Genomic DNA, 140,226 nt, shown 5'->3' with positions numbered 1-140,226 from the left:
TGGTGTTCCACATCAGAGTGTTTAAGCAGCTGAAGAACCACCTTAATCAGTTATACCCAGTGGGCTATGCGATGTATATGCAGTGGATCTGAACTCTTTTCATGTAGCTACATGGGACCCTGAATAAAACAATGGACCCTGAACACTACAACTGGCATTACAGGGGCCAGACAGCATGGCTTCTGTCCTTTAAACAGATTAAACTGGGGCCTACCTTATTTGAAAAGAAGCTTACTCCGACGGTCTTTCTGGGAGGCAAAGATGTTAATGTCCATGTCATTAAAGTCTGGTGTTCTGAAGAACTTCCGCTCGACAGAGAGCATAAAAAGGGCGTTCAGTCTGTCCTGTCCTTTTTTACTCCAGGGGCGTGAAATGACACCTGTCAATCATTTACCTAGCACCAGAACGCTGCTGATTGGTCAGAACCGTTCGACCTGTGGGCTAAATGAAGTTAGCATAAACTTGTAGTAGATGGCGAGGGCAGGACATGATACCTGTCAATCATTTACACTCAGAAAATAAGAAAGAGCACATTTGATGCCCTCGGGCTGCATAAAATTAGCCCATTTAGAGATATCCTGTGTTCTTTTAACCACTTTAACTTTTAGTGAAACCTTAACTTATTTAGTTTTTTATTTTATTGTAAGTTATTTAGACAATAATTTATAAAATCTTATCTTTATTGCATAAAGTAGGGAGGGCTGAGTCCCCACAGATATTCACTTTAAAAGAACTGGGCTTTATTTACCCAAAATTCAAACTGAACTACAAAGAATGAAGAAAGAATAAAACAGACTACCAAACAAATGGGCCCCTAAAAGAGGTAAACAAAACACAACTCTACTCAAAATAGGAAAGGAATAGGACAGCAACTCAACAAACCTAACAATGAGACAACAAAAGGGGAACATAATATAAACACCACCACCACCACCATCTCCCCCCATGCTGTCAAAATGGATGGTCTGGTTCAGGTCTTGCCCATTTATCCAGCTGACTCCACCCTTCTCAGATGGACATAAATCACTTTGACATACAGAAAAAGATCTGTTACAAAATGTAAAATGCATAGTGTTCATAGCAGAATGACAGCTGTGATTTGACACCATGTTTTCTATTTGCAGTGTGTGTGTGTGTGTGTGTTAAACGGTGTATAAACTCTGAGTTGTGTGTGTTCTTTAGCTCCCAGCAGGGTGCGGCTGAGGGCACGAAATGAATCCAACCAAACAGGATTCAGCTGGAAGAGATCTGTGCTCCATTACATCACCAAACACCCAGACTTGAACATGGATAACAAAAAGGAACATGTGTATGACTGTGAGTGTGTTTGTTTATGTGTGTGTATGTGTGTCTGTATATTTTTTTTCTTTTTTTAAAAAAAAGGACAACACTTAAGATCATCAGACTTTTCTGCTCACTTCCTCAAGAGTTGATCAACCAAAGGTGGGAATCTTCTCCAGAGAAGCTTTGTTTCTATTTTGATAACTGAAAAAGGAACATCACAAAACAAAAGAAGTAAAAAAAAAAAGGAGAGGAGAGGTGGACAAGACACAGAGCATTATTTTTGTGCACGTAATATAACAAATTCTTATTTTTAACAAGGCATTCTGGACATTTCAGAGTGATTCACAGAAGAGTTGAAACACAATGTGTGTCTTTTATTTGTTTTTTGTTTGTTTTTTTGTAAAATATGCAAACTTCTATTTTTATTTCTTGATGTCTGTTGTTTGACATTCTACTTGCAGCAGCAGCGTGAGGGGCAACACTTTGTACAGATTTAAAAACCTTAGAAACACTTGCTGGTCTGATGTGGGGAGTCATTCTGATTGTGGGAGGCAAACCGTTTAAAGCTACTTCTTCCTGTAACTGCTGCAGCGACTTCTATTCACGCACACAGATAATTACATTGACTGTTTATAGTTTAGTCAAATTGATTAATTTGTTTTTTTTTTACTTTAAATCATTTGTTCATAAATGAACAAAAGACAATCAATTATTTATATTTATATTTTAGTTCTATTTTTTAGAGTTTGTAGATCATCGAAGCATACATTTATAGAAGTTGTTTAATACTATAAAAACAAAATGAAATAGTCATCAGGATCTTTTCCTCACCTGTGAAAGAGACGTAATGTTTTATCTCATGCAGGGTGAATTTTAATTTTACATCCAAAATCGACACCAGTTCATAAATGCTTTGTTTTTTTTTTTTTTTCAAAGATTACGTCCCCGTCTATGAGAAGTGGTTTTAAGCGGTTTTGTTGTGGCAAACCATCAGGTATCATTGAAATTATCCTCTGTTCCAAGGGATGAAATGAACATTGACTACAGAGAGATTATGTGTAAAAAAAAAAAAAAAAAAAAAAAAAGATCAATGGAGTTACTAAATTAAGTAGTTTAGCAAAAGCAATGAGGGAAATCACATGGAAGACTGATAAAATCCCTGAGAATAATTTGTTTGATAGGAAAGGGAGCTGTAAGTCTTTTTTTTCGATGCTGCTGCCGTCTGAGTTTGATCCTTTTGTCAGTGATTTTGTTGTTTTTTTTTAGTTTGTAGAAAGTTAAATGTGTTTTTTCTTTTGTCTGTCACTTGAAAATCTTTGAGCTAATTTGCCTTATTTTTGATGAATTAATCGTAGAAATTGATTTTAGCTGTAGATTTTAGCCTTTTTTTATATAGACAGTAGGTGTTTCTCGGTGTAAGGATTGATGCTGTTTCCCGTGCACATCCAGTTGTCTTGTTTTCTGTTCCAAACCTTGTTTCATCTGTCCTGAGATCGTGTCTGTTTGTACAAATCTTTACTGAACTGAGAGCTGAACCAAAACAGTGGCTTTATTTTAGTGCTTATCCAAAAGATTCATACTGACGCTGCATCGGTGGTCAAGCTATAGCTTAGTACATCCAAACCTGGGTATGTTTCAGAGTGAAGCTCATGTCACCACATACAACAAATATGTTGAACTTTAATTTATACAGACATCAATACCTGTAGATATGTAGATAATAGAGTTACAAAGGACTGCTCACTAGACCATGGAAGTGCCATTACAGACAATTCTTACAGCCTTTAGTGAGACAGCAGGTCTGAATGAATTTGTGAGTGATCCAAAATTCTGCAAAAACTATTTTAGCTAAGCCTTAATGTTTTTTCTCTGGATGAACTGCCTGATTTCTCATACGATTGACATAAAGTTGTATATACTACAGAAGTGGCAGCAGGCTTTCTTTCGATGCCGTGGGGGGTTAGTCGTCGTGTCAGTCCAGTTTGCTGTAGGGTTATGAGGAGCTTTATCTTCCTGCTCTTCATCCATTCATGTTTGAGTCCAGAGTGATAGTGTCTTGTTCACAGCTTGATGATTCTGTTTTTGTGGGGTTTTTTTTCACTTTCTTCTTTCTTTGCTGTATGTTTCTGTTGTACATTTCTGCAACCAAAGATGTTGTAGTCACCCACCTTTTAGCTCTCTGTCTCGGACAAACGCTCGACAGACGCTCATCTGTTGTGTGTAGCTGGATAAAATACCTTTTTATATATAGATTCAGCATCACAGTTTACTCAAACACAGGCTGATGAATAAGTTTGTCTCCATAGTGCTTTTCTACATTTACACACAGCCAATGTCTCCTCTTTTCCCATCTTCATTTACTTCTGCTTTCAGAAGTACATGCTGTTCCACACGTATGCTTGCAGGTCACATACAGTGGTACACATTACAATGTGACAACATGGTGGCTTGAACTTTGACCCTCTTGCTCACATGATTTAAATATTGTGAGGAAAATGGTAGGTGCTACTTTTCATTTTTCTGCGATAGTACTGAAAGGCCGAGCTCATGGAGATGAGCTATTGTTACCTTGTAATGTTGTCCCACCTGGGCTCTGCTCAGCTGTGCGACCTTTTATTCCACTGTGCAGAGGATTGTGGGTCAGAACAGCAGAAAGAGTGTGCTGCCTTGCATACTGAAAAATGCTGATAGTAAAAAACAGTAAAAAAAACACTGCAGCTGACATACAATCTGTGTCACCCAGCTGTGGTTTGTAATTCATCAGGCTGTTGAGATCATGTCATGGATCCATGACGGCGGTCTCCTGGTAGTGACAGGTCGTGCAGGATTGGGGGAACAGCCCAACCTGTTCACCATGCTGAGAGAGGAACTGCACGTGCATGTAATAAGAACTTGTCTGCTTCTAGTTTAGGCCATCAAAACTTATCAATCACTACGATTGTGTTGATATTAAACTGTGATGCTGAGTATGAGTTTAATATTTTCTAAACTAAAATGATCCTTTCTTTAAAAAAACTGCTGATAAGATTCACAAAGACTCGAACAAAGGTGCATCAATATTCAACCTTGTGGTTTTGGGACAACAGCTTAAGAAATTCTTAATATTATTGTTCTTGGTGTTAGTTAACCTGAATTGGCTTTGGTAAATGTAATGTGTTCTCATGACCTTTATTGACCTCAGCAAACATCCAGTAGGAGCACAGAGTGCAGCTTTAGAAATGGAGTCAAACATGAGTGTTTTCAGACCCGAGAGCTAATGTTGTAAATAGCCTTTCTGTCTTTCCACATGCTCTTTTCACCAATTTTTTCTTCTTCTTGTTTTTTTGATAACCTGTCCAGAAAACACACTAGCAAGTTTTCAGATTCATGGCTCCATGAAGGAAAATGTTCAGAGAAATGATATTCCATGTATTAGCCATCACTTTTAATACAAATACAAGATTTTGGAACTATGAAATGACCGCTCGTTACAATACAGTGTTTATTTATTTATTTTAAAAACAGCGATAATGTTACAGGAAGTTGTAATACTAGATTAATTGACTATTTAAATTATTTTACAGTTATATAGACACTATGGTGTATTGATGGAGAATACACTATATAAAAAAAAAACTTGCAGCACTTATTTTTTTAAGTCCACATCAATTTATAAAAAACTCTTTTTGTCCATCCTAATGTTGATTTGACAGCTTATTTCATAGTTTCAAAATGTTTTGCTGCTAAAATAGGATTTCCAAGCAGGCAGTTAGATGTTGTCCAAAAGTGGATTTTCAAAATGTCTTTTATTTTCATTTGGTTGATACAAGTGCACCAGTGTGTTTGACTTACCGGTATATAAAACAATAATTAAACTAATATGTAGTAAAGTGTTTACACTTGCTTTGCTTGAGAGCAGTTTAAAAGTAATAATTCAGATATAGGTCTGTTTAACACAAAATAAAAAGAAGTTGCTCGACACTGTATAAACCAAGTTTGTGTGAATCACGTATTTTGAAAATCCACTGAGCTCATCTCACTTCCTGTTTGTGAAAGGTTTTCTTATTTATACAATAACTCATTTTGTACAGTTTTGTTAGAGGAAAGAGGTTTTGATATTTGCTTATTTTGCAAATGCCACTTGGCTACTTTTGTCTTCCTGTGCCAGAGATGCTAAATTGTCTGTAACTTGTGTTTTTTAATTGATTGAGATAAGATTTTACTTCTTCTATGGTTTTCTCTTTGAATTTGAATATGTCGGTTTTTCTTTTTCTTTTTTTTTTTTAATAAAATCCTTGTTTCAGTGTTTGGGTGAACTGATTTATACAAACACCGATACTGACAGTCTTCAGTTTCATTTCTGCCTACAGGCAGAAGTGCCACTGATCGGTAGCATCCGGAGCTCTGTGAAAGCTAACATGCAGCATTATATAATGTCCTGCTAGAGTCACGGAAGTTCACTTTACTGTCCAGAGACAATGGACCTGACAGACTAGAGACTGTTTTGAACCTAGTTTCACTCCATTTATTTAAAAAATAAATGAGGAAAAAGGTGATAAAAATGCATGTGAATTGAAAAAACAAGCAGTGAAATGGAAACGGAAGTATCAAAATAAATGAATAAAGCAATTATAACTGATGTTAATTTAATTATAAAGTGATACATTGTGAGTTGATTTGATAAACTTCTTATCTTCTGCAGAATCCACAGCTCACATTTATCATTTACAGCATGCACACTCGGTGCAGATTAAGAACAAGTCAGTGGCTTAAACTGCTATACCACTGTTGGCCAGCAGGTGCTGACTCCTAGAAGGCTCTGGCTACATGATCTTGAACTAACCCTGTGTGTTGGTCAGCTGATTACACTGGATTCAAACCATGGTCTGTGAGTACACAGAGCAGATACTGCCATCATAAAATGGACCCAGAATGGAACTATGATGTTACTGAATGCATTATTGCATAATTACAATTGTTATCAATTGCATTACCTCACATACAAGACACAGTGTGTTCATGTGTCAGTTTAATTATATATGTGCATAGCTCATCTTTAGAAAAATCAGCCATTTACCTTGTGTAGCATCTCTAATCCCATCTCCTAGAATAATTATTATCATTACTATTGCACTAGAAAGGCCTCATTTAATTTACAATACACATTAATACAAGTTTCTATAAGTACTGTATTGCTACACGTACATATTCCCTTTGAGGTTGGTTCTTGTTAGTTTGTCAGTATGTCAGCTGGAATCCTTATGTTACACACATACAGCACACACCGAGCTTCTCATCTATCTATAGCATAAAAAACAAGTATAAAAGTGTATCTACACTGTTGTGAAACAGGTTAACGAAACAAACTCAACCCTGCTGAGCTTGAGAGTGCAGATATTTTGGATGTCCATTACTCAGTGATGGATAAACAGAAACAGTCAGCAAACCTGATGATTCTCAGCTCTGTTAGTGGCACCTTTGATCCACTTAGGAGCTGAACAACAATTTTTTAAACACAGAATGGTGAACAGACATCAGATCCGGGATACAGTGAATAACTTGAGTACGGTGTCAGGCAGGTTTAGGCTATGTCAGGGCACAGTGAAAACAGCAAGAGATGATAGGATTACATAACTGTAGGCATCACCTACAGATTGCTCTAATAAAAACCTGATTCTTTTGTTCTGGATGGAGATAAACACATGGTGATTGTCGATTTTCTGCATTTGGATTAGTTTTGAGTTGGAGTTAAAACAGTGCAGATGAGAGTTGTGCTTCAGTCACGACCTCCTCCCAGGATCTGTAGCAGGAAGCTGAAGAGGTAGATGATGTCCAGGTAGAGACTGAGAGTGGCAAAAATATATTCTTCTGGACTTATGGTGTAGCGCTTGTTGCCTAAGAGCAACTGTGTGTCAAATGCCAAGAACTGTGGCAGACAAAGACACAGAGGGTGAATGAGGATCAATAAACTTTAAAGTTGGACAATGCTGAAGTGTTTGAGGAAGCATTTTACCCTTACCAGAGTAAAGAGGATGGCTCCTACTACAGCATAGATGGCATGTAACCAGGGGACCTGTGGTGCAGGATAAAAAAAAGCATTACAAAACACTGCTAAGATGGCTAGCAGGATGCTAATTTCAGACCGTGTAAGATTATCTGTGAGGTTAATCCCTTCTCATTATTGCACAATCAGAGACAGCCAGCAGCACCTAAGGAATTAACGTCCAACTGTGTTTAATACTAGTTTAGTCCTTTCCAGAAGGGTGTGTGCTGGAACAGATGCGGAGAAGGTAAACTTACATATCCAAAGGGGACAACGATGGAGATGGTAATGGCGCAGAGAAGCATGACCATACACAATGAAAACAGGACACCCTGACAGGAGGTGACATCAACCTGCAACAGAGGACAGAAGAAGGAGAATGATGTGAATGCTGGATTTATTTACTCAAGGTCCTGCTTTTGTGAAGTCAGTTTGAGGCAGTTCTTCTCACCTTGCTCTGGAAGCTGAAGACAGTGACAGAAAGACACACCAGAGCTGTGATTCCCAGACACAGCAGCACCGACTTGGTGTTGTAAAAGCTTGAGGAAACACCGACACAGTTACAACATGCACTGGCTGCTTTCTGTCTCTTCCAACATTAAAACAACATCCTGCATATTTACCTCGACACAAATCCCATCATGGAGGCCATGCTTAAAGTCTGTTAGGAAGAGAACCAGAGCTACAGTTAGACCTTATTATACTGAGGAAAGAGCTCACCACATGTTAGTGTAATGTGCTATATTTCATACTTACAAAGAGAACTAACAGAATAACATTCCATGGAAACTGCCTCCTGTTTAGGTGGAAAAGAAGCTTTATATTAATAAAGCATTATATATGTGCTTTTATATTGTATTTATGTTGCAAAGAGAGCTCACCTCAGGTCTCCACAGCAGGACAGAGCAATATAGGTGATGAAAAATGTGACGCTATACAGGAGAAAAAAGGACAACTCAGTACAACATGTGAATAAGAAAAGACATGCTGTAATGTGATATAATGACGTGTTTGCACTCACTATGAAATCATGTACAAGCCAGGGTGAGTCTGAATGAAGAACCTCACAGGCATGCTGGGGGAAAAAACTTTATTAGTAATTTACACTTTGATAAAAAGTGATCAAATCAAAGCAGAAGACACAGAAACATATTTACCAGAATGTGAAGAGGCTTACAATGGCCACCGTCACAAACAGCTGAAGCATGAGAATGGCATAGACCTGCAAGTGGACAGAGAGTACGCTGTGTCAGAAAGTCTGTGGTGTGTTAATATATATGTGTGGGTGCAGTACATGTTTTTTTTTACCTTCCTGATGAAAGTCCGCCTGATGGTCTTGTCGTCCCAGGCGAACCGGGCCTCCATCTCTTCATAGCCTGAAGACAGAGGAAGGGAGGAGGCATGTGAAGGATGGTGCTGAACTAGTAGCAGTCCCTATTTAATACACAGAGGCTTGTAGCGTAGGCTTGTAGCCATTTGTAAATGTTATGTTATTCTGCTCACCTGCTGTTGCCTCTCGATAGCTCGGGGGCTCATTATCACTCACCTGCTGGGACACAATTACACTAAGTCATGTCACTATATTTTCAGTAGTCTGTTTTTTTAAAAAAAAACATATAGCTGCTTTCATAGAAACTAAATATTGAACCTTAGCTGCACACTCATGGACCGGTGTGGCTGTAAATGTTTTACAGAGACATATGTGACTACAAAAATCCTCCATGTTTGAAGTTTAAAGGATTAGTATCACATCAATATTTGCATAAACAGAATTTAATGAAGGAATGTCTCAGTCACTCACATCAAACATCATAAATCTTTTATATTACAGAGGTGTTTTGGTTGATGATGTTTCATTTTGTGCCATATAGGTAGAAAAGCTGAAAACATACCTTTCCCTTTTTCATGATTTCTCCCCTTTTCGCTCCTGTCCTGAAGTCCCTTGTAAAGAGTTTCAAACTTTCAATCCACAGTCAGAGAAGGCCTCTTCCTTGGTTATATGGTGGGTTGTGTATCTCCAAAAGCTGAAACTGTGAGCACAGGACGTCGTTTGCAGAGTAGATGTTGCTCTGCAGTGTGCGGATTACACTGAGGCTTTATAGGTCTGCATGTGGTTAATCTCTCTCTAACCCCGTTCCCACCCCTCCCCTGTCCATGGCCTGATGATGCAGTTCTAGCACCGTCCAGGTATAGTCCCAAAACACTGACATCTTGCCAGACTGTACCACTGCTACTGTCCAACAGGGGTGTTGTTTATGACTCTCTTTACTGGCACAGAGCTTCTTAGGTCAGTTAATCATCCTAGTGCTCACCAGAATGACTCAAAGAACTTACATATGTATTACATATGCATTACATAACTATTTCTGATCCATTTTAGGGAGTACAAAGGCTATGAGGATATCTGATAACAAAAACTGTCATTTGATTATTTATTATTTCATCTTTTGCTTATTATTATTAATAATAATTATAAATAAGCACAGCAAAGATTTTGTGAAGGTCTTTATACATAAACAAGCACGTCACTGACTGAATTAACTCAAGTGATTACCAGTTATCACAATGAATTGATTAATTTTTGACTTTTGGAATTTGACCTTTGAATAATCAAACAAGGTTACAGGTAACAATATGGTGTAACCTTTGTTTGTGCTAATCCTATTTATTCTAGGCGTAAACATATGACCTCATGCTTTTAAGTAAGACCACTTTAGTAACAGGCACACCTGACATAACAGAGTTAAGAACATTATGGAGTATTACCAGCAAGTACTCACCTTTCATCCACTTTATAATGTAATGCTCTTGTGTTGTAAACACTTTTTAAATGTATGTTATTTTCATGAGGGGAGTGGTGGATCAGGAACATCTTTTCAAATTATTTTTAAGGGATTCAAACATTAATCTGAACAGAAGATACAGTGTTTCATAGTAATTGTTCATGGTTCACTAGAGCATATAGTAACAATGCCATGAAAAAAAAGATAAAATTTGGTCAGAAAAGTTCACACTCTCCACATGTAGCTATTGTTCTGCCTACATTCTTTGACTCAGATGCTGCAGAACTGAGTGAAATTCATTTTTTGTTACAGCCACTAGATGGCACACGAACACAAGAAAATGTGGCGGCCAAGAGTTGCATTTCATTCAAGGCATGCTGTGATATCTTTTCCTACCTTTGTCATTTAAATTAAAAATTTCCCTCAGGGAAGAACAATTTATGCTGAGACATCAGCTGGAGGCATTTGGAACATTACCTCAAAACACGCAGTATAATGTATTTAATCTTAATATTTAACTTGTGGAAGTGGATGTTCATATAGGGTTAAAAGGTAAATATTATACTGCATTGTAAAAAAAATGAGTCATATTAACATTAGCCTGGAGCTAGCAGCTTGAGTGGTACATTTAGAATTCTTTCCCGGACACTTTAGCTATTGTCCTCCAAAAAGCATATAATATAAAAGTCCTGGATACCAAACAGACCTTGTGCTGTTTCAAAGGTCAAGAATTTGTTTTGGCTACAGATGTTGACATAGTGGTGGCTTTGACTGTTGGCAGTCTCTCACAGGACTTGAGTCATACTCTATGTGGCTGATGTGCTGCCAGAACACCTCAGGAAGAAACTGTATAAAATGTGTTTTTCTGCTATTAGTATCCTGTCCAACAGGTGGCAGGTGAAGTCTTATCATCAGCCATAGAAATGACTAGAACACCGGGAAGCACAGTGACACCTGGGACTTCACTGAGAAAGACTTCCAGCATGTGTTTTGTTTTCTGGTGCAGTGACCATAACAAGATTCTGGCTGTGTTCATATAAACAGAGGGCAGCTTTTGGCTGGTGCTTAGTTTTCATTTCTTAGCAATAAAGAAGTAACATAATATTTACTACCAAAGAAACACTTGATACACAGGTGATCTATTATAGAACACATTATGTACCCTGGATGTTTAAGGTAAACTAGTCTCTTCCAGGCCTAAAATATAAACATTCATCTGTGTTATTTCTGCTCTACATAGCAAATAGCTGCTATTAGCAGTATTTAATGTCCTGTCTGTGTCAGCCCATTTTAAAATGCCATTGACTAAGCTCATTATGCGAACCTCTGAAGGGCAAAGCTGCTGTTTATGTAAATTGTTCCCAAACATTTAATCTAATATGACTCTACCAGACGTTGGTGGCGAGAGCTTCCACTTGTGTTGTCTGGCACATCTGACTTTATACATTCAGAGGATTTTACTGTATTGCTTCCCATTAACCTAGTTACAGTTATAATTCTTCCTTCTGGCTTGTCGTCTCTGTTCTTTCAGTTAACTGTGTGTTCTTGGCAAAGAGCATCACCTGAAGAGTTTTGCAATCACCTCTTTTTGTTATCACGCACACTCAAAAATCAAGTGATGTTTCTTGTTAGCGATAAAGCTCCTAATGGCTCTCAGACCTGAACCATGATTGGCTGATTGCTTCTGTTGCTAGGCTACGTGATCGGTCGTATGTCTCGGAATCACATTAAGGAAAAATGAAAACAGATAAGCACAAGAAAAGAATGTTAAACAACATTATTTAATAATGGTTCTCTATCATGTGACCATAAAACATTCACAAAATATTCACAAGCTGATGCCGTCAGTTAACAATACATTTATTTCAGTCATATATCTTCAAATAAAAAGTTTATACTCAGAGCACATGGTTCAAATGCTGCTTCCTCTGTGCAGTCTGTAGAGCAATCTATAATAGTGACATTGTACAATAATTCAACTCTAATTTCATTAACATATCTGAGAATCTGCAAACAAGGATATGAACCAAGAATAATTTGTATTTACAAAATTTACAACAGAACACCTTAACATACAGTATAACCCACCCGACATGGTCTAAAATGACCAATAATTTCTCCCTGATTACCGTATACAAATACAATGAACTTCTCATTTCTTAAAAATGTTATACATTTCTCAATCACAAATGGGTGATTTTCATAGAGATTTCCCACATGGTAACGTTGTGAAAATAGCTTATGATATTTCAACAGGGCAAACACAAACTGCTTGGTGTGTTAGACGATGCTATTGCTATGTAATATATGATTTAAGAGGTTTTTTTTTTCGATGCATGGAAAGTGCCTCTACACTTGTAGCAAGAATGTACAGTAAGAAATTATTATTGGTGAATGGTCCTTTTTTCTCTGGGCAAGGTATGTGCCTCCTTCTTGTCACCTTAGCAAGCTGAGATGGGAGAACAAAACCTGTGGAGGAACGACTGGCTCTCTCTTCATTTTGGTCTCTGAAACTCCAGAAGAGACAGGACGTGGATGTGGTGGCTGACAGACTCAAGGAAGAACACAGTCCAGGTTTTTAATGTTTTTTTGTGTTTTTTTTTCAGAGCCCAACTGGAAGCAACTGGAAGAGAGATAAGTTGACGTTCAGGAGCCTTCACCTCCCGCTGCTGTGCCTACTGTCCTTGCTGATATCTTTCTAAATCCCACTCTCTCTCTCTCTTTTAATCTCTCTCTCTCTCTCACTCAGTATCAGACTTGGCACAGCTCCCACCACAACTGTCCATTATGCAGAGGCCCGTGTACTGAATATATCCAGCTAGGCTTGCATATAGGGAGCATGGAGGATGCCTCATTAAGCTGTGAGGTGACTGCGCTCAGGGGTCTATGCGGAAAGCTAGGAGCTTGTCAGAGTGTTGGTTATTTAGGGTGCGCAGGTCTGGTAGACGTAGCAGCAACTTTGGGAAGAGTGTGCTGTCATCTGGCCGGCGACTAGTGATGAGAGAACGCAGGGCTTTTATTAGATTCTCCTGCAGTAGCTCCACTGCTCCCACCTCCACTATTCCAGAGCGATCTGCAGAAAACAGGGAAAGTGGTTAGAAAATATCTGCATTACGGGTTATTATGTGTGGATGCAGGGTCTTAGTCTTACCTGCAGACACTAGTACGACAGCCATGAAAAGTGCCATCTCATCTGGCTCCAGCCCCAAAGACCCGAGCTTCTCACTGAAATCAAACATGGCGTCCAGTAAAGACCCCATGCCAAGAGCTCGGAGTGACGCCAGTGAGTATGTCTGTCCATTGAGGAAGGTCACCGTCCTCTCCTTGGGGTCAAACAATGAGCAGAACCTTACCATAAGAACCTGCGGATACAATAAAGCCAAGTTAGGATAAAAGAACACTTGAAGGGCAAGAAGGTGACTAAAAAAGTCACACCAAAATCTCTGCTCAGACAAATGTACCTGGAAGGTGCCAGATTTGAGCAGCATGACCTGATCATGCTGACTGAGAGTCTGGAAGCCAGGGATGCTCTTTGCAAACTCCACCACTTCTTTAACAGCAGGGGTGAAGCACTGAGAGAAGGACTCCCAAACCTCCTGACTGGAGCGACTGGCCGGCGCCACAGGACATGAATTGAGAGGGCACGCCTGCAGGAAGCAGGAAAAGAGGGGGAGAGAAGCATTATTATCTTTCTATTGACATTCATTTCATTTCAAAGGTTTTATGGACTCAAAAAGGGGGAAAAATTACCAGCACTTTGGCTCCTCCGTTCAGCTTCCAGGGGCAGGAACTATGGTTCTGGAAATCACCGGCTGTGAAACTGTTCTGATTGGCTGCATAGGACTGAGACGAGAGATGGCCAGTGACGGGGCACTGATTCTGATTGGAGGAGAACGTGTACTTGGCATTGTCAACATTAGTAGAGGTTTCATTGCTGCGTGCTGGGAGGTTTGTGGGGATGTGATAGCTTGTCGTCAGGTTTGATGGCTCCACTTGAACTGTATGCTGCGTCTGGGCCGTTGTGGTGTGTGACAGGGCAGGTTCTGGTGCTGAACTGCTCTGGAAGGAGGAAGTGCTGAGGTTGTTGTTGCCGGCAGCCATCTTGGGCGGTTTCTCATCTCCACGGTAAGATGCCATTATGGAGCCCTCGTTGGTCTGTTTGTGAGGGCTGCAGGGGGCATCAGGAGGAGGTGACACCTCCATCTCCATGGAAGCTGATTCATTGAGACTGTTCATGTAGCTCTGCATCTCATCTAACAGTCTCTGCTTCTCCCGCTTGGGAATACGCCCAAAGCGCACAGCTGAGAAAAACAGCAAGAGAGCATCCTCTGTTAGCATTTATTGACATCAACACATCCTTGCTGGCATCAAATAGCAGGCAAAGTATTCCATTTCAAACAATGTGAAGATGCAGTCAGTCCTTGTTCTGATGTGTATCCTACATCTGACACTAAGGCTGTAATTCCTATGTGTAATACCCTTTCCTCTTTGTCCGACTATTCTGTCTCCATCACAAATGTTTTACCACAGCACAGACACTAAAGCCATCATCTCATCCTCCTCTTCAGCCTTTACAATCCTCCCTTCCCCCCTTTTTTCAATTCCCTCACCTCCACTGACAGTCCTATTTATAGTTCACTGCATGCTACACCACCAGCCCCCTCCCCCCAAGTCGTTCTCCCTCTCTTCCTGCCTTTCAGTTGAGCAGCTCTCCCTTTTTCTGTGGAAGTAGGTCACTGGGTCAACAGCACTGAACATGATGTCATTAGTGAGGTGAGTGAATGACTAGTGGTAAGGTCAAAGACAAGAGAGGCAGGTGGGACAGGTGAAAAGGCACAAGGGTGGAAGGTAGAAAAAAAATAGGGATGATCGCAATTTCATTTGCTGCCAGTACTCTGGAAATTGAACTATATGACATAATATATGCGCAACATTAGGAAATAAAAACATGATATCCGGACTGCAATGATCATATTTCACTGCTGCATTCTGTCTTTTTTTGGGTCGACTAAAAATGTTTGCTCCAGAAAAAAAACATGATTTATTATCACCTACTTTAGCCATACCCCAAGAGAGTGAACTCCTGTGGGTGAAATAATGCAGGAGAGCTGATTAGCTATAACATTATTATTTTAATTTAAAGTTTAGGTATGTAGGTTTACATGATTAACAGGACAGAATAACATTACGCCTCAAATGATCTGTGTTGGGAGCGACTGTACATCACCACAAACACAAGGGGTAATCAACAACTTTGTGCCCCAATTTCCTAAAATAACCTATATTTTTCACAGCTTCTACATGACTGATGACTTCTGGGATTCTCAAGCTCCTCTTGCCATAAATCAGACAGAATTGCAAGGAGAAAGGGGGGGCAGAGAAGAACAGAACACAAAGGGAGGAGGATGAAAAGAAGATGAAGAGGAAAGTCAGTTTTGTCATGAGGAGTCAAGTCTGGACCTGCGTAGGAAGCACTTTCAACAGTGACGACCTGCCTTTGCAAAAGCCTATGACATGGTGTCATATTGTTAAATATCTGATTCTCCTCACAACCCGATACATCATTAAAATAATATGAGTCCATTAAGGACATTAAGCCTCACCGTCTCTGGACATGCCCACAGAGAGACACTTCTTAAAGCGGCAGTGCTGGCACCGGTTTCGGTTCATGCGCATGATGAGACAGTTTTCATTCTTCACGCACATTTTGTAGTGGATATTCTGCTGGATGCTGCGTCTGAAGAAGCCCTGTGTGAAGAGGAAAGACTATGAAGTGTGTGTTTTGTGGCAGCGTGTCTGTATATGAGTGGAAGACAAAGAACATGACATAACACTATTGTCTGTTCTCACCTTGCAGCCCTCACAGGCATGCACGCCATAATGGAAGCCAGATGCAATGTCTCCGCACACCTTACACAAAAGCACCATACCTCCGGTCTCTGTGAAAGAAGGATCAGACACAGAAATATTATAACGAAGCTCTGGCAGGTAAACAAAGAGGAGAACAGGAAGGAGAGAAGTAAGCAGGTACTTACTGGTGAATGTGCCAGTGAAGCCGCAGGGCTTTTTGGCCACCGTGGGATTGTTGTATGTTGATGATGATACTGTTGTAATTTGGGCGACTGGAGCATTGTTTACTTCAGGAAACTGAAAGACCATTTTGGGGGAAGCAGTTCTTCCCCCTTGTTCTCCTCTCTGCTTCAGGGCTCCAATCTCCTGAAAGGAGACACCCTCCGGGGATGAAGGCTGTGAGTGGGAGGAGGGCGACTGGGTCTGGTATCCACTTGAAGGGCTGCCAGGACTTGGACTGGCACTGCCAGACGAACCAGCGTACAAGATAACACCACCTGGAGAAACAGAGAGGGGTGAGAACTCAGTTTACTGATCTTCATCTGGGTCCGTGTTCACATGCACAGTGTAGGTGAGAGTGTAAGTGTTGAGCAACACTCCTCGTTTTGATGCCATGAGCCTACTTGGCAGACGGTCACAAACACACAAACCCCTGACCATGTTGGGACAACAGAAATTTGATCTGATGAATAATTTAGAAAATATGTCACAGCCAGCACAGCCACGATGCTGACCTGGATATCTGTGTGCAGAGTTTCAGTTTCTAACCAGGTTATGAAGTACTGAATAAAAATAAATAGAACAACGCCGTGCCCTGCCAGCTTACACAAGCGCTTTCCAAACATTGGTGTTGATTTTACTGATAAGTGATAGCTTGGCATCTTGGAAGATTTGGAAAGGGAATAAATGAAGCTTATCAAGTAAAATAAGGCTGACTTCCACCAGTGGCAAATACATTTTGTTTTATTCAGATACATTTCTGTAAGCAGAAGATCAAAGCAAATCTCATGGAAAAAGAGGAAATATCAAAAAAGCAGTAACAGCATATGTTCACAAAGACTGCCATAGACAACAGACCACAAACAGTCCTTTGTTTATGGATGTCGCATCGAGTCGGAAATGCCCTATTACCCCTAAACACAACACCCACCCACCGCACCCCACCCCCTTGTTTTGCACACTGTGTTCTTCCCTGCAAGATGAAAGACTGCCCCTCACGTGCAGGCTGAGCCAGCCAGCGCTCTGCCTGCCTGCTTTCTTTTCTACTCTCCATTCTCCTGCCCCCTCCCTTTTCCTCTCTCCTCCTCCCCTTCCATCCTCCTCCCTCCCTCCCTCCCTCACCACTTTGGCTCTGGGCCTGCAGACCCATCTATCCGCCAGCCACCTGACCGGGAGCTCACATGGACTCTTGACACAGTTCCCGCCTGGCTCACAAGGCTCTTTGCGCAGTCCCGTGTAGACAACAGCAGCAGTACCATAACAAGCACTAGGGCAGATCACGTTAGGAATAGAGAAGGCTTTAATGCCGTGGTTACAGGATAGCAAGCTGCTGGATGCATTCCACAGAGTCACTAAAAGTGTGGAGGTCACGTTGTTGGTACCCACTGTTTTGACACTTTAAAACGATTTCCCAGGAGAGCACTGGGTTTTGTGGAATTAGATGTGAAAGGGTGGGAGAGAAATTCTGCCAAACAACATTTAGCTCCTTTAAAGGCTGCCATCATGATTTTAACATACATAATGGTGAGAACCTGATATCTATAAATGCAGAGTTTTCACATATATGTGGTTTATATTTCTGTGTCAAAATTCTGAAATCCTTACTGCCAACTGTTACAATTCCCTCAGTCAGAAATGTTTCACACTCTCCATGCAGACTGTGCATCACAGGTTGCAGATCATGATGATTGTGATTACATCTATCAGGGAACCAGTGCCACCATGTGAACCTGTTATACAGGTTTGTGCTACACCTTCAGTCAGTGTGTTGTCCTGTTCTGCCCAGCTGCAATCATGTTATAAGAACATAATCTAACCACAATGACAGGACTATCTGAAGTAGCAGCCACAACCTTGAACGTGTGTGCACATTTCCTATCAGGGACCTTGAGTCATCTGAGAAAAGTGTCCCCAGTGCTTTCTCTCCTTAAGAAAACACGTGCTGCCTTTCTGTTTGGCTTTAAGTGCCTCCTTAATTCCACTGCTCACACGTGTCAACACTGAATGCAACGTAGTCAAGGACTTACGTGCATCTGTGTGAGTGTGTAAGTGACAGCTCCAGTGTCAGGCAGCCTGTGACTTCACTGCACAAATGTTATCGTGAGAAAGGTAAAGCTTCACGGTCATGTGTGTCACCTGCGCAGGGTCACACCCTGCTGTCACACAAGCTCCACACCTTCTCTCTGCGTTCACATCCCCGCCCCTACGGTTTAAAGAAAAAAACGCCTCGTAACTATTTCCTAGGAATATATTACTCCTGCTGCACCCAGGCACAGGTTACAACATGTGACCTGCGGATTCACATACAGCCATAAAAGCTAAGAGAATAAACAATACACTCCACCACCCCTCCTCTTGTGGGCCCTCTCTGACTTCCCCTCTCGTGTGTTGCCACCCCCTGGGCATGTACACATGACAAACAAACTCTATAGACAGCACACTCATGTCACCCCCTCTCAACTTCAACTTGTATATAGTCCTTCATGTGAACATGGCTAGTAAGCCTCAATCCACGTGAAACAGCTGGCCTCATGTCATGTGTCTATTTATGAAGTGCATTCAAGCAGGTCAGGTTGGAGTGCTGAAAATCGAAAATGCTGGTTCAGTTTGTACAGTAAAACAAAGCAGGTTATACTACCCATCATACTCATGCAGCTGAGGTTTTAATGGGAATTAGGTACCTGCGTGATCATCTGTCAACCGCAAGGTGATCTGATTTCAGGTCTGGCATCAGAATCAGACATTAAGTCTTTCTGTTAGAGCCTTTGATGACACCTGAATATGTGACATTTTCTTCAAGTGTGCCAGGCTGTCACATTTAAATCCCACTCACCATTCCTTTTGTAAACACTGAACTATACATAGAATTTAGTCATTCAAGGACTACACCCGCATTCTTCATAGTAACTATTCGGTGGTGATGTGTGGATGTCCTGCCTGCTACTGAATAATTCACTTATACGTCCAATGTGTCCTGATATTGTGTCTAAAACTGAGCATAAACACAGAAAGGAGTCAGACTTCCATGAATTATGTCACACGATTAAAAATCCATGACCTGGGTTGATGCCAGTTACTATAGCTAGTACTGCTCATCAGACAGCCAAAATTTAAAATGCAGCAACAATGACACGAAGATGCTCTGTACTAAAAAACTAGCATGAGTGCTCTGCTCATTTTTATTTTTGTAACTATTTAGACTTAATTCTCTTTGTCCCTTCTTTAAAATATTTTATCTGCAGTCTGGCAACAAGGACAAAACTAACGTCTACTTATTTCCTTATTTAAATGGTGACTTGTCACTGAATAATAAGTGTTTAATTCTGGCTGCTGTTATCCATGTCACCCAAAAAGCAGGTTGAATAGAACCAAATGTAGGTTAATATGTCCTCTCAGACACCACCCACTGAGATGAGGCTATCTTATGTCAAAATGCGCTCATTGTTATTTCTAATGAACATTTTCGAAAACTGTTACTGCAACCAGGACGGAGGAGAGGCAGCTAACCCCCTCTGACCCACTGACCAATCTATCAGCGAATAAAAAAACACACAGAGGAATCCCCGTGCGGGCTGAGCGCGAGCGCGGATGGATGCGCGCGACACCACACAGAGAAGGAGAGGCTGCTTGGAATCATGCGCGGCACGTGGACACTGAGGCTGAGTACACGTGCTGTCGGCTCGAGGCGGGGTAGCTGCGTATTAAAAATCAGGCGCATGATTCGCAGCATCACCACAGTTTCTACCCAGGGTGCACCGGGGATGAAAAAAAACAAGTCATAATGGGCATCCGCCGTTCAAGGACTTTAAAAACAGCACAGATGGGTCATGGCCTATTTGTTGTTGTGGTGATCATTAGTGGGACATTATGATATTTTTGTCTCGTGGTTTTTAATGGTTGGGTTCAATTCTATCATACATTAGATTATTATTATTATCATATCCATTTCAGCCTAATGAAGGAGCAAACAGGAAGTGGTTATCGATCCGCGCTTTACTGTTTCATGATAGGACCGGTCCATTCATCATCGGCTCCCACCAGCCCACATTTACATCATGATTCATGTCCTGGCAGAACTACATGTTTACTCCGAGCCCTGCTCCAAGTATGGAAGAAAAAATTGGCACCAGTAGCCAAACTTGTTTTGACCCAGTGGGCGTGTGCTGCTCCTTGACATAGTCTTCAAACACGTGTTTGGCAAAACACACACACACACACACACACAGAGCCACAGCGGGGACACAGACAAGACTGAAACAATTCATTTACAACTTATTAGCTCTCCAACACGTGCCTACATGTGTCTGTGTGTTACCCTCCCTTATCCAACACAGAAGAATAAAATGATTACATTGATAGCAGCCCGGGCACACACACACACACACACACACACACACACACACACACACACACACACACAGCCGTGCCCGCCCGCTCAGGGGGCGTTTTGGGTCGCGCTTCACGTGAGTTTGTTTACATGTAGAGAATCGGAAATCCGGCGCAAAAGATTGACGAGAGGACTTCCCTCTGTGTGCGCCCCGCTCGTTCACTCTCTCAACACACCCTCCAACTGTCTGCAGCCCAGAAGCAGCTGGCAGCACGCCATGCATTGCACAGCACGAATTACAGTCAGAACGCAGAATCATATGTGACCGCCTGTGCCAAGAGTTAAGTGCACATAAGGTTTGAAATTCTGCAGCTTCACCTGCATTCAGAGTTACTGTTGGAGACAAACCGGTAACAATGAGTAGCTGTATGTGCTGATTTATAGGATATTTAATGATGAAAATCTGCTGTATATTAATACTAGTGTGGCTTAAATACAATAGCAAGTGCTGTTCAAATTATGCGCCACAGCCTGTCCCTTTCTAATGCTAATAACACTGGGATACTCTTTGAATTGGCTCCAAACAAAGGGCACAGGCTACACACACACAGCCTACACAATATACACGCACAATATAAAGCCTACTCACCACCGGGACTGTTCTCCATGTTCCCCTGCAGATCGATACCGCTCTGCTGCTCTGTGCTGTTTAATTTCGGTCGTTTAATGCTGGACTGACTGCAGCTGTTCGCCACCGAGGAGTTTGGTTGACACAGGTGAAAGAGTCATGAACTGCCAAGGCATATAGAGTGTTTCCCAAAGCTCACACCAGAAGCAGTGTGCAAAGGGCATTGGGGGTCTTGTGAAAACCCAGTCAGCGAAGAAGAAGACAAAAATATTTTAAGAATGAAATCAGATCTGTGGTCGATCCGGATAATGTCCAGAGTGTGGGCGCAGAGCTCCTGCTCTCCGTCTGTGGGTTACACCTTATGATACCAGGCTGACACCTATCACTGTAAAAATGGGCTTCTCTGAATTACAAGAGGTCCCAGCGCTTTCAGTCGCTTGCTATCAGTCAGCATCAAAACACGATCACTGTGGAAGTAGTTTAAACACTCCCCACTCATCAATAAGCAACACGCGTCCTAAAATAACCAGCACGTTTTCAGGTGCCTGAGAAATGTGACCAGCTTTTTTTCTCCTCTCTTTTTGTGTGTCTCTCCAAACGCTTGTTTGTTGATGTGTATAAGATCTCTCTCTCTCTCTCTCTCTCTCTCTCTCTCTGTCACGCTCTCTGAAAACATTTCACCCCCTCCTCCCCACACGCCCCCACTCTTTTTTACTCTTTCTCACTTCTTCATTGGCCGAAAGCCCCGCGTGGACACGGCACATTGGGCTCGTTCGACATTGGAATGCTGGTTAAAGCTCTACAGCATGTGCGCATGGCATGTGAGCTGCGCTGCCCTACTGACACACATTTTATGCTAATGAGCTGCATGGGCTCGCGATAAGCGGGAGAAACGAGGAAGCGATAGGGAGAAGGGGCGAGACGTCTCACTGCGGCACTGTTTCCCAAAACTATCTCGGACAAGATAGACAGACAGGTGGAAGTACTGTATTCACCACACACGCTAGGAATGTTCACTGTGGCAGCAGCAGTATTCAGACACCCAACATACTATACATCGATAGTATGTCTGTGTATTTGTGTCACAGAGTGTTATGTGTGACACAAAGATGCGGTGTTATACAGCCTCATGGATTGAGGCAGGAAAGGTTTCCTGTAACGGTCCTTTAAGGCAACTGATCCTATCTGAAAAGGCGCTCCATTGTCTGTCCAGCTCAGGCTGGAGAGGGTGATCAGGGTTCATTATCCATGATTGATAATAGTCTCCTGTCTGCAGGCAATGACAGTGAGGAGCAATAACATGAACATCTGTGCCTTAGTCAAGCCTATATCATATACCTAATATCATATATTTCCTCTTAGGAATATCAACACAAATTAATGTAAATTGAGTAGGTTTACATTTCACACACTTTCAGAAGAGCAGTGTTGATTGATGAAACAAACGCTCCCATATGCTGTAATGTTTTCATAGCACAGCTTGTTACAAATGTGTGTCATGACCCCAGTGGCACTGCGTTTATTCACTGCACTGCACTACTAGAAATTTACAGTATGTATGTAAATGTTAATATATGCCTTTCAAATTAGTGTCATAAAACGAAGACACACAATAGGCTACATGTGAAATAAATGTGTTATATATATGTGTTATATATAACACAAGTAGTAGAAGTGTGCCTATTGTGAGGATGGTAGTCTGTTTTAATTGTTAATGTAGCCAATATTTGAATTATAATTTAGGATAAAGAGTTTTAAAATAAATTCTTGAACTGACTGATTAAAAGGTTTATGTGGTTGCGTCACCATGCTGGATGCCACGTCACAACAGATCAATAAGAAACAGAAGCATTTCACTCAGTTTGAGGTCCACGTGCCTCTCCATCAGTACAAAACGACATTAAGCCGGGCACATGCGCAGGGCGGAGCCCAACCGGAAACGGATGCAGTCATTCCTTCCTCTGACAGAGTGGTCCTCTTCACAGGCGTTAAACGATCTTTGCTTGGCAGAGCCAGCACGTGCGTAGGGGGCGGTGCTCATCGTGACTCCTCCGTCCCTCCTCCCCTCCGTCACGTTTCCTTTCTCCCTGCAGATTGTGTTTGCTAAAAGCCAAAGTATCGCCGGAGATTGGCTGGGACGCAGCGAATGTAGGTCAGGAGCTGCTTGTGCAAACATGAGCATCGTAAAATAGCCCAAATGTGCCTAAAACCGCCGTCCCAACAGAAAGCACTCTGAAGACCGCCTGTTGCTGGCGGGCATGATTAAATTTAGGTCACGTAGCTCACGGCGGGGGGTTGGGTGCGATGCTTTTATTCACAACCTTTTCTCATATTCTAGGTAGCTGAGCTGAATCACAAACTCCCACTCGCAGCCTTCAACTTGTGGGGAACTGGGCTATGGGGTCACGTTGTGGGACATAAAACCCACCGGTGGGTTTAAGTGTCATCTGCTCAGCAGTGTCACTTGATAAATCATATTGTAGTGTTGTCGTCGGCCGGGCGGGAAAAGTCCTGTGTTTTAAACTCTGTATTAAATTTGCTCGTTTTTACTGATTAAATCAGTTCTTTAAATAAGGTGTGATTTGATTCTCTCCCTCTCTGTTGCTAATTTATACAACTACATTTAAAAAATTAAAAAATGACATTTATGAACAGACTGATTTGAATTTGTACTGAAATGTCAGACATGTTTCATGTTTCTCAGGTAGCCTGGTTGCCTTTAAAGTTAAATTGTGATCATGTTGGCTATAAATACATTTGATTGACACTGTAGATGAATCACACAGTAAGGCTGAGGGGTGTTTGGGAAATCTATGTGGTCCCCTTCAAAGCTTCACCTAAACTACAATTCAGAATTGTGAATTGTAAAAGTGAATGTTTATTTCATTTATTGTTTTAAGAATGTAGTTGTAGGTGTTCATGTTTTTGTAATTAAATATATAATGTAGCAGCCTTTTCTGTTTATCCCAGTAAGCCAGATAAATACACTCTCACTCCTTGATTTGATTATATTTTTCATTTAAATTCCTGAAATGCCTAAAACATCCACTGAATTTACATTGAAGAGCATCAAATCAATAACAGTTTTTTTAAGCATACATCCTGCGAGGAACTAAACGCAGTTTTTCTAAACTGTTGCATTACATGTGGATCCAGCATCACTGAGGGAGATGACTCAAACACCTGCATGATCTTAAGGCTGAAAGCTTGCATCAGTTGTAATAATTAACCCAACAGCACCACCATGTGGTGTAAATGAACAGTGCAGCTAACCTCTGTGGCTTCTGTGTATCACACACACAAACATTGTACCCCAAAAACAAACAAACAAAAAACAAACAAAAAAACAAACAGAACTTCTGACTATGATGAGCTCCTCAGAGCATGTATTTGGTGCTATTTTAAGTATTGCATCCTAGCCTATGATGAAAAGAAGAAAAACGGTGTCTGTCTGCATGTGTAGCAAAAAACCTATGGCATTATCTTACTGCCTTTAACTATATGTGGTACAATATTGCCAAAAGGCGACTCTTTACCCTCACAGTCCCCTCAGACCTGTGGTTCCACAACATACTACTTTGTAGTACTGTTTGTTTCCTCAGGGAGGCGGTGCAGGCACAGGTAACAAGAGGTTTCTGGTTTCTGTTGGTCATTTCATTTTCTTTCATCAGGCCCTCACAAGTTTTAAAGTAAAACACAACAGATGAGACCAGAACCACTGCTGTCCTTGCAGTGTGGACTGTGAGTGTGTGTGTGTGTGTGCAGCAGCAGAAATGCACTAAAGTTGGCACACACTTCATTAGCATTGGTGCTCTAATTAGAGTTATAGTGAGGGCCATAAAAATGAGCAGTCAAGTCCCGTAACTCTATTTGTAGCATATGCACACATGGTGAGGAGGCCGTGTTAGAGGGGCTGTCAAAACACACGCAGTGACTGACTGCATTTACAAGATTTTTCAGTGCTGTGGCTGTGTATTTACTGCTCCAGGTGACACCTGGGAGAATGAGTGCAGCTGTGCCCGGGGCACGCCATCCATCACTCCTCTTTGACACTCTCACATTACAGTTATATTGACACATATTTTTGTCATGTTTTAATATTTGTAACATGGAGAACTGGTTTACCACAGAGATGCAGCATTGCTGCAGTGTTGGTAGATGCCAGCTTTTAGGTCCTAAGCCAATATACAAGCCACTAACAATAATTTACACAATTCACAATCAATTCTGGTGTTTTTCCTTCTCTTACTCACCAGTAGCAGAGGCACTTGCATTGGGGAGGCATTGCAGATCTTTCCATTTTGAAGGGAAGACGAGCATCAGCAGTGGAGGCTGGGTTTTAATGACGACAAAACCTTTAAAAGTCTGGTAAACAGGAAACATAATGGCAAACAAAAAGAGCAACAGTACAGAGACACAGTAAGACAAGCTGATCCAAAAACTGGCTTTTAGTGAGTTCAAATATGACATAGGAAAAAGATGACAGTGACGCTGTGCACCCCAGTGATTTTTACTGAAGGGAGATTTAACAGGAATACAGGGAATGGTAAAATAAACACATCAACATGCAGCCATTATACTTGGGAAACATTACCGTTAGTCACTATGGCACACTGAGGAACATCCACAAACTTCAGGTAAACAGAAGAAGGAAAACAAAGTTCAGCACTATGACAGCAGTAACAACATATGTATGATACTTGTCCCTGTTTACCCTCCAGAGGGCATTTACATTTTCTGTCAGGCAGATAGACATTGCAGCAGGCAGCCAAGATCTGCAGAGATCTGTTGACAAGTGCCTTCTTGTGAAGAGGTGCCAGATTATCCTGAGGGGGACAGCTCCATCCCATGTGTATCCATGCACTTTAATAATGCATTTGTATTACTGTAAGTTGCTGAGCTGTGGGTGAAACACACGGTAAGAAATCTTTTATGTCAGTTTAGTGAATCAGTCTGCAAACTTTCAGAGTGTAGAGTATTTTTACAGTATCCATAAATACATATATTTCACCTCATTATCAGTCACTGATTGGGAAAGCGTGACAGTTTAGCATTAACTGAACACAGCAGAGCAGATGTTCTAAGAGCATTTACGGATTTAGCAGTTGGCTGCCACAGCCTCTGCAAGAAAGTGGGTATCAGTGACCTGACTTTAGTTTAATGGTTTTGGTGTCAGCTATAACCTTTAGCCTGCAGCTGGCTGGCTTCAGCATAAAGCCTGGAAAATGGGAATACAGCTGGCATAGGTCCAGCTCATGGTGGGCAGCCATGTTTCTACAGTAGCCCAGAGTGGACAAACAGGACACTGGCTGTAGAAAGAGCCTTTTATGTTTTACTTTGAAGTAGCAACCTCTGTGGGTTCTCTTAGGTTTACGCTATCTGCAGCATCACCCCTAGATACCAGGAATGAGCCCTTAAACCTGGAAAAGCATTAGCATTTTAGTACATCTGGTTACACAGTCCAAAGTCAACAGACTTTTAGAGGGTTTTTGGTCAGACCCACACTCTACTAGCACACATTGCTCCTTTTATAAGATTTCTGTGTATGTGCAGTTTTCTTCAAACCCATTAAACTTGACTTTGACACATCCCCGCCCATGGTGCAAGAAGATGCCTTCCAGTGTTTTTTCTGGATTTACTAACATGTTGGAAAAGTCTTTTTATTCCTAATAGTCCTGCACATTCATGTCTATATTTGGCCTTTGTGGACTGCTGAATCTGAGGACAAGGTGCAGGCTGAACCAAAACAAAGCAAAGCGAGATGATGCAGGAGTCAGTGCTGTCTTCCTCCTCCTCTTCCTCCTCCTTCTCCTCCTCCCCCAATTGCCCATCTTAATGTCTCCCTCATCCAATCATCTCATTTTCACAGTGCTGCGCCCTCCAATCACCATCTGTCCGGCAGGCAGTAACACTTATACGTATCTGCCGTAATTAGACAATCACTTCCACATGTGGATCAAACTCCTTCAAACCACTCAACCCCTACCTCACCCTCCCATCCGCCCACTGTCTCCTTTTTCCTCCCTCTGTTTTTCTTATTTCCCCGTCTCACACTCTGCTACCCTCCGTGTGCCCCTTTTCTTTTTCTCTCCCCCTCTTTCAGCTTTCTTTCTGATTGAATTACCATAAGTGCAGGTCTTGGCCAAAATATGCCAGCTTGTTCTGATTAAAACTGTCCTTGTTATACCAGAGACTTTCCAAATGGCTGTAAGCAGTTTATGTGTGTATGTGTGTGTGTTTACGGGGGGTTGGGTTCAGGGAGGAGGAGGAGGAGGAGGAGGAGGGGAAGGGCAGCACATGCAGTTTGTGTTGAAAAGAAAAATGCAGCCAGACAACATCGTATGGTGAAAGATGCAGCGTAGAAGCCCAAAGAACTAGATGCAGGGACAGAATGGAGAGGTAGCGCGGTGGTGTGGGACCGAGCAGGGCGGAACGGGGGGGCCAAATGAGACAGTAATGGTAGTTGACAGAGCTGGGTTCACAACAGGTTCATGGTGACATCATGGTTGAATTTTAGGGAACATTTATATAGGAAAAACTATTTGCTGCTCATTGGATGCACATGTACACCCCTCCAACCTTCCCTTTTTTATTCGTGTCCTCCTTCCTCACAAACACTACACACCACCAAATATGCAGATTTGCTTTGCCAATTTAAAGTGATTTTTCTTGGTTAGTAAATCTGTGCATCTTTGTGTACACATATGGTTTTTGAAAGAAAGAGCGCCTTTATGTCTCATGGTGTTTGTTAAACTTTATAACCCCAAACTGACAACTGCTACCCAGAGTGTCACTCCTCTCCCCTCTTTTCTTCCCCCCTACTCCTTGTTTTTTTTCTCCTCCTCTTCTGCTCCCTCTTTTTTTTGCCTGCAAGTCTAGCCAGCCCTCACCACTGGTACAGTGTGTTCTTTGTGTGTAGGCATGTTTAGCAGTTTGAGAGACAGAAAAGACATAAAGGAGCCTTGGGACCTGAAATGTGTTTACGGTGTATGTGTGGGTGTGATTATATTTGTGTCAGCTCTTTTTACTTGCTTGAAGAAAATTAACAGCAGGGTGTTGGGGTGTATTAAAGGCTCTTTGTGTATTGTGCATGCAGATTTTATCTGTGTGTGTCCCGGTGCCAGTGTTTATTGGTTTGTGGGCATTCGCCAGCTGCAGTGTGAGTGTGTAACTCTGCCTTTGCCGTTTTGCATACATGCTCGTATGTTTCTGTGCCCCGAGCGAGTGAGCTTGTCATGCATGCCTGTCATCCTCTGCATGCTTCTCCATGCTTCACATGACATCAATCTGAGAGCAGTGGGATAGTGATCTCATTACCAACAGCCTGTTGCTGATTAAAACCTGCCGTCTGCACCCTCCGCCTTACCCCCCCCCTTCTTGCCGCTCTCCTCTGTTTCCTTGTCCTTTGCCTCGCCCCCCTCCTGATTCCTCCACCCCTCGACTCCAGAGTCGCACCATTCTGCGGTTTCTCCACTGCTTGCTGCCAAAAAGGGCCCCATTTCAAGCTCTGCAGAAAGTTATAAGCTCCCCTCTTTTTCCCTCTTCACTTTTCCTGCATTTCTTTGTTCTTGCTTCTTTGCTGTGCATCTTTAGATTGTCTTTAGTTAGTCTGATACTGAACAAAAAACCTGCCTGCGGACTTAATCGAAACCCTTCTCCTATTCCTAATCCTCTTCCTGACTCAGTCTGCTTTGACTGTCATTAACAGGACCAAACGTGGCAGAGAATGAAATTGTCTGTTAATGTGTCTGACTGTGTATGCGTGTATCAACATGTGGACACATGTGCAGGAGAGGATGGTTATTACTAACCCTGTAGATCTACATTCAATACACAAACGCTTCTTTCACACTCAGTCAGACGTTACACACCCCTCCTCTTTGAGCATTTCACTGACACAGAAACACAAACAGCTCTAACCTTTCACCTTCGCTGACACTGGTGCTGAGAAGTGTGGCAGTAACACAGACAGTTACAGCAGTGGACCCGGCACTGAAGAACCCCCATTCCATATTATGACCCAAGCAAATCAAAGAATGCAGAATGTAACAGGATCTGACATGCACAATAAGAGGCAGGACTCAATCGTTGTGTTACAATCACCCTATAGTCATATTGTAATTAATATAATCAAATTACTTACCTCACATTCAAAATAAATTCAGTACTGATTTGAATAAAAGAAACACACAGCAGTGCTATCTAAAGTAGACTGAACCATCCTGTCATGGTGATGTTGACCTTTTATTTTACACACCATCGTGTTAGAGAGAAAAGCGGTGAAATATAATAATAATAGTAGCATAGTAAGCATCGTTAACTTGCACAGTAAAAAGGTTTTAGTTCCCAAACAAAGCTTCCTGACATTTAGGTACTCATACATACTACTAGGTAGAAATAGAAGAAAACACACACATTCAATTATGTAGGCTATAAATTGGCAGGTCTCCACCTAGACCTAAGCAAGTAAGAATTGCTATTAAACAGTTAAACTTGTAATGGCTTTGTCTCAGTTAATCCTTGGTTCAACCTGTGCTGCCTCTGATGGCTGCTGTTGTGTACGGACCTGCATGAGGCCGCTGAGGCCAGTCAGTCAGACAGACAGTAGCAGACAGTTTTATCTCTGACATGAAGAGGCAGTTAGCTCTGCCCCTCAAGGGCCGACTGGCCAGGTTTGATCTCATCACGGATCAAATGTATCTCCATTAAATGCTTCCTTACCAGAAAACCACTGGGTTGATTTGCTTAGGAAAATACTGTAGGAGGAAAAGAGTCCACTTAAACTGATTTAAAGGTGCGGAAACTGCTAGGAGAATGGCTCTTTGTACTTCTCAAGCTAGGCAAGATGGAAAAAAACTTGTGGTCATTTGCATTTTGGAGATTTAATGAAGTCACCTAATATATATACCAGACTTTGTGTGACTGCATGTAACCTTTTGTGCATCATATTTGGAGCACAACAGATGTACCGTGTATTTAAAAAGCAAGCAAGAAAAGTTCATTTATACACCAGTGTGTACAGATCACTGACTCAATCATTTAATTACATTCTATTATTATGGTGGAAATGCTGACTATAGAGCAGATGAATACAGTAACATAGCTATTAAATTGTTGTTTCCACCTTCTTGAGCTATATAGGCAATCATGCTGTGAGGGTGTGTTTCTTTCCCATCAGGAATATTTAGTCACAATAATGCACTGAGTGGCCCTTGATTGGCCTGAGGCCCCTGGACTCCCACACTGGCTGGCCGTAGGCCCAAAGTCAAGGCATTGTAAACACGGACTGAAAGCCAAGGACCGACACTGATATCCCCAAAGGTGTGCCGCCCTCTGCAGCATGTGTGTTTGTGTGTGTGTCTGTGAGTTAATCACTGTTTCATTAGTGTGGCTGTATGTTCATGCACTGCTGTGTGTGTGTGTAGACCTATCTTTGGCTGGTGAGCCGAGGAGGAACAAATTTAGAACTTCAAAACAAACAGTCACACAGTTGAAATCTAACAAAGGAGTGTTGACTGACAGTACACTGTAGATGGAGTCAAGGTAAAGAGAGACTGCAAGACAAAGAGAAAGAGAGAGGACAGAGAGAGAGAGAAAGAGAGAGAGAGAGAGAGAGAGAGAGAGAGACGAGGTGGGGGGGTGGGCAGCAAGTTGAAACCTAAGCTTTCTGGACCCTGTTTTCCCTGCCTTCGGGCATTCTGTGGCTGGTAAAAAATGTGCTGTATATTTGAAGTGTTAGATCACGTGACAAAGGCAGGGTTTGTGAATCAAAGTACACAATGATTTCAGGAGGAGAGAGAGAGAAAGAGAGAGAGAGAAAGAGAGAGGGTGTATGTAGTGAGAGGGAGACGGGGAAAAGGAGAGAGAGGCGGAATGCAACAGGCTGAGCTCTATCATCGCTGTGAGAGGGACTTCTGACTGACAAACGCAACTTACTGCACTCCTTCTCAGCTCACTTCTTTGCTGACTGAACTTTACTAACAACCCGCCTGTGTGTTTGTTCACATCCCAGGTCTGGTAAGTTCTTCTTTTAATCTTGTTTTTTATATATTGGCAGTGTACGAGAAAAAGAAGACAGACAGGGGACATGTCAGAGCATGAGTGAGATGTGTTCATGATTCTCTGGTCTCTCCCTCTCTTTCTGTGTGTGTGCCTATGTCTGTCTGAGTGTGTGTGGGACAGTATAAGCGGAGATATTGAATTTCCTGAGGACAGCCTTAATTGAGAACAGAGATTCTGAGAGAGGAAGAAAGAACAACAGAAACAGCTAAAGAAGGGAATGAAAGCTGATCGGCGCCTGCATGTGCTTCAGAGCTGTGTGTCCATGTGAGATGACGAATACTTGTGGACATATGTGTGTTTGTGTGTGTTTGTGTGAGATGAAGGCTCCTCTCTGACTTCTCAAACTATTATTCACAGTTGTTGAAAAGTTTCATAGCATGCTCTCGTACAAAGGAAAACACAGGGAAATAAAAAAAGATGCTGAAAAATCCCCACATTTTTCAAGCATGACACAAATACGAGAAGGCGAACTTACACAACACATTACATACTGTTTTCTTCTTTTGCTTACATCTGTCTTGCTTAGCCTGACTGTTACACACAAGCTTTGCAACTATGTCGGAGCGATTTCCAGCAGCAGACGAAGTGGCTGCATGTAGCCTGCAGGCTCACAGCCAACAGACTGGCTGTCAAAGTTGATGGATCGCTCCATCAACTTCACAAATGGCTGAGTTAGGTCTAGTCTACCTGAGTATGTACACACTCATCCCCCCTGAAGGTTATATAAACATGTTTCTAACCACACAATTACATAAGCTGGATGGAAACATTGAAATTGGTCACTCCGGATATCACGAGACAATCTGCTGTGTGTCTGATTGCTGCTGCTGCTTTGCATTGTATGTGTGTGTGTGTGTGTGTGTGTGAGAGAGAGAGAGAGACAGAGAGTGTATGTGTGTGTGAACAAACTTGGTGACCCCCCCCCCCCCATACTGAAACACAACCAGCTTCAGCTTGACTGATTTCAAATAGCATCCCATGTGCGACATGCACTATATAAATACATGCATTGCTTGATTGATGATTGTGATTAAGATGTTATTTGTATGCAAGCTGATCTGAGCTTTCTGAATCCGTCATATAACACTACACTGACGAGTGCTCACACCACGCCGCTCTGTGCTGTGCAATGCAATGCAAGGCCTTGAGCTATTCTAGCAAACTCTTGACAAATCTATTCCAGATTAACTTTCCTTAATGTTCACAGGAATGTTCATCAGCATGTCCTGAGGAAAATAAGCAGGGCACAAGTAGGGCATAAACAACTGGGTGCAAACAATGCACAACATACACAAAAACAGTCTCAGACCTCTTCTCTTCTCTTCTCTTCTCTCTTTGGCTTGAGAAGAAAATGCTTGAAAGGTTTGCTTGCATGTGCATGTGTTTGGGTGTGTTGGGTTCTTTAATTGCGTTGCAATCTCATCTTTGTTCCCTACACTTTTAAAGAATGACAGGCCCTCAGGCTGAGAAGGATGTCTGGCTCCACTCACTGCATGTCTCACTGACTTCTTTCTCCTTTTATTTCCTCACTATCAAAAAAAAAAATCTCCATCTTCTCTGCTGCTTCTTGTCAGCTGAGTTTCATTTTGTATGGGGTTGTTCTCTTGGTTACTTCATATAAATGGAAACTTCCAGAACAAAGAAGCGAGCGTTTGCTACTTGTTTTTTAGAGCAGGAGGACACAAATGTTTTCTTGTTCTGCAGAGTTACATATTGTCCTCTGAGTTATTTAGAGAGATTTTGGTGAGAGCCATGCACTGGCTGCGGTTCGGTTTGACGTGCCCAATTGGCTTCAGAGATTTAGAAGTCACTTGTAATATTCATTGTTGCTTTCGCTGCAATTTTTCAAAACTCAAGGCTGAATGTGTCTCAGTGTGTGTAAAGAGTGTCTCAGTGTTTTTAATAATGGCCCGAGGCTGCTCGTCAGCACAGTCTACTAGTCTGCTAAACACACTCCTAATCCTCTCTGTGGATGAAGCAGCAAGAAGCAGACTGAGTGTGTGTTTGTGTGTGTGTATCACTTCTGAATTTAATACTAAATGAAAAGCTGCCTACCACATGCCTGCATAAGGCCCTTGACCCTTGAGCCTGGAGCTACAGGAGCTGACCCCAGCTCCGACCTGGAGACCCTCAGCAGCCCACGGGGTAGACTCCACATAATGGCAGCATTGTTTGTTGTATGAAACACTCCTATCATCAACATCATCCCCATTAGCACTACTAACACAGAAGTGATTCATTGTTATTTCATGTATGTCAGACAGTTAAAATTTGGGCTCAGAACTGGAGCTAGACCAAAGTCAGACGGTACTTTCTAGAAAAGAATGAAGAGGGTTTTGTGTTAGGTGCTGTAGTGAAGAAGTTTTTGTGTACCAGAATCTTATTGAAGTACAATAATTAACGTAATAATAATGTACCTTAAACCACTGGTCATTAGTAAAGTAAACCCACACGCAACAAAGAAACAATTTTCAAAGCACTAGCAGTGATGCAGGAAAACTGTGTCTGGGCACAATTGTTTCACTTGTCTTGCATGAATGTCTTGGTCCTGCAGTAGAAGAGATGATCCTCCATACCAGCAGGTGGCAGTAGTCTGTGTTTTTTAGTCAAAAACCATAGAGGGGCTAGGACTGCAGATACACAGACACAAAACAAAGCAGCACTTTATTTTAGCACCAGTCTTACCACAGACAGTTTGGTTCATTCCAGTCAGCCATGTTGTTACAACAATATTCACCTGAACAAACCATATCTCCTCCATCACCTAATACTCCATAAACCAAAGAACTCCCACCAGGCATCTGACCAATGACTCCATGATGACATGACAGCTCTTCACAAGTGAGGCCAACACATCTTGATCGCCCCCCTGGTGGCTAGCATCAGTGTGGACCATCTCCTCCATGTTAGAGGACAGGACACAGACCTGACTGAAAACTAAAAGTATGGTTTATGGCATGTACGCTCATTTTTAGCACGCTTTGGTTTTGTCTACACCCTTTATTTTAATGAGATATTGTTGGCTAATAAAAGAGATGGTAACATTGCAGGAAGTAACCATCAAAGTAGCCAAGCTGCTGGCTTGATGTGGAATAGATAAGTATTTGAGCTTATCAGTAACAATGCAGCTTCATCTCTGGATCTCCAATGTGCAGACTCTGGTTCCAAGATGACAAGATAACAAGGCAGTGCCCATCACTGAAAAGCACATGAAAACACCACAGATGCCTGCAGTGGCAGATTATTGTTTGGTGTGTCACGGCCCTAATGTTCATGCCCCACTGAGACAACACCAAGGGGATCATCCTGATGATGGAGATCAGATTGTGTTTACTGGAAACCATTTAAATAAGATGAGCGCCTGGCAATCATCCTGAGTATTAACGTTTGGAAAATAGATATCAAATGTTGTTTTGTGGCCTAATATATGTATACGTCTGTGTGTACGTTCTTGACTGAGCTAACAACATAATTGTGTGCATAAATTGAAAATATGTGTTGCCACAGCCAGAAACATTTTGCGGTAATATGAAGGCTGTCAGACACAGATGGTTTATAGCCAAGCAGTATTTGTATTCCTCAGACGACATTTTTACATGTCAGTTTGACATGAAATATAGTGCAGTCATTTGTTGGAAAATCTAATTATGTTGTTTGTGGGTGATGGTGCCTGTGTTTTTTCTCCCCTGTAATGATGTTTGTGTGTTAGTATGTGCATTTTCTGCTCTGCACAGCTCATCGTTGGCTACATTCTCTCAGAATGAGCCAGATTTGATTGTGGTTTATGGTTTACAGCTAATTGTCCCCGCTGAAGTCATGTCTTTCCTTGTATTTGGCAGTTTTGCGGGGATTTCTTAGTGTCTGTATGCAGTTTGTCTTCACGTTGTTATTTTTTTTTTGCATCAGAAAACACACAACTGAGTTTACACCAGTTTGCAAAGTTGAGTACATATGATACTCCCTGTTTGCTGATCAGATTAGATTTAGGAAAAAAATAAGACTGACAGAAAAGCAAAGCTCATTTCCCCACATGAACCACACAAAAAAGAGTAGGGCTGTAGCACTTTGTCATTGGATACCCATCTAGTTTCCATCTGCCACACATCACCCTGGATTGAACCAAGCTGGATGTTTGGAAACACAAAGATGACTAAATGGGTGGGAGGATGAAGAAAAACGTTTTTTTTTTTTTTTACTTTCTATTCAGGGACGGTGCAGAGTGACGAAGCAGGCGTTTCGGGTCATGCAGCTTGTTCTTTGTCCAAAACATCAAAGTGTGTTTACCATCGGACAAACAGTGTTTTTTTTCCTTTTCCTGTTCACACTTTACATAATCAACAAAAAACATCGTCATGCAATTCATCAGAGAGGCCAGCAGAGCGGATTTATGGACTTTATTAAGTGTCTGGTTCCAGCTGGAGTTCTTTCAAGCATGAGCTCTGTGTGTGTGTGTGTGTGTGTCACCTCTGTGTCTCACCCCTGAAGTCACACCAGTGATGGACAATGTTTACCTGCTAACACTGTTCATTTTTCCACATAATTCCACAACTGTTTCCAACTAAATGCTCACTGCTCACATGTTTCTCCACTGAGCAGCAGGTCTGTGAAGTTTTGCCATAAAAATACAACTCACATTTAAAAGGGTGTTTTATTGATGCAGGCAGAAGGTGCTACGAGAAGAGACACCAGCCTCTTTCATATCCCATGGAGCTGTGGATATACTAATATATTGTTTTAACTTTTAATTTAATTTTAATTTTATTTTAAGTTTTAGTTTAGTACTGAGGAACAAGTGTATATACAGTACATTTTTGTATGTTTAAATATACTAAATATACTAAATAGTTCAGTTTGAGCTTATTTTAGTTAGTTTAAAGCTATCATTTTAGACTCATTATTATTTTTTTGTGTTTCAAAAACTCACTCATCCACAATGATTCAGAAAAAATAATCATTTTCCTTTTTTACTGACCATAATGCTTCCTCAAGCTTCCTCTAAACATTTAAACTGAGATCATTAAATGACCGTCTGACACAAAGACTTTCTGTCAACAACTCATTATACTGTAAAACTGAAGATTTACTGTAATTCTCCTGTCATCCACTTCTCCTAAAATACACCACCCGATAATCAGGACATTTTTATAATGTGCAGAAAATGCGACCAAAATCTATGACCCAAGAATTTATTGAGCAATAATTTACACAGATGGATAACACTCTGAATACATTAATTTAAACTATTGGTAGGAGCCACTTCAGTTTAAATCTTTTTCTCTGTGCTTGAGAATTACATCCTGTAAATTATGAGTCGTCGTTTTCGGGCCTGTGTTAGCAGTGATAATAAATTTTCTGTTGATTTCCATCCTCACTTGTTTTGGTCAGCGCTCACAAAGTTCCTTGAGTTTAAATACAGTTGATGCTTCCCTGACATATGCATGTTCATGCATGGGCTGTGCAAGTAGTTTGGTTTGATTCACCCAAGCTAAAGAAGAAATTGTGCAGCTCTCATGCAGCAAACTCTGCCCACAAAGTTTGCACGGTCTCTCTCTCTCCCTCTTTCAGTGTGTGTGTGTGTGTGTGTGTGTGTGTGTGTGTAGATTCATAAATTCAAGCTGATCTGAGTTGGAAAAACCATAAAATTCAGTCACATTTACACCCAGGATAACTAGATCCAGATAGTACTCCTAATAAGAACATGTTTTTCAAAAAGTTGGTTTAAAATTTCAGTTGTTTACAGCTGTAATATGTTTAAAACACGGAACACAGTGAAGTACTTCCAAAAGTTGTATTCAATGGAAAATAATTTTGTATGTAGTAAGTTGTTGGAAAAGACAGGGAGACGGAAACCCCCATCGTTTTTACACCAAATCTGTTTTTAATCCCCATAGTCTGGGAAAAAGGGAGCATCACTTTTGTGTGTGTGTGTCAGCAGGACCAGCACCAGGTGACCCAGTTTGACCTGACCCAGCCAGGTCTCATAAAAGCAGCATTGAGGCCCGGAGGCCCGGAGACACAGCACTGCTTTTGTTGCCCTACCCAAGGTGTATTCCCCCTAGAGGGAGAATGAGGGGGCGGGGGTGTTACTCATTAGAGAGAAAGAAACCATTCCTTTGGCTCCGGCACACATTATTTCATAGTTTATTAGTGGAAATAAAATTGCGTCTTTATTTTTATGTACGTTTTCTAGCACCGCTCTGCCCACTTTGGCTCCCTCCTCCCATCCTGCTTCACCACAGTCTGTTCTTTTTCTCTTATTAATCCCATTTGCAGTATGGCTCTAATTAATAGGGCTCTGCTCACTTCACTTCTCTGCCAGATGCTCCAGACTCCCTCCCATGTTCCTCCTCTCTCTCTCTCTCTCTCTCTCTCTTTCTTTTCCTTTGTTTCCCTTCTTCTTTTTTTTTTTTAGCTTTCGACACTTTATTCCTTCTTCATCTGAATGCTTTTATACATCTGGCTTTCATACTTGTGATTGGTTATAGAGTCAGCCCGGAGTCACTGCATCTGTGGTAGGATCCTCTGTCCTGTATGTACTGCTTCATTCTTCAAGGTCAATTGCCGCTTTCAATGGTGCTTCAGCACGTGTGAAGGTTGTGTGTTTTCCACTGATTAGTTTCCCATGAACATGATTAAAGTCACAGAACATCTGTGTACATTCACTGCTGCAGCCTACATGTCCGTTCTTGTATATGTCTCTGCTTTTAGAGAGGTATGCGTAAGCATATGTTTTTGTTTTTACAAAATGTGACCATTCCGCACCATGTATGTAATCACTTTTCTTTAAAAAAATAACTACATACTTTGCGCAACCTGTGTTTGACATTCTTTAATCGTCAAACACAAACGTTCTTTGTGAAATAGTTGCAGGGACTCTCCCTGACTGGCCCTCGCAGTGAAGAAAAACCGCAGCAGAGCCAAGCAGTTACAGAAAATATGTCAATATGGGAAATATGACTTTAAAAACAACACACACTGCGCTGACTTTGTGGCTTTGTGTGTGAATGTGTGATACGTACTCTGTGTGCATGTGTATGGGAAGAAAGGATGTAGAAGAATTTTGCTCTAATAATAGTTGTGCAGATGCCTTTAGATTAGGTGAATATTTTGTCCACTCCATTTATGTCAATGAGGGCTGGAAACACATTTTAATACAACTTAACTGCACTGAGGACCACCGGCTTTGTTGCCTTACTGAGTTGGACTGACGATTTGGTTGTAAAGCAGGGCAACAATTCAAAATATTCAACTTTTTTTACACTGACAGTTTTCCCATCAATCACCTCTCAATAACTTTAATGATGAAAACGATTCAGTACTTTCAACTCACTTCTTGGTAAGAAGGTGCTTTCAGTCTTCCTGGTCTTTGTACACCTGGTTTGGGCTGTCCGTTGTTCCATTGTTCTGACTGCTCCTCTAAGAGATCTGAATGGGAAGCATCAATGAACCATCCAGGCTTTTAGTCCTGGCTTTAGAGAGGCAACTCAGAGAGTCTCTGAGGATAATCCTCAGAGAGTCTTCGCTCGCTTGCAGACACAGATAGCTGTGGACACCACAGTGGTGTAGAATGTCCATATATCCACATCAGTTTCTAAACGATCAAGACACTGCCAGTTTTTATTCAGAGCCTGGATCATTACCATGCACATTTGGTTGTTTTGTTAAGTCAAAGTGTTCATCTTGACATGGCCCATGCATGAGCTGATTCTGCCATGCACTGCTAGTCGTTGTACAGACACAACAAATTAGTGGGTACACGAACATCTGTGGAGAGGCTCATACGAGAGGCTTACACGCACACTGGCCTCCACATACAGATGCCAAATATATATATATATATATATATATATGGATTATGGATTATGACATATATATGGCAGGATTATGTCAATTCAACCACATTTACATGCAGAACTCCAACAAGTCCACAGCAAGGATTTAGGTAGAATACTGATTGATTGATTATCAATCAATCGATTGGCTTTAACAAGAACAGAGGTGACCACAGCAGAGTTCTACAAAAAGAGTAGCACAGACAATGGTGAGATATTACAATTCAGTTTCTCTCCACTACAAAGACGTGCTTTGTCTAGGAGAGGCAAAAAGACCAAGAACAGCACAAAAACAAACAAGCCTTTTTTTATGCTGTTCCACAAATTTCACTTTTTTTTAACCTATAAAGCTCTAAAGTTACAGTCATGTGGTAACATCCCAACATAGTCTCATCACATAATGTTAAATAGTCATATAATTTTATTATTGGCATTATTTGATGTGTTGTTTTTAACATGCTGCTATAAGAATCCTGTTGTTTTTAAAGTCTAAAATTAACCAGTTATGTTTGAATTCCTAATCCCAACTGTGAATGGAAAAGATTAAAGGAGACAGTCAAAAAAGTCATAAACCTCTTCACAATATTACAGTGTCATAGGGTGGACATGAACCCAGGACTCCTGGTAAAAGGTCTACTGCAGGTTGGAGCCATCCACAACATCTTCAACATTTGCAACTTTGGATTACAACAATAGTTATGTGGCTATTTCTCATAAAGGAATGAGACTGTGTTGAACATCTAGAGTGAAACGTGAAAAAAAGCCAATGCAAGAGTGCCAAAATAACTGCAGTTCCATGAAGGGCAGCACGAGGCAGTAGACCTAATGTTGGGTTCTCTGACCAATGCTAAGAAAAAAGGCTAAACACTATAAAAATGAAACGATAACAAAAGGTTCTTGATGTCTCAGGTCTGGGCCATGTTCTCTTCCAAAACAAATTAGTGATAGGTTGTGTTTTTTGCTCAGCAGAATCCAGCATGTGTTTGTGCTGATTTGGAGTATTAGTCATTGGACAATTGTAAATTCAGAGTTCTTCCACTCTGGCTCTCACCCACCCGGGGTGTTTGATTCCCATGCTGAAGCAGGCCCAAAACAACAAGACATTCTTTGGCTGAGCTGTATTTTACCACAGCTCCACCACAGAGAGCGAAGCTCCACCCACTCATGAAATCATTGAAGAGGATGGGAGAAAGATGAAGGGAGGGCTGCCCACATTTAGCTGTTTGACGGGGTCACAGGGCCACACTATGACTCCTAAGGGACAGAAAAGGTGAGAAAAGAGAACAACCTTCAGCCGAGTGACGAAAAAAAGGCGGTGTGCTGCAGGGTAAATTGAGACTGGGTAATTATGTGTGTCTGTAAAGGGTTAATTGTACCCATGTTGTGGCTGGCTGTTCTCTGGCAGGCTGGCTACAGTCAGGCTGGCAGAGGGAACAGAGAGACCCTTTATAATACAGTTCTGCTGATTGAAATCATATGGCATTGCCTAAAATTATTGCACGACTTGGAACACAGACAAAGAGCAGGAGAGAAGTGTTGCACCCCCCTCTGCTTCTGCTCCGTCAACACTTTCTTATTGCTCTCCATCTTTTATTTTAGTGTTTGCTTTTTATATATGTTCAGTTTTGTTTGCAGACGTTTCTGAATACTCGGTTGCAACTGATGTGAGTTTGGTTCCAGTGTCTTACAGTATCTCTTCTTTCTTTCTTTTTCCTTTTTTATTTTTACAGAGTCTGGACCTGGCCACATCTTGGTCACAGGGTTTCTGGTCTCTCTCTGGGTCTTCCGCTCCAATCAGCATCCCTCTGACAGCAGACAGACCAGCAGCTCCTGGATGGCACAACCAACACCAACCATACGGCCCTGACAAAGCACGAAGAACTGAGAGAAAATTCACACAGACCGCAATGGCAGCCAACAGAGAACACCAAGTGCGTCACATGACGGGCTTTCCTCGCGCGATGTACCCGTTCACGTTCAACTCCATGCGGAGCCACTCCCCCTTTGACCTGCTGGCCAGTAGTCACCTTTTTGGCCGGTATGGAGCAGACCTTCCTAAAGAGATGGCTGCATTGTGTGAGTACTGCTTTACATGACACGTGAAGATGTGTGTTTTTTTTCAGGTTCAAGCATTGTGTACATTCTTTCTTTGCATACTTTGCAATTTATTTGAATGACCTCAGGTTGAATGGGTTAACTAAGGATCAATGAAGGTTCAGTCAGAGGGCAAGAAATCCTAATCCTACATCCACTGCACATGACAAGATGTGTCCAATGCCTGTCCTCTGACCAGCCTTTTGGACTTTCCCTGGTTTTGGAAATGTCTTTGGGGCCAATTTGAGGTTATAATTAGGCTTTAAATCATGCATGAAGAGAAGAGACGAGACGAGAAGAAAAGACAAGGCAGATGGTGAGCAAAGACTGGAAAAAACACAACATTCTCCTTCTTTGTAATTTGTTACTTTCTGTGGAGGCAGATCAAATCTTTACATTAGAAGAAAGAGAAATTGTCCTCAACAGTCTGTGAGTTTCTTATTTTATCCTGCAGGAACAGTGTGAGCTGAAGGCAAAGTTCTCTTTTTGAGACACAGGGGGCGCTATTGCACTTCATAGTGACAGACTGTAATTGGAATTAAGGGTGAAAAACACTTTATCTGTTACTTTTAATGTATGCTTCAGTCCTCTTGTTGTTTTATTTTTTTCCTTTTTCCGTATCTCTTCTCAGAACTTAGAGAGAAAAATCATTGGCTTATATATTCATAATTCTATGATCTCACCACTATGACTTCACATATATTATCTCAGGCTAATTGAGCTCTTTACATGCTACTGTGTCAATGTTCAAGTCATGTGTACATGGTGTCGACACGGTGACGCTAGTGTGTTTATCAGACTGACATCGGGCATAGAAATGCCTGCTGAATACTCCTGTCAATCATCCTGGTTGTGTATGTGCACGCAGATGTGTTCACTGAGCTGCACTTATCTGTTGATCTTCAGTCATTTTCTGCAGTCTCTTTCTCAAGAAGAAGAAGGAGTTCAGATGGCTAGTAGCATTCAGTGTGTGATTACATCTCCTAGATGTCGCCTCTGGGACTTTTATAGATGGATGAGATACAAAGATATGAGGGACAGCATTAAGTCACTTAAATATGGACTTAATTTAATCTACATCAGTCACATTTAAATTATTTACATTGTATTGGATTTTAATTTTATCTGATGGTTGACAAAAGAAAGAGGAGGCAAACTGAAATAAAAACAAATAAATTGATTACATATAATAATACACAGTTTCAAGTAACAATCAAAACAATAATTAATAGGCCAAGTTAAATGTCTATGTCACATTTTAACTTGTTATTTTTGTTTTGTTCTAAAACAAAACAGGAAAGAAAAAATCACAACACCTTGAAGTAGGCTGTGGGTCAACAATCTCTTTTCCAGATGCTGAGCTTATGGCTTTAGCACATTCATCCCTCAGCTGTAAACATATAATTACAAGCACAGTGTAATTTTTGCACTTCCAAAGGGAGCAGTTCAAAATGACAATAAAAGAGAATGAAGGTAATTCTGCTAAAAGCTCTAGCTTGCTAATTAACTGCCTGAACTTTAAGACAGGTGTTTACGTCATCGGCATGCAAGAGTGCATCATCAGAGTGTCAACACAGGCCTCTGCATGGGTGTAACCACAAAAGGGATATGTGCATATAGATTTGCAGAAGTCCACTGCTCATATCATGTCTCCTAAAAAGATGTAAATAAAGTCGACTTTCTCGTGTGCGTGGAGGATGCACATACACACACCTTAACCTCCTGTGTCCTAATAACTTCCATCCAAACCCTCCAACCACTGTGGAGCAATACTGAATACAGACATGAAACACAGCTTAGTCCCTCTTTTCTGTCCATCAAAGGTTAGTAAGGGCTTTTACTCTGGCGTTGTCTCCTGACCTTATGCTATGTTACAAACGAACCAAGTGGCAAAAAAAAATAAAATAATAATAATTAGTGTAACTTGAGAAGTTACACAAAAAGTAAATTCAAAGGATGAAAGGATGAGTGGCAATAAGAACAGCAAAGAAAAGCACAAACTTGTCTGTCCACTTATATTAAAATCAAAAGCAGAATTGTGTTGCAGATGCTGCAGATTTAAACTCAAATGTGTGTGAGTGTGTGTGTGTCTGTGTCTATGTGTGCGTGTCCATTATTAGATTTACTGTTTGAAGCCTTTCTTAGCATGTCCATCACGATGACTACATCATGATGTGGAAAGCAGCTGACACATTTATCTATTAATAAGCATAATCATAATAATCATATTAACTCAGTAGACATTGCATATAAATAGACAATTTATTGTGGCTGCTAGCCAAGAGGAGCTTTAATAGGAAACCTTACAGTGCAGCTAATACAGTGCAGTGTGAGTGAAATTAAGTAAATCAAAGTACAGAAAGTCTCAGTTTGATTTGCAAATGAATTCAAACCAGACCTTAATCAGTGTGAGTGGAAGACGAGACTTTGTTCCCCAATGAGATGAAACACAAAACATCCATGGACTTGAAATAAGCAGATACCCACATCAAAAGCTCCCCACTGTGTATTCAATCATACAGTGTGGGGTAGGATCTCTTCTTATCCAAATAGAAGTAAGAATTACACAAAACACACATTTCTCTGCTCCGGGCTTCCTGGAACTGCTGCAATAGCATAATACAGTTTTCACAGGCATAAGTTGATCACTGTCTGACACCTGGATCAAGAAGAAGTCAGAGATATTATGGAGAAAAGAAGTCGATTTTTCCACTGTGAACACTATGTTCCTTCATAACTTCTCTGCTAGTAACATCTTGTTCTTTGTAATGTTTTCAGTGTGTGTGTGTGTGTGTGTGTATGCAATATTAGTAACTTGAACCTAAAGGCACAGAGTGAAGCTTGTGTGTTTTTCTTTGTGTCTGTCATCACAGGCACTCTGTTTAAGCGCATACACACATAATTGCCCGTGTGTCTTAGTGCATGCACACACACACACACACACACACACACACACACACAAAAAGATTTCCACTGCCACTCTGTAGGCTGCACATTCCAACACCCATGAATATCACAAACAGCAGTCTTGCGCTCTTTGCCTCACATTTGTGACTATTGGTGTGCTTGCTGATGACCGCAGCGAGACTTTGTGCAAATATCTGCGGCTGAGCAGGAGGAGCTGCCTGTGGAGAAACAGACAGAGAGAGGCCATTGTTCAGTCCTCTGTGTTTGTGTCAGACATGACGACAAGATGAATAGCTGAAGAACCTGATTGTGAAGAGTTGTAACGTGACTCGCTCCTCTTACAAGTTGTGAAAGAAGGAGAATGGAACGAAGCTGGCTGGGGAGTCCCGTGTTTTAAGTTTCAAACGCAGAGAGCTCTAATTTGCCCAAAGTACTAAAAGAGTGGGAGTGAGGCTATGTTTTGTTAAAAGTGAAGGAGAATGAGACTTTTTCTTCTTCTTCTTCACCCCCTCCTTGCATCAGTGTGCTTCTTTCCTCAAAGCAGCAACAGGGGGCAGGGTGCTGCGAGGCAGGGAGGGTAATTGTCTCAAGGTGTGGAGAGAGCTCAGCAGGCTGATATTGTGTAGCTGTGCTCCCTGCAGTGCGTCATTGTAGTGTGTGAGTGTGCGTGAAAAGCAGGTAAAAGCTCCACTGAGAACAAGAGGAGGGGATAACTGGCAAAATGAATAAAAACAATAATATAAAACAGAACCTGCAGGAGTGGTGTCTCCTATTATCCTCCAAATAATAATTTAAAATGGATTCAGGGTGTTGGAAGAAATATAAACAAAAAAAGCAGGAGAAACACAAAGAAAACAGATAATTGTAACATACTGCAGGAAAATGAAGCGTGCACAGCCACAGGCAGGACAAGTTCGGAAGTCTGTGTGTGTGTGTGTGGAGGGGGGGTGTTAAAGCCCCAGTGGGGGTTTCTTCCAGAGTTCATCCCTCTTGAACGAGGGAAGGAAAGGGAGGAGGGCGAGTTTGTCTCGTATACAAACTATCCAGACTTCAGGCCAGTGCGGTTCGCCTGCAGCGCAGTCGCACTTCACTGTGACTGAAGCTGCAGGAGGGAGGATAACTGAATCTATTTGAACAGATTCGAAAGAATTCAATTAGATAGCCACACATACCAGGACCAAATGGAAAGAGAGACAAATAGAACTTTGTGCCACAGGAATGGATGACCAATGATGTGTAGACTGTAACTGCAAAAATGTGAATTAATTTATTAATTGACCCAATTAGGCTGGGTCAGAGCCCAGGGGAACCGATTTTTTATCGTTTCATTTTCATATGCATCTCTGAAAACAGCCCCAGTCATGCAGTGGTCTAAGTTACAATAAATATATTTTATTATTTATTACTTAAAATATTTACTACATTACATTAGGGTGACATCTATTTACACCATTAGGATTCATGGTAACATATAATATTAAATATAGGGTATCTGAATTTTATAACATGACAATATCTACCTCAGTCTGCAACAATATTTAAATACTGCTTGCATGGTAATACATCAGTAAAAACACTATATAGAAATACATGTAAAAGTAGAGAACTGGCAGAGCTCATCTTGTTGCCTGATAAACTCTTTTTCTTACATTCTTTATAAAACAAATTTGACATAGTATATTATAGTAAGTATGTTTTGCAAAAGAGTACATTCTCCATCCATGCTGACTACACATTACGCATATGTGTGAATGCAAGGTTTATAGACATAATGATACAGTTTAATAAAAGGCTGTATTAAAAACAATGTTACTGGGTGTATGGATAATGAATATATGCACCAATCTAAAAGCTTTTTAAGTGACTTTATAAATAAATTAACTTTTTTGAGTAATTCTAAAAAAAAAGTCAGGATATGATGGATGAGGATACATCTATTACACAAACCTCTGGGAAGTTTGTATGTGTGTGTGAGAGAGAGAGAGAGCAGGTGTGTTCCTGTGGTCACCTCCACTCATTAACACAGAAAGCTGGGAAAATGAGCAAATGATCCCCTCAGTAAATTGCAGTAATGTGGTGGTGGCTGTTTGTAATGGAGGCTGCTGTAATGGAACAAAAAAAGAGCACACACAGGAAAAATAAGAAAGATAAAGGAGAGAATAAAGGAGCTGAGATGTGTTTGAGATGCGTTTGTTTTCACTTTCAGAATGTAAAATATGAGGAGGTGAGTTTGAAGACTTGAAGGAGTGGGTCACGTTTGGTGTGTGGCCAATCAGAGCTCAGGCACATACCTCCTTAGGCTGTACGTCCCTCCCTTTTCTTCTTTCTCAACCCCACCCCCTTTTTTCAGTGCTGGGAGAGCGTGCAGATAGTTGGCTGTTGACTGTAGCGAAGTGTGAGAGGCCCAGAGAGCCAGCAAGAGGGGAGCTGAGATCAGTTACAGCAGGCAAGGCAGAGCAGGCGGGCAAGCGAGTGAACTGGAAACAGAGAGGGTAAAAGAACTAAAGTGAGGTGAGGAAGAGAAGGGAGGAGGGATTTTGTCCAAGTGAAGGACCTAATTTGGGAGAGACAGGACAGGCAGCTGGGGGCCAGTGGCAGAGACAGACAGACAGACAGACAGACAGGGAACACCTGGACCAAGCTGGGAATTAAGTTACTGTGAGTCACAGACAGCTTTGTCAGATTTACTCTCAGCTTTGCTGCAGGACAGGAGTACAGGACAGTAGTGGTGTTGTTGTGATGTTTGACTGTATGGAGGCTCTGGGGCTGGCCCCTCGGCCCCTCTTCGATGTGTCCAGACAAGGCTCCTGCATGCTCAGCAAGGCCGCCCCATACTTCTCCGGTCTGGACCCTTTTGCCTGGGCCGGGACCAGCAGCGTCCAGTGTGAGTACTACTACCATCCTGTCCATCAGACTGTGAAACAGCAGCTATGTGTGTGTGTGTTCTTATCAGAGCACTGGTTCTGTTATCATGGAGCTCTCTCCACAGGAAGAGTCAGATTCCTTTCGATTATGTGTACCCATTCTCACCCTGCAGTTTGTTTGTTTATGTGCTTAGTGTGCTTTGTGAGTGTGAGTGAGTGAGCTGGGGAGTGTATTTATATGCCACAGCGTTTGTTTTCTTTATGAATGACTTCACATGATTGACAGCTCTTTTAAACAATACAGGGACTTAACCCCAGTGATGTGTCCAGAAAACAACAACGGCCAGCGTCCAAACAGAAACAGCACTGACAGATTGAAGGCAAATGGGCCTTGAAATCACATGGCTGCAATTCGGCCAACAAAACTGCAGGACACAGACGCACACTTTAGACATGAATTCAAAAGATAAATACAAATCAACAAAGTGGAGTGCAATAATTTAATTCACATGATTCAATTTGTGCACACACTGATGCAATTTGAAGAAGTTACATGAAACTCAAATTAATTTTAGAAGTTAAAAAAAAGAGAGAGACAGAGATGTTTTGGAATGAGAAGCCGGTTAAAGTATGAATCAGAGTTTCCTAACCCACACATTCTTCTGACAGCTCCTCAAAAGACCTGAAAGGCACAGATTGCAACAGGTACACAGATACAGTGTTGAAATAAGTCTGACCAGCACATAGGAACAGCCACACAGACAAACACTGCCGAGATAAATGAGGAAAAATTCACTCTATCTGCTAGAATAATAAGCAGACCCTTTTGTTATTGCCATGGAGTCCATTTTCAGACTCTTTTGATTGCACTCGGCTTTGTGAGGTGGAAAATCAAACATTGACTGTCTACAAAAGCAGGAGTGTATTCACATATAATACAGCCTCCACAGCCCTCTTTTTCCCCTCAAATGATTTGGAATGTCTCTCCTGAGCACCTTTAAGTCTATTTATCAGCTGTAATTATTTAGATACCAGAGCATCAAACACTGTCAAGTCCACAGTGCTCACTAATGATGATGGATGAGCAGTCAGGATGACAAACACCACAGCAGGGCCTGTTTCAACTCGCTGTGGAGCTTTGCCAGATGCCAGCCTGAAAGACAAATGTCCACAAATGTTCATTGATCATGTTTTTTTATTTATATATATATATATATTTAGTTCCTTTTTGTTCAGTCCTCAAGGTTACTCACCCACAATACACACACAAACACATATATAGATATATAAGCCACCCTCACGCCGCTTTAAAGACTGATGCCTTTATTTTTAATGTTTTAAAGCTAAAAAAGAAATTAAAATACAAACTTTTCTCGTTCTTTAAAAGCCACTTCCTCCTTTGACTGTGACAGCTCTTCCCTGACTGTTGTTTTTTTAATTTGACAGTGAACACAGTGCTTGTGTAGTGTTGCTCTGAGTTCCAGCTTTAGTGTGTGTGTTTGCAGGGGCAGTGTCAGCCTGTTCAGCACCTTCTTTGTTTCAACGTCAGGAGGTATTAAAGGCGGTGTGGACATGCAGACCCTTCTCTCTCCCTCTCTGTCACTGCCTGTTGTGCAGAGTGACATTTGTTTTCTTCTTTTTTGAAGAATCCCCCTGGTCTTTCCTCCAACACTCTGAGCAGTAATGTGTGTTTATTCTTTGCTCACACATGGATCAGCTTACAGGCCTTGTGTTGTGTAACCAAGAGCTTTTAATGATTCAATTATAATTGTAAAGGGTCAATTAGGAGATTAGGCAGTGTGTGTGTGTGTGTGTGTGTGGGGGGGGGGCATGGGCAGTTAAAAGGCAGGAAGGAGTTGGAATTTGGGATTAAACCTGCTGTTGCTCTTTGTGTCCTGGAGTTTTAGGCCTGCAGGGAAACACTCTTTATTCAGTGCTAATCTCCTTCTTGTTTGGCATACTCTTCACTTGAAATCGCTCCATCAAAGCGACTTTAACAATGGACCATCATATCATATCATCACACACGAGGAGCACAGCTAACTATGATACAATGAGCAGTCAATGATAAAGATCTGGAGATCTGTGCTGTTAAAAGAGACAGTGTTTCTTCAATGAGAAGAACTGGCATCAGTGTCACTACAGTTTTGTAAGTGTGTGTCGCTGGGTTATAAAAGCTTGTGAGTCTCTTTATTGTCTCTGTCTTTGCCGTGGAGAGGAGGAAACTGGCAGTGTGGATCTGGAAATTCAAGTTCACTGTGACAATGTGTGATCTGCTCCAGGAAGGCAGAGATTTCTGTAATGAAACGCCTCAGCACATCGTTTCATGAACAGTTTAAATAACCAGACTGCAGGTGCTGCTAACCACACAATAGGAAAACAATATGAGGATGTCTAATACTAAATAGTTATCTGTGTTACATAATTTAGAGCTGGTGGGTTCATGTCAGAACTCACCTCGCTGCTGAGGAAATTTGCAATAAACTTGCATCAAGTCTTTAACTCTTTAATAATAAGATTTTAAGCTTCCTGCAGACAGGGAGATGAAATTATCAGACAGATTATCTGTCTACTGTGAATCATAAGTAGGTGTCATGTCTGATGTTTTATCAACCAAATGTACCATTTTTATGTGAGGTTGTTAGGCTGCAGTTTGTCTTTCCCTTTGATTCATCTGTCCAGAGTGCCCACATGGCAAGTGATGTTATTTAGGCAGTACTTTATATTTTAAAAAGATAAGCATGACATTTTTCAACTGTATAAAAGCTGCAGGATCAGGGGCATTCCCCTGCTGCTGATTAGCAATTGTTCTTGAGTGACAGTTTGGAACCAACATCTTGTGAGGTTCAGTGGGTCGTGTTCCAGCTTGTTTCAGTAAGGTGCATTCATTAGATTACATGCTCATGGTTTTAAGGCCACATCTACACACTCAATGACCATTTATTGTGGTGGAAGCTGTCAATAAGGCTCTGTAACATCAAAAAAACAGGAGGAGAGGAGAGGAGAGGAGAGGAGAGGAGAGGAGAGGAGAGGGACAAAAGGGACAGGAGGGAAAAACCTACATTTAACAACCTGCCCCATAAAAGCACCCTCCCCCACATTCTATAGACAAAGACAAACTTTTGACCATGAAGAAAAAAACAACAAAATATTACATGATTGTCATGTGCTAGGTTTAGTCTTCAGCCTTTGCCTCATCATCACATTATTGATCTTTAGTGAAAGGGAATGATAAATTCTGCTCTTAGCCTGTATTTGCGTTCACAGGGTTCACAGGGTTTTTTTCAGGGTTTCTGTTTTTGTAAGTTGAGCTTGTGCAAATGTGTCTGTGTGTGCCTCCCTGCACTGTTGTGTGTTTGTGTGTGTCCCAGCCTCCTTTTTTTAAGTGTTTGGTGCTGTTTTTATGGAGCCATCTCCTGGACAGTAGCCTGGTTTTCACAGCCTTTCCTTTAAAAGGCGCTGCCAATGACAGGAAGGACTCCTCCTCCTGTCAGGGCAGGAAGGCAGGAGAGGACAGAGGGGGGAAGAGGGTTATTAGTGAGGGTTGAAGTCGGGGGGAGGGAGGGAAGTGGGGGGGGGGGGGGGTACTGGTATTGAACTTAGAACAGCTGATGAAAGGGATTGTCACTCAGATCTCCCCCATCTCCTCCCTGCTGTCCTGGTAATTACTTGCTCAGCATATTTGCGGTTGAAAGTCTCTGCAGTTTATCAGATCATCATACAGTAACATTAGGGATAAAGATTCCATTTAATATGAATTTTTATTTATTGTAGCTGCATTACACCAGCTTTAACTGAGCTGTTTTGTGCTGTGTGGTTATTTAACAATGAAGGACATTAATCCCAGTGTTTTCCCCCCTCTCTCTTTCTTGAAATGTTTGCGATGTTGTTGCACACTGACAACTATCACACACTGTCCAACTGATCCATGGACTCATTCAGCAGCAGCAGCAGCAGCCCACACACACAAATTCACATGTGCACGCACATTCCACAGTATGCTGCTGAACATTTTGTTAGGCGCGAAGCTGAATTTGTCATCCAAACAATCGTCTGAGGACTGAAGGAAGAAAAATGTTTGCTCTCTGGTACATTATTGTATATTTTAATGCAAACATCTCACTATTATGGTCTTTATTTCTCAGAATATCCTCCACTCCTCTCTATGGTCAAAAGTTTGTCTAACACTCAGTGGAGCCCCTAGGGCAAAGTCTAGTTCAATAAGATGTGTGATGTTGGCAGGCCGAGCCATGGCTGCAGGTCCTATACCGGCCATGTGTCACACTGTTTTGTCCACACAGACAGCAGGAAATGAAGAACACCTTCAATGTCACTGTATAACAGACCACAGGCCCTGTGGATGCTTCTGTACTGTATGTGCATTCAGGCTATAGAGCTGCAGGCGCACAGTCACACTCAGTGTTTTCATTCTCACGTGCGTGTTAATGCAGGATGACAGATCAGTTCTGTCCAGCTTTGTCACACAGAAATATCACTTGTGTAGCTCATCTACACCACAAGCCAAATGGACAGCTGTGCAGCTGCTTGGCTGGAAAGTGAAGCTAATTTTACACTTTATTCTTAGCATGTAGGAGTATGAACAGCAAGCACACAGATCAGTTTGTGCTCAGACTAAAAGACTCGATGGAGGAATGACTAACAGCTACACTAATTCCAGGTGATGTTAAAGGTGTATCAATTCCTCTTATTAAAACTACAAGTTGTGATGGTGCCATGTTTTTAAAGTTGTTCACATCAGGTTTAGAAATCTCTTCTCTCAGGACTGGTATCTTGGTTCCTCAGCTCTGACTCTCAGGCATCTGAGCTGATAAGGAAGGTGTCTTCTTTCGGAGGGGCTTCTATTGTCTAAACAGGGATGTGCTGATCTGACAACAAACACTGAGGAAACAGGAGAGGAGGAAGAAGGCAAAGACACATGGAAACAGTAGGGCTAGATCCAGGAAGGAATGAAGGCATGTGGATGTATGGGTAGACGGTAGCAGTGGTACTTAAAATAAAAAAAAACCTGCTGTCAAAGGACAAGTATTATTTATAGTTTGATTGCACATGAAGCTCTACGTTGGAGGTACGTCAGGCTGGCTGATTGAGCAGACTCACATGAGCCGTGCTGTTTCTTCTGTGTCCAATAGTGGTGTGCTGATTGCTGTTGTGACACACTGAGGGGTGAGTTGTAGGTTAAGAAGAGAGAGGTATTTTTTTCTGAGCCCAGGCTGTGAGGCTGAGCTCAGTTCAGGGTGATGACAGCTGCTGACAGTTTCTGGCTCCTCTCCCTCTTTCGCCACACAGGTAAAGTCATCCCCCACCCAAACCCCCTCCTCCACCCTCTCTGTCTCTCTCTCTCTCTCTCTCTCTCCCCCCCCCCCCCCACCACCTTCACCACCAGCGTCTCTCGCCCTGTCTCTTGCCGTCATGTTTCTCTGAGTCACGTCCCTCCTCACCCGCTCTCACCACCTTCAGACAGTGTCAGTCACTACCTCTCTCCTGGCGCCAGATGCAGCTTCTCTGTTTCAATGGCAGCTATTTTTCCACTTGTTCTCTCAGGGCCACTTTTACATTGTCAGTGTTACTATATAAACAGAAAACAGTGATCAGGTTACAGTGCCACCTCTATGTCCCATACCTCAACCGTAATGCTCCAAAACTGAAGACATAACACCAAGCAGCTCTTTGTTTATTCATAAACCTGTGTGTGAAACACAATACGTTCTCCAACAGAGTCTGAACACTCTCATGTCTCATATTCTCACATTTTAGAAGATTACACATTATTTGCAGGGTTTTGAATATTTGTATTTATATACTTTTACTTTACTTAAACTTACATTTACTTCATTTCTACTGTTAGGTTTAGGCCCAATAGACCTAATGATAGAGCCTCTGGTTCAAATGACACTTCAGTCCTGCAGCCAGAATAAAACTGTAGACCAAGCCTGTGCTGGTCTGGACTTCACATTTATCTGCAGGTACTTTCCTGCTGGCAGGCTGCAAAATATTGGAACATCCAAAACCAGACATATTCCTAATTTCTTTTCACATATCAGACAAAGAGAAGCAACAAATCTACACGAGAGAGAAGCTGCCAGTAGTTCGATGCATTCTTGAGGCATTGGGTCATACAGTGTAAAATGAATGCTAACCGCTTTCATTGTTAGGAGCTCCAGATCATGTGTCTATTTCTCCTCCTGCTTTAGGAAACTAAAACTTATAAATTAATCCATGACGTCCCTTTAGATAGTGACAAATATCATAATAAGCATCAGTGAATAAAACCAATCAAATCAGTAGATCCGTTTTCTAACCACCCAACCATCTATTACAGAACAAAGACGTCTGCATACTGGATCCACCGGTTGTTTTGTCAATGCCTGAATGTGGGGAACAGGAGGAGCTGTTTTGTCAGCACAGCAGATCTACATTAAAGGGAAACACTTACACTTATTAAGCAGGCTGTAACATTTATATCTGCAGTGAACTGGTAGATGACAGTAACATAGTTAATGCTAATGTGTTCATGCACACATGTAATCAACTGACCTAATCACTGGACCAGGATGCTGGTCATGTAGTTAGCAATGGCCTTCTTCTGTCAAGGTCAAAGTTAAATAGTCAGGATTTTATTTAACCTCTTGGTCACTGGGAAGTTTCTGTCCTCAGACTGACCTCCTCCTTTCACTTTCTTTCTCTTTTCATTTTTCCCTCTCTGTTTTTATTAGGTTATTCCTTTGTGCTGTTGCCTCTCTGTTTTTTGAAACCTTACCACTCTTGTTAATGACAAGCTGTGGGTTCAGGTTGGGGTTGCTGCAGTGGGGTGGGGGGGCACATTTGGTTCAGTCCTGTGCTATCCATTGAAGGTGACAGGAGGGGCTGTGACTTTGGGTTTTTGACCCCAGATTCTTTATTTTTACTAGGAAGGGATCCAAGGATGGAGCTGTTGATGTGAATAGCTGCCCAAGGTGACTGGATCCCAATAAAGAGGCCATCACCCTGGCCGGGGGCCTCCTTCCCATCCGAGACACAACCTTTATAGGGCTGCTTATGAGCCTGGGCAACTATTAAACCCTGTCCAGCCTGCACTGAGGAATTTAGGGCCAGGAAACAAGGGAGTGGGGGTGGGAATGGGCAGAGGGAGGTGAAGTTGGGGTGACTGAAGGTGAAAGTTGAAAGGCAGGTTCGAAGGAATCTGGCTGTTCTTTAGTCATCACCTTAAAATGCAGACCAGGTGTGTTGATGTTTCACTCCTTGCTTAAATTTAAGTGTAAGGAGCCCACAGCTGGATGAACTTGTCACTGCGCCTGTTATTACGCTGTTTGTTTTGACTGCTTTCATTAGCTGCCTGTGCCTGTGGCCAGCATATGGTTGGTTATACAGTGTGCCATTTTCTTTAGCGAGACAGTGAGAAGGAACAGAGGGAGACAGCCGAGTCTCATAAACATCCCACCTCTGTTTGTTCACATGGAGCTTGAGGTATACGGGCAGGTCTGGTTGGACAGGCCTTTCAAATAAAAATGTGAGCTTGCTGCTTGCATGCACACACACACACACACACACAAAATTCAGATGTCAGTCAAAAAGTCAACAAAGGTATCTTGCTGCCCCCCACTCACCAGTAAATGGAGAATCCAATTAAATCTCAGCTGCCAATCAGCATTTTATCAGCAGGGCCATCTGGCCATCAGCTAATTGTGTCTCTTTTAAGTCCCTGTCAATCAGCAGAGCCCCCTCCTTTTTCTCTTAAAAATGTCTGCCTTTGAGCTTGCCTTCTGGCTCCAAGGGGAGGCCTGCATGAGGTTGGGGGTTGTTTGTTGACCACTCTCTCCTAATCAGTTGTTGTTGTATAAGCTCTCATCGTAGTTTCAAAGAAGAATAAATGTAAACAAGATGCTCTGATATAATAAGAGACCCTAAATGTTTCTCCCTCTTTCTGCAGCGGTGGAGACTCAGAGTACCAGCTCAGAGGAGATGGTGCCCAGCTCTCCTTCACCTCCACCTCCTCCCCGGGTCTACAAGCCGTGCTTTGTGTGCCAGGACAAGTCATCTGGTTATCACTACGGAGTGAGCTCTTGTGAGGGCTGCAAGGTAAATGAAGACAGAGGTACACACGGAGTTTACAGGACAGTGTATAAAGTAAAACAGCTGAGGTCCGGTGCAAAGACTGAGAACCTTATGTTCAACCAGAGCCTGACAGATGTGCGCCACACAGTGGTGCCGTATGCTGTAGATGTGCTGCCGTCTAGTGTAACCTTGTAGGTACTGCACATGTAGCAGTTGGATTTAGAATGAATCATCTGAGAGGATTTATTAGCAAAACACCTTTTTTATTATTGATAACAGGATAACTTTTTCCCATCTAAAGTCTTAAGCTCATGTACCAGAGATGTATGAACTTAAATATGTTTTTCGGTCGATTTGGTGGATTATTCCTCTGCTTTGTACAAAACATTTTCTTTGACCTGTTTTTAGGGTTTTTTCCGGCGCAGTATCCAGAAGAACATGGTGTACACCTGCCACCGTGACAAGAACTGTCAGATCAACAAAGTGACTCGCAACCGCTGCCAGTACTGTCGGCTGCAGAAGTGCTTTGAGGTTGGCATGTCCAAAGAAGGTCAGTGTCTCAGAAAACATGTGGCTCACTGTGCAGTGTAATGTGTGATACTGAGCCTGTGTTTTCTCTGTAGCGGTGCGTAACGACAGAAACAAAAAGAAGAAGGACGTGAAGGAAGAGGTGGTGTTGCCAGAGAACTATGAGCTCAGTGGAGAGCTGGAGGAGCTGGTTAAAAAAGTCAGCAAAGCACACCAAGAGACCTTCCCATCTCTGTGCCAGCTAGGAAAATACACCACAGTGAGTTTTTGTAAACATGAGTGCATCCAGCCCTAAACACGCACACTCCATTCAAAGCTCACTGCTCTGCAGGAAGGACACACACACAGTATGGACTCTGCACAGTCACACAGACAGTGTCCCTCTTTCTCTCTCCCAGAATTCAAGCGCTGACCACAGAGTGCAGCTGGACTTGGGCCTGTGGGATAAGTTCAGTGAGCTCTCCACTAAGTGCATTATAAAGATTGTGGAATTTGCCAAGCGGCTACCAGGCTTCACTACGCTCACCATCGCTGACCAGATCACCCTCCTCAAATCTGCATGTCTGGACATCCTGGTACTAGCCCCACGCTCCTGTTTAACCAGCCACCCATCCACCTGCCTAATGCTTTATCATGTGCCAAACTGCTGTACATGTTGAAGGAGCTGTCATATAAACATGTCTAAAAACTGTCTTTGTCTTCCCCTGCATAGATGCTGAGGATATGCACACGCTACACCCCTGAACAGGACACCATGACCTTCTCAGATGGCCTGACTCTCAACAGAACTCAGATGCACAATGCTGGCTTTGGTCCTCTCACAGACCTGGTGTTTGCCTTCGCTGGGCAGCTGCTACCTTTGGAGATGGACGACACAGAGACAGGGCTCCTCAGTGCCATCTGTCTTATCTGTGGAGGTAAGCCCGAGTCACATTCTGTGTGTCTTCATCATGTGCTAATGATGGAAAAGAACATTTTACTTATTTTATACTCCTAATGTTTCCTCTCGCTCAGATCGTATGGACTTAGAGGAGCCAGAGAAGGTTGACAAGCTGCAGGAGCCACTGTTGGAGGCTCTCAAGATCTACACCCGCCGCAGACGCCCGAACAAGCCTCACATGTTTCCCCGCATGCTGATGAAAGTCACAGACCTCAGAGGAATCAGCACCAAAGGTCAGTTTTTTATTTAGCTTAACATAAATAAAAACAACAGGCTTTAAGGTTGACTAGTGCAGAATATTGGAAGCTGCACTGAACATCAGTTCAGATTTGTAGCTTCATGATTTTTGCTTTAAATTAGAAAAAGATCAAGGTTTACATGAAATGACTTCCATGCAGTTCAGAAATCATATGTAAAGAAGAAGCTGTCCTTTTAAAACAAGTCCTCTTTCCAGTCCCTTTTCTCCTCACTGAAAAGTAAAATCCTTGCTCTTGTGTCTACAGGTGCAGAACGAGCCATCACACTGAAGACGGAGATCCCAGGTCCCATGCCTCCTCTGATCAGGGAGATGCTGGAGAACCCAGACAGCTTCGAGGACAGCAGCGACTCAAGCGACAGCGCCGCAGCCACACCTCCCGCTATTCAAGCCATCAAGCAAGAAGAGAAGGACGAGTCGGCCTTCGAGGAGGAAGAGGAGGAGGAAGAAGACGACTACTGGGATGAGGAGAAAGAGCGAGGGGCGGACAGTGATGGAGAGCCGTGGGGGGAGGCATCAGCTGGCAGCCAAAAGAAAGGCACGACAGGGAAAACACAGTGAGAGAGACGAGATGACGCTGCTTCCTCCCACTGAGCCTCACAGACACCTCCCAGATTTAGGCTCTTAATACACAGGGACTGTATATACTGACTGCAAGTGTTACATTCAGTATAGCAAATGAGGAATTGGAGAAGCAAAAGCACTACATTTTAGTGGATTGATGAGGGCACCATAACAAAAATCACTGTGTCTGTATTTCAATAAGTGTACTGTCCACACAGAGACAAGCAGGAGCTGTGGGACAGGAGAAAATGCACTCCTCTGCTTTCTATTAAGGGCTATGCTTTGTATAAAATTGATGGTAAAAAAAAAACAATTCAGCAAAAGAACTCTCTGTGGTGCCTGAACACCACAATTCTCAGAATTACTTTTATTACTATTCAGAGATATGCTACTTATTTTTTCATTGTATGGTTTTTCTAAGCATGTACACAGTTCTGTTCTGTCTTTATGTCTGTTTGTGTTACTTTTTTTGTATATTTTTCACTCAGTCTTGCTCTTTTGGGTCTTAGACTTGTGTGTGTGTTTTTAAGCTTTAATTGTATGCATTTCTGCTTTATGGGACACAGTGACAAGCAATAGCAAAAAAAAGAAGAAAAAAGAGCAATAACAAAGAGAAAAGGGGGTCATGAGCAGGACTCAAACTCACAGTGCGACGCGCACATGTTTTGAAAATCATCCTTCACTTCATGGCAACTATCTGAAACAGAAAGGAGAGCTTCCACTAATAATTTTAAGTACGGTGCTTGTGGCCAAAAATAAATGATGCAAAACAACAACAACACAAGCAGGGTAGGTCTAATGTCAGCACACAGTCTCAGGTCGATTCTATCAGGATCATGACTCGCCTGTCAATACAGTGCTTTCTGTCAGCACACAATACAACAACTCCCTCACACGAAAGTCCTCTTATACCAGTGGTGACTTCCTGATCTGCTGCACATGCTCATGGTACAACAACCATGTACAGCTCAGAGCATAGAACCAGCTTAAACATGGGACAGAAGCCTTAAAGGACCAGTGTGTATGATTTTAGTGTCAGCCCATTGAATGGCAATTATCATCGGCTGTTATGTCTACTCTGATGAGTGCTAACCACAAAACAACACAGCAACAGTTCTGGGGTTTTATGTAACACAACAAACCTCCAGACAGGTGTGGATGGCTGCATATCTACCATTTGCACTAATGATAATAACCATTTAATGGGAAGACAATGTTTGCCGCAGAACACTTACCCTGAGGGCCTTTCATGCACAAACAGATGCCACAAGATGCTACTAAATTCTTCACACTGGTCCTGTTTACTGACGCCTCAGGTGTGTGTGGGTGCATGAGTGTGCAAGTGAGAGCAGGTACCAAAAGCTGTGTGAAGTTAGTGCCAATCTTTCAGCATCTGAAAAAAATGTGCAAAGACAAAGTCAGTGATGCAAGCTGACCCAGAAGCTGCACCTCACTTCTCTGAGGCTGCAACCGAACAACATAATGTACAGCAAAGCACATGCTTTTCATTGGGCGACCTGTCTGCAGGAACAACAGGACAAGAGTTTCCAGTGGTGTGTATGAATTTGTGTGTGCTGTATTTAATGCAAAACATCGATTTTGTAAATAAATATTTGTTTTTCATTGAGACTGTACACCAGTTTTTAATGGACGATGAGTAAAACTGACATGATGTGTGTATTGAAAGACAGTGTGACTCCTGTTATAGACAGTCCATCAGCTCATTTCTCTTTACCAGCCATGAAATACTGCTGATTGCTGAATTGAGATTCAAAATGAACTTTAAAAATGCAGCTAAAGTGTGAAAATGTGACACCTGTGGCAGCACAGTGAAGCAGTGACACAGAAGCTGTATTAATCCACACTGACACCATAACTATGTGCTTCAGACTGTTCATGTGTGAGTTTCCTATCAGACACATCACAATTGATTGATGAGGCACTACAACATGTGTTTTGGTGTTTCTGTTCCTGCGTCCACTGTCCTCTACGTTTTGCATGTCATTGGCCAACATACAGCGTTAGTGTTTAAAGATGTTTCTACTTATATAATCATGATATTATCTTTTATCTATTTCTTAAACCTCTTAAATATTGTATTGAATTTGAGCTGGTGCAATAAAGAAGCCATGGACAAGGTCACCACGGCCTCACCTGTACTCATAAGCTTGTGATTAACAAAGGAAGACCAAAGACAGATGATGACATTACACCTGAATAACACCTGAAATGAGACTAAAAATAAATCTGTTAATGAGGTTGTTTCACGATGGCAGGATATTATCACAGATGTCCTTTGAAGCTGGATCCATCTAATCTCTATTACATTTTGTTGTTGATGTCTTATGTTTGTGTAAACATGATCTCTGTAGTGTGTTGTCTTCATGTTCAGGGATTCAAGCTCCTCATGAGTTCTTTTTCAATCTCACTTGTACCAAAATAGCTCTGACACACACACACAGACACACACAGAGATAGAGAGAAACATACAAAAACTGATGCTTTTTGCTTTTGTTTTTACATTTTTACGAGGAATCAATATTATCTTTGCCTTTTTGTTTTGTTTTGTTTCTTGTATTTGTTGTTTCTTGTATTTTGATAAAGACAATTTTTGTTCTCAGACTTTTTCAGTGTCTTCTTTTCCACTTTATACTTTACTGATCTATATATATATAGCATCATGCAGTCTGATGGAAACAGAACTACTAGTCTTTCAAGACAACATGTTTTAATATTAGTTTGTACAATACACTGTATGATGCTAAGATCACACATATTTTCATAATCAACTTGTATTATTATTGTCGTCTTTCATTAAGGTGCACACCTGACCGTGACACACATGCACACACACACACTTGCTATGAACTCAGGAGCCACGCTCACATGCAAAACTTTGTGATCATTAATATGCCACAAAATCATGTTAAATTCAGTGATTTAGCGTTTTTTTTTTCTTATATCTGTTGCAGCTGAAAAGAAATCAGCCAAAATATGAATGAATCAAGGAATCACAAATACACTGTAAGACATCCTGATACAGCTGGTGTCTGCATCTATGTGAGTATTTCGAGTTATTGATTCTGAATGTGTAATGAAGCAATGCTTAATCAGAAAAAACAACAATTCATAAAAAATCTAGACACCCGCCACAGTTGCTGTTTCTTTGAACACAAACACTCTTCATGTAAAAGCTCTAACAACAAATATCAACTCTGTGAAAGACATTTCCTGCACCAAAACAAGAAAATGATCAACTAATTCAGACTGTCATCCATCCATTCTTCTCTGTGTTACCACATGGGGGAGTCAGTCAGCTCACTGCAGAGGGAAACACAGGCAAACGTTTTAACATGGTGGATCCTGGTAAACACCTGCTGACTCCTAGGAGCTTCACTCCTGATACTCCATTGTGTTTATACTCTTAAGTGCTGTGTAAGCATAAATCTGAATGTGAATTAACATCATGAAGTGAGTGTATGTGAAGTGACATCGAGGCATTGAGGAGGGCGGGGGTAGACTGGTGAAAAACCAGACTCACTTCAGCATGGGGCTGACGAGTTCTGGTAGGATCAGCTGCTTCACCTCACCAACGCGAGTTTCACAGTGAAGCTTCAGCTCATCCTGATTTAACAGACAGACGCAGAGATGGATGTTAATGTCCTATATATGTGTGAGAACCAGTGACACTGAGCAGTGTTTCTAAATCTACCTAGATGCTAAAATACTTACAACACACAATGCAGGTTTAATTACCTTTTTAGTATTTTTAACATATACAGTGCTTAAAACACTCTTTCTGCAGTTGGTTTTATGATAATTGATTTTACTTGAGGTAAAGAATTTAAACTTTTTCTCACTTGAATCAAGACAGTTGGTGACAAGGAGAGGAATTATTGATGGTATTTTGACTGAAGATCTCTCATACATGGATTAGGTGAGAGATCCAGGAAATGATGTTTCTGTCTAATGTGATTGTCCGTGTTTTGTCTTACACTTGATCCACTTAGATGAATGACATTGTCACAACATGTTTCTATCATACAGGTCCAACACTGGAGCTGCAGTAAACACTCTGTTGGGACACTAGTCACATATTTATCGCTCAGCACTATTAGAACCAAATGCAGGTGGTGTTAGTCCTTGTTTGTGTTTATGTATGAATAGGATTTTTTTACCTGTGAGTCAGAGTCGTCCTCACTCTGAAAGTCTGTGTCAGCAGAGGTCACGGCTGAACTGATTGATCTGGAGGAAGCTGAAGAGGCGTGCTCGTCATCTGAAGAGCAGGAAGCTGTTCGAATCAACATTCACTCTTTAGCGTTCATCACAGTACAGTGAAGTAGCAGTGTGTGTACAAAGACACTTATTTACTCACAGGTACAGGGGGAATTGGTGCCGTTTGATTTTGTTTCTGGCACAATCCTCAACTTCTGCTCCCACTGCTGGATGATTACAAACACAGAGATTTAGAAAGAAAAGGAGATAAGAAATAAGAATTTATAGTAGGGTTTTAATTGGTGTACACTGTAAATTGTTGTGTTTGATGAGGCCACCAGATGGCTCTCAATCCCAAACATTGGCCCTTAAAATAAAACAGCAACACAACACAAAACTGTGTGATCTATGGAGGAATGCATTCCCAGTTTTTACTTTTTACACAATCTGCTCCAAGTAGGTAAGTAAATGTAGTGCTGAGTGATAAGTAGAAGAACTAAGAAGAAATGCTCATTCAATTTTCAGCAGACGTGACAGCTGAACTGCTGCACTGCTTGTAGAATACTTGCCTGTCTGTCATGCTTCTCTTCCTCTCTTTCTTTCTGCATCCTCCTCAGACAGGCCCTCAGCTCCTGCAGCTCTCTCTGCAGCACCTGTAGGGGGCAGCAGAGGTGAACTTTGCTCTTATAAGCAGCTGCCATCTTTGCTGCCTCAGCTCACATGATGTTGTGAGGAAATGTTTACTCACTGTTCATGGAAGCTTTTCTATTTGTGCCAGTATGTGAGTAATAAAGAACCATGCTGAACTCTGGCACTGCTCTCTAGTTTCCAAAGACGTAACCTGAGCAACTGATGATGCACAACTGCAGCAGCCAGGCTGCTATACTTAGAGCTGAATGTGTTTGTGTATTAAATAATAGTCAATAAGTTACCTTGTTGTAATCCCTCTCGCTCCCAAGCTCCACTTCTACTTTCTCTCTCTCCACTCTCTCCTCCTGGAGCCACTCCTCCTTCCTCTGCACCTCACAGCTCAGATCTTGTAACTTCTTTTTATCAATCTGCACAAAACACAATGAAGCTGAATGGACATATGGGCTGTGACTGGCTGTGTAGCATTAGATTGTGCTGGAATCCTCACTTCTGCTGCATGTTTGTGTGCCTCTCTTTCCAGAGCCCAGTTGGCCCGCTCCTCCCTGAGGAGCAGGTTCTCCTCGGACAGCTGCAGGGTCAGCTGGGCCACCTGCAGCTGGGCTTGGTGGAGCTCGGTGTGTGTGTGACCCTGCCGGGTTCCCAGCTCCCTCAGCTCCCTGCGCAGGTTCTCAGCTACATGCTCGCTGTTCTCCAGACGCTCCTGCAGCCCTCGTATCTCCATCAAAGCATCCTCATTCTCCAACTGTAGATGCAGTGAAAGAGGTAGAGAATATCTGAATCTAGTCGCAGTGAGTTGACATGCTAGAGGCTTACATTCAGACCTGCAGAGACTTCCTCTTCTCCTCATCATGTTTCATCTGACAAGACATTTTCTTCACTCTCTCCCTTAACCTGTGGTGTCAGGAAATAAATCAGTACTCAGATGAATAGGATAAATGCTTACAACATGTGTCTCAAACACTTACCTTTCCAGCTCGTTGTTTGACTCTTTCTCTTTGTCAGTCAGAACCCTGATGTCGTCCTGCAGATCTTTGATTTGCTGCTGACTGTCTTGTTTTTCAGCTGTAAGTTCTCTCAGCTCAGAGATCAGATTTTCCTGATTGTATTTCACATCCTTTAAGTGTCATGAAGAGAAGAAAAAATATTATATATTATTTTTTTTTTACTTAAAGACATGACATGGCTTCTCCATACATTGTGCTTTCCCTCCACATTCTTCAGCATGTCACAGCTGTGTCTCAGGTTGTCTCTGAGCTCAACGATCTCCTCCTTCATCGCTTCTCTTTCGCTCTCCCAGTCACGCCTCACTTTTCTGCTGTCTTCTCTCTCATTCTCCATCTCTTTTTTTGCCACGTCCACAGTTTTTTGTAAATCTGCTTGTTTTTTCAAGCACTCCTCCAGCCGACTCTGTTGACAACACAGGAACAGATCACAGAGCATTAAAACATATTTTAACGCTTTCATTGTAACTAGAGTTCCTCCCACCTGCAGCAGCTGAGCTCTGGGGATGACCAGGAGCAGCTCTTCCTCTCCATCCTCCTCATCTTGTTCCTCCTTCAGAGTCTCCAGCTCCTCCAGTGGCTTTGGGGCACAGAAGGAGAAGGGACGACTTTGGGCGCACACCTCCCCCATCTTATCCACATACACAAACTGGTACTCCACAGGACTGGGGCGTGGCAAGTAGGAGGCTGCACAGAGTGGAAAATTCTTATTATAAGATGGGTGATTGATCACCAGTTCTTTACCATCTCAGTGTGTCTGAAAGATGCTTGGGTGACTTCTTACCACAGAAATGTGCACAACAGTTAACGTCGGTTTCCTCGGTATAGCCTTCAGGAACAAGAGCCCATGTGTACGTGTAATACTGTTTGACTGAAGACCAGCCCATCTGTGGCAGGATAACAAACACATTTTAAACCAGGAATGTGTGTGTTTTCTGTTTAACTAAAGTGTAAGTGAGTCTACCTCAAAAATGCCTATCCAGTCACTGCTGTTCCACTGATGGTTGGAGGTCAGACTGTAGTGGCACTCCACCCTGGTTTGGGGGAAGTACATTTGTCCCACATTTCGAAACACCACAGTGGGCTGTTTGTCCATGGTAACAGGAGGCCGAGCTGTTGAAGAAGAAAACATACATGGATTCAGAGAAGCTTGCTCCAGTTTCGGTCTGGATGAGGACAGCTGATGAAAGGCGATAGCAGAGTCAGTTCAGGAATGCAGCATGGTCGCAGCACGGGTCACCTATGGCCCGGCAATGTGTTTATAAACAAGAAGCTCATATACTACAAAAAACAGGTGATGCAGATAGAGCACAGGGGCACTGTTGCAACTGATCAAATTATTGTTAGGATCTTTGTTAATAAATAAGATTCTATAATTAGTCATTGATGGTAAATGCTTTCTGTTTAACTTCTATAAACATGACATCAAGTGTGCACCAATAAATAGACTAAAACATTAAAAGACCAGGGTTTAAAGACACATTTTTCAATCCCTTCTGTAGTTACAACAAATCAGGTCCTTCCATGTTCTTATAATCCAAAATTCTATAGCTGAATCATGTTGATGTCATACTGAGAACAGTTGAATAATAATAATTAAAATTACAAATGCTGGTATTGTTAATCTTACCTTACGCTGCTGAGAAATGAGTGAATGTTTTCTGCTATCTCATGAAGGGCAGAGCTGCTTCAGTCTGTAGATAGTGATGAGCAATCCCGCCAGGTGCAAGAGTTTCACAATATCTCCTGAAACATGTGGAAACATGAGTGAGACACAGAGACTCATGGGAGATGCAGTTCATTGGTACACAACTTTTCACTTTATAAAACAGCACTGCGGACTTCAACTCCCATTGCAGGATACGGTTACAGGACATGGGACCCTGCTGTTTAGTGGTTACTGCACTTCCCAGTAGTGCCACAGGTGGGGGCCACAGCGAGGGTAACACTGGTCATGTAAACATAAAGCAGAAAGTAACACTCTATTTTGAAGTTCCGATATTTTGGATAATCACACAGAAATAATTAAAAATCTGCACCTGTAATTTTATCCTGCATCAGTAGAAAAGTCCATCTTTCAGTTGTATGCAGCTGGTAGCTGCTGTTTCCACTTTGCCATAATCTTGGCAAGTAGAGGCCTCTTCTAGCTACTAGTAGGGAGGTGCTGTATCAACTGTAGTGAAGTGTGATACACAGAAATGAACACAGATCCCAACAACAACATCATGTGCTTGTGTGAACCAGTGCAAGATGGTGTCACTAATGAGTCTTGTCTCCCTGGTAACCCAGAAAAAATGTGTGTTTTAAGGCAATGATGTTCTCCAAAGGTGGAATAACACAGATCTTAGTTATGATGCGATGTTTATTATTTACACTTCTGTCTGTGTTCTATGCTGTAAAGTTATATGTTACATACAATTTTTTGCATGTCACCCTGCTAACATGATAAATATTAGCCACTATTGGCATTTCATAATGATAAATACATATTTAAACACGAAAAAACAAATTAATTCAAAGAGCCATGATTAGAGTATTGACAGTATCAATTTAATGACAACAGACAAAACATAACATAGAAATTAAAAAAGAATAATGTAAAAGCATAAAACAGTCGTTTTGTACAGTAGTAGAATTTTACATTTTATCATTTCAACTTTCTACCCATCAATCAATTTAGAAACTAGGATAGAAATAGTAATTAATAATTGTAGATTTATTTCCCCAATGTAAGAGACTTGAAAAGTTTACACAGTGGACTTACCAAACAAAAAAAACACATTAAACATGTACTGAGGTCACTCTTCAGTTAAAGACTTGCATATCTTTCCAAAGCATCTTATCGCTACTTTAGTGTATGACTATTTTGGGGTCCACAGTCTGATCAGTGTGGAAGGCATTAATGTAGTGCACCATCTCCTTGGAGCTGCTATTTTCACTGAGACTGGCAACAGACACACAGACACATAGCTGTCAGGAGACATATGAGCCTGCACTTTTTAGCAGTGCAGCAAACCATCTGTTAAATGTCTGAATGCAGGTCCTTACATCCTGATCCACTGTCCACGATCCACTGTCCATGAGTGCACTCCATGCTGCTATTGATACGCTGAGTGTCAGAGGAGGCTCGAGTTGTTCAGCAGTGATAGAACACCGAGTTCTGCCAGCTTGGCTTTGGCTACATCCTCCCAGCCCTTATTGGCCTGTGGGTTTCTGGGAGACGGGTGCATGATGCCCTCAACTTGCACATTGACACCTGCAGCAGACAAAGCTCGCCGCGCCCGCTGCTCTGCCACCCTCCCAACGCCAATCACCATGGAGACATTCAGTGCCTCCACCACCTGGCACAGCGCAATATCACACAGGGCAAGCAGTTTCTCCCGTTCAGCTGCAAGCAGCTCAGGGGGAGTTAAATTCTTCCCACTGGCACTCATGAAGATTAGTGGGCACAGATTGTGTACGAAACAGTGCTGAAAGAACAGGGTGGGCTCACCACACAGTTTCCTGAAGAAGCCCCAAAAGCGTGCACCACTCACTTCACTCTGAGTGCAGGCGAGGCCCAAGATCCGTCTCTTTGGATGCTCGTCCTGAGGACGACCAACCTCCCCTGAAATCTTCAACCAGTCAACAACTGACTTAACCTCACCAAATGGCACCTGAAATGAAAAACAAAGCATTGATCTAAACTTCTCAGAAGTGATTTCTGAAGCTTACTTAAAAGGGACAGTTCATCCCAAATGTACATGTCATAACAGCAAGGTCAAAAAAAACAGCTATGATATCATCCTTTCCCCACAATTCCTTAAACTTTACTTAATAGGAATTGTACCTGTAGGGCAATAAATAATATATAGCCCCAAATCTTATGTTTATTTTGTAATAAACACCGAATGAAAGTTTAAAGATCGTTGCCTTATTGAAACACTCTGTCATTCTTTGTTGTTTGGGAATAACATGTATGCTTTTATTTTGGGCGTCACGTTGATAACTTCCGCATTCACAGCCACTGAAACGTGCACAAATAAAGAGACAAACAAGCTTTGTTCATGTATTATGTATGTGTATAAGGCATGTATAATATACATGCAATATAAAGCAAACATGTATGTAAAGTGGGGCTCACTCCTGTCTGCGCCATGCCGAAAGGTCCGGGATTCATCCCCAGAAAAAGGATCCTTTGTCCGGCCCGGCAGTACTTCTCCACGTAGCAGCGGTGTGTGTCCCAGGCGTACTCCAGCGGGTTGTAAATGTACCGGACGGGCTCGCTGAAGGTGAGTCCGCGGAGGTGGGTGTTGAGCTCCAGTTCAGCCTGCAGGAACCTGGAGGACGGGGTCCCGTTTGCAGGTTTAAACCCCAGCTCCTGTGCTCCACAAAGGGGCTGTTCTCCACCCCGACAGGCGAGCTGTCCGGCCTCACCTGCAGACGCGTTATGATCTGACATTTGCGGTCGAGAGTCTATTCATCAAAAAAAAAACATTAACGGTACGTTTTTATCACCGGAATTCACCAAATTTGGACGTTCTGATGGTGCCGGTTTAGGATGCTTCTTTTTCTACTTCTGCGCCTCCCTGTCAGGTCTTCTGAGCGCGTCCACGGCCGCTGCTGCCTCCTACAGCGGGATTAGTGTAATTACACCAATGAAGACAGGCTGGACTATGAGGGGTCAGGCGCTGTTTTCCAACGTTAGGGGGACACATGCACATTGTGGGGACTCACCTCCCTACTCAGGACAATTAAGATCGAATTGGTGTAGGATCTGGGTACATTTAGGTTTTTGGCTAAATTGAAGGCAGGGCCAGAGTGGGAGTTTCATGCCCAAACCTTGATTTAAACTGTATAAAGGAAAGTAGTGAGTCCCTACTGTTAAAGAGCCAGATCACTGTGGTCACAGGTCACATGGCACCAAAAAGGAAAAATAATAATTCCACACAAGCATGAAACCACAAACTACATCAAAACAAAATGATCTGTTTGTAATGAACACACAAAAGTCCTTTACAAATTCTTTTATTATTTTAGCATAATAGTAAGAAGCCTCTCCTCTGATTTTCATACAGTTGAAACTAATTGGATCACAAGGGTACATATTAGTTAGCCCATTTTACAATAATCATTGTAACATTTTTTTAGGAAGTTATTCTTATGCACTCATTTTCCTACACAAAAATAATCAATATCAAGATCCTATCTTAACTGAGGACCATAAATCTGCATGCAAGACTAATAAAGAAAACAACTAATCTGTGAAAGCTACTGTTATGCTGCTGTTCATCTAATACCATTATCAATATAATTTACTACAAATACCAGGGACTTTGTATAAGAAAGAAAACATTTTCTTGTGGTACTACTGCCTCTAATGTCAAACATACTGGGCCTCTCAACTGTACTGATCCAAATTGTCCTGTCCACCTTCTGTGTCGAGTTGAGGAGAAATAAGCTTTGTCTAAAACCTAAAATCTAGTACAGTTTGAAGGAAAAAATATCCATATCTCTTTTTTTGTCTTTTTCCTTTCACTCCAGTGTTTACAATTTCAATAAAAAAGGTCCTTGAAACAATCATCAAAATGCGATGAGAAACTCAGACACATAATTTCATCCGTCTGAAAAAGAAATGAAACCTCAAACTTTAAAGAAATGATCTGAAGACTATTGCATTTTAACAATAAGGATACTAAAAACAAGAAATGACAAAAAGGTATTAACAAGTGATGTCAACGATATACTGTATTGCCCTTTAGCCACTTTCAGTATGTAGCAGTTTCCCTTCCTCAGAGTTGGAATAGTGTTTCCACAACAAGTCTTTGCATTTCTCAAACTTGGCCCCTTAGCTTCAGGAGATTTTCTTTCTCTCAGCAAGTCATGTTAAAAAACCGAACCCCATTATTTGTGCACACGGTAACCATCACACATTTAACCACTTAAAAAAAGCTTTCCATTAATACTTGTGGTAAAACAACTCGGTAAACTGTTTGTACTGAACACCTGACACAGCACTGCGGGACTCTATCTCCCCCATCATGCCTATCTGGACATATCTGGACCTCAGTGTGATCAATTCAGATCAAAGTCACCAACAAATTATTCCTCCCACTCAGACATCTGTGTTACAACGCAGGATAATATGATCGCTACCTTTCCAGTCACAGCAAGGATCAAGTTTGAGAAATTCTTAAACACACAGCAAAAGAAGCCCCCGAGAGCCCGGACTGTTCTGTTCATTTCTGCTGTCAGACTTCCACAGAGTATGATCATTGGTAAAAGAAATCGTTCGCTGAAACATCATTTAGCACTACAATGATTACTCGTGACTCTGCAACTTACTTAAGGCTAAATCCAATGACATGACAAACATCCAATATTACACACCAACCACATAATATTTGGATGAGAAGGCATTTGTTAGTGTGTAGCAGAATCTGCGACCAGCCAAAGCACGGCAGTAGGAAACAATTTAGCACTACTGACTTTTCACAAGGACTGTCCAACTCCCAGGGAGAGTTTGGGTGGGGGTGGGGTTCCTGTGGGATTATATACTGTATCACACTGTTATCGTAACAATGACCTCAAAATATTCAATATCAAAGACAACCTCTCAATAAAAGAACACATTAGTCTGTTTTAGCGCCACTGAAGCCGTCAACATTCAGTAACCATGACAGCTTTAGGATAAAAAAATGTAACATGTTGATGAAAGGCTAGTAAATACATCTGATCCACAATAATAAACAGCTGAGAAAAAGGCAAATGAAAAAAATAAAGAAAAAAAACATACTAAGGCCACAAGATTTTGTATACCCCCGCTAATCTCAAAATGTGATAATCTGTACAAATGTAATGGGACTAAGTGGCCGACCTGCATCCCTTTACACCAGGGTCTATGGAGAGACGTTTCTTGCTATTGTACTTTGAGATACTTGTATATATTTCAAAACAACTGCAAATACAATAGCACATACTGTACTCTCAGAACATGTGGAAGATGGACTCACTAAGGCTGCCGTCCAGTTCCGTTTCCTGAGTCATCAGCATGTCACACTCGCCACAAGACATTAAACACGTGACACTCCTGTGACCCAAAAGTTGTTTTCTAAACCTCCATTACTTGGAAGTCATGATTTACAGTTACTGATATTACTTTTGTTATGTTCTTAATCACACACAAAGTCACTCAGGTTTCCTCAGGACTCGACTGTGACTGTGGTAAGACTGTATTTGAACCCAATTCTAATTTTTAGTTTCTTATTGGCCCATTTTGTGCAAGAAAAAGAACCATCACTTAAGTCTTATAGTGAAATAATAATAAACATTTGCAATTATTTACACAAAGTCATTAAAACTGGACCTTCCATTGGGATAAAGACAATAAAATTATTACGACCAGGCACTGCTTTCAGGTCAACACTGTAATGTTGGCTGCAGTGGAACGCAAACTCTAAACATGGGAATTTTCCCTGCTTTATCTGGAAGCAAAGTTCAGTTTTATTTATTCTGACTTCAGTGACAGTCCTTTTAAGTAAAAAAAAAAAATCGGCCACATAAAGAATTAGAAAGGGGTCAAATGCTTTGTTTTTAAACCACTGCATCCCATTGTTCACGTCAGGATAAACAATACCCAGTGCCCTTTCCCGAGTACCACCAAATGCCAGTATTTTTTTTTAACAACAATAAAAACTTTTTTCTTTTTTGCAAAAAATCAAATAGATTAAGTACAAAACAGGACCACTGTTCATCACAGAAAAGTCTTATCTTTAAAAAAAAAAACAAAAAAAAAACAGGGAGGAAAAGGAAAAACAGTAAAAAGTCAACAAAAACACAAATGTCCCACTGTCATCGTTAATCCCAAGACTGGAGCTGCAAAGATCAGTCTGAGCTAGAGTGTGGTGCCACTCCGCACAGAGCTGAGGAGAAGAAACCCTGTGGCTTGTCCCATCTCTGGTGGTGTTGTGGATGCAGGGAAGATGGAATGTCAGACAGCCAACCGACCTGGGGGTGGATGCAGGGGACTCCAGGTTGGGGGTGCTGGTGGGGGTTCTTGGGGATAGGGGCGTGGTTCGCAGCACGGCTGGTTCTCTACTTTGGCTACGCCACGACCCTGGCACAACCGCCGATGCCGTAACAGCCGGTCTGTGCGTGAAAAGTTCTTTAGAAAGAGTAATTAGACAAAGTTAGTCATTTAAAAAGAATACATTTTATCCCTTAAATTTAGCATTAGTTTGCTCTATATGCTTTTTCAAACATACCTGCTGGCATCGTTCGCACTGGTAAGGCTTCTCCCCACTATGGACACGTTTGTGTCTCTCAAGGTGGTAGCGCTGAATAAACCTCATATCACACATGTCACAAGCAAATGGCTTCTCTCCTAAAAGAGCACACAAATACACAGTCAATGCGTCAGTTTTAGTGTCTTGCACAAACAAGCTGTGTGCAGTTTTTTAAATTACTAATCTTTCTCAGCACAATACATTTAAAAAAAAAAAGTAGAAACAAAAATCTAATCAGTGAATTTCAGTGTAACAGTTTCAACAGTGTACTTTCAGCATCTGTAAAGGCTTCGTCATCAACTCATTATGTGTAGATCAGAGTGGAATTTCTCATTTTCATGGCCCAGATCTACGCATCATAGCAGCCCCACAAATTTGGGCGAGTTTTTTTTTTTTTTTTTTTTGGAGACTGGTTCAACATCCCATCAAATGACTTGACAATCCAAACTCGAGTTTGTTGTGACCCCCATGAAGCTGCGAAGCGTCAGTTCCTTTCTCAGTAACAGGGGTACGGTAAAGGAACGCATACCCGTATGAGTGAGGCTGTGTCTCTCCAGGTGGTTACGCTGAATAAACCTCATGTCACACATGGAACAAGCATACGGCTTCACCCCTACACACACAGAGCAATATATTAGCCCTACCACTCACATGCAAAAAAACTTTCAGATTTAACCTGGCTCTAGGACTGAAATATCTGTAGAGGTAACTCAGTAGGTGTTTAATCATGCAAGTGATAAGATAAAACATGTGTCTTGTCTAATGTGCGGTATGAGATTGACATTATGTCAACGCATTTCAGTGACATCCTCGGTTAAATGTGCAGCATTATATTGTTTCAGCAACACCTGTACAGTTATACTACTATGGTTTGACTTTGCACCAGGAGTTATTAGTTTTTCTAAATTTATAACCTTCCAAGATTTTGCCAAAAAAACAAAAAAACATTATGCCATATAAGAAATTCTCACTGACTAAATTAGCACAAGAATGTCTGAAAAAAACATTTTTTAAAGAACTATGGAAGTATTTTTACATTATATTTTCGGGTACACTTAGCTACTTTAGGAAGCAGAGTTCAGCACCAACGCACCTTTGTGTGTGAGCAAGATCCAATAATGGTGTATCTTTTGTGTATCTTTGCAACACTTTTAGAAACAGATCAAATGTAAACTAGGGAGTGGGGGGGGGGGGGGGGTGTTGCAGACTAGGACAAGTATTATTATCAGAATCAGAACACCAGGAGAGTGTAAGATTTATAATTATTATAACCAAAATACAGCAGTTTGGGTGGGCAACAATCGATTTTCAAATAGATCTATGAGAATAATCAATCACGATGTGATTTATTTAAAGTAACTCCGTTTGGCGACCACATTAATGTATACCTCATACTGCACACTTAGGACTATAAGGTGATCCACAGTGCTGTGAAAAGGTTTTAGGCATTTCTGTGGCATGTCAACCTTGGGGCACTTCCAAATTAGTACCACAGCATGACAACAACCACAAACAGGGGGGTGGTGGGGCAGGGACATTAGGAGCCCATTTAGTGAGAACGGGGTTAGACCAAGAGACAAAGGACACCTGGACGTCGGAACAATCATCTGCCAAATACTTTGGGTCTATATGCAGTGGTTCGCATGAAGTCTAGTAATGTAAACAATGCATTAATCACATTATCTTTGACAACGTTCTCTTTTGGTTTGGATTTAGTGCCTAAAACCTTTGCACAGTACTGTATACATTGTGAGAAGGGGCAGGTGCACGGACCCATACCCGTATGAGTGAGGCTGTGTCTCGCCAGGTGGTAACGCTGGACAAACCTCATGTCACACATGGTACAAGCAAATGGTTTCACACCTAAACGCAGAGCATCAATATGTTATTTTCATCACCCTGTTTCACAATTAATCTGCTATGTATTTAAAACACCTATTTACAATTGATGGGCTGTTAACCACTGTTTTAAGTGATACAAAATTGTCCTACAAAGAATGCATTAAGGTTTAATGTTTTTCCCTGTAAATCAATTCATCCAACTTAATCAAATTTCAATCCACAACTAAACACATCTCATGAGCTGATGATATCACAGTCCTATGCTAAGCCTTGCATGTACAAACATAGACTTCATTAACAATGATGCACTATATTTACAGAATAGAAATGACAGCCTCAGAAACCTGAACATATGTGAGTGCAGTCTGATCTCAGTGACATGGGTAAGGTGGGCGGACGCATACCCATATGAGTGAGGCTGTGTCTCGCCAGGTGGTAGCGCTGAAAAAACCTCTTGTCACACATGGTGCAAGCATAAGGTTTCACACCTAAATACAAAGTGGCAATATAACATTACTTTACCTCAGTATCCATTCTTTACCAGTATATACCTAATCTATTGGTTATGAACCACATATTTGCCAATTCATGCAAAAACAGGTTAATGTGTCAAATGTTTGACCAAAAAAGGAACAAATAACGACAAAAACTGACCATTTTGGCTACATTACAAAAAAATATCATTATCCAGTTACAATTATACTTATGGGCACTGTGTGCAAGAATCCTACCTCTGTGCATTTCATACTACAAGCTTAAAATGGGACTTTGTCAATAATTAATCAATACACTTGTTTTTGTCTCAAAGCAAATCTGTGTGCACCTGCACAGAGAGTTTAAAAGCAGACTTTTACAAGCATTGGCCCAAATGTGCTATAAAATTGAATTAAGTGAATTACCTGTTAACGCCCCTGACTCTGGCACAATAAAGACTGTGATAGTGACCTACACAATGTGAAAAGGGCTGGTGCACTGACGCATACCCGTATGAGTGAGGCTGTGTCTCGCCAGGTGGTAACGCTGAACAAACCTCATGTCACACACGGTACAAGCAAAAGGTTTCACACCTAAACGCAGAGCATTAAGGTATTATTTTCAGACTGTTTTTTTGTGTTTACAATCCATCAATAAGCATTATACTTTACAGCTAGTTAGAATTGATGGGTTGTTAACCACTGTCATTAATTGACTCTGAATTTCATTTTCAGGGAATCATTTCTTGTGATAACATTTTTCGTCCAATTCTAATGATGAACGCATCAAACCAATTTTCGAATCCACAACTTAACACATCACATGAGCTGATGATGTTGCAGTCCTATACTTCATTACATTTATGCACATAAAGTTGGGTAAGCGTGATCATTCTCGTGGTCAGTTTATAAAGAAAGTCAACAACTACCACAGATGGCTGACTGTGTGTCTGCCCTAGTGTGAGTGCAGTCTGATCTCAGTGACATGGGTAAGGTGGGCGGACGCATACCCATATGAGTGAGGCTGTGTCTCGCCAGGTGGTAGCGCTGAAAAAACCTCTTGTCACACATGGTGCAAGCATAAGGTTTCACACCTAAATGCAAAGTAGCAATATTATAATACTTTGCTTCACTTTCATTTGTTTTCTAAATTAGGAATGAATGTTAACACTATTGGTTATTAACCACACAATTGCCAATTCATGCAAAAACAACTCTTCTCATAATACCTTCACTTTATCCATTTTTTAACCTGCTGAACCTATTAGCTAACATTAACACACTATGAAACCGTGTTCAAACTTGACAGGATACTGACATGTACCTTAAATATAAACAGGCAGAAGTCTTATGCGGACTAACAAAAGTGTGCACACTGATTTCTAACACTGAATGTCATGGGCACGGTGCACGGACCCATACCCGTATGAGTGAGGCTGTGTCTTGCCAGGTGGTAACGTTGAAAAAACTTCATGTCACACATGGTGCAAGCATAAGGTTTCACACCTAAACGCAGAGCATCAAGAAAAATAAATAAATCTGTGATCCTGAATGAAATGTCAGCTAAATTGATATCTGTGGTTAATAACCAATGTCATACCCTACAGTAATTTACAAGGCTCAATATGATATATGCTCTGGACTCTAAAAATTGACTTACACAACATATGAATGTCACCTAATAGAGATTACACTTAGAGTAAATCTCGGAAAATGTGTATGAATACAGTTATTCAAGACTAGATCAAGCATACAGATGTTGAAGCATCCTAATCTTGTGACTGGGTTAAGATTGGCAGACGCATACCCATATGAGTGAGGCTGTGTCTCGCCAGATGGTAGCGCTGAAAAAACCTCTTGTCACACATGGTGCAAGCGTACGGCTTCACCCCTATACACACAAAGTACCAACTTTAGCATGAAAAAACTCAACTGCCAAAAATGGTGTTCAACTTTACTTATCGTTTAGTAAAGTTTGGCTGCACTTATCAGCGCTTTGTTTAAACTGGAATTCCCAGTATCTTTCAAAAATCTGCTATTCCAATTGGATACAACAATATCACAAGTAAAATTGTGAAGGGTGTGGGATTTGTTTTTCTATTTTTCAAACCAAGAAAGCCAACGAAATCTTCAGTCAAATAATTGAGGAAAAATCCAAGTCCAGGTCCTTAGTGGGCACATTTCAACTAGGTTCCAAAATGTTTTTAACACCAATAGATGTGTGTGACCACGTAATTTCAACATAATGCAACCAAATTTCTCAGAATAGCTTTGTCAGTGTATATATGAATTTTTATCACGCTGATTGCATAGGTTGGACAATTTTAGGCAGTTGGCAAACATCAAGTTTGACAGTAATTAGCAGAGAAACTCATAATAACAAAAAAGCTCTGAAAACCAACCAACAGAACCTAGCCTGTCACAGAAGCAAAAACAAACCTAGACCCTGTTTAGACTGGGGAAAGTCAATCCAGCCAGAGTGGGATCGAACTTGGATTGCTTTTCAAGCCGGATATGTTCAAACCCACTTTCAGATTCAGCTATTGCACACATGTGTCTGTGCTCAATCAAGCTCTATCCAGCATCTTTGTTGTCATAAAATTCAGACCCCTTTCAGACCGGGGTGGGACAGGGTGTGCGCATGCATCATGCGGTTTGATTTCTTTGATTTTTTTGGTTGCCCCAAAACACAGTTTATTCCTCCGTATTTGGACCTTTGCATTCAGACCATAGCCAGATTTCAGCGATTTTGGCTTTAACCGGATTTGGGCTGTTCAGATTAAGAAAAATGTATATTAAAAAAACAAAAAAAGAGTCCTGCTCTAGCTGGATTGATTACACAAGTCTGAACGGGGTCTTACTGTTTTATCTTATCTTCAAAAAGCTATAGTGTTAAAAAGGATATAAAAGAGAATATCCCTAAAATCAAAGATATCACATTAAAATATATACTCAACTATTCAATACAACAGGAATGTTTCTAACCTTTACTTTGAATGTGAAATGACACAAAGACTAAGCTGTGTGAGCAGTCACATTACGTCATTCTTTTTTAATGGAAGAAATGTCCCATTGTAGGACCCTACATGTAACTCTTTTCCACCAGGGTTTTCTAAGGGATGGTTCAGAAATAGTGTTTTTTTCCTTCCATAGAGAACCAGATCTATGCCTGTCAAAATGCTGACTGCTCAGAATTAGGACCCAGGTTGCATTGTTGAAAACAGTGCAACAGAATTTCCTTTCAAAGACTGCACTCCAAATGTGTAGCTCTGAATCTAAACAGCCGTTTCAATAAGAAGGACTCACCCTCTGTATGTGTAGCTGGAAAACCCCAGATGAGCTAATGGAAATCAGGTTCTTGTTTATTTTTAGTTTTTCAAATGCACAATAAATAGGCTAAGGAATCACACACCTGCATCTCCTTCACAGTAAATGCCTTTGGTGACCCAGTTTATCCAGTTCATGCCATTTTAAAAATCTGTCATCCTTTTAGGACTATTTTATGTTTATATTATTTTTTAGACAGAGAGCAGAGATTTTTATTATTTTTATTATTTTATTTTTTTTCCCACCTTTTGATCATAACAATAGTCTTTTTCTAGAAACTGGCTGTTATCATGGACATTTCTGGGTAAAATAATCTGTATGAACTGGAATCTGTATGACCTGAAAGCAAAATGTCAACACAGCAGTGCTGATATTTTGCTTCCAGGTCATCATGTCATTTCATATACAAAGTATAGGGGACACATTACTTCCCTTGTGAAATTTATTAAAAATGCTACGTAACAGATTAGAACTTGACAGTTTAGTGACAAAAAGCAATACAAACTCGAGTTTGAAGCAGCCATGTAAACATTAATGCGGGGCACATGCATGACCAGTAGAGAGAGTTGCCAAAATTAAAAATGAAAAAATAAATAGAAGGACATACCTGTATGAGTAAGACTGTGTCTCTCCAGTTGGTAACGTTGTATAAACCTCATGTCACACATAGTACAAGCATAGGGCTTCACCCCTAAACAGAACACAACAATGTTAGATACATTCAACACATGTATGAAGCTGATAATTAAATACTTGAGGTAATAATTTATTACTGCATGCTCCATCACTGATAAGAGACATTACACCAAAAACAGGTCTGCAGACATCTCAAATGAAGATGCAACATCCATCGGGAAACTCGAGTCATACTCAAGTCCTCCAGCAATCAAACACTTGTATTTTATGAGGCCAAACTTTTTTCTACATGTCTGATAAAATCTCAGGAAACATAGCTTCTATTAATGGCCATTGAGACATTTGATGCCGGAACTTATAAAAGCTTTTTAGTGTAATGTGTCTTTCATTGAATATATATATATATATATACAGTACTCAATAATACACATGCAAAAGTACCATTACAGTGTAAATGATAAGAGTCACTTTTTCAGTGGACAGTTTTCCAACAAAGCCTAAAACTTCCATTTAACATTTTTAGAAGAGGGATTTCATTTATCAAGAATGGCATCATTACAGAGCTTTTACATGAAGAGGGGGGTAATCAATAAAAACAAGTGTAAATGGTTTGTATGAAAGGTGAACAATTAATCAAGCATACCAGTATGAGTGAGGCTGTGTCTTGCCAAATGGTAACGCTGGAAGAACCTCATGTCACACATGGAGCAAGCGTATGGCTTCACCCCTAAATGCATACAGCACCAAAATTTTCAATTAACTATGTGCACAAGATGGTTTGTTTTACATTCATTTATCACTGTTAGACTATCTGAACCATGTTCATAGCTAACTAACAAAGAGCAGTGCAGGGGAAGAAAAAGCTAAGAGTTCTTAAAATTTCATAAAGATTATAGATTGCATAATGTAGAAAGTCTATATATAAAAACTGCTCCTAACACTATGCTCACAGGTAAATGATGCAAACATACAGGCAAATGACTGAAAAAACCTTGATGCTGTCAAGTGAGAGGGATAAGTAAAACTTGTACCCGTGTGGGTGAGAGTGTGTCTTGCCAGGTGATATCTCTGGAAAAATCTCATGTCACACATGGAGCAAGCATATGGCTTCACCCCTGCACACACAGAGCAAAGTATTTTGTAACAAAAAACAACACAATAAATCTTAATAGGACACACTAACTTATACTATGAATCCACACATGCTAAAAGCAGTGCACCACTGTGTTGCCACAATCAATACATTCAGCTCTCTACTCTAAGTGTCTATATGCTTTGCAAAGGCCATTTAAATATTTAGACTCAAATCAAGGTGCTGTGTAAAGTACCACACAAATCTAGGTTATATGGGAATTGCCAGTCCAGTAACTGAAAGGCACCCTTAATATGACTGTGTGATCATCTGAAATATATTAAATAAATATATTTACTTAACAAGAGACTCAAAAGGTAAACTGTTATATTTGGGGAAGAGCATAGCAAAGAATGGAAAACCCATACCCACAGTACAAACAGCTGGACAAAAAAATAGTGGTTATTACAATAAAATCATGAATATTGATTGTGTAATATGAAATACAATTAGCTTACTTCCGGCTCTGATCACAGGTAAATGATGCACAAATACATGTCTACAAAGCCCTGATAATGTCTTGTGAGAGGGATAAGGAAAACTTGTACCCGTGTGGGTGAGAGTGTGTCTTGCCAAGTGGTAGCGTTGGAAAAATCTCATATCACACATGGAGCAAGCGTATGGCTTCACCCCTACACACATAAAAGTATGTAAATATGAGCTAGAAACAGAAAAAAATTCAACACATAACCATCAACCACTGAATATCTCTTCCATCATTTCTACAGATTACAACATCAGCCTGAGACAAAGAAAAAGTAGTGACTACATAGAATAAAGCAGAGCATTCCACACGGAAGGAAATAAAATGATTTAGACTAAAATGCTCCACTATGTATGCATGTATTCTATTATTTTACTACTGAAACATGTCTGCATACATCTCAGTACTGAATGTGACACTTAGAAGCAGCTAGTCAGTTTAGTCTCCCTGAATCTGTTTACATTGTTGGAAACTTCTGAAACACCTCTTGCTAATTATCTAGTTTAAACAGACACATACCAGTATGAGTGAGGCTGTGTCTTGCCAGATGGTAACGTTGGAAGAACCTCATGTCACACATGGAGCAAGCGTACGGCTTCACCCCTACATACACAAAGTATCAAAATATTAGCTAAGATGTTCCTTTAGCATCAAAAGGAAGAATTATTTACAGAAAGGTTAGCATGCTGGGACTTGAGAGGCGTTTTACATTGTTATCAAGCTTCTTTGGAAGGGCTGATTTGTTTTATTTCTGTTCAGTATAATTCTGTTCTGTCGGGGTTTTTTTTATAAAAACAAAAAAGCAACATGGTAAAAGAGATTTCTGCAGCAATATAGTGAAGAAACAAATTACATGTCTAGCAAACCACAGTGATGATCTGCTTTAACATTTAAAAGCTTTCAACCTAATCTGAGCCACAAGCACTGGTGCAATTATATAACAAACATCTTAGTTTAAAATGTCAGACAGATGAAGCATAAGCTGTGCAGCTATTAAATAAATGTGGACATCAAAGGACTATTCCCATGGTATACCATGGCCCAAGCCAATCAGCTACTTCAAGGCCCAGTTTAAAAGGCATAGGCTACTGAAACAAAATTAGTCAATGAAAAATGCATAAAATGTATCCAATACTTTGCCACCACACTCTAGTACTGCAAGCATTGAAACGTGCAGCTTGTTTTAGGTGATATTATGTTTAGTATATTTTTTTTGCCTTAAAATAATGCCTACAAAATTATTTTAGAGGCATATCAAGTCATAACAGTGTGAGTGGTCCATCCTCCATAGCCTTAGCAAGTCTGAAGTTCCTGCAGCAACACTATGTGACTATATGTTTCGGGGAGGAAATACTATACATACAACCTCTTTTATAGCATACGTCAGGCAAAGGTCACTACGGCTGTTTAAAAGTGAAGTTAGCTGTCAGCTAACAATAGATGGAAGTTATGTAGTTATGTTATTTTCTCAGAGGATGTTACGGCAGAGCAAAAAAGAAGCCAAATAAGATCTTGTCAGAGGACAAGGAAAGGAAACTGAGAACGTAACCAAGCAAAAGCCAAAAGAACTGTGAATACTAGACCGGCTTAGGCTTATTGGCGAGAGCAGAAAGACAAAAATATACAAGACTAATGTCCATGTGGCTTTGTTGCTGTTGGATTAATAAGTGATAAGCCACACAGGTAAACACGGGTAAACACCTTAGAAACCATAGCACTCTACTCAAACAGTTGATTTGGCTATTTGGATTTTAAGTGCACTGTGTGTATGAGTTTGTGTATGCAAGCGAGTGAATGAATGATGTGTGTGTGACGCAAGTGAGTGTCAGGTATAAATGCATGGAGATGAACCCTATGGACATGTGTGAATGAAATGAATGGCTTGTATAGCAGTGTCTCTGTGCATGCATTTAAGGCAAATGAATGAGTAACAAAGATAAATGTGTAAGTGTCCACAGGCAGTGACAGGGCATCTGTGTCACAAGCTCATTTGTTGTTGGGCTGTGAAAGGGAGACTGTCCACTCCTCAGTGTATGATGATAAGCCAAGTTATGTGAGTTAAAGTGGTTATCTGTGGATGCTATTGTTTATAAGATATCTTGGTTCCTTTTCCATCAGTGTGTAAAAAAAATACGCATGCATTACATCATTTAAAGGGGAAGTTCCTATGAACAAGTTTTACAACAGTGGGATTGAGCACTGGATGTAGGGGGAGCCTGTGAGCAATTTCCCCAAACTCCATTTTGTTGCTTTATTAATACTACCGAGCGCCTAAATCACCCTGAGTTATGTAACGAAATATGTGGTCGAATACTGAAGCTTATATCAGCAAAATTCTATAAAGCAGGGAAAAAATAGTTGGAAACTTCTGGAACACCTCTTGCTAATGAGCTAGTTTAAGCAGACACATACCAGTATGAGTGAGGCTGTGTCTTGCCAGATGGTAACGTTGGAAGAACCTCATGTCACACATGGAGCAAGCGTACGGCTTCACCCCTACATACACAAAGTATCAAAATATTAGCTAAGATGTTCTTTTAGCATCAAAAGGAAGAATCATTTACAGAAAGGTTAGCATGCTGGGACTTGACAGGCGTTTTACATTGTTATCAAGCTTCTTTGGAAGGGCTGATTTGTTTTATTTCTGTTCAGTATTTTTTTATAAAACAACTAAATCTTATAAAGTGCCTATACCACCAAAGGTTATGTAACGAAATATGTGGTCGTTGCTGTAGCTTATATCGGCAAAACGCTATAAACAGGGAAAATAAAAGAAAAAGGGATATGGTGCAGAACAATGGTACAAAAGGGATAATGCACTTTGAAAGGTCCACAAAAGCAATTAATGATAATGTCAGGTTGTTTATAACATATCTGCCTTGTACTTTTTGCATCATACTGTGTAGAAATTACAATTTGGAATTTCTATGTTGTTGGTACTATCCGTTAGTGCTAACATGCATTTCAAATGTTACTCTACTGGGCCAGTTGACTAATGCCTGCACTTAACAAACGTCCCAGTCCCACGTATAAAAAACAAAACTCAAACAAGAATATTCTCACAACTTAAGATGTAACTTTTTTAGACAACTTGAGTGCAATTGCGCCGATTCTAATTTTTTTGCTTTTTAGGCACAATGTATTTTTGTAGTTTTGTTCACGGATTTTTTTTCTTTAAAAAAGTTTCAAGGCTTAATTAGGGTACGGTAAAAGGACGCATACCCGTATGAGTGAGTTTGTGTCTCTCCAGGTGGTAACGCTGGAAAAACCTCATGTCACACATGGAACAAGCGTACGGCTTCACCCCTACACACACAGAGCATACAATTATTAGCTAGTCAATCTAATCAATAAGGTGAATATATAGAAAAAGAAATCACAAAATCTGAGTGGAAAACAGAAGGAACAGATGCAGTGTTGCCACAAAGCTCAAGCGCTTACTCAAACCATTTAGATGTTGGAATAAAATAATACATATATATATGTATATATATGTGCACAAAAGCCATGCCAATTTAGTTGGGATAGATTTGTTCAACATTAGTTTACTATTGATGCATTTCTGCTGTGAATACTTGGGCAGCTGATCACAGATTTGGAAGAACAATTAGGTTGGAAGTTGACTTACCCACCGTGCATACTTCTTAAACAATGAAAAACAAAGAATTTTATGTAAAGTGTGCAATGCAAATATTGACACTATGCAAAGCCCTCAATTTCCATTTGATATAAAAACATAAAAAACATAGTCCTTTGATGTCCATGCAGTTTTTTCACTGACAACGTAACTACATCAAAATATATAGATGAAATGTTTTGCAGCCTGGGCTTTAAGAATTCATACCCTAGGGTCCACAAGTTTGAGTCCACTTTCAAGTCCACTATAAAAAAGCCTTATTTAGAGAACTGTTTAATGTTAACTTAAAATGTGTCGATGTAGCCAAACGTAAAAATCTTCGTTCTACAGGGTGAGGATTGGAGTGACCTTTATGTCTCTAGTGGTGGTGAGCTGAAAATCTAACATACTTCCAACTGCTCTGTTAAGGTTTTAAGGAAATCAATGTTGTGGAGTCAAGTGCATCTTGAGGAGACGGTAGGAAGTTTTCTCTCACGAATCGACAGCTAAACATTCTCCAGAGACTGCACGCAAGAAAGACTTTGTGTCTAAATGAACACATGACACACTTGAAGAAATAAGCAGCCAGTGTGCCTCCACAGAGGTGTGTATGATATGGTAAGGGAGAGGGTGGACAGATGCAATTTGTTGTACATTTTTTAAGCTGTACCACATAAAGCATTGAATTAAACAATGTATTTAGAAAGCATGCAGGAACTGCTTTATTGCAAAAAATATAGAATTATTGCTTAAAACACTACAAGGAGACCAGTGTATCAGGCACACATCTTTGCAAGACCGAAGGGCATTTGCACAAACAACACAACTCCAAACACACACAGACAAAGCTGTTTTTACAGACAAATCAAAGTTTGAATATGCACCACGTTTGCAAAAAAGTCACAACAGAGACCTCAACAGTCACCTGAACTGAACTCCACAACATTCTGAACAAGGACACATGAGCACCCACCTAATACTAACATCTGGCAGAATGTAACCTACACTTATGTCAGAGGGACATCCAAAGGAAGAAGTACCCACTGGAAATGGTGAACAAGAGTTTTTAATAGTGGACTCTGGACTACTGGACCGCAATGTGTCACACTGCCTTCAGTAAAAAAATTCAATTGTGTAGGGGACAAATATTGAGAAGACTGTGCATCATATTTTGGGCTGAACAGATTTGGGGATGGCTTTGTTGGAAATTACTGTCCACAGACAAAATGAACCCTGAGCATCTGTCCATTGATCAAAATGACAGACTACATTAGTAGTCAGGTTTATGTAGTATGGGTACGGTTAAAGGACGCATACCCGTGTGAATGAGGCTGTGTCTCTCCAGGTGGTAACGCTGAATAAACCTCATGTCACATACGGCACAAGCATATGGCTTCTCCCCTAAACCGAAGAGCACCAGTTTTAGTAAAAGTCCCCACAGATACTAATTAGCTGTGAGGCAAAAGCTAATACCAGACAAGGTTTTAAGCAAGGCCATTGCAAAAATCTCACAGTTGCTGCACACTCCTAGATTCAGTCCAACTCAGGCTTTCAGCCCCTATTTCAACAGATTCATTCATGTATTTTGGCAATAAAAGCTGTTCTGTGCTTAAATGTGAACTGGAGATGTTCCAAGCTCGACCCATACCTGTATGAATGAGGATGTGTCTCTTCAGGTGGTATCCACTTCTAAACGCTCCGTAACAGTGATCACAAATAAAGTTTTTCTGCACTTTGGATGATGGGCCATTCTCATCCCCTGCGCCCTATGGAGAGGAGAACAGTGGTTAAACACAGCACCTCAAGAGAGCACCATACTACACATTTTACACACAAATGCAGTTTAAAGAACCCAGAGCTAGATAAAAATCCTAAAATGTTTATTCTTACTAAAAAGTTGGCTTAAATATTTTACAATCTAAAGACACAAAAGTCTTTATTTTATTTTCTCCCCAAACCTAAATTATCTTTAAAATAACTCATAGTCAATATTAAAGTTTGTTTTTAACTACATGTAATTAACATTAGAATTGAGAAACACCCCTCAATTTCTGCCAATGGCCTAACGCCCTCATGTTACTGCTCCCCCAGTTATGCACACAACTGCAGTTATTGTGCTCTGCTTCACTCCACTCCCCTCCCCCTCTTTCCTCTCTGGAGATCCTCCACCCCCTCCACATCTTCCCTGAACTCCTCCCCCCACCCCCACACAAACAAAATGTGCTCACATGAAAGCTCCAAGTCAGGCACACTTGAATAGAGAGTTTAACACTAACAAAAAAAAGAGTTAAAGTCAAATTTTTGCTATGAATGAAAAATTTAAAAACAAATCAACCTATCCCCGTTTTAGCACTTTTACCCACTGACCTTCCCTCCCCTTCCTTCTTGTTCTCTCACTTTACAGGGCGTTACTGATTTCCTGTTCTTTTTTTTCTGCTGCATGTCCTCGTTGGCCCTCATCTCCTTTTCATCCAGCAGGCGGGGAGCTTGGAATTCACCTTCCTTCCGGATGAGCTAAAAAGCAAAAAAAAAAAAGAATTATTTCCTTTATCCAGAGCTATTGCCTTTAAAACTGAGCATCTGAATGTAATGAAAATGAGGTAATAAATCGGAATCTTTATTATGTACGTTTTTTGCCACTGCCAGCTGCAGAGGACCGTTGTGGGTGGCAGCATGATTCTGTTTTTTTTTTTGGTTTTTTTACACCAACGCATTTTAAAGACAGAATAAATTCTGATGTTGGTTGTGGTATTGTTTCACTCTTCATCTGCAATAATTTTATGGATAATCATTCATGAGCTAGAAAAAGCCTCTAAAACAATGACTTTTACTAGAGTTTTTATTATACATAATTATTATAATGCAGGATAATAAGAATGAAACTCCATCCACATTAAACTTTTTCAATTTCATAAAAGCAAAGCCCCATTTCCACTTCACATTTCCCTATGTTGATCCTAACCAGGGGTGGACAGCTCATTCCAGATGGAAGGATCATATGGCTCTGGGGAGCACGATCAGGTCCCTCTCTCTGTGGTGGTCCATGGCCAAGCGGAGCCATCATTTTCTTGGGTGGAGCTGCCATGGAGCTGGCCTGCATCAGGGCCATACTGGAGAGGACAGCTTCGCAGCCAAGCAGCCCTGCCTGCAATGAACAAGAATGAACACAAACATGTTACCAACTACATCAAACATTTAAACCAGTCTGCAATTTGAAATGATCTGCATCTAAGACAATAGTGCCAATCACATGGCCATGGTAGTCATCAATGACAACATCCTGAGTGACACAAGACTGCAAGTAAAGTTATTTGTAACCACTTTGGTGTTTTTAAAACAAACCCATTTCATATGGTCGCGGACTGAGCTGCTGGGCAGATGTGACATTGCTGTGGTATATGTGAGCGCAGGGACAGGGGTGGGGACAAGGTCATCCAGAGATCCGTCAGTCAGGATGGTCAGGCTGGTGGGAAGCCACACCCACCTCACTCATCTAGCATTAAAACTGAGGAAGAGGAGGATGTGGATGAAACAGACAAACATTAAATTACAACAATAACAGTACCACTTGCTGCATAATGTCCTTTTGTTTCATAACTGAGCATGTTAGCAGTTTATAAAAACAGACAACAGAGAGACTAGGTGTACCATTTGGGGCTAATATTAAATTATTCACTGTGTATATATAGCTGGCAGCTATGTTTTTCCCTCAATTTGAATAACACTATGCCCAAAACCACACATCCCACCTGTATTACTGGTAGGTAACATGTGTAAGAAATGATAAAATCTTATATTATTTAGATTGCACAACAACAACAAAAACGGGTATTTGACTCATACAACAATTACTTTTTTTTAATAAATCACAGTAAAACACTTTTGTGGTTGCTTTGGCAGTGACATTTTATACCATTAATATCTTGAATGATAAGATGTTTATTTTCCTTAAAGAAGTTTTTTGTTAATCTAAATCTGGGCTGCAACCAGTCAGGGATCTGAAGCTGAATCCAACATAAACTAGTAAATCATAACTTTCCCCAAAGTTAAATTAAATTATCACAAATGTTTACGTGTTATTAACTTGCAGATCAACAAGCAAACGACAAGGCCTGGATGTTCTGGTTATTCACACAGACTCACAGAGAGCTGGAGTTGCAGCAAAAGAAAAACACACGGCGTTCCCAAGAATGTTTCCCAATAACACAGTTGCACATTCATAGGCACAAACATAACTAATAGAATGTATTTCGTGCATGTGAATGAGTCAATTGCTCCATGAATACTGAGAGAAGCGTCTTTTTATATGTTTCACCTCAGCACAACTTAAAGTGGAATGTAACGAGGAGGCCATGAATCCACTGAAGAAAACAGTGGTCGATATTGTTAACGCTTTTCTGATCTTTGACAATATATCACCGAATCCATTGTTATTAAATTCAACGAAGGAAAGAGTTACCATTTACGACTGTGCCACATAAATAATGGTAGCCAGGCAGAGGATAACACACTAAAACGCTACAATGCCTTCGCCATTAGGGTTGGTTAACTAACGCTAGCTAACGTTGCTAGGAAAACAGTCCGTTAGCAAAGAGCTAACATCAGCTAACGCTTATTAAACACAACAAAGATTCCAGATACCGGTTAAATTACATTTGTTGAAGTTATGTTGGTTAAAAACATGCACATTACAATAACCGAAATGCAACGTTGCTTTGAAAGCAAATGCCATTTTTTTCCAACATTGACTAAGGGCCTTCGATCTACCGACCAACCCAACCTTAGTTTCGCTGATGTTCAACGAGCTGGCTAACACCAGCTAGCTAGTAGCTAGCTGCTCGGTGGCGCCCTCGCCCACTGTAATGTTATCGCTAGTAATCGAACAAATTCTTTGCCCACCTGGTCATCGGATTGATTCTGCAGCTTAACGATAATATATATTTTGCAAGATTGATCGATTAATCTTCTCAGTCCAATACTAGTACGAGACACAAGCTCAAGTGGTTCAAAACTAGACTGAGCAATAAAGACATTCGCGATGGCCGTCGCTGCGAGTGCCACCCCCTCCCGACGATTAGGCTAACATTTGTTAGCCATCTAGCAACGGCTAACATTACCGCTATATAATATTGTGTAACTTCATTTGCGCTTTTCTCGAGGATGTTTTTAGTAATGACAGAACAGGCCACTCAATGCACAAACACAACCCATCGAACATGTAATAATAAAAAAGAACTGACTACCTTTCAGCTGCTCTCGCCCGACGTTTTCAGTACCGTCTAGTTTACAAACACAGGAAACGCCACAGGATGTAACCCACTCCCCCACACAGCAGCAACGAAGCCTCCTCAAGCGAAGAGAAAAGGGTCATCTTCTCCTGTCAGCTCCCCATCAACTCAGGACGATGCTTGAAAGAATAGAGAGAAACCTGCTAGTCCATTTTTTTAAATAACAGCTCCAGAGATGTGACGCCCACGCAGCGTTATGTGGCGATGTATGTAGTTGTGTCCCTGTCTGTCTCCGTTTGCAGCAGACGGTGGAGACGCAGATGATAAAGGAAGGTTTAAAATGACAGAAAGCCGTGCAGGTTGAAGTGGCTGCATCAGTGCGCTGCAGCTGCCATCTGTTTGCTTCAATTCTCTTCCTTGTGCCAAATTAATTGTAATAATTATTTTTTGTATAAATAGCCATCAATACATAGTATTATAGAACAATTAATGATATTAAACAGCCGCCTTTGTCCATGACGTCACATTCAATTGTCTCTGTATAGATTACTAATCTGCATTCTGCCCCTTTTTGTATGTGTGTATACCACAAAAAACATCATTTATGTGTGGGATAAGTGTGTGACTTATAATTGTAACATTATCAGAGTATAGGCTATGAATGAGCTGACCATATAGTGCTATTTAAAGTAGATCTGCCCCATCCTGCTTTGTCTGGCAAACACAGGCTTTCCATCTGTTCAGGCTAGAATGGAAAACACAGTGACCGAAATGAAAATAAAACTGTGTGAATTTGTTTTCTTGTTGCTGCCATATTATGAAATAATGAATAAAAATTAATAATAACTGGATGAAATTAAATAAATCAGCATATTGTATGTTAAAACAGCTCAGCCCTGCACTCTTGACTTGGATATTTGGTGAACGGAGTATGACTTTGTGGCTTTGGGAAGCATATGTGTGACATGTTATTTTTTGTTTTGTTCCCCTCTGTATTTTTTTATTTTAGACAAGACATATAGTACTATTTAGTGATGAGGCCACACTTTGATGCCACTGTTTAAACTGAGGGGATGTATTGAACAAATATTCCTGGGATAGTGCTGCCTTAGTTAGCTGTAGTGATAACAGTGACACAACCTAACCTTCAAGTAAACTCTGTCATTTAAATACTGCACCTGGTCCATGTTCAGATTGATTGGTCCTGTTCATTATCATGGCCTTGTGGAAAAGTGAAGGACGTAAGTTGGGTAGAGGCCAGGCCAACATGGGAAAATGAAACCAAATCAACTCTGATCAACATTCATACTAACCCATACAACTGGTTCTAATAGGCAAATACATGCAAACACCTGATGCAGAGCACACTTCAGTGAAATATTTTTAATCATTTAAGAAAGAAAGAAGAATAAGAATAGGATATCAAAACAAAGAGAGAGGACACAGTCCAGCTATTTTACAATATCAGCTGACCAGTTGACACATTTAGTGCCCAGTTTATCCTGTAATGCCTCTGTGCAGCAACCTTTGACTTTCTGCTCAACTGTTCAAAGATTATTTTTAGGGTATTTTTATTATTTTTGCATGAGCATTGCCAATGACTGTAAATGTTAAGCATGTCCGCTTCCTTCATGCTCCTTCCTTCCCTGTGCTTTCTGTTCTCAGGAATTTTTGATGGGCAGCACACACACAGACACACACACTCACAAATGCACCAGGTATGGGTAATGTAACACCTAAGGTCATTGGTGCGTGAAGTCACATGACCCAGCTCTTCCACTCCTGGAACACCTTTCCGTTAGCCCCGCCCCTGCGGGTCCACACCGGGCGGTGACGCAGCGGCAGCAGCGAGTGTCAGGTGTCTCACAGGTTTCACAAAAAGTGACTCAACGGAAGTTCGCGCAGGTAAGACGAAACTCACATCAAGGGCATGAAAATATAAGTAAAAAACTATTATAAGTAATGTAACAGTGATGTGTTTTGTAATGTTAAGCGAGTCTGTGTGTTTAGATTTAGTTCATTCTTCACGCCCACGCATATGTCATAGTGGGAGCTAATCGATGCCAAACCAGCCCTGCTGTTGAGTAAGTTAGCCACTGTTCTCCTTCGTCCATACTGACCCGTTCAATCAATAAAAAATGACATGTGCGTGTATAAATCAGCACAGGGCCACATTCCTTTGTTTTTCTCCAGTCAAGTCATAAAACCTGTAATTTAAGTTCTTCAGATGACATGTTGTCCTTTGAGCAGGGCTGCCAGTTTTCAAAAGTACTGCATGCCTCAGGCCTGACTCATTTTGAATAAACAGATAGTTTTGTGCTTTGGTTTTTAAGTACAGCTGGCCCATAGGTCACTTACATGTCAGGCAACCTGAACTCCTCCTTACTGTTGACTCATACTGTATCCAACTGTGTTGTGGATAATGGTTGGGAAGAACTTTGACTGTGGGTTAAAGGTAAGTATATCAATGTTTCACTGACGAGGAGGGATGTAGACTCTAAATCCAGCCATTTAGATTAGAAGTGTGGAATGGTGTGATAGCTGCAGCTCCAGTGTGTGTCACCTCTGGGTTAAGCAGGCCTGCCTTTGCAGAGGTGTTCTCATTGCAATCTTGGATTCTGAGAGGTGTTATCAGGAGTTGTTATTGAAAATGAAAGCAAAGAAACCTTTGTGAAAGAATGATTACATTTCCTGTTGTCATACCTGGGTGAATTGTATTTGAACTACGCACACACACACACGCCTGCCCACCATCCTTGTAGCAGCCAGAGTTGGACTCTTACCCCCCTGTCACTGTGTAGAGTCCTTCCTGCTCTCCTTGTTTTCTTAGTCGCTCTGCCTTCTTCCAGTCATCTGGAAGGATATGCAAAAGAGGTGGATAGGTGACTCTAAAGTCAGTTGACCTGTATTGACTGGCGACCTGTCCAGGGTGTGGCATCAGCCTGACATCATGCAAAAGGATGCAGGAGATGTTAACCAATATAGAGCACATCAGTCTTTGATGTGTTTGTATGTATTAAGTAACCACACCAAAACAGACAAGCACTTGTAGCAATAAATAGCTGCAAGCTCTTCAGATATGAAGGACTCCTCATTAAAATTGACTACCATGATATTGGATTTACCATAAGGGGGCCTCACACTGCTTCTCACCAGTATTGCATTACATTACAGTGGTAAGACTAAGAAGGCCCAGATAGGACAGTAAGATAAATGATTTAATATTTTTTGGGTGTAACAGAGATTTCAAAACATGGTTTGTAGTACTGCAGCCGGCCTGTTCCTCTATAGATGTGATATACAAAAGTAAAGTGTGGGTTTGTCAGGTGTGTAATTTATGAAAAAAAAGTGTGTGTGTGTGTGTACGCTGGTCCTCGGTGAATGTTGCCCCTGGTGAGTTATCCTCTCATAATGATAATGCACTCTCACTCAGCTTACCTGCTCTTCACTTTGTGTTTCCATCGTGCAATCAAGCGGCAGACGTTTGAGCGCAGGTTTGAACATGCTGACCTGTTTGTTTGCATACTGTACATAACTGAATGAGCACATAACTGCATGTGCATGCGGTATGTTTCTCAGTGTAGACGGGGTCTGACGAGATGTAAGCTGACAAAGTGGATGATAAAACTTGGAAATCACAAACAGAAAGCAGTTACCTGAGACAAAGTCTGTACATGTCGAGATAAGATTTCAGCAGGTTTATCTGTTCAAACAAAGACCCTTTGTCTGTGTATATATCGTCATCCTGCAGTGTCAGTATTATGTTCTCTATTGCCTTAAAACACACAACCTATTTATATACACAGATAATTGATGACAAATATTGCCAAAAGGAGGGAGCTCCAGTAATTTGTTGCTTTTCTTTCTTGATTGGTTTAGACCCCAATTAAGATGACAGTTGTGGTAACTGGCCATTAGGGGGCGCCTGGGTGCTGCCATGCTTGGTCAAAAGTCAGTTAAAAAGAAACAAATCAGATGCAGCCCTTTGTATCTGTCTCTAATGCTAGATTATTTGTTACTTATCTGTTTCTAGTTTTTATGCTTATCTAGTAGCACCCTCTGTCTTATTATTTGGTCTGCTGCTGTAACGGGATCAACGAAGTCTTATCTTATCTTCAATGTGACGTGACGAGGGTTGGTTATTTTATTGTAAAAAGCAGACTGATGATTAATTTGGAAAATGCCCCACCTACTGTACACACAAATGAAGAAAGACTGCATGTCTAATGATGCCTGTTGCTTACACTGGCTGCGTTTGTATTTCAGGTGTTCAGAGAGTTTGCAGAGATGGAGAGTGGTCCATTCAGTCGAAGGTCCTGGGCGACACAGTCCCTGCGTGTCACTGCGAAGGAGCTGTCGTTGGTCAGCGGCCGAGGGAAATCCTCTGCTATTGCAGAACGCTTCTCCAAGTGAGTAACTGTTTTCCTGTTTGCTGATAATTATAATAAAAATAAGGATTTTAAAAAAGTCTACCCACAATATTAAAACCCCAAATAAACTGTGCTTACATGCTACATACACATATATTAACAACCAGACAAACAAGTTTTATTTGAGACGACATGAACAGTATTACAACTGCTGTTGAATACAAAAAAGGATGCAAATAAATCCTCTTTAAATGTTATACTAAATATTATACTACCCATTCAAAAGTTAAGTAAAACATGTGAAACTAAAGTAAACCTGCGTATTAACAACTGGAAGCTACAATAGAAAGTTAGAACATTTCAAAATGTTTTTTTTTCATGTGTTCTTGAGAGATGAGACAAGACAGGATTCAGGAAATATTTTGAGCCACCAGAGGTCAGTGTTGTTTCCTTCCTACTCAGGTACCAGCAGGCTGCTGAAGAGTCAAATGCAGAGAAGAAAAGAGGAGTAAGTATTTCTCAAAAGCCTTTTGAGCAGCACACAAACTGCACATCAGACACGTCAGACATGTGTTTAGAGATTCCCTTTAACATAACAAAACATTATGAACACTTGTAAACGCTGCTTGAGATTTCTTACATGAAGATTAAACAGCTAAGAAGATAAAATGTCAATTCTCTCTATGACACATCTCATTAACTGATTTGATAAGCCTCTCATGGCCAAGTACATGATTAAATTAGATGTGTGTGTGCTGCATGTTTTGCTTGATTTACTCAGCTTCGAGCTGCTGCTGGTGCCAATTACAGCATGTAGAGATGAGGGGTGTACACACAGACACACACACACACCGTGCCAACACACTGTCTGGGCCAAGTATCTCATCCTGGCTGACCTCTCATTGGCCACTTGTTGCAACAGGCAGACTATCAAACCCATAATCCTACTTCAGTGTAATCCCCCTGCTCGCTGTGGTTCCAACTGTAGGTTAGCTGCTTTATTAGTGTGAAGGACTGATAAACAAACCTGGACCGGGCTTCAGTGAGTAACTTAGCAGCTCATACCATGAAGAAATATAAGGTAATGTTAACATTGTTGTGTATAATGTGGTGTATGTTTACCAGTGTGTATTTAGAAGCTGCTTGTGAAGCTCTTTAGCTTCTTTGGTCTTTGTTTAATGATCTGACAGGTAACAAAGGGCATTTGTACATCTAAACAAGACATGATACAGATATATGTGAAACAGCAGATGGTGTGAGTGTGCAGTATGTGAGCTAGATACACAAGTCTGTGTGGAATACACTCAAGTCCTGATGTGTCTTAGCCAATTTTGAATGAGCAGCGTGAAAGACCATCTGCTGTATGTTGGTGTGGTTTGTGCACACGTGTGCATTAATGACTGACAGAAATTAGTTAGTAGAAGTAGAGATAATGTAGATATATGTGAAATCAGCCACAGAGAAAGACAAAAAGCAGTAACTGAAAACATGCAGCGACACAGGTCACTCTGACCATGTGTGTTAATTTCAGAATAACTGGCTCCTCTGGCTTTTTTGACCAGTTGACTGGTTTCATTGTCAGTAAATGATCTGTGTAAAATTCTGTTATGACTACTGTGTCATTAAAAATGATCATCCCCACTGACTTTAAAGTAATTATATTGTTTAATAACCTACACCATTTTATTCACCTGTATTTTATCAGTGAGGATGCCCTCAGTTTATTGAATTTTTTTCCCTGAACATATTTATGTTTTATATGTCTTGCCTTTAATATTTTTTGTTTCAAGTTTAATTATTATTATTTAATTATATTCTAAAAATCATTTATGACCTGGCAAGACTTAGCCAGCACAGCACACAAGGAGTTAATGTTTCCCTGGACGTATCATTTCCTGCTCTGGTTTCCTGGGTATTTTGACTCTCTCTTTCACTTTTCCTGGTGTCAAAGGGGTTGGACTAGCTCTTAACAAGTAGATTTTGTGTAGCTGCTAACATCTGCCTCTCAGCGCACTGACCTGTAGAGAAGGACCAACCTGAGGACGCTCACTTTCCTTGCTGGTTACATCTACTTTGGCCGCTTCGTATTCACAAAGGTCTCTTTTCTTTTTTTGCATGAAAAATGAGGAACAATCTCGTCACTGTCCAGTTCTTTCCATTCATTGTGGTTTCGCCTCACAAAGACGGTGATTGTGCTTCTGTCTTTTTGTCCCTTTAAGCTCAGTCCTGCTTTCTTACATTCTGTCTTTCTTTCCTTTCTGTCTGTACTATAATATAGCACGTTTCTGGATCTAGCAGATTGATTTTATGCTCTAAGGTTGCAGTAGTTTACGTACTTACTAATTCTGTTGTGTTTGGCCAGTGTTTATTTTTGGATGATTTGTGGTTTTAATAACATCACAGTAGTGAGTAAACTTCTGCCTGAAAGCTCGTATTGTTCTGTGATTTATTGAATTACTCCAGATCCTCTTTCTACAATGTGTCATTACGTCTTTATAATTAAGGAAGTTCCTGCCGGCAGTAGTGTGCCTCCTGTTGTTCCGTCATGCTGTTAGCTGCTCTCTTGGCGTCTTTAATGGCAGTAAATGAGTGGAGGGAAGAGCTACCCTCTGCGAAGTTAAGTTGTCATGTGGGAAGGAATGCAGCTGAAAAATCTGCCTGCATACTCAGCCCTGTTATCTCCATCTTGAGCCAGCGTTTAAGACTTCTGCAGCAGCAGCATAACATCTATTTCCTGGACCAGCTTTGAACAGCTGTTCACTTAATCTGTCAGTGAAGCCAAGCTCAGCTTCAGGCATTTCCTCTGTTCCATTGTATTGAAAGCTGCTTGTCCAGTAATCTATATGATGGGCTTACTGCCACATGAAAATACGTTTATATACAGAAAGAAACCATCGCTTCTGTTTGTGAAGTCATTTTTCATTTTATAGTAAACATGCACTCATGCACTCACATTTTAATTGCCCTCTTCTCCTCATAGTCCTTTGAGGGTGTGACGCCCTCCCTGCGGTCAGGCAACCTGAGTGCTCTGAAGAAGCGCTGGGAACAAACAAACCTCAGTCAGGACAAGCCTTCTCCTGCCCCACCTCCAAGCCAGTCCATTTCTCGCTGCAGGCCCCCTTCGCTGACCAGACCTCCTTCTGTCAGTGAGAACTGCCCTCCAGTAAAGAGTCCTGTCCCAGTGAGCGAGCAAGGTGCTCTACACACGAGCAGTCGTATCAAGCCGCCCCCAGCACCACCAGAAGGTGAAGAACAGAGAGAGATGGACGGGGATGAGCTGACACGCAGCAAGAGATCTGACAAGACTGAAGAGCAAGTTCCAACCAGCCCTTGTGCCTCTTACGAGAAGCCCAGAGTGCCACTGACCAACCTGAAGATGAGGTTTGAGAGGGGAGAAGACACCATGAGCACGGTATTTGATTCTGGGTTATCCTGTGTATTAGTCCTGCTATCACTAATCCTGCATCTAATTTAAAAATGCAGATTTACTGTTGATAGATACTTCCTGCTTTAACAGCCTCTTTACAGGACATCCCGTAAAACTTTATTATCGAAAAATGATAACAGCACAAGAATTCACACACTAGAAAACTGCCGCACAGCCTCTTTATGCACACATCACATTAGTCTGTGAATGTTTCTCAGAGAATAGGCTTGTGGTGATGTGTTGTAGCTGTAGGTCAGTCTCACAAATCAGAAGCTCCTCAGTAGAAAAAGGTGTAGTGCTTTCTCCCATGGTTCATTCCATTGCCCCAGCGTCAAACAGTTATCCCGATTAGCATCCTTACAAATTAATTCTTTCATTTGGATTGATTCCTCTCCTCTTCCTCCCTCACATCTCTGTCTTTTCCTTTTCAACAAAACAACAAGCACTCCACTCTCCACCTTAAAGGAGGAATGCAGGAACATTCCTGACCTAGGGCTGTGTCATTCTTCACAGGATCACCTCAGAGCACCAACTGTCTTTATCTCACTTTTCATTAGCCACAGTGTGTATTTATGTTTCCCACTCCCGGGATTCATACTGATACTGAGCAGCTCTGTATTTATGCTGCAGTCTCGGATTAGTATTTTTAATCAAATGAATGGAACACATTCCCCCCCCCCCCCCCCCCCCCCCCCCGTAATGTCATTTTACTGCCTCACTTTTTCCATTGTGTTGTATTTTTCCGGTTGTAGTATTTTAACACCATTACATCACCACAAGAGGTGGGACTTACTAACACTGTGTCAGTACAGCCTGAAAAGGTTGAAATACAAGTAATACTAGTGACAGTTACAAAGGGTTAAAGTACCCTCCTCTACCTGTAACTTTCTGTGTGCCACAGTCCAGTTGGTGTTTGGATATCTGTGATGGTGGCACAACAGGACTCCACAGATCCAGTGAAGCAGGCTGTTTTAATTGGCTCACACTTTTTTCCATACATGTGTGTTCAGGGGAATGGTCTGCTTTACTCATTAGTGTTGGTGACACACACATGCACACACACACAGCTTTATTAAAGCGCAGTGGCACAGCAGAAAAACTTAGGTTCCTTGGACTGTGGGTCAAACACATGTTGGTGGTTGTGCCTGTGAAAAACAGGCTGGAAAATATATCAGCTTTATTTTGCTTGCATGTTTCTTCTGTAACATCATTTCTGTCATAGACCATGTCCACTTTCTGCTGCTAACTGCCCGCTCTCAACTCTTTATTATTTTTTATTTACATTGTGACAGAGGCTTATGTATAGATTATGATGTTAAGATTTTTAAATGTAGTGCCCCTGAAAACTTAATATGAGGTGTGAGATTCTGGCTCTGGTGCTTATTGCAGTGCTGCCTGCTTTTAATTCAGTTTTGGTATCCATTTGTCATGCAGGATGGAAACAGGTCAGGCAGCATACACCAACACAAACTGTCTACATGTCTACCTACCATTACTTTTAAAATAAAATCATTGTTTAACAAATATAAGTATCATTTTATGCCATAATTAGAAGACAGAGTAAAAAGAGAGCTGGTGTCTTTATGTGTTTATAGTTCCAGAAATGGTCTTTATGGCTCATCAGTTTTTTTGTCGTGTAGGGTGGCAGAACTACACTACGCAGTACTTCTTCAGAGGACATGGACCAACACAGTGGTAAGAGCTGATTTAGCAGAAAAGGTAGCATTGTGTTCTGTGTTTTACTGTTTGATTCAAAGCATTGACTCTGATCCTCTGCCTCAGGCCTGTCTGTGCCTGACAGGGCACTGGAGTCCTTATCCCTGAAGGAGAAGATGGCCAAATACCAGGCTGCTGTTTCTAAACAGGGGACCACACGCCCTGTGAGCCCACACAGCACGAAATCAAATGTTCAAAGTGTAGAAACATTGTCATTATTATTTTTTGCTATTTTGTCAAAGTGAGATATTTCAGTACTTTGTTGCATATCAACAAGAAGATGTTTCAAGGTTGAAAATAAAGCATTAATCACAACCCTTCCTATGTAAACATGAAATCCAGTATGGGTTATAAAGTAACAAAAAATGTTTTCCTCCAGGGTCTGGCAGCAGAGGTGTCTGCTCCAAAAACATCTGCAGCTGTCAATGAGAAACACGCACCTGCACCTGAGTGCAATGGTCAGTCATAGTGAACACAAAGCTCTGTGTGAATTACATTTGTACATCTCATCTTGAACTTTCTAACTTGAGTTAGATCAAATCTGGTCGGTCTAAAGGAATCGTTATGTTTTTTCGTTGTGTTTCAGGGGAAAGTAATGAGCAGCCCAAAGCATCCAGGGTCAGTCGCCACAGCAAACTTTAACCATGAATAAAAAATAATTGAAATTGTAATTATTGTGAATAAATAAAACTGTATTTTCCTTTTAGAAGTTCTGCCCACCAGTTAGGGAGACATGTGTGGCTTGTCAGAAGACGGTGTATCCTCTGGAGAGGCTGGTGGCTGTTCAACATGTCTACCACAAAAGCTGCTTCCAATGTGTTCACTGCAGCACAAAGCTGAGGTAAGTGTTTCTTCCACGCCACTTCCACAAACGTGTTATAGTACAGTCCTGTGATGGAGCATGATAAAGTCCCCTCTCTGTTTGTAGTCTAGGCAACTATGCTTCTCTGCATGGTAGCATCTACTGCAAGCCCCATTTCAGCCAGCTGTTCAAAGCCAAAGGCAACTACGATGAAGGCTTCGGCCACAGGCCTCATAGGGAGCTGTGGGAACCACGAGCTGATGGAGATGAAAGTGAGGAAGCAGTGAAGCCAAAAGAACAGGAGGAACTGGTGACTGTGCCCTGTCCTGCTGAGAGCATCTCTGACGCACAGCCATCACCGACTGTGGAACTGTCCCCCCAGGTCAAGGTTACAGACCTCACCACTTTACTGGAGACACGTGCACAGACAGACAAACAACAGTCTGCAGAGAGGCCAGCTGAGACTCGCAGGCTAAGGATTGCTTGGCCTCCACCGGGTGGTGAGGGCCAACCTGGGGCAGCTGCACTCAGTCCAGTAACAGAGGGGATTCCTCCAAGCAGACCCAGAAGAGCCAAGTGGCCCCCAGAGGAAGAGCTGCATTCGTCGTTCCAGAGTTCAGAGCGCGCTGAGCTGAAGAGCCTGAGGAGGAGCTCTTCTCTAAAGGAACGCAGTCGACCTTTTACAATCGCAGCTAATCCGGCTCCCACAGCCAACCCGGGTCCCAGAGAACCTCGGCGCCCTCTCAAATCCCTGCTGGAATGGAGAGCATCATTTGAAGAAAAAACATCATCTGGAGAATCAGTCAAAGAAAATAAGCCGGAGGAAGTGAAACAGGAAGAAAAAAAGGAGCAGAAGATGCCTCAAATTCCAAGTCGAGATACAGCAAGGAAGGAGAGCCTGTCTGAGCAGAAGGAAGACAGAGACAAACGAGCACAAACAGGAAACATCGCTGCTGAACACACGGCTGCTGTAGAAGAAGGTTCTTTGAGAAGCCTCTCTCCTGACACCTCTCCCTCCCCTTCTCCACCTTTACATCCAAAACAGAACCGCACCTCCCAGGATGTGGGCTTCTGGGACGACGACAAAGAAGGAAGTGATGCAGAGGAGCTGAGTGCAGAGGATATAATCAAGAAGAACCGCTACTATGAGGAGGAGGAGGACTCTGATTCTTAAAAACACCTTATAATCTTATTATCATGCCCATTGACCAAAAAAACACAGTCAGTTTTATTTACTCATTTTATAGATGAACCATATATACATAGCAATACCTGCCTTTACTGTTGTTTTACATTTTAATTATACATTGTAAAAGTATCTAATACAGCTTTTATCTTTTGTATAATGATACCAGAAGGAGAGCCACAGTTAAATCTTCACATGAATATTTGCATCATCTGTGGCATATTCTTTGCACGTGATGTGTCGCCATCATACTTAATGTGGCACTTAAAATGGTACTCTCTAAATTACAGGCAGTACCTGACCACATAAAGCAGTCATTGTGTGCCCTTCTTAAGGATGCAAAAAAGATCTAAATATCTGCATTTTTAAGATGTTTGTGTTTATTATATTTTAGATTTTTACATATTGCTGTAATTTAGATTGTAACTTAAAGAGCAGAAAAAAGAGAACACAATATAATGCTCTGGACCAGCTTTCAGCTAACATCCAAGTAACTTTTTATCAGGTCTTCTCTCAGGAATAATAAATGCTCCATCTCCTTAATGTCCAAGCCTTTTTACAGGAACTTTTCACTTAGTTCACACAGCTGCTTTGACTATAACTTCTTGCCTTTGATAGTATCTATATACACCTTACTCCTATCCCATTCAGCTGCTGGGGTGCCACCCAATTTAACTGTGTTTGATAAACACCTGAATATGAACTATTACAGGTAGATGCTAGCAATTTCCCCCTGGGATCAATAAAGTATTTCTGATTCTGATTTTGAGATCAAACAGAGTGGTCAGTAAGCTGTAAAAACACAATGCCCCCCTTGGTTTGGTAAAAATATAATCACAGGTGTTGCTATGTAAAGTAGCCTTACTATATTTTGATGAGAACGTTTTCACTGTGAAGCAGCCTAATCAACTGATCTGTTGATAAATGCACAACAACATAAAACAAATGTCAACTGGTAGCTTTTCAGTGTAATACTGTCAGTGCAAGTCATCTCCCAGGAGGCCTTCTGATTCTGTGTTTAATGTTTTCCGATCTCATCCCATCTTTATATTGTATCCAAAACAGTTTTTATAATGTCTGAATGTTTTCATAATGATACATTATTTGTATAATGACACAGGCTAAGCTGTTGTTAAAACAATTAAAATACGGTATACCAAAAAAAGAATCCACATATTGTCTTTCTTAATGATGCATTTCCAGGTCCTGAGGTTTACTGTGACTCTGTCTTTGAATAAAGAACAAACATTTTAGCTATCATGCACAGTCCATAAATACATCCTAATAGATCAATCTTCCTTGATTGATCATGTCAAGAAATTAGTTTAGTACAATAAAGATACTAGCACAAATAATTCCTAAATTAGAGCCAGATGCTGCTACATGTGAAAATATGCAAATATGCAGTCAGTGATGTTGTGAATTTAAATATTTTATTACATTTTTGGCATGTTTACCTGATTGTTTTAAGTGTAAACAGAAAAAAATGCCAGAAAGGTGATGAACATACAAGAATAGATCTGAGAGTAAGAACAAGATGTCCTGATACACAGCAGCAACAGAATATCCTGTGAAGTATAGAAACTGCACGATAGAATGAACAAACAAGCATAACTACAGCTTCTTTACAGTACAGGCGGAGGTGACCATATGTTGTATTTTCTTAGCACAGAAATAGCAGCAACGGAGCATAATAAAGTCAGATATTTTCTGACAGTTAGTCCTGATTTAAAAAGCATCCTGTTTTTCAGGGAAAGGGAGCAGACGCAGTCCATTTGCTCACGATGATGCATTTCAACAGTTCTTTTGGACATCTGGACTAGTCAGTATTCTACAGTAAGGTGCTTTAAGTGCTCAATTATAGCCAATAAAAAAACACTAATATACAGTACTGCAGATAAAAGTAAAGCCCTTTAGGCGCCGCAGTTGTCGCCAGCGATTAACAGCTTGTATTGCCATACTTAATTCACCACCTCACTTATACACAAAGCTGGGTCCTTATCTGTGATGATCCGATTTAGGAAAATAACAAAAATTTACAGGGGGAAAAAGTATTTAAATTTAAGATTAGTGTGACAAACTTTTATCAAAACAAAAAACACGGTAAATTACATGAATTTAGCATATGGTAAAATTAAATTTATCAAAAACACCTGAGCAACAACATGATAAAGACTGTATGGCTTCACTTTCAACAGCTGAATGTTTCATATATATGTTTCACAGGGTGCAATGGGGAAAGGTTTCTTTTTGAGATATTTGGCATTAATTTTCCTATATTCCTTATGAGACAGAGAAAACATTCATTCTTTTTTTCCTGTAATAAAAATCTCCATTTAAGTTGGCATTTTTCCCATTAAATATAGATATGGTAAACACATTGGAAAACACAATCAAAGCCATATTAACAGAGTAAAAAAGACTTGGTCTAAATGTTTGAGGTTCCTCCTCTGACATGATTGTAACCTGCATGTTTTAATGAAAGCACATCGACAATAAAAATAGTTTTAAAATAAACAATTTTTTGAAATGCTGCTTCTTAAATCTCCAATAAAGTGATTAAAGGCCATAAAAACCATTTGGATTTATTTTCAACAAATGGTTATTACCCTTAATTATTCTTAATGAGAAGGCTTGTTTCCGCAAGATGTGCTGTAATAACTCTATGGAATGTGTGCGCCCTCTCTCACACTGACACACAGCAATAAAGCAGCTAGTTTCACTGATATGAATCACAGAGCAAACTCACTCCATTTAGTTTCTTTGGAAGACTTTTTGAGGGGGGCTGTTCCCAGACTTGCCACTGAGTGTCAGTAACACGCCATCAGAAGGAAGAATTCCAGCAGAGGTTTGGTAATGAGCACAGGATGGCTGCGGGCCATGACAGTGGCACTTTGTTATTTGTTGACATATGTTACTGCTGATAACAAATAGGATGTGTTTGTTTTCTGTGGTCTGCTCTGTCTACATTTTTTTACATTCATTATTCTGGACCACTTTGGGATTTTGTTGTGTGAACAAAATGTCAAAAATATTAAAAGTGTGTACAATTATTTCATTATATTCAGGCACATGTGATGTTGACATACATTTTTTGATCATTCATTAAAAAAACCTTTTTTGCTATGGAAGAGCGGCATGTTAAGTCATTCTTGCAGCATGAAGGGGGCCACAATCAGCCCGCACAGTGTGGAGTGATTTTTTTTTCATAATATTTTGGAGCTTGTTAAAGTAGAGGTATTATTTATAGCCCAATCTCCAAAATGGAGCACAGCTCAATTATTTATCCTATAGCTCTCATTTATTTTACATGGTTCAGCCACTGAGGGGTTGCAGGTCCACTCTGACCTTCTCCCCTGAGCTCATCATACCAATAGTGGGATAGAAACCTCCTGCTGGTAAGGCCATCTCCCTGCGGCCCACCACCTGTCCATTGCGGGTAAAGAACACCTGTTCAAACACAAAGACATCATTTGAATATTTGCATTTGAAGCTTTTTCATTCACTGGTTTTAAATTGTGACATTCTGACATCTCACCGTGACCTTCCTCCCTTCGAGGTCTTCTCCTATATCATCGTCATCCTCCTCATCTTCATTGTGTGCATACATGTCATTTTGAACCTCACTGGGTTTAGAAACCACTTCATATCCCCAGTCATCCATGTCATCTGTAAGAAAAGATAAAAGGGACAGTGAGAGGCTGTATGTGTTAAGGCATACTGCTTCGAAATAATGATAATATTAAGATGTTTACCTGCTCCATCAATGTTGAAGTTACGTGGAAACATGATCCCACAGCCCATTATGTCCCCTTCAAGGCAGCGTGGTCCAAAAGGGTCTCCTTCCCCACTGCCATGGAACAACATCCCATCATCTGTGGAGAACAGCAAGCTGGTAATGGTGTCAAGTGATGGAACATCCCCTGTTTTGCTGAAACACAGCATTACCCCTGCACATTTTTTAATGGAATTGTGACTTTACTACTATACTATCAGTTACCATCATTATTAGATTCACCTGCATGGTAAGCGATGGATCCTCTGTTCCAGCCTGGATGTCTGTCTTTCGGATAGTCCTACCAAAAAAAAAAAACATAGGTGATAACCAAAAGTTTGAGGGAGATCAAACCAACTACCTATGATCCCTAAGTAAAGTAGTAAAGTTATGTATGACGCATGCGGTATTCTATAGTTACAACAGTACATGTCATTAGACAGCAAGTCAACAGGCAGTACTTGTCTGAAGTAGGACGAATACACAACCATTAGGACTAGCCTCTTTGATAAGACCCAATTATGATGACTGAGTCTGAGCATGTCCAAAACAGCAGCTCTTGTGGGGTGGTCCTGGTATGCAGCAGTTTGTAGTTACTTCTGATTACACTCTTGATGATGACTATGATACAAAAAGGTGTCTGAAAAAATATAGTCTACACCTGCCAACAAAAAGCACATGAGCACTGGAACTGGACCTTGGAGCGATAAAAGAAAGTGATCTGGTTTGACGGATCATTTCTTTACATGCAGACAACAACATGCATATGTGTCACTCAACACTGAAGAAGGCGGTGCACCCACACAGGCAATGTGATGCTCTGAGCAATGTGTAGCTGGGAAACTATGGGTCGTGATTTTGAATGTGGTTGATACATACCGCCTACCTACACACACATCCACTAAAGGTATTAGGCTGTACTTTTAAGATGGAGGCTTACTGGTGTAAACTGCAATAAGAGCAGTAACTCTAATGCAAGATTATTTTAAGATACAAGATTCAATGCTGTAATATTCCTTTACACCACAAGCCAAATATTTTTACTGTTATAAAACAGATTCAACATTGACTTTACAGTGAAGTGTTTAACATTTGGTTCAGGGAACCTCTAAGCTTGAAGGGAACAAGAGGTAAGGAAAATGCATGGGAATGTAAGACTGAAGGAATGTCGTAGAATTAGAGAGATGGTGCCTGGTGTGTAAAAAAACAGAGACCTGAAGCAACACAAGAGAAAAGGAATGTACCATAAACACTTGATCCTTTATGTAATTGAAGCAAGAGAAGGAGAGACCTTTCTTTTGCAGCAACAGGTAATGCTTCCCAATGACAGCCTGATGTATCTTGCAAAAGATGATGTGGGACGGAATAAAACCTCAGGAATGACCGTTTGATGGATTTATACTGCTCCACCAAAACCACAGACACATTGAGAAAAACAATTCCTGGAAAACGATCAGCAAAATGACAGTGCTCTATTCTCCACGCCGTCTGACCCGAGGGAACAACATGCCCACACACAGAACCTAACAGCGGAGGGGAAGCTCAACGCCAAGGGTGTCTGCTACAATAATCCATCACTTCCCAGCTGGGAAAGCAGTGGTTTGATTCGGAAGAGTGACGCTCTATTAATTAGAGTCCAATAACCGAGAGCAACAAGCACAAGCCTGCCAGCAGAGAACAACAAAATCTGAGCCATGCTTCATTTCACATCTGTCATTTAAATGGCACAATGACTGCGCCCTTTGCAATTATTATGGTTTTATTTATATTAAAGAGGACGCGTGCAGAGTTCATGATGATTTCATATGAGGCTAAAGCCAACTGATTGCATTTCTGATGTGTAAACATTCAACAAGTCATCTCTCAGGCCCGTTATTTCCAAAATATGAACCATCACTTGTTGTTGTTGTTCATGATTAAAAACCTACTTCACTGAGCCAAATTAATTATGATATTGCTTAGTCTGACTATATCTGTGTCTATTTCATATATGCAATATACCTTATTTCTTTAGTTTGTGCCTAATGTGTAAAACTGATGGTTTCGTCTTATCGTAAGTAACACGCTCATTCCTGAACGCAGTCGTCTAGGTAACATTTACCGTTTGAATAGGATGGAACAACCTGCTTTCTATGGAAAATCAGATGTTGGGGTAAAATGAGACAATATTTTTTCTGTTGTTAGCTTTTCCTCTTTCGGTCATCCATCACTTACACTGGAAACAGTGAGAGCAGTGGTGGATATGAGGGATGTGGATAATGAGGTGTGAGAGGAGGAAAGAAGTTTTCTTTACCCGCAGAGTCCGAGTATGTGTAGTAAATTGCTCTGTGTATCAATGTCACTGACATGTGATCATTATTAGGATGACTGAAAGGAGGAGGCTCTCACCCTGCGTGCCAGCCCCAGGGCAATGTAACACTTCTCTCCAGCATCTGTGATCTCCAGCTCATAGTAGTGGAAGCGTGTGCTGAGAGGGCGACGGGCCTGAGCCAAGCCCACATCCCCGATGCTTTTCCCTCTACCTGTGTACTCCAGCAGCTGTGGACAAGAGATAGATAACGTTTAAACATCACTTAGATAAAGTAAATAATGTTTGTAATGCCGTAATATAATAAGTGTCCATGTGCACGTGATGTGAAAACATCAAGCTGGCACTGTTGTGCCATCTTAGTTAGTTCACGTATTATCTGAAAATTCTCTGAATGTCATATCAAATTTTAGACAGTATACAGTTGCACATAGTACAATGCATAGTAAAATGTTTGTGTACTGTTCCTGCATATATGCATGACAAACACAACAAGTAAACAAGGGCAGGGAGAAGGAGGCATAAGAAAAAAATTAAATCAAAGAGCCTGCCTTGTGTAAACAAAAAAGAAAGATACAACTATAAATAAAAAAAATAAAAGTGGTCCAATGTGAATTAAAGTGTGGGTGTGCAGAGGTCATGTGTTTGGGTTGTCCTTTTTAGTCTTCATTCAGAATGGCGTTGGCCTCAGGGAAGAAGCCCCTCAATGTCTGTCCACCTGAAGGACCAGAAGCCCAGGTGCCAGACTAGGGTGGCTGGGCTCCCTGGTGATTTTCCTGGCTCTGGATCTGCACCATTGTTTGTAGATGTCCTGCAGGTTTGGGAAGGTAGTTCTGATGATATGCTCAGTCGAGCAGACCACCCTTGTTAGGTCCAGCTTAGTGCAGTTTCCCATCCAGGTTTGGTGTTGCCTGATGCTCCACCTATGGTGCAGGTGTAGAGGTTTCCTAAGCATCCTAATGGGAAGCCTGAAGTTTACGGTAAAAAAAAGGACGCTGGCAGGCCTTCACCACTTAGTTGATGTGAGATGTTCATGTCAGATCCTGACAAGACGGTGACTCTAAGGTATCTGAAGCTGTCCACCCTCGCCACCTGAGTCCCACTGATCATCACTGGGGCATAGCTCCTCTGCTGCATCTTGCTGAAGTCCACAATCAGCCGTTAGTTTTGATAAGGGGGTTTGCCTCCCCAGGTTTTTATTGTTTAGGTCAGTTTTTTTCCCATTTTAGTTTGTGTGGCTGAATGTTACAATGTTTAAATGACAGCCAGTGGTCAGGAATAGGTGTAACCATCCTCTCTCTTCATCAAAGAACACAAATGTTCAAAGATAAAGGCAGCTCTCTGACCAAGGGAGATCATTTTGGGTGTTTCCAATGGACAACAGATTCGTACAATTCCTGTGGCACTCACATATCGTACCAGACTTTGATTAAAATAGGTCAAGTTGACATCAAGTTGATTTTGCTCATGTTCTAGGTTTAATCATTCCTCCGCGATGTTCTAAATCATTGATGATTTAACTGAGTGATCACTATTTTTAGCTAGAAAGTAATTTGACGCAAAAGAAAGAAAGAGCAGCATCCCTGTTGTTCCGTTATTGAAGCGGTTTCCTCTACCTTCCCCTCTCGTCAGCTTACACACTGCATTAAGCCATGCACATGTGTTTTTGAGTTGGATGGAGTTGATGTTGCAGGTTGTATGCCAGGTTTGTGGAAATAATGGATGAAGTGTGTGAGTGGGATGGAAGTCACTGTCTTAGTGTAGGCTTCCTGTGTATCACTGGCTGACACTAACACTGCAGCCCTGACGTTACAGGGAGTGGGTGAGACCCAAACAGACCTCCAAGAATTTTTTTGTTTTAAGGTTAGTAATTTCTTTCCACCTCTCAAGTAGCTAAAGTTATCATTAGAATGTTTGCTATATGGACATTTTTTAATTTTAGATTTAAAACAGATCCCCCAGTACCATATTATCTCAATGATATTATGCTAGCAGGCAGATTTTCTACTTTCTACAGGATTAGGGATCACCACTGATTTCATGTTGCAATTGTGTTGGAAAGTTTGTCTCACTCCTCAGTCAAAGAGGAGCATGATGCTTTTCTTCTTATTCCTTCCTGCCAGATTTTGTTTATAGTCTGGACCAATTGTCCAGTGTTCACTGCTGACGTTCACTGAAGTGACTCACTTGACATAATTTATCAGATCAGATTGTTAAGCTACATCTGGACCTGGGAAAACTGAGAGGAACTTACTGTGCCAGTGACCTTGACGTCATGGAGAAGCCCCCAGATGTCTTCATGACTGTCCACGATCATCTGACTGTCATCCTCCTCCATTGCCCATTCAGCATTCAGGTCCAGGAGCACTTCCTCCCCTAAAGAGTGCATCCCTACTGATGGGTAGAGAGCGTCAGGGGTCGCAGGGATGTCCACACAACCGACCTGAGCACACATTCAGATATACTGTGTTTTAGGGGTGAAAGTGGTGAATGTTGACTGCTGTTTAAGTAAAACAGTGTACTTACTTCACTACCATTTTTAGTAAAAAATACTGTTAACTGTCCATCATCAGAGTCCAAGGATATCCCACAACCGATTCTGTCCCCTCTGCAGCACTTTGGACCAAACTGCTGTCCAACAGTGTTGCCATTATACAGCCTGCAGAAAGAGAAGGAGATGTTGATGGTCCGTCCATCATAGCAGGATACTCAGGAATAAACATCAGAAGAAAATGGTAACACAAGTAACAGAAGATGAAGAAAAAAGGGGCACAGCCTTGTGACTTAGGGTTTAAGATATTATACTATGAAACCAAACATCCCGAGTTTAGAGCCATGTAAAGAGCCAGTCCAACATAAATGTACAGCTCTTCTAGTCATGGCCCAGCTCCTACAACATAGCTCCTGTGCTTTGGTTTACTCAGTCACAATAAGCATGGTCTATTTGAGCTGAAGTGTTTTGTCAGAAATGCCTGAATCTGCTACATCTCAGTGAGTCATTGTCACATACTTGCCGTCATCAGCATGAAAACCCACAGAATTAGGGAGCCAGCCGGGCTGATGGTCCAGTTTGTAAGACTGAGGCACCAAACCAACAGCAATCATCCCTCTCACTCCTGTATCGAGGATAGTCACCTGAAAAGAAAAGACCACACAGATCATGTTACCCCACCTTCTTTGAGACAAATTTCAAATTTAGTTTAATTTTATCAAAACCGACTTTTACTTGAAAGTGACATTTAAAACTTAAGCACAGTCTGCATGGGCATCAAAACAAAGGCAGTAGCTCTAGAGATTTATTTACTTATTGTGTATAACATGAGGTCATTTTATTCATCCTACACAAACTTTGATCAGCATCTGTTTGTCATGACCACATGTATCATAAGACTGTTTGAGCAGATTTATTTTTCAAAAGATTTGTGTGTCTGAAAGATTTTACAGTCAAAATATGAGTCATGTGGAAAATGGAGAATCAGAACCTGCACTCAGAAAGAGTCAACAAACTTAGGACACACTTCTAGTCTGATCAATGACACAGGTGTCAGAATTCCTTCTGGATCTTTGGCAATCCAATCAACAGTTTATATATGGCTATAAGGAAAGGGGAAAGGTTCTTTAACCAGATGTTTATATACTATTATGTTTTGTTTTGTGCTGGCAGTGCTTCCCTTTTCACTTCATGAAAATTCCAACTTGAAACTCTATAGTACCTCTTTGTACAACTACACATGATGGTTCATGGTGACAAATCTTTCACCATTGTTATCATAACTGAATACTGACCATATGACATCATCCCTGGGGAGCCCTACATGGATGCAATGCAACCAGAGCACTGCTGGCAAATCCAGGGCAGGGAGAGAAGGAAACTTTTTAAGTGCTTTCCCATGACCTCAGCAGTGGTCTCCTGAGAGTAAGAAGTCTTCTTTTGTTTCAATATAAAACATGCCGATGAACCTTAAAAACTACAATCAGCATCAATTTAACAATCATTTATTAGCTCATGTGTGCATTTACGCAAATGGCCTCCTTCCCCCTCCTACATGACTCTCACAAAGTGAGTCACAAGGATGAAGCACACAAACATGTAAAGGTTGAGAGGGTTAGCCGCTTTTTCACTTCACGTCAGACCAGACAGGATGTGTGCATTAGGCAAGTTTGTACATGGTGTATCCTGAAACAGTCACTGGCTGGGGTGGTTGTGTTGTACAGTATCCCGAGTACTAAGAACAGGGTGCTGTCAATTATTTGGACAAATGAAACCAATTTGTCAAGGCTGAGACAACTGAGTCACCAGAGTTATTAGCTCAAAAGTACCACTGACACTTAAAACCATATACGTCTGTGCAGCAGCTGTGAGTGTAGTTGTTTTAATTACACAACCAACCCAGCTTACAGGTTTACAGTATTTTACAGGATGTTGATATACTGTGTGTGTAGCCACGCATTTGACACAATTCTTTTTGTTAAAAGAGTTACCTGCTTACCAGCATGCTGCACTGCTGTATAGATGTTAGCAGATTCATTGCATATTTATGTTTTCATGAGTGTATGAATTCTGATAACTATAAATAGCTGTTTTTACTAGCTTAGAAGTGCTCCCTATAGGCAGTGAATCCACTCAAACCCTGCTGGTTGCATTTCAGTTTCATCAATTCAAGATATTACATCAAAAAGGAAGCAGCAGGATCAGACTAACGTTTGATACTAATGTAAAAACTGTGTTTGGAACCCTTAAAGAAAGAAAGAATCAGCAGCTCTTACTTCAAAATAGCGTTTTTTTTTTGACATCGGCCTGGCCGCCACAAAGCAGCCAACTTCATCTGAATTCCCATGATACCTACAAAAAGATCAAAAAATGAGAAAAACTTCAATATACTCCTGACAAACCACTTTCTTCAGTTTATTGGTGTTGTCATTGTTCTTCACTGTTACCTGAGTTTGTCACCATCTCTCAGCATCCTTTTGAGCCGCTCCCGGTAACGCACTGCTCGTACCTCACGGATTTCTCGAATTCGCCTCCTCCAGTTCCGAAAGCGATAGTGAAGGTTTATGTCGTCCATGTCTGAAAATCATTACAATCTAAAGAACACAAAACAGACAGCAATTTAACTAAAAAAATATAGAGTCATTCACTGCTGACACACCTCGTTACACTAGAACAATTAAATGCAGAAAATGGGAGGAAACAGGCACAGGACAGGTTCTTCTTTAAACACAGCAAACATCTGGGGCCATGTTCCTGTTGTCAACAACAAGAACAACCTCCTCAGGCTGAACGCTCTCTGTCAGCTGTTTGTGTTTTTTCCATTGACTTTTAAACCCTCATTCCAAAGACAAGCAAAGGCCTGGACAGAGAAGTCAGACCGCCTGCGGGCAAGAACATGGCTCCACCTTAGGGCTAGCCCTGTGACGGACAGTAAGCGTCTCCCTGACGTGTCTCACACTCTGTGTGACCTGGGATGAACTAAAGCACTGTGTGGCTCCTCTGCTGTCTTCCTATACTTTATCTTCTGACAATTCACCCCATATTCATAGTTCCTGGAGCCTGGTGCAAAGCTGTTTATCATCAGAATAGCATCAGTGTCCTAACACTGATGATGCTGGTAAACAGCTTGTGATGTGTTGAAGTACCTTAAATATAATGATCAGCTCTACATTTATTATACATGTCTCCTTATCTCTGGTTAAGTATCAGGGTGACTAAGGTGAACACACCTTTTCACAGTCAGGTATGTAATTCTGTGTTGCTCGTTCAAACTAACCTTTCAGAACAAAGACATCCTGCTTTGTTTTTAGTTTTGAACTGGATAAGTGGTGCTGTCTGCCCGTCTTTAAAATGATGAATGATAAGCCTGGTTTAAATACGGCTACACACCATGGATATTTGTTATGTTTTTAACAAATACGTGTGCTACCAGCTTATATTTTAACTCTTTCGATTGACCAATTTACGAGCCTAACGCAAACGTAGCAACGCATTTCCCAAACTACAGACAGGAGTCGGTTGGCCGGCTAGCTGCTCTCAGCGTAACATTTATCGCGCTCCGTGGCTGATAATATGTCGTAAACATGAATATACCTCAGGTTAGACCCGCACCATTCTAGTCCCCTCAATCTTACACTCTTTCCTTACTGTTCTGTAACTTGTAACACGTCGTCCTTCGGGTTTTCTTCTAATTTTTAGGAGGTGAAGTCTGTCACTTCACGGCAAACCTGCAATACCGGAAGTACCGCCTCTTCAACCAATCAAATGTCAGAATGATTACAGAGGGAAGTATTTAACCTGCGCAGTGCCGGAAGCTGTGTGTGTATGTGTGTTTCTACATGAAAAACACAGTAGAAGCAATGTCACTTAAACCATTTTTCTTTTCTTTTTTAAATACCTGACCTTTTCGCTGTTATAGATGCAGATTGTGCTACTTTGAGTAATAAAACAGACAATGTTCCAAGTAAAATTTTACAGGAATCATACTTGGAGAAATCTGTAGTAAAAGACCATCAGACAGATGTGTTTCACACTTCTGCAATTCTTCTGGTCTTTTCGATATTCAGATATTACAAATATTTTATTGTAGTATTGCAGTATCATTTTAAGTTTAATATTCATTTCTTGATTTTTTTTAATGTAAAAATGTAAAATGGCCATCACACATCTCATATCCAAATGATGTGAATTAGCCTATAGGGCAAATCTTTGACATGCTGTAGCCTCCCGGAGCTCTACCTTTTCAGGACTATGTCTCTGTGACTGTGTTTTCTCCCAGACTGATGGTGGTCACAGACAGTAAGTTAATGAACACTATCAGAATGTTGTATACTGTCGTCTGATCTAATGTGACTCATACAGTGTGGGATCTTCAGGGAGGGACTTTTTGCCCGTGAGTCATCTTGCCTTTAGTGGTACTCCTGAACCTCTCAGTGTCAGACATTTCCTCTCAAGCTGTAGCCCTGCAGTCAGAGACTCTGAAAGTAATTAAATACTTTTACTATTGTTTTTGGAACACAGCAGTTTTTCCATCAGTAATGTTTTTGAAATAGTTCTTACTAAATTCAAAACACTTAACTCTTCAGTACAATAAACTCAACACGGCTTTGTAATCTTTGAAATATATTTTCAACAACAAAAAAACAATCCAGAATCTCTAACAAAAACAATCAAGTAAGGGAAAGTAAAATCACTTAAAATTGTAATTATTAGCAGTAAGGTTTACTTTTTACTCATTTAAACTCTCTTCTTGGTCTGATTCATTTCATTCAGCTAATAGTGGCTGGTTACAAGAGCAATTTTAATAAAGTTAGCATGAACAAATGGAATTCTTCTGTTTTCTGGATCATGATTGGTTGGTTTCATTAAAGCATCACCTCTGTAAATAAAGTGCAGGAAAAGGCAGTGCAAAGTTGTAGCTAATCGCATGTGATTGGTGTAGAAACCATTACAATTCAGCCAGATGACAGACAACAGATGGTATGAGCATGCGTGAGTACATGTCAGAGACCAGTCAAACAGGGTGTGCTCAGCTGTGTGGAGAGAGAAAGCTAACATTCTCCATCATGTACCCTCCCATACCTTTCATCACTCTTTAAAAGCTGCTGCCAGTGGTGTCTGTCAGCTTCACTATCAGTTTGTCTTAAGGGGATGATACACACCTTTAAGACAGAGAGGCTTCAGTCTGAGGAACTCATTCATTGGAAGACACCCTTCAAGATGTTTGTGTATTTGAACAACCTGTTGCTGCTCCTCCTGGTACAGACGGCTCTGTCAGACCCCCTGACCACACCATCCAGAGGATGCCCCACCTGTACAGGAACACAGAGCCAGCTATCTGTGGAGTTAAACAGCACCACTCTGGCTGCTGGAGAGCCATGTGGTGTCTACACTCCAAGCTGTGGCCATGGTCTGCGATGTGCACCTCCGGAGGACGAGCCGAGACCCCTGCGTGCCCTGCTGGAAGGCAGAGGAGTCTGTAGCAACACCTGCATCACTACTAACCCGACTAAACAGGTCCACATTGTAGGTAAGATTGCGGGGATGGTGTGAATAAACAAAAGAAGGAATGAGAGTAATTTTGAAGCAAGGAAGAATACATATGGATTTTAAATAGAATCTGTACCTAATTTATTTTTCTATTTATATTTACTTTTTCATTTTTTCACAGACAGGTTATTTATTTCTGAATAAGCATTCTGTCATTTGCCTGTTTTTACTTACTGTGTTCTTTTTCATGTGATGCAAAAAATGTAGTGAAATATCATAGGAAAAAAAAGGTCATAAAGAAACACAAACACATTTTTTGCACTTTCACAGTAACATAACCGTAAAACTGCTGTTTTTTGCCTTAGACCCAGCTCCCACTAAGGATCCAGATGAGGTAAAAAAAATCCTCTTTATGACCTACTCACTGACAGCACATCAGGGTAACATTAACTCTTTCTCCTCCTACAGGCTCCCTGTCGTAAACTGTTAACTACACTTATCAAAGGTCTAGATGCCCATTTATTCCAATCCCATCATGACATCTACATGCCCAACTGTGACAAGCGTGGTTACTTCAGGAAGAAGCAGGTGAGTATGACTGTTCTATAGAGACAACAAAGATGAGAGGACCCCAGTTTAGTGCCTGACTGTTTGTTGTGTTCGTGCAGTGCTGGTCGTCTCGAGGAAAGCAGCGTGGAAGATGTTGGTGTGTGGATGAGAATGGCATGCCAGTCTCCATAAAGCCTAAACAAGGTGGTGGCCTAAGCTGTTAGGATGCACAAAGGAGGCGGACGCTCAATTATCAACATGAAGGAACATGAAACAGAGACCAAAGGAACTGAACGCGGTGTGCGTTATACACTCCATCAGCTGGAAGCAGCTCCCCACCTCTGAAAGGCTCTTTCATCATATAACCAGGTGAAACTTTGTGTCCTTGCGCCCTCTACTGTAACTGTAAACTGTATTGATCTGACACCCAGCCACATTTTTGACATCATATTAACATGTGAAATTAGCCTTTCAGCAAAAGTCAGTCTGCAGTAAATGCTTCTTTTGTCCAGTGATACATTTCTGCTTCAGTTTGCCCCTCACTCTCTCCATGTAATCATATTTATGTTATTTTTCATGTGTTATTTATGTTAATATTGATTGTATGTGATTATCCTCAGAGCAGACACGAGAAGTCTTTTTAGACATTTTAAGGTTTAAACACAAGGGGGCATTATTCATTTACACAACCATACTATAGGACAGTATTATAAAAAGTGTCCTTGAGAGACTTTTTTGTTGTATTTTGTGTATTATTGTACTAAACAGAAAACTGAAATAAAAAATGTTAGATATTTTTAAAATAAAATAAAGGCTGCCATTTGTACTGCTATGGGTGCTTGGCTAAATTATTATTTAGGAAATTACACCTTTAAATAGCTTGAAAAGATATTCTATCACACAGGACTTACATAGAATCATGCTGTTATTGTGGTGAAGCTCTCTCCTTGCTCATATTAGATAGATAGAGTTTTGCTCTTCATCCCATCTCAACCTGACACAATTGACCTTCATCAATCACTCCTAAGCTGTCAGGGTGTCATTCAGCTGTCATTTCAGAGCCGTGACCCACCTCATGGCCTTCTTCAATCCAACACTCACCTGTCAGGTGTTTCCTCTCTTGAAGACTGTTTCTACTCCAGCTTCTAATTCAGTGGACATTTCTACAGTCTGCTGGGTTTGAGGATGAAAGTTTTCTTCATGATTTATTTTTGTATATCCATTTATTGGGGGCCACAAACATTCAGAGAAAGTATGTTCTACTAAAAATGTGATATAATTATCTCAGTCACACATACAGATTATTCTGTCTATTGTTTGACTGTAATCCTGACTGGCTCTGCACCTTCATTGTTGTCGCGCTGACCAGACGTACCACCAGCCTCTGCTGGAGCAGTGTTGGTGCAGCGCACCATCAGGCTGCCTCCTGCTTTACATACACAGGGCGGATTCCACAGGCAGCAAACCGCCTGCTCACAGGCTGACTGACATACCTGGGAGATCGTGATGTCTTCTCCCGGTGCTGCCTCCTCCTTTAACCCTCTGAGCACCCTGGCGCCCAAACGGAAGACGAAGAAGAAACACTTCGTTCAGCAGAAGGTGGAGGTGTTCCGAGCCAGTGACCCCGTGCTGAGCGTGCTGATGTGGGGAGTCAATCACTCGGTATACGGCAACTTTGTGTTCTGCTTGATGCGTTTAATGTGTGTTTATGCCGTGCTGAGCGCGAAGGCGTTCATTAACTATTTATCCATTGATCATGCGCAGATTAATGATCTGAGCCAGGTGCCTATACCTGTCATGCTGCTCCCAGACGACTTCAAAGCCAGCACCAAGATCAAAGTGAACAACCACCTCTTCAACAAGTACTGTGCTCTGCTCTGCCTCCCTCAATGCTGCTTCCTGTGCACTGCACAGATTTCTGTGCTTCTTCTGACTTATATTTCTGCCTGCTTATCATCAGTTGCAGACCCCTTTTCACAGAGCAATGCTTTTCCCACTAAGTATAGCTGCTACCATCAATGCAGTTAGAAACAGAATTATTGCAACAAAGTGACTTCATCTAAAATGTAAATACAAATCCTTATTAGTTTGGCAAAACTGAAACATGATACTGCTCCCACAATAAAATGTTGAAACATTGAATTTATATTGTATCTCAGTGAGGTTTAGTTTCTATAGGGATTGAGACAAAACAAAAAAAAAACTTGAGTGGCTTTCAATAATCCTTTAATCCATTCAGGAATCCAGGTCTTGTAAAGACAGAAAGGAAAGAAAAATAAAATATGTTTTCTCAAGGTGAAAAGCTCTGGGTTTGGTGGGATGAAGTGTTTTCAAGGCTGCTGAATTTTTTCTTCATAACACTTCAAACTATTAAACAGCAGGATGCTGAAAGTGAAATAATATGAATAATTAAACAAAGCCTCATATGCTCTGTGAAGAAGCAGTGAATTGTTTTTAATAACATGTCTTTGTTCCTTAGAGAGAATCTTCCTGGACAGTTCAAATTCAAAGATTACTGTCCACAGGTGTTCAGAAACCTACGAGAGCGTTTCGGCATTGAGGACCAAGATTATCAGGTATGAAAATGAACTGAAATCAGCCTTTAACATGGAGAAAGATAATATGTGTGTGAGTTAAAAGGAAGATGGAACAGAAACACAGACTCACAACCTATTTTTTTGAACATGGAACACTTTTTGATGTGTGTGTGTGTGCTCTCACTTACATTTGCATTTCTTTGTGTCATATTTGCATGTGCCAGGTGGCACACAGAGTCAGCTTCCTTACCCATTTGCTTAGCACACAATTATTGGATGGATACTGTAGGAGCACTTCATGCAGACACAAGTCACCTGCAAGAGTTGTATTAAAATAAAGTGTGCATTAGTGCAGCTTTTTGTGCCTCTGTGGGACCGACTTGGCTCTGACTATGCCTTATACTTCCATTTGCATGCTAAACTTCATTTTAAAATATTAAAAAGGGTTGACTGGACAGAGGGTTGCTGACTTCTGGCTCGTTGCTTGTCACCCACTGACAGGTTTCACTGGCACGCAGTCCTCCGCTCAAAGACGAGGAGGGAACCAGCGTGGGGCTGCTGCTGACATCGTATGACCGCACTTTGGTTGTGAAAAAAATTTCCAGTGAGGAGGTGGAGGAAATGCACAACATCCTTTCTGAGTATCACCAGGTAGGACCGGCAAGGAGGCGGACATGTTAGGAGGTTTATTTGTTAAAAGCAAAAACACAATAATTCTCATAAATATAATACAGTAATGCATCTCATTACTCACAGGTTTTCTGTACTCATTTTTTAAAATTGTCTTGTGCTGTTTGCCCTTTTTTAGGCTAACTGTGGTTGCTATGGCAACAGCAAACCTGAGCAACTGAGAGCTTAGAAATTCAAAACAAAGTAATAGTACAGGACCAGGGCTTCACAAAGGCCATAACACTGTGGTGTGTGTTTCCCACAGTAATTATCAGAGAGCACACAGATGAACATAATATTTAAATGAAATGCAGGATCTAAAGACAATAAACTACACAGTCATGGTGACACAAATGCATTTAGTTTTTATTCAGGGTAGTGGGATAGTACTCGTTTTGCCCTGAAAGGACCTTTATATAAGCCTGTAAAAACAAGGCCAATTAATAAATATTAGCCAAATAAATATATTTGAATAAAATTAAATAGCATTAGATGGCATATTATTCATTTTATGCTTAAGCATAAAATTGTGTTATGCATGAGATTTAGAAGTAGCAGTGAGAGGACCAGCTTCACATGATTAATCAGCAGTTTTGGAGCTGAAGTTGCAAAGATATGGTTCCTGCTAAGCTTCAACCCAGATGCAGGGACAAGAGGGAGCAAGTGGTCAGCAGATCTCAGTCACCTTGATGAGACATGTACTTGAAGATAGTCAGACAGGGACCAAGCAACACCGAAGTCCTACAAAGCACTAAGGCATGTGAAAGGTGCTCCTGTTTCCATGTTCCTGTTCTTCATCAGTGGGTGAAGCCCACCCAAAGCAAACATATTCTGCACCTTGATAAAGACATGAAATGTGGTGGGTGGGCTGGAAAAATGCTGTTGAAGCAAGACTAATGCATATGCTTAGTGTCCAGTGCAAATTTTAATATATTTTAAATTTAAAGTATTTGCAACAGAACAATCATTTAACAGTCTAAATACAGTACTAGTACTTATACTATGGTATAAATAACTTGTGTCACATAACCAAAGGTGAACGACTTTTTTTGTTGTTATTTTGTTGTCTTCCAGTATATTGTTACCTGTCACGGCAACACGTTGCTGCCCCAGTTCCTTGCCATGTACAGAGTCACTGTGGAGAGTGAGGACACCTACCTCTTAGTAATGAGGAACATGTTCAGCCACAGACTGCATGTACACAGGAAGTATGACCTCAAGGTAAACCACAAATGATTAGTGTCATTTCATTATGTAACATCTTTCTCACTTACTAAGTCTTGTTGAGGAGCAAATGGCGTCCACAGGAATTAATGAAAGAAGGAAAGGGCATATTAAAACATTTAAAGTCTCATAATTAGATTTCCACACACAGGGGCTTTAGTACTCATTAATCATAAAAGGCACTGACTTACATGGACTTATGACTAAAGAGAAAGTGTTATGCAGTAATTCAGTACCATAACAGTGACTGCCTTTTCTTTGCTCAGGGGTCCCGGGTGTCTCGTGAAGCAAGCTTCAAAGAGAAGGTGAGATCAGATTCAGGTAAACGTTATATGACAGGCACTGGTTACATGCTGTTCTCTGCAGTCAATGATTGTGGGCAGTTTACCGAACAGTTACAGGCAGATCTGTTGTTACTTTTGATAAGAATAAAGTGTGTCTGAGTGTTGATGAGAGGGGATGTGGATGGTAAAATACATTGGAATATATATAATCTTATGACGACCTGATTCTGGCTCAGCTACTGACCGACTTGCAAATAAGAGGGTAAAATATATAGCCTAGAAGATCCATTTTACTTACCACTGAAACAGCAGTCTGGTCCACATGATTTAGTATTGCTCTCCCATATAATGGGGATAGATATTAACAGACGTAAAGTCATGGCAGCAGACACTGACTGATAAATGCTGACACTTCAACTTCATGCCTCTGGCTTCTAAGACAGGAGAGTGGCGATTAATCATGGTTTTGGCCACAGGTTGAAGGAGTTACACAGCTGTACAGTTCAGCTCTGTGAGTTCCAGAGAAGAGAGTTTAACATATACTTCTATAGCAACACTACCGGGGGATTGAAATTGGAGGAAAAACATCACTCTTCCTCCAGCCATTCTTTACCTCAGTTTCAAGACCTTGTCACCCAAAGGAGGTTTTAAGAAGAGGTACGAACATACTCCTTACAGCATGATGAAGAGGTAGAGAGACTAAATTCAAATGTAGCAGAGGCAGGCAGGCAACCTGGAAAATGAACCCGTCCTGGAAGACCAGTGACCATCACAATACAGGAGGCTGTTGACAGGAACCATGACATGATCCTGACAAATTGATGGATGAGCTTAACATGCAGTCACCCACAACAAACTCCAAAAGAGCAAAGTGTCCGGTCCCTGGGTCTTAAAACTCTTGAGTCCGACGAGGTTTCTGCACAACCTGCCAGGGGACATTATTCTCAGCCATTTGGAACCACGTTCTACTGCATGTTCCATCAATGGATACAACACTAACAAAAGAAGAGTGAAAACAGTTTAAACAGTAGAAAGCCAAATCAAGGAGGCCTCATCCACCAGGAATCCATCCAGGAAGGTGGATTTGAAGTCATCCAACGGCCACAGTATTCACTTGATTTTTTTACCTTGAAAATTAAGGATGTCTGTGTTTAGACATCCTTAGTCAGTAGAAAACTCTGGAAGATTCTTGGGTTCTGCAGTGTGTGGATGATTTATGATAATATCACAGTCAGAGAATAGAACAGTGCTGCACCTGTGCCAGTCTGAAGATGTGGACACAGTTTGTGTGTCAAGCTGTTCCTTTGTGTTTGACAGTCTGCATCTCTGAATACAAACCCAAGACTTTTTGAAAATGAGCCTGTGAGGGCAGAGCATTAAATTATTTTTCTTGTTTATATTGTTTGTGAGTTGTGACGAATGTGATTGCGAGATTAGATCTTCAGAAATGTTTTCACAGAGAAATCACTTAGTAACGGGCGGTTTAAGTAACATCAGAAGCCGTCTGTTTGGCCTGAAGCAACACTGACCTAGATAAAAAGACTGAAGGAAAAGATCTGGCAGAATGGAGTGAGAATAACTGCAGAGCTGTGGGAACCTTTGATTTCTAGTTCTGTTGATTTGGAAAACAAAATTTAGGGCAATGACTATTTGACTTTTACATCGCTGAAAATAGGATGGTTTAATGTTTTAATGAGAAAAATGCTAATGAATGTTGGAATTTTCATGCAAAATGTGATCACTGTGTGTTTCCAGGTCAAAGAATTGCCCACTTATAAGGACGTAGACTTCAGGAATAACATGCAAAAGGTTTATGTGAGTGATGAGGAGAAGGAGAAAATAATGGACAAGCTCAACAGAGACATTGAGGTAACAAGCTCACTGTGTGTGGCCTCATTATTTTCCCAGCTCTTGCTTAAAGGTGTGTGTGTGTGTGTGTGTGTGTGTGTGTGTGTGTCTCGTTGCAGTTTCTAGTTCGTATGAGGATCATGGACTATAGCCTGCTGCTGGGCATCCATGATGTTGAGCGAGCTGAGAGGGAGGAGGAAGAGGAGATGGAGTCATCCTATGAGGAGGAAGAGGAGGATGAAAATGACCCAGCTCCTGCTCTGCACTCCACCTCACCTGAAGGCATAGCTGGCTACATGAACTCCTTCAAACCCCTCGGCGCCGGGGAGTTCGACCCTTACGTGGATGTGTATGCTATTCAGAGTGCTGTAGGTGAGTCCTGACAGCAAGTAGGTTATGGGAGTGCTGCGCACTGGCACACCTAAACTTCATCTCACACAGTGCTAAAGCAGATCAGATCACTCACTAAACGCTGTGAATCATCTCCCTCGTAGGCGCACCCCAGAGGGAGGTGTACTTTATGGGACTGATTGACGTGCTGACGCAATATGATACCAAGAAGAAAGCTGCTCACGCTGCCAAGGCTGTCAAACATGGGGTGAGAGAGCAGCGAACTTTTAACTCTTTACCTCTCTTGCTTTCATTTAACATTCCCAAACAACTGTGCTTCTGTGTGTGTTTGGCAGGCTGGAGCTGAAATCTCAACAGTTCATCCAGAACAGTATGCTAAACGCTTCAGAGAGTTCATCGCTAAAATCTTTGCCTAGTTCAAGGATTCATCATCATTCAGTACATGAATCACAAATCAACACCAAGGAGCACTGAAGATGTACTCTTAACATTCATCTTTATCCACCCTGCAAGATGAACTGTGCATTTATAAGAAAGAAAAATGATGACAAACAAAATGTTTCCTTTTATTATTAGTTACTTTGGCTTTCACTTAATAGACTGGAAACAAAGGTGACGATGACTTAAAGTAGGAGTCAGTCAGAAAAAACTCCTTTAGCTCATTTTTACACACATTTCACAGTTAGCCATAGTTGCAATTGCATCATCATCATCACTGTCAAAATGTTGACCTTTGAGCTCGTTCTTCATCTTGTGGAAAAAGTGGCAGTGTGAGCTGGAGCATTGTTCTGGTAGAAGAGCAATCCTCTGGTCAACTTCTCACTTTTTTCTGGAAGTCTGGCCACCTGCATCATCTTGTCTCTGGTTGAAGGTGGTGGATTCTTTGGTCATTTAAAGTCTGTTCTGGATAAATGCATGGACATGAGACACCCAGCTCTGTGGTAATGTACCACTCTGTAATCAATCTGTCAGAATCATGTCTTGGATCTTATTAATTGTCTCCTGTGATGGTGACCAAGCATCCAGTTTCCAGGTTTCCAGACTGGCCGTTCAGAGAGTAAATAGGAACAGCCGGTCCTTCATCATCCTCCTTTAGCATTGTCACTTTGTGATTTTTTTAGATGTCTACACAGAGTCCAACATTGCTTATTTACTCAAACAATAATGACCTAATTTATAAATTAAAGAAAAATACCACAGAAGGTTACTGATTTCCAGCTCTCTTCAATCATCGCCTGTATATTCTTTTTAGAAGCAGAAGGAGGTAGAGATGATAGGAAAAGCATTCTGCCTTTGTTCATTGTGGTTTTGGAAACAGAAATTTGTTTTTTCTGTTGAACATGTGATAACACTAAACAGCAGAATGTGACCAAACACCAGCTGTCACATGCTGCATGATTATATGACTCCATTTTCTCTTCCTCACCAGAAAAAATATATTCATTTATTTAACACTGTGTGAGTGAAATAAGCTACTGAGAAGTGAAAGGGTTCAGCTTCCAGTCATCACAGTGTCAAATGTTATTGTTCAGATCTGTGTATGATTATCTGCCTCACAAGACAAGTAAAGGCAAACGGAATGACTCATAGATGTTACTACACGTGTTCTTTTAAGATGTATTCTCAGTGGTGAAACATTAATTTTTGTCCTTATTTAGTCCTCTCTCTCCTGTCCCAGTCCTCCTGGCACACATTCTTTAAACTGCTTCCCAGACCATCATGAGGATTTGGCTTTAGACTAACAGCTGAGTGGACAAACAGGTGGAGAAGTTATCTCTGTTTGGAGCTACAACAGCTGCATGTAGTTGATGAAGATTCTCAGTCATCCAGGTCATCGTACGTAGAGAAGATTGAAGCAAGGCGTCTGGACTTGTAGAGTTTTCTAGAAGACGTTTCGCTGCTCATCCAAGCAGCTTCATCAGTTCTAACTGTTTGGTGGGGAAACATGGTTTATATGTGGTTACAGACCTATGTCGGTGGGTCTGGGTAAAACTTAGAAAACTTAAAAACAATAGCACTAAATGTTTCCATACTTACCTGTGATGTTCTGGCTGACTGGGCCAGGTGTGTCTAACGACTGGCTAACGACTATGAAACTGCCGGAGGGGGACTGGTTGACAGCCCTTTGTTCTTACTGTGAGTATGTGCAAACTTCCTGGGAATGGATGGAATCACTGCATTGTATGTGGTAGAAAGATGATGTCTGAGGCCACCACCTCTGTTAAGGGAAGGTTTTTCCAGCTTAACATAGATGGCTTCCTTGACTCCTCTTTCATACCACCTTTCCTCCCTGTCTAAAATGTGAACATTGTTGTCCTCAAAGGAGTGTCCTTTGTCTTTGAGGTGGGGGTGAACAACCATGTTTCCCCACCAAACAGTTAGAACTGATGAAGCTGCTTGGATGAGCAGCGAAACGTCTTCTAGAAAACTCTACAAGTCCAGACGCCTTGCTTCAATCTTCTCTAAAGCAGCATGTAGCTTAATTTTTACTTTCTCAAACTGAAAACTTGCTGCAAATACAATCATCCAGTGACCTTCAGTAGAGCACAAACAAGAAAGAAAACCGCTTACTGTAATTCTATTACCCAGAGGCCTGGAATTTATATTATATTATATTTTTGTCTGACCTTAGTCTCATATTTTATAGGACTGCTCTTGAAAACAAACACCGAAATATTCTTGTCTTTTCGTTTTATGAAAAAAATGTTGTGGTTTAGTCACTGAATCCACCTCAGTGATGATAATAACAGTTGATAATAAGGTGTAAAAAAAAAAGTCCACCACTTCGACCTAGAAGTAGAAGTAGGTCGGAGCCTGTAGGAGCCCGTTTGGACTAGAAGATCTCTCATTCAAGGAAGTGCGAAGGTGCTGGATACTGCATCTGTCCACACAACTAGGTTTGAAACACAGCATATGTGATCCAGATATTCTCTGGAACAGAGGATAAGGTTTATGTAAATAGTGTTTTACTACAGTGCTCATTCAAAGAGTGCTTGTTCAGATGATCTAAATATAGGTATATGTCCAATTATACAGTGTAACAAAGGGTCACAATAAATCTAACAAAACACCAAACAAAAACCCACCACAGTTTGGGCAGCAGCCTTAGTGTATTGATAATGAATGCATGAGTAATCATTGCATGAGTAAAAAAAAGAAGAAAAAAAGAAGAAAAAATACAAATGGAGAGAGATGCTTACATCACAGACGTGTACACTCAGCTGAGTCTGATCAACACAAAAATACATACAGGGTTGTTGTTTTATACTTTAAAATTAAAATTTTAAAGAAACATTCCTCATTCAAAGGCCCTGGTTTAGTTTAACCTATGCCAAGTTTTTATCCATTAAAATCATTATTTTAATATTCTATAAGTCACAGCAGGGATACTATTATTAGTAGATTAAAAAATAAAACGGAATCATCTGGAAAACACGTTAGTATTTGAGATAATCTGTCGTCTCTACATTCAGTCAAACTCAAGGCATCTACATGTCTGGTATAACACTCACCTTGACGATGAGCTACTGCTGGAGTCACATCCTGTACAGTATTTACTTACACAGATACAAACAGAACATAACATTTTTTTTCTCAATGTCAAACAGGCGTTTCTCAAAGGAAATCTGAACTGTGACGCTGCACAGTAAATCTCTGAACAGCTAAGGTTAACCCTTTAGGTTTTATACACACAACCAACTGTACAAATCATACAATAACAATCTGCAAAATGAAGCACTTTTAACTTATTTTTTTTCTTTTAGAATTATAGTATTTTATCATCTCTATACAGTTATCTTGAATATCTTTAAAACAGTTTGCCTTTTTTTCATATCAGCTTACACACAACATAACTTATGCACTGAAACACCGGCTGTGTTGAGCATTTTAAAACTGACAGTCATTGTCAAAATGAATACCAGTTCCATCTATAATGTTAGGAAATTATCAAATAGTAAACTTATTGCAGTTCGTCTGAGCTGTAGATGCTCAGATAAGCTGTTTGAGGCTGCAGGCAGTTTTAATTCTTAACAGAGTGAAGAAAGTTGAATATAGACTGCATTATGAAATGAGATTTATACCCTCTGGTAAACAGATCTGTACATCCCTTTTAAATCTGAAAGCATTAAGATGCCATGTTCTTTTATATTTAGCATCAAGTGTAGTCATGGAAATCTCTTTCTTTTTTTCCGTTTTGGTTAAATTGTTCAAGCTTTGCCTGTGTGATCACCTGTTTTCCTCTCTAACACACACACATACCCTTAAAACCTCCTCTGGCACTATGTGTGTACAGGACACTAAGAGGGCAAAGCGACAAGCTCTCTCTCTTTCACACACACACACACACACACACACACACACAAACACACACACACGCACACAAACACACACACACGTTGTGGCACACAGCATTTCATTTATGACACTGCTCTTCTGGACGTGCTGTAACTCAAGGTGGTGCCGCCGCTCTTGTGTGAGATCTTGAGTGTCGTGGCAACTGTCAGGCTGGGTGTCATGGCAACAGGAAAGCTGGATGTGGTGGCTGCAGCGAAACCAACCATCGTTGAGGCTGGCTCATTCGGGCACCCATACTGGAGCAAGATGTCGACACACTCCTGACTACCGGCGCTGTGAGCCAGAGCCAGTGCTGTCTGCCCCTGAGCGTCCCGATATCGAACGTCACAGCCGTACTGCAAACAAAAAAGACAAGCCACTGAAGAAAATTCCATCACATGTGGAATAAAGTTAGACTTCTTTATGACAGTGCCTAAAATTATGTATGCAGTTCTTTAAACTATAGCTTTAGTGCCTTTTTTTACATAGAAATCACCTTCACTTGTCTCCTGAGTCATCAAGTGACATCAAGTTTTGTTCTGAGCGAGTTACTGAGTGATCATTTTGCAGTTTTTGCAGAGCGCTGCACCTTTCTTGCCACTGCAGCTCTTTAGTGAAATAATTCAGAGCATATGTGTGAACATTCTACTGGTAGAGATTAAAAAGAAGAGGGAAGCACACCCAAACGAGAAGCTGCGTCATCACCACATCACCCTGCTGGCAGGCAGCGTGCAGGGCAGAGCCTGGCAGCCGCAGCACCAACAGTGACCTGGTGGAGAGTGCCAGGCTGAGGGGGGCGTTAATGTCCTCCTTAGTGCAGTGAGCCAAAAGGAGCAGCAGCTTGGGTAGATTGCGCTCCATCACTGCCAACAAAAGACGACCAGATAGTGTGATGTCTGGGCCCTCGCTGGGAGTGGGAGGAGGCAACGGCGCCACAAACAATTTCTGCTCATACTTGGCTCGAATCCACGACTCCCGCTCCTCTCTGGACATGCAGAGAAGCAAAGACAGACAGGAACTATCAGTGAACCTGCAGTATTTTCTTCAGTCTTAAGCACACAGCCCATGCCTCCATGCTGTAAAACATTTAAACTACAGCAGTATCACATTAAAAATGTAGGTTCTCACCGTGTAGCATCAGGTGCTGGTTTGCGGTGGACCATTGTGCGCGCCTCCCATATACTGTTCACCATGTGGTTGCCAATGGCACTGAGAACCAACGTGAGCTCTCGTGGCAGATCATCAAGTGCGAGCGAGCGAACCCTTGACAGATGGGTCCCCAAGTTTCTGTGGATCCCAGAACACTCGATGCATATGAGAGCACCCAGGTTCAGGCTGGCCCAGGTTGGGTCTAGAAGAGAAGGAGGGCACAGACAAGAGAGTTAGACCACTTCATATCAAAGGATCTAAAGCTGTGTAGAATGCTGTGTGGATAACTTTTAGAGCAAGGCTCTTAAATCTGTGATTTACACACCTGAAACTGAGGTCCCTCATAAAAATAGTATAATAATACTTTAATTAAAGCGCATAGCCTGAGTGGTTTCACAAAAAAAAAACAGTTCCTTGTCAATGTAATTTGACCTGTGCCCAAATCAGACACTGACACTGGTTCATTTACCATTTAATTAGCATTACTGCAATCCTTAAGCCGGATACAGCATGTCTCTTTTCATTAGTGTGTCCTGCATACATTTAACAACATCTATAATTTTGTTTTATAATGTTTTGAAACATCTCAGGTGTGAACATTTTCCTTTTTCTGATCGTCCTTGACTATTATCGGCCATTGCTGGCTTTTGTCTGGGCTAGCAGTTGCTGTATATCCCTCACCTTGTGACTACTGCCTACATATACAGGAGGATAGCTTTCATTAGCTCTAAAATGAATACAAAAAACCTGCTGTTTAAGTGTAGATATAGCCCGAGGAGGGTCACACCCATTTTTCATGGTAATTGGCAACATATGCTCAAATGTTAAACAGCAGAGTGCTTATTATTTTTCACTCTACACAGCTTTGTGTTCCACCTACAAACATAGCCACTCCAAAATGGTTCGGAGAACTTGGCTTTCACACAAACTCTCTGATTGATAGCAAAATCAGAGAGGTGACCCATGAAAACCTAAACAGCAGGTATCCGAGGACACTGAGAGAATGACACATGCAAGTTAAAATGAGAGGAAATAGCATCAAAACCAGACAGACACATGAAGCTGAGTTTGTCACTAACTGGGAGCATCACAGTCGACACAGAAGTTGTTGCCCTTTGCGTTTCGGATGGCCTGAAGAGCTACTGCTTCACTCTGGCTGTTCCTGCGAGCCTGTGAAAAAAAAAAATCAGAAACAATCAATGAGGCATCACTGTCATTACAGTGAGAAGCAGCAGTAGACGGCTACTGTCATTATTTAAAAAAAAGGTTTCATTTTGACCCTTTAAAAAAAACAACACTGTGATTCCATTTACCAGGAAACACCATTTAATGTGTTGTCATTTACAGCTGTAAATGACACTAAACTGTGCATTGTACTATATGCACTATATGCAGAGTTAGCGACTCCTGCTCCTGTTGCTGTGTCTTGCCTTGTTCTTGCTGCTCTCACACAGCTGCAGGCTGGCCAGGATCTGGCTCTCGATGGCTTGGACCCAGGAGTCTCTCTCCTCCACACTTTGGGCTTCAAAGTGCCACGTCTGGCCAGTGCTCGACACGATGAGGAAGTCAAAATTATCCTCATCTGATACAAAAAGACACCAAGTTTCAATCAGATGTTAGATGAATGTATAGAAACACTGTTCATGCAATTAAACAATGAGGCATAAGTAAATGTTTGTATGTTAGCGAATTGTTTATGTGACCTACATGCAGACGTTTGTCACCTGAATAGTGGTCAGAGGTTTAATTTGAGCTGCTACAACAATCATTTGAACGTGACAGATGGACTGGCATGTGCACAGTGTCAGTCAGTGTGACACATCAATCATTACCTGTCTTGCTTACGTTTCTTAAGCTACCAAAGCTCTTGAGTTTCCACATTTTGCGCTTGGCTGTATCAAAAGAAAGAATACAAACCAAGTAAACAGAAGAAATGATAAATGTTGCATGTACATTACATAATACATGATTAATATTAGAGCATCAACCTAATGTTTAGTTGAATAATTATTCTGTCTAGTTTTATGTGTCATACAATGAGGCAATGGTTTCTTCTTGTTTACAGGGATCTGTATAAACTCAGAAGTTCTGCTTATTTAAACATATTTTCAATGTTTACCGTCTGCTGGGCCAATAGTTGCATCGCCTTTCTGGTTCATGCTCTTCTTTCTGCGATGCTTTTTCCTGTCTGTCACTGGGGAGCCAGAGCCTACATCTTTGGTAGAGGAGGAGCTGGAGACTCCCTCCACTGCAGAGTCTGCCAAAAAGAAAATATTGGAGAAAAAAACATACAAAAATTACATGAAGCAAGTACAAAAACTTGTTTCTATCTAAGCCTAATCAGAATGTCCTCTACTCACCAACACTTTGAGCGTGGTTTGACAGTGTGGAGGGACACCGCTGCACCCCTCTGTTACCCCTCAGGAACAGCGCACCACCCAGTCCCTCCATCTCCTCCACCTGCAGGAGGCTGCTCGCACTCACTGGAACTACAGAGATGAAAACACCCACGTACATAATAATAGAGTAATCCAGCCAAACATTAAAAGGGACCTTCTGACATTTAGAAATGCATTAGGCAAAAAGAAGACTGCAGAAAATCTAAGACATCACGGCTGAGGACGAGAGACTGCTCCACACTTGCTTTACAGAAGTTGTAAAATCCCTTATGATGCTCTTTTATTCTCTTGCAGAGGTTTTGCATCCCATTGCAATTTTTTCCCTGTGGCACAGAGACCTGACCTCTCCATTGAAAACACAAAATGTACAAAGTATTTCTGCCTCATGCTTCTTCTGTAACTTTTGTTCACTTTCTGGAAGATGACCCTTATTATCACCACATGATGATGAGGGTCATGGTGTAGTCAGACCGCTGAATAAAAAGCCAAATCGGTGGTGGTGATGTGCTCTGCCCCTATAGGCTGAGTGTGTAAATACAGGAGGACTATGACTATGTTGAAAAATACATTTTCTAGCATTTCTAATCATGACACCTTTGCCTCAGGCCATGAACTTATCAGTCACTCCTGTATGCATCATTTCTAAAACACTCCACATTCTGTCTGGATGTACAGTTGAAAACATTTGTCAATCCTTTACCCTCAGGTCCTGGCACATCTTTGAGCCGCCCATTGAGACCGGGAACTGGAGGTCCACAGGTCGGTACGGCACGAGGCGGCCGCTTTCCCGGCACCTTCACTGTGACTCGCAGCAGGTCCATCTCTTTACCAGGTGCATTTAGCATGTAGTCCTGCCAAGCCAAACATCAGCAATTACCATAACCATCCATCGAGCTTTCAGCAGCATATCACTCTGTAAACACGCTGACTCACATTGACACTGGAGTGATAGGACAGTATGCCATCGTTGGACAGTGTGACGTACTTCTTCTTCCACTCTTTGTTGAGTGAGTTCCCGCTGCGCTTCAACAAGATGCCCTGATGGAGGTGACAGAACTGAAGAGTGAGAATTTATTGCCAACATCTTGTGCGCTCACTTCACACTTTTCAGCAGCATAATGACTGCTGGCTGCCAAAAACACCCACATCTATTCATCAGGCCAACACGAGAGATCACAGCACTTCATCACTCCACATGATGAAAATGGCTTCAAAGTTTTGAAGTGACTGATGGTGAGATGTCCTCTGCTCAGAGTTATCAGATACTTCAGATTTGTTTCTGTAACAAGTGCAAATCTGTGTCTGACCTGTTTAATGGGAATGCAGCGTCCACTGCCCACATCTCCTTTGTAGTCTGCACTCCTTCTGTTTGAGTCGCTGCCCCTCCGACCCTGGAGGGAGAGGAGAGAGGACACTAACTGCATCAAAGACAGGAAGGAGTTAAAGGCGTTACAACTGGAGGGTTTCTGCAGACTGTAAAAGCTGATTTATAAATATAAGAAATAATATTTCAATTGTTTGTTTGTTTTAATCAGTGGTATTTGACACAAAACCTGCAATAATCACAATCTTGTAATGATAACATTGGTTACAACATGAGGCTGGGTCACACCCATAAATAATTATCATCTGTTTTAGTATTTTTTTTTTTGCTAACTGTTGAGCTTTTCTGACCCACAACTGCATCAACAGAAGTCTCAGCAGGAAGCTGCAAAAAAAACTCCCATAAACTCACTAATAGGCTACATGCTCAGCATGAAGCAACATTTGGATAAAATAAGTTATAAACATACTGCAAACTTAGCAACTGTAAGCTTTGATTCCTTGCACAGTTGCAAGAATACAGTGTACACATCCATGAATTCAAGAATCGACACCAAAAATCAATGAATGCATACACATCCCACCCACCCAAAGACTGAGCAATAAACCTCTGTACACAGACACTGTGCACTTTAAACCATTAATACACTGCATTTTGTACTATGTATCACTTTAAACATTTAATTTGCACTGTTAGTTTTACTCTTTTTATTCTTATTCTATTTTATATTTATCTAGGTATATTTTAAACATGTCTCTTTTTCTTTTTTATTTTATGTGTCCAACTATGTGCCTAAGCCAAGAGCTGCTGAACAAAATTTCATTGTGCCTTGCATAGTGACAATAAAGATTCTTGATTCTTGGGTTGCACATCAGTTATATTCCTAGGGAAGCTCCAGCATTTTATGTAATATATAATGTAATATAAAGGGGTTCGCATTCCATTTTTTAATCATGAAATCTGAGTGAAAATGAGGTTAGAACGCAGCCTGCATGTTAGGTCTCAATCATCCATACATGTGGCTCATAGGTTTGATTTTGAAGCTTATTTACCGCAAATCTGGGGGTGCGCCTTCGAACACTGCGGACTGACCCAGGCGTAGCACTGTCCTGTTTCTCCCCTCTTCTTCCAATTTCTTTATGACTGATCACAGGAGTGGAGGGAAGTGATGAGGAGTAATCACTGCTCTGACCACCATTACTGGCCTTAAGAGAGGAAAGAGCCGCAGCAGAATAAATGAGCAGAGGAGGAGGGGGGAGGTAAGGGAGAGATGAATACCACAGGATTCTAACAGACAGTTAACACAAAATGCATGAGAACAGTTTTACCTGTCCTGGAAACACACCAGACACTGGGGTGGAGCCTCCAGAGTGACTGGGAGAATTGGGAAGGGATTTACAGGAAGCCAGCAGAGCAGCTTGCTTCTTGGCTGCCATGATCTTCTGAGCAGCTGAGAGACAAAAACACTACACATTATCACATTATAGGGACACACATTCTCATGCTGGTCCTCTTGCAACATTTTCCTCTATAATATAGTGTGGCTTTGACAGAAACACACACCATCATTGAAGACTCTGTTCACATTGAGTCCATAGGTCGCACAGGTCTCGTAGTAAGTGCAGCGCCGCACATCTGAGCAGAGCTGCCTGGCCCGGGCATCATCTATTACTCTGGGATTGGTGCTGCTGATCTTATCTAAGAAAAAAAGGAAAAGCACCAACCACACAACAAGAGTTCATGTCTGGTAGAAAGAAGAAAGCACATGTAGCATGCAAGAGTCTTACCCTGAGTTCCGACGACTACAAAAGGGATCTCAGTGATGGGCCGATGGATGGCGAGCTGGTGGTAGATTTTGTAAACTTCCTGGAAGCTGGCCTCATTTTCCAAACTGAAGACCAAGATTACTGCATCCACCCAAGCAGCAAACTAAAGACAAAGAAGAGGAAAAGAGCTCAGAAAAATCACAAAAGGGAGGTTGAGAGGAAAACCTAATTTAAAGAAGGTTTAATTAGCTGTCCACGTTACACAAGTTTAGGTCTACTCCCAACACACCTGAGCTCCTGGGAGTTCAGTTTCTTCTCTGATTATCAACAGGTGGCTCTGTCCATCAACTAGGACATCCTTAATGTACTGCCGTCCTGGCAAATATTAGAAAATATTAGCAAACATTCTAACGTGTTACAGAAGAAAATGTGTTCCTGGTTCTGAAGTGTTCATAAAGATTTATCATCAGGATATGGAGGAGAAGTTAAACCAACCCTCTGCATTCTCCAGTGGCAGGTAACTTCCTGTCAGGTGTCTGTGGACCAGAGCTGACTTCCCACTGCACAGACCCCCCAAAACACCCTACAAAATACACACACAGTGTATTAATTCAGAATGCAATTCCTCTCTCTCCAGTCTGTGAAACCTGCTGTCATGCTTACCAGGTGAAGCTCCTGTACAGTTTGGCTCATGGCCCAGTCCTGACTGCTGGTGCACGCAGCTGAAAACAAACATTAAGCAGATTCATTTATAATGTTAAAAAAGAAGCACAGTGCTGTAATGCAGAGATGTTCTAGGCAAGTGCAACATGCATTACTGCACTACAAACACACAGATGAAATTATCATCAGTTCTTTTATCTGACTGAAAGGGAGCAAACAATTTCTGAAAAAAAAAAATCTGATTGCTTTAAAGAAACAAAAAGAGATGATGGTAGACAATTACAGTCGCCATTGGATCAGTTTTGGTCCAGTGATTGTAACAGTCTGTCCTCCCAAGAAAAAGAACAGCAGACGATGAATTTTTAAGGTGATGGAAGAGGGCGGTGCACACGCCTGTGGTTGTGTGAATAAGTAGATGTTGCAGTGGGACTTTTTAAAACCACCCTGTATCTTTAACAGACAACACATCAGTGATACACCCTCAGCGCTCTGCATGTCTGGTATTCAGCATCACATTCATCTGATTCATTGTAGATCTGTCATATTGTGCAGGTCCAAAACAGCCTGTGAGCACGCCAGACATCTTAACACAAACACTGTTAAGCTCTCCTCTTCTTGAACTCTTATTGTGACTATCCAGCAAAAAGCTCTCTTAACAAAGCTTTATTCAGCCTTGGAGGGAAAAAAAGGATTCAGCCAGCTGTGGGGAAATAATTCATTTTGTTCCCGGTGCAGTTTCCCTCATTTCATGAATTTTATAGAAGCCGGTGTCAGCTGAAACATGACAGAATGTGCCACTGAGTGCTCTGAGGTATCAGGAAGATGAAACCTGGTTCGTCTGAAAGAAGATCATTTGCATCAGAGAGTCAAACGACCTAAAATAAAAGTGTTGATACAAAAGGTTTTGCAGTCAGCAAGGGACTTAATATCATGTCCAAATATAAATCAAACCTTTGGAGGCTTTTTTAATGGAAGAATGTGTCACTGTCTTACACTGAAGTGCTGCAGCCTGCAGCGTTGGGTGTAGAAGAATCTTCCAAAAAGAGATATTGCAGGTAAATTACTGCATTGTTACTGGACTTCATTATCAAGCTCAGACAGACACACCTCTCCACAAATACTTTCTGTACATACTCATTTACCGGTCAGTGTTTAAATTGCATCATAAGTTATTATTAACATGGAGATAAAACAATGCTACAAACACGCCTGTGTGGAAGTAAGCACAGGAAATCGATTCAATCAATCATGTTTACTTTTGCACTAATTTGTATCAGATGCCATCACTGTGAGTTACTCAGAGCTGCAGTTTGACTATGGTAAAGAGATGAAGTACCAGTACAGCAGTACATAAGTTTGTGTCATGGATTATCGTTTTATAAAGCAGCAAGCAAGCTACTGTATCCCTGGTCCATGGGGATGCTGTGTAAAGTTACAGTTTCTTCACATACACTGATGCTTAATATTCATTCATTCATGGCATGTGTGCTAATTATCAAAACCTATTTGTATATATTATATATCATGCATACATTGCTTTCATTATATTTTAACTTTCACATTATGAAGATTGGCGGACTTGCTAAAAACAAAGAGCTGTGTGTGTTTTGGCTACGTATAAGGACATTCACACACAACTGACTATAATGAATGAGTGTTAGTATTAAAGAGTTATGATGTATGTGTCGTGATGATAAATGGCCACATATATCCACTTCACTGGTTAGCTGTGGTCGGAGCACTCCTTATTTAATGTGTAGTGTGAACACTGCAGTGCAGAGTCGTCGCTTTGTGCTGTTTGATGCTAATTGACTAAGATTTTGTAGAGAGGATAAATGATATGACAAAAACTCTTAAACTCTGGCACAGAAGCAGGGTTAGTTAAGAGTCACAGGGAGTTACAAAACCACAGCAACTGTTAAAATGTATTATTATTCTCATTTTTATAACTCAGTGGATCACGCTTTAATTCCATTCTGAGCTTCTGGATATTTTGCCTTTTCAGACAAATATGAATGTCACTTAAAACTCTCTCCTCCCGCAGTGATGTTTTTTTTTCAGCCTGTGTATCTTTTGGCATTTTGGACAAACAAACAAAGAAAAATATGTTTTAGTGTATCCACTAAAATCACCCAAACAACCGCCTGGATATTTTTAAGGTTTCTCTCAAATGAATAACAGGAAAAGAATATCTTTGTTCTGTCAATAGCAGAAGAGCATCAAAGATGCCTTAAAGGATGGATGTTTATTAAAATACACAAACACAAGCACACACAGCCACACACACATGAACAGACAAGACACGACAAAAGCCTGCCAGTGTGCATACAAACACACACCCAGTACACTCTGGGCAACACTGTGAAAGTGCTTACAGATGTACACTGATGTAGAAACCATGCCACCAGAGACAATGACACAGATACTGTGAGCATCCACACACACACACACACACACAGTGAAGCTGTCAGGTCACGTTGAGATGGGTGGAGCTGTGGTGTCATTGGCCCGGTTCTCCGGGGACAAAGATTCTAACTTTAAACCCCTGCTACTCTTCCTCATCCCTGTCTTTGGGCTATCCCCACGCCCACTCTTCCCCTCCATCAAGAGCGTCACACCACAGACCAAATAGCATCTCTCACGGCTTGCTGTTGCCATGGCAACTCCATTTTCCAGAAGCCTCCAGCCTGGGTCTCTATACAATAAATGGTCTCTCATGGATACGGCGACGTGTGTCGGTGTGTGTGCGTGTGCCAAAGGCATCGAGACATAATGTCCACCTGTGCACATGTCATGCATCTCACACATGTTGACCAATATTGTCTGAATTAAATCTGATTATTAATGTTTGTGTGTCCACACACTGCTGGCATCACGTACAGTAATTACAGGCTCGTCAGTGTTGACTATGCCGCACACAAACACTTTAACACAATGTAACATTGACAAATGAATAGGCTCCATTTGAAGGCTGATTAACTCCATGCACAGAGCAGGAAGTAGCAGGTTCCTGCTCCCCTCACCCTGCTGATGAACACAGCTCTGTGTATCCCCAACCTTAATTATTCATGTCCCACTTACTCCTGACAAATTATTCAGAGCTTACTCCAATCCTACACTCGCCGTCAAAGATGATGTTCTTTAAAATGTATTAATAATGATTAAAGATTGATAAAGTTGCACATCACTGCCTTTTTTCTTTATTTCTAGTATAAATATTTGTCACAGGGGTTTTGGGAGTTTTTGACAGGCGTGAACTAATTCTGTTTTGTTTGAGCTACAGGGTTTGGGGAATTCATACATTAGTAAAAGTACAAAGAAAGATCACAGGAGCACTTTTCTAATTGTGGTGGCTACAGTGAATCATCAATAATGTTTACTGAAGAAGAACAATTTGTTCTACATTTAAAAAAAACCTTGATTTCAAAACAAATCTCATCAAAAATGTATTTGTTGATGAATTCTTTAAAAGCTGCATTTTTTCCCTCTGAAAATGTAAAGTATATATCTTATATTTTGATTAACCTAACTACCTTTAACAAACTCAGTCAACGTTGTAAGACCACATTCATCATTCATCTTCTGACTGTTACCGTGTGATAATCATAAAACTGTGAAAATTACATAACATAAAAGATTACCTCAATATTTCTGCTTTACTTAATCTGAAAACTCCTCAACTATTCAATTACTTACTAACAAAATATTTGATGATCTAGATATTTAATAATAAATTTCTTTTTTTTTGATGTTACAGAACTCAGTGATAAAAAACATCCTTGCCCTTAATGTTATTAACTATTATAGATTATGTCCCACACAATGATTCTGGCCAATTGTTGAGCTTTGTTCATGATGTTTTGTTCATTTCATGTACGACAGATAGAAGCACAACTCTCCATTTAAGAAAATTACACAATAAACACTTGAACCAGTGGTACAGCCATAGGCCACTCATTCGTTTGAGTGGCCTTTTCTACTTTTAGGACTTGTGTGAAAATCAGCTGATGTTTTGGTCATATTTATGCATACATATTCTACAGGGTTCACAAATTTTCAAGCAGCATTTAACATAACTTTATTTTGCAAGAAAGTATTAAGTAAATTATGGATGCAAAATATTGTATATGCCAATATTTCCCTACTCATTTTGGTTTGAGTGCAGTTATAATCATATGCACATCTTTCTTTTTGATTGCAGACAACATCAAGTCTCTCCTGCAGGTGAATAAATGTACTACATGCTGGTCATTATAGAAAAATTAACCTCAATAGGATGAGAATAGTTTCATCCTGAAAAGGGTTAAACTCTCTACAATAAAGGGCTCACTGCATTGTTATTTGACAATAACAGGCTCACAGGATTATTTTACGATATAATATTTTTCAATATTATTTAACTCAATTTTAAACTCTCCAGTCTTTTTTGTGAGACATGATTCTCCCTGATGATAATGGTCTGGTCTGCATAGCAGAGGTTTGTTCTTCATAAATAACAGGCCACAGAAGCAACAGAAGTATCTGACCAGTTAGAAAATTATTTAGTATTTGTGCCTAAAACCAGTTGTTGCCTTCGATGGCATGTCGTGTCATCATGCACCTCTAAGATGAATGTGGGCGTATTTTGCAATAACACAGTACATCTCTCCTGCATGTAATCTGTAGCAACTGCCCCAAATCAATGACACGTTTCAGTAAATTAATGATGTGTAAGTGCATTAGAGAATTACTGGGGACCAAGTAATTCTGTTTTTAGGTCCAGACAGCAGCAGATATGGTGATGTAATGATATAAAATATGATGCTTTGCTTTTTTTATGCTTTTTAATCACATTTAAAAAATGATTATCAAATTTGAACCCGAAGCAGTATTTGTGCTACTTTTGCTATGAAACTAGATCTCTGATGTATGATGTGTGTGTGATGTAATAAATGCTAGTAGAGGGGCGGCCTCACCTTCCTCCTCACTTGAGCCCCTCTCCAAAGCTGGGTAGAGGGGAGGTGGATTGTTTACATTGGGTGGGACAGCTGTACTTTTGGTAAAAATCCCACTGATGAACTTAAGCATCTTGCGATCACGTGGAGGAGCTCTCTGGATCGTTCCTCCCTGGCCCTCCTTCCCTTTCTTCAGGTCCTCAGAGAGGCAATGTAGGTCGCTGTTGTCCAGAGTACGACTCGTACCTTTTCTTTGAGACCTTGACACATCTGTGACAGGAGGAGCAGGTAAAGAAACAGACACTGCCTTAAATCTCTCCCCCTGAAGGCTGTCCTGGTTCATTATTCCGGAAAATCCTCCACTGGCAGGAGCTCCAGGTCGAATGAGCGTCCCCCTGCCATCACTGTCAGCCCAGGACGCCCTGTAAGGCCCCATAGTTGTAGCTGCCATTAAAGGGGACTGGTCCCCCATACGGTTATCCCTTCTGTCCAAAGTCTTTGCAGAGTGATACAAGCTTGTGTTGGCATCTCTGAGATCACCCCAGCCGGCAGAGTTACCTCCTACATGTGACCTCATCAGGACTTCAGGACGCTGGCCGACCTGTGGCGGGATGGAGAAGGGGAGGCTGCCACGGGAACGGCTGTTCAAGTCTGCTCCATTTTCACCCTTCAGGAAGAGCATGGGGGGTTCCCGGTAGAGCTCCGTCTTGGGGCGCATAGCTTCTGAGCGTGGACCCTCTCTGCGCACCGTTCCCTCAGAGGTAGTTCCTCCATACACTTTCACCATTTGCCTAACAGGTGGATGTACAAAAGAAGTGTCTCTGCCTTTACTGACTGATACAATGTCTTTTTGGTGTCCATGTGTTTCCCTCCGCTCCAGCTTCCCTCTGCTCTCACTGGGGCTGCCATACCTGACCTGCACCTGCTTCACTTCCTCTGGTGTGCTTCCCCTCTCAACCACTTCAGAACATGCAGGTCCTTCCACCTTTTCTGGAGCAACATTCACCTCCTCATCCTCTTTCTCCTCCTTCTTCTTAGGGCTCCCTTCCCCCTCAGGAAGAGCCTCCGTCTGGTTCCCTGCCTCATCCTCTGGCACAGCCTCAACCTTCACCAGAGTGAGGGAGATGAGGTAGGTGGTGCGTCTCTGTGGATTGCCTGCTTTGCTCATTGGGACAGCAGTCCTCAGCACAGTGGCACCTGCACTCTGACCTCACCAGACCTGCACACCTCGGTCATGGCACCCAGAACAAGACTAAAGCAGAGAAGAGGGGGTGAAAAGGATCAAACACCTGATCAAACCTTCTTTAGCTGATTACATCTGACATCAGATTTGACAGGAAAGCCTTTTGCAACCTTAATACAATCACGGAGTAGGTTATAAAAATATAGAAATGCTATGAATTGCAAATTTCCAGAATTTATTCAAAAGGCTGACCCAGTGGTGAAACAAGTCTAGACTGTTTTTTTAATGCCTCCATTAATCCTCCTCAATGCACACCGCTACTACCACTGATTCATTCATAATCCTCCCCTCTCTGTGCCTTGCTTTCCTTCTTAAACTCAATTAATCCATACGAGTATGATATGCAGGCACATATGTAGATATAAAAAGACATTTCTGTCTACAGTGATGTCTCTCCTCTGATTTCAGCCAAGAATTATGCAACAGTCAGTACATTAGGGTGATCCATTTCTTGTGAAAGACTGAAATTAATACAGGCTGAATAATGCCACCTTACTACAGCATGTGTCCTGGCTTTGCTTCATATCATACCTTCATTTTTTCCCCCCGAAGAGTATCCACTCACAGCTTCACGTAAATTTGATCAGATGAGGAATTTATTATGCCATCAGATTGCTATTCATATCAAACGGCACATCAAACAATGCTGCCAAAAAAAGGAGCTCCAGCTGATGAGTCCAAGATGAAAACAGGTGAACAGGAGCTGGGTGAAAAGAAAAAAAAAACATCAAAATGGAAATCATTCACTTGTCACGAAGCGTGTGGCAGCTGGAGCCTCCGTTCGACAATGTCATGCATAAAATTATGTATGCACGGTGTGAGGGTCATTGAGAGATGCTGAAAAACATCTGTTGTTATGTCTCCAGAAAAATTTGAAGAAAGGAGATAAAGTAGCTGGATTTAAGCCCCCCAAGTAATGCTTTCTTGTGCCCGTATCCCTCCTCTGGAGAGCAGCTCCAGTCCGGTCACTGCATCCTCTCCTCCGAGTGCCTCATCCAATTAGCAAGTCAATAAAATGTGTCTGTGAGGCAGAGGAAGCCCACCAGCTCACCAAAGCCCCTCCTCCTTTTTTTCCTCCTTTTCTTGCTGCCACAGAGCCTTGCAGTTCCCTGTTAGCCCTCTGTTAGCCTGCTGCACAGCCAGCTGGATGCAGCTGAGCTCCGGTAATCAGGCTGAGAATGAGCAGCTTGCTGTGAGGTGATGGTGGTGGTAGTGATGGTAGTGATGGTGGTCCTTCCACGCTATCATCAGATTTTTATCTGTGCCGACACAACAAAAGAGACA

At 41.2% G+C, this 140,226-nt stretch overlaps 12 protein-coding genes across 44 annotated transcripts in view; 5 read left to right on the top strand and 7 right to left on the bottom strand.

The window, feature by feature from the left end:
• Nucleotides 1-2,369, top strand: part of LOC114435976 (RNA-binding motif, single-stranded-interacting protein 2-like) — a 22,371-nt gene extending 20,002 nt beyond the window's left edge. Inside the window, exon 14 of the mRNA XM_028405979.1 lies at nt 1,183-2,369. The gene's annotated coding sequence lies outside the window, so the exon portion shown is untranslated. The remainder of the gene's footprint in view (nt 1-1,182) is intronic.
• Nucleotides 2,370-6,854: 4,485 nt separating this feature from the next.
• Nucleotides 6,855-9,213, bottom strand: faim2b (Fas apoptotic inhibitory molecule 2b). Its single transcript, XM_028406687.1, has 12 exons — nt 9,199-9,213; nt 8,810-8,852; nt 8,615-8,682; nt 8,464-8,528; nt 8,328-8,381; nt 8,188-8,238; nt 8,063-8,102; nt 7,930-7,967; nt 7,758-7,845; nt 7,564-7,659; nt 7,283-7,336; nt 6,855-7,189 (listed from the first exon to the last, which is right to left on the bottom strand). The coding sequence occupies exons 1-12, from the start codon at nt 9,211-9,213 to the stop codon at nt 7,040-7,042; spliced, it is 762 nt and encodes a 253-aa protein (XP_028262488.1). The 3' UTR covers nt 6,855-7,039.
• Nucleotides 9,214-11,885: 2,672 nt separating this feature from the next.
• LOC114436424 (nuclear receptor subfamily 1 group D member 2-like) lies at nt 11,886-21,865 on the bottom strand. Its single transcript, XM_028406686.1, has 8 exons — nt 21,135-21,865; nt 16,125-16,436; nt 15,940-16,028; nt 15,693-15,837; nt 13,840-14,390; nt 13,551-13,736; nt 13,241-13,451; nt 11,886-13,162 (listed from the first exon to the last, which is right to left on the bottom strand). The coding sequence occupies exons 1-8, from the start codon at nt 21,151-21,153 to the stop codon at nt 12,966-12,968; spliced, it is 1,710 nt and encodes a 569-aa protein (XP_028262487.1). The 5' UTR covers nt 21,154-21,865; the 3' UTR covers nt 11,886-12,965.
• Nucleotides 21,866-30,823: 8,958 nt separating this feature from the next.
• Nucleotides 30,824-58,860, top strand: LOC114436631 (retinoic acid receptor gamma-A-like). Of its 3 annotated transcripts, none has more exons than XM_028407013.1 (9): nt 30,824-31,125; nt 40,738-41,083; nt 54,821-54,969; nt 55,354-55,495; nt 55,569-55,732; nt 55,872-56,048; nt 56,186-56,390; nt 56,488-56,646; nt 56,917-58,860. In XM_028407013.1, exons 2-9 carry the CDS (start codon nt 40,915-40,917, stop codon nt 57,228-57,230), a joined length of 1,479 nt encoding a protein of 492 aa, XP_028262814.1. In that variant the 5' UTR covers nt 30,824-31,125; nt 40,738-40,914; the 3' UTR covers nt 57,231-58,860. The 3 variants fall into 3 exon arrangements, with proteins under 3 accessions (XP_028262814.1, XP_028262813.1, XP_028262816.1); XM_028407012.1 differs by having other exon boundaries at nt 30,824-31,130; XM_028407015.1 differs by lacking the exons at nt 30,824-31,125; nt 40,738-41,083 and adding an exon at nt 46,371-46,892.
• A 1,275-nt stretch (nt 58,861-60,135) lies between these two features.
• On the bottom strand, nt 60,136-64,865 carry LOC114436630 (calcium-binding and coiled-coil domain-containing protein 1-like). Its single transcript, XM_028407011.1, has 14 exons — nt 64,731-64,865; nt 64,065-64,213; nt 63,885-63,987; nt 63,585-63,787; nt 63,294-63,506; nt 63,065-63,213; nt 62,921-62,990; nt 62,587-62,841; nt 62,381-62,506; nt 62,018-62,101; nt 61,609-61,675; nt 61,412-61,524; nt 60,775-60,857; nt 60,136-60,554 (listed from the first exon to the last, which is right to left on the bottom strand). Exons 2-14 carry the CDS (start codon nt 64,194-64,196, stop codon nt 60,527-60,529), a joined length of 1,626 nt encoding a protein of 541 aa, XP_028262812.1. The 5' UTR covers nt 64,197-64,213; nt 64,731-64,865; the 3' UTR covers nt 60,136-60,526.
• Nucleotides 64,866-65,719: 854 nt separating this feature from the next.
• Nucleotides 65,720-67,669, bottom strand: LOC114436313 (single-strand selective monofunctional uracil DNA glycosylase). Its single transcript, XM_028406509.1, has 2 exons — nt 67,224-67,669; nt 65,720-66,756 (listed from the first exon to the last, which is right to left on the bottom strand). The coding sequence occupies exons 1-2, from the start codon at nt 67,539-67,541 to the stop codon at nt 66,217-66,219; spliced, it is 858 nt and encodes a 285-aa protein (XP_028262310.1). The 5' UTR covers nt 67,542-67,669; the 3' UTR covers nt 65,720-66,216.
• Nucleotides 67,670-68,553: 884 nt separating this feature from the next.
• Nucleotides 68,554-88,384, bottom strand: znf740a (zinc finger protein 740a). 29 transcript variants are annotated; one of them, XM_028406979.1, is made up of 22 exons: nt 88,118-88,384; nt 86,217-86,379; nt 85,837-86,019; nt 85,242-85,388; nt 84,523-84,640; nt 84,192-84,275; nt 82,481-82,564; nt 81,671-81,754; nt 79,778-79,861; nt 79,317-79,406; nt 78,674-78,757; nt 78,286-78,369; nt 77,614-77,697; nt 75,487-75,570; nt 75,102-75,185; nt 74,690-74,773; nt 74,190-74,273; nt 73,611-73,694; nt 73,144-73,227; nt 71,894-71,977; nt 71,344-71,462; nt 68,554-71,243 (listed from the first exon to the last, which is right to left on the bottom strand). In XM_028406979.1, exons 2-22 carry the CDS (start codon nt 86,259-86,261, stop codon nt 71,070-71,072), a joined length of 2,052 nt encoding a protein of 683 aa, XP_028262780.1. In that variant the 5' UTR covers nt 86,262-86,379; nt 88,118-88,384; the 3' UTR covers nt 68,554-71,069. The 29 variants fall into 29 exon arrangements, with proteins under 29 accessions (XP_028262780.1, XP_028262779.1, XP_028262781.1 ...); XM_028406978.1 differs by lacking the exon at nt 88,118-88,384 and adding an exon at nt 87,774-87,982; XM_028406980.1 differs by lacking the exon at nt 88,118-88,384 and adding an exon at nt 87,774-87,981 and having other exon boundaries at nt 79,323-79,406.
• A 1,545-nt stretch (nt 88,385-89,929) lies between these two features.
• LOC114436124 (LIM domain and actin-binding protein 1-like) lies at nt 89,930-100,771 on the top strand. Of its 2 annotated transcripts, none has more exons than XM_028406230.1 (10): nt 89,930-90,007; nt 92,369-92,511; nt 92,935-92,980; nt 95,453-95,884; nt 97,540-97,594; nt 97,682-97,779; nt 97,995-98,073; nt 98,202-98,233; nt 98,326-98,456; nt 98,544-100,771. In XM_028406230.1, the coding sequence occupies exons 2-10, from the start codon at nt 92,390-92,392 to the stop codon at nt 99,589-99,591; spliced, it is 2,043 nt and encodes a 680-aa protein (XP_028262031.1). In that variant the 5' UTR covers nt 89,930-90,007; nt 92,369-92,389; the 3' UTR covers nt 99,592-100,771. The 2 variants fall into 2 exon arrangements, with proteins under 2 accessions (XP_028262031.1, XP_028262030.1); XM_028406229.1 differs by having other exon boundaries at nt 98,323-98,456.
• Nucleotides 100,772-101,022: 251 nt separating this feature from the next.
• LOC114436637 (SPRY domain-containing protein 3-like) lies at nt 101,023-111,935 on the bottom strand. 2 transcript variants are annotated; one of them, XM_028407030.1, is made up of 11 exons: nt 111,826-111,935; nt 110,625-110,771; nt 110,454-110,529; nt 108,697-108,821; nt 108,213-108,345; nt 107,941-108,129; nt 105,767-105,916; nt 103,622-103,679; nt 103,359-103,478; nt 103,142-103,272; nt 101,023-103,053 (listed from the first exon to the last, which is right to left on the bottom strand). In XM_028407030.1, exons 2-11 carry the CDS (start codon nt 110,750-110,752, stop codon nt 102,919-102,921), a joined length of 1,245 nt encoding a protein of 414 aa, XP_028262831.1. In that variant the 5' UTR covers nt 110,753-110,771; nt 111,826-111,935; the 3' UTR covers nt 101,023-102,918. The 2 variants fall into 2 exon arrangements, with proteins under 2 accessions (XP_028262831.1, XP_028262832.1); XM_028407031.1 differs by having other exon boundaries at nt 102,919-103,053; nt 111,813-111,920.
• A 1,311-nt stretch (nt 111,936-113,246) lies between these two features.
• Nucleotides 113,247-114,926, top strand: LOC114436340 (insulin-like growth factor-binding protein 3). Its single transcript, XM_028406549.1, has 4 exons — nt 113,247-113,707; nt 114,033-114,061; nt 114,136-114,255; nt 114,336-114,926. Exons 1-4 carry the CDS (start codon nt 113,329-113,331, stop codon nt 114,438-114,440), a joined length of 633 nt encoding a protein of 210 aa, XP_028262350.1. The 5' UTR covers nt 113,247-113,328; the 3' UTR covers nt 114,441-114,926.
• A 796-nt stretch (nt 114,927-115,722) lies between these two features.
• LOC114436242 (phosphatidylinositol 5-phosphate 4-kinase type-2 gamma-like) lies at nt 115,723-121,625 on the top strand. Its single transcript, XM_028406414.1, has 10 exons — nt 115,723-115,878; nt 115,981-116,078; nt 116,696-116,792; nt 117,255-117,404; nt 118,497-118,643; nt 118,913-118,951; nt 120,686-120,799; nt 120,898-121,150; nt 121,273-121,376; nt 121,465-121,625. Exons 1-10 carry the CDS (start codon nt 115,723-115,725, stop codon nt 121,543-121,545), a joined length of 1,239 nt encoding a protein of 412 aa, XP_028262215.1. The 3' UTR covers nt 121,546-121,625.
• Nucleotides 121,626-125,100: 3,475 nt separating this feature from the next.
• On the bottom strand, nt 125,101-132,808 carry LOC114435927 (arf-GAP with GTPase, ANK repeat and PH domain-containing protein 2-like). Its single transcript, XM_028405900.1, has 18 exons — nt 132,766-132,808; nt 132,598-132,685; nt 132,392-132,477; nt 132,124-132,265; nt 131,900-132,034; nt 131,665-131,786; nt 131,389-131,541; nt 130,320-130,403; nt 129,946-130,050; nt 129,713-129,863; nt 128,974-129,102; nt 128,733-128,870; nt 128,446-128,505; nt 128,019-128,195; nt 127,693-127,758; nt 126,593-126,815; nt 126,146-126,449; nt 125,101-125,820 (listed from the first exon to the last, which is right to left on the bottom strand). The coding sequence occupies exons 1-18, from the start codon at nt 132,793-132,795 to the stop codon at nt 125,548-125,550; spliced, it is 2,466 nt and encodes an 821-aa protein (XP_028261701.1). The 5' UTR covers nt 132,796-132,808; the 3' UTR covers nt 125,101-125,547.
• Between the last annotated feature and the right edge of the window lie 7,418 nt (nt 132,809-140,226).

Source organism: Parambassis ranga, chromosome 5 (genome assembly GCF_900634625.1).
Source record: "Parambassis ranga chromosome 5, fParRan2.1, whole genome shotgun sequence".
Classification (NCBI taxonomy): Eukaryota; Metazoa; Chordata; class Actinopteri; family Ambassidae; genus Parambassis; species Parambassis ranga.
The sequence above is the reverse complement of the archived record's forward strand: the minus strand, read 5'-3'. Positions and strand labels throughout refer to the sequence as shown.

What these genes read in the sequence shown, in the direction of transcription:
- LOC114436630 (XM_028407011.1), bottom strand. Translation starts at nt 64,196, where the DNA reads ATGGACAAACAGCCCACTGTGGTGTTTCGAAATGTGGGACAAATGTAC. An exon ending in ATGTGGAGGGAAAGCACAAT is followed by an intron (nt 63,214 to 63,293) that starts GTATGGAGAAGC and finishes TGACACTTAAAG; the next exon opens with GATGTGAAATACAATCAGGA. An exon ending in CACACAAACATGCAGCAGAA is followed by an intron (nt 62,507 to 62,586) that starts GTGAGGATTCCA and finishes TGTTTTGTGCAG; the next exon opens with ATTGATAAAAAGAAGTTACA.
- LOC114436424 (XM_028406686.1), bottom strand. An exon ending in CTTCACTGGCACATTCACCA is followed by an intron (nt 16,029 to 16,124) that starts GTAAGTACCTGC and finishes CTTCTTTCACAG; the next exon opens with AGACCGGAGGTATGGTGCTT. An exon ending in TCAAATCTGGCACCTTCCAG is followed by an intron (nt 13,452 to 13,550) that starts GTACATTTGTCT and finishes TTGTATCCGCAG; the next exon opens with GTTCTTATGGTAAGGTTCTG.
- LOC114436631 (XM_028407013.1), top strand. Translation starts at nt 40,915, where the DNA reads ATGGCAGCCAACAGAGAACACCAAGTGCGTCACATGACGGGCTTTCCT. An exon ending in TAAAGAGATGGCTGCATTGT is followed by an intron (nt 41,084 to 54,820) that starts GTGAGTACTGCT and finishes CTCTTTCTGCAG; the next exon opens with CGGTGGAGACTCAGAGTACC. An exon ending in CTGCATGTCTGGACATCCTG is followed by an intron (nt 56,049 to 56,185) that starts GTACTAGCCCCA and finishes TCCCCTGCATAG; the next exon opens with ATGCTGAGGATATGCACACG.
- LOC114435927 (XM_028405900.1), bottom strand. Translation starts at nt 132,795, where the DNA reads ATGAGCCAAACTGTACAGGAGCTTCACCTG. An exon ending in AAGAAACGTAAGCAAGACAG is followed by an intron (nt 128,196 to 128,445) that starts GTAATGATTGAT and finishes TTTTTGTATCAG; the next exon opens with ATGAGGATAATTTTGACTTC. An exon ending in CCAGCACCTGATGCTACACG is followed by an intron (nt 126,450 to 126,592) that starts GTGAGAACCTAC and finishes CTGCATGTCCAG; the next exon opens with AGAGGAGCGGGAGTCGTGGA.
- LOC114436313 (XM_028406509.1), bottom strand. Translation starts at nt 67,541, where the DNA reads ATGTCAGATCATAACGCGTCTGCAGGTGAGGCCGGACAGCTCGCCTGT. An exon ending in TCGGCATGGCGCAGACAGGA is followed by an intron (nt 66,757 to 67,223) that starts GTGAGCCCCACT and finishes TTTTCATTTCAG; the next exon opens with GTGCCATTTGGTGAGGTTAA.
- LOC114436124 (XM_028406229.1), top strand. Translation starts at nt 92,390, where the DNA reads ATGGAGAGTGGTCCATTCAGTCGAAGGTCCTGGGCGACACAGTCCCTG. An exon ending in AACAGGGGACCACACGCCCT is followed by an intron (nt 97,780 to 97,994) that starts GTGAGCCCACAC and finishes GTTTTCCTCCAG; the next exon opens with GGTCTGGCAGCAGAGGTGTC. An exon ending in AGCAGCCCAAAGCATCCAGG is followed by an intron (nt 98,234 to 98,322) that starts GTCAGTCGCCAC and finishes TTTTCCTTTTAG; the next exon opens with AAGTTCTGCCCACCAGTTAG.
- LOC114436637 (XM_028407030.1), bottom strand. Translation starts at nt 110,752, where the DNA reads ATGGACGACATAAACCTTCACTATCGCTTTCGGAACTGGAGGAGGCGA. An exon ending in AAAAAAAACGCTATTTTGAA is followed by an intron (nt 108,822 to 110,453) that starts GTAAGAGCTGCT and finishes TTTTCTTTTCAG; the next exon opens with GTGACTATCCTCGATACAGG. An exon ending in ATCCATCGCTTACCATGCAG is followed by an intron (nt 103,479 to 103,621) that starts GTGAATCTAATA and finishes TGTTCTCCACAG; the next exon opens with ATGATGGGATGTTGTTCCAT.
- LOC114436242 (XM_028406414.1), top strand. Translation starts at nt 115,723, where the DNA reads ATGTCTTCTCCCGGTGCTGCCTCCTCCTTTAACCCTCTGAGCACCCTG. An exon ending in AACAACCACCTCTTCAACAA is followed by an intron (nt 116,079 to 116,695) that starts GTACTGTGCTCT and finishes TTTGTTCCTTAG; the next exon opens with AGAGAATCTTCCTGGACAGT. An exon ending in CCAAGGCTGTCAAACATGGG is followed by an intron (nt 121,377 to 121,464) that starts GTGAGAGAGCAG and finishes TGTGTTTGGCAG; the next exon opens with GCTGGAGCTGAAATCTCAAC.
- faim2b (XM_028406687.1), bottom strand. An exon ending in GGCGGACTTTCATCAGGAAG is followed by an intron (nt 8,529 to 8,614) that starts GTAAAAAAAAAC and finishes GTCCACTTGCAG; the next exon opens with GTCTATGCCATTCTCATGCT. An exon ending in GTAAGCCTCTTCACATTCTG is followed by an intron (nt 8,382 to 8,463) that starts GTAAATATGTTT and finishes TTTTTCCCCCAG; the next exon opens with CATGCCTGTGAGGTTCTTCA.
- LOC114436340 (XM_028406549.1), top strand. Translation starts at nt 113,329, where the DNA reads ATGATACACACCTTTAAGACAGAGAGGCTTCAGTCTGAGGAACTCATT. An exon ending in TAAACAGGTCCACATTGTAG is followed by an intron (nt 113,708 to 114,032) that starts GTAAGATTGCGG and finishes TTTTTGCCTTAG; the next exon opens with ACCCAGCTCCCACTAAGGAT. An exon ending in CCACTAAGGATCCAGATGAG is followed by an intron (nt 114,062 to 114,135) that starts GTAAAAAAAATC and finishes CTCCTCCTACAG; the next exon opens with GCTCCCTGTCGTAAACTGTT.
- znf740a (XM_028406979.1), bottom strand. Translation starts at nt 86,261, where the DNA reads ATGTCACATCTGCCCAGCAGCTCAGTCCGCGACCATATGAAATGG. An exon ending in ACACAGCCTCATTCACACGG is followed by an intron (nt 82,565 to 84,191) that starts GTATGCGTCCTT and finishes CTGTGTGTGTAG; the next exon opens with GGGTGAAGCCGTACGCTTGT. An exon ending in ACACAAACTCACTCATACGG is followed by an intron (nt 81,755 to 82,480) that starts GTATGCGTCCTT and finishes TTGTGTATGTAG; the next exon opens with GGGTGAAGCCGTACGCTTGC.